Source organism: Schistocerca cancellata, chromosome 6, assembly GCF_023864275.1.
Source record: "Schistocerca cancellata isolate TAMUIC-IGC-003103 chromosome 6, iqSchCanc2.1, whole genome shotgun sequence".
In the NCBI taxonomy this organism is placed as follows: domain Eukaryota; kingdom Metazoa; phylum Arthropoda; class Insecta; order Orthoptera; family Acrididae; genus Schistocerca; species Schistocerca cancellata.
The window spans coordinates 5164769-5308947 of NC_064631.1; the positions used below are offsets into that span (position 1 = coordinate 5164769).

At 40.2% G+C, this 144179-nt stretch overlaps 1 protein-coding gene across 5 annotated transcripts; it reads right to left on the reverse strand.

The window, feature by feature from the left end:
• Window positions 1-14525: 14525 nt before the first annotated feature.
• Window positions 14526-89293, reverse strand: LOC126191032 (CARD- and ANK-domain containing inflammasome adapter protein-like). Of its 5 annotated transcripts, none has more exons than XR_007538312.1 (2): window positions 88875-88927; window positions 14526-14734 (listed from the first exon to the last, which is right to left on the reverse strand). XR_007538312.1 is itself a non-coding variant. In XM_049931737.1 (2 exons), exons 1-2 carry the CDS (start codon window positions 88763-88765, stop codon window positions 58987-58989), a joined length of 519 nt encoding a protein of 172 aa, XP_049787694.1. In that variant the 5' UTR covers window positions 88766-88789; the 3' UTR covers window positions 58371-58986. The 5 variants fall into 5 exon arrangements, 1 of the variants encoding a protein (XP_049787694.1); XR_007538313.1 differs by lacking the exons at window positions 14526-14734; window positions 88875-88927 and adding exons at window positions 58371-59464; window positions 89229-89293; XR_007538310.1 differs by lacking the exon at window positions 14526-14734 and adding an exon at window positions 58371-59464 and having other exon boundaries at window positions 88868-88996.
• Window positions 89294-144179: the final 54886 nt, after the last annotated feature.

A 144179-nucleotide genomic window follows, 5' to 3' on the forward strand; every position in this document is an offset into this window, starting at 1 on the left:
CCCACTATCTGAACTCTGGAGATGCGATGGCTGATCCTTAAAGTGTTATGTTTTGAATGAGAGTTATAACAACCTGTGATTTAAGAAATTCACTGCACATTCTCACATGTAACATAAATCAATTTGCGTGGAAATTTACTTTGAAAGTAACGCTTCTCAAGCCACTATTCGTAATATTTTCTAGTGATCTGTTAGAAATGTAAACAATTGTGATGTCACGCACGTTAGTTGTTATGGACATACTGCATAATCTTCAACCTAAAGCCTTTGACACTTTTCAGTGTCGGCAAACTGGTCTGTGCATTGTGTAAATTACCCATTTTCTATGCAAGTAAACTTTTATTTTGGTGTTGTTCTCTGATTTATGTTTCATTGCTGTAGTATTATTCAGCAGTAGTGGGCTAAAGTTCTTTGTCAGCGTATCAGATCTTACACGTCAAACCTACAAAACTAACTGAAATCTAAAACAATGAAAAATCCTGGAATTCTAAAAAATTCCCGGGTTTTTCCCGGATGTCCCGGGCCATATACACCCTGTATTAGAAGCAGCATTGAAAAATTTCTTGCTTAATAATTTCAAAACCATGCTATAGCTTATAGGATGTATAAAGTGTAGAATTTCTTGTCACATTGTTATGTATATACTTGTGTATGTATACCTACATTTTTCATGAATACTATGCAATTTACTTCATAATGCAGAAAACCTTGATTAACTTATTGTCTCATAAAATGAGAGTGAATTGTCAAAGATCTATAGGATTGAATAAGAATGCTTATGTCTTGTTTTGATAATGATGTGCATAAAATTATCGTATTTTAGTGTATTTTGTGACTTTTTTTTTATACCCAACTCTGGCTGGATTGCCTTTTTTTGACTGCTTGACACCGCATACGTGTTATTGATGTATCCCTGTCTAGAGACCTCAATGAAACATGGGGCATGTTTAACACCAATATCGATTGTAAGAAGGTTATACTATGAAACTGTATGTATGTGACTATGAAGTGGTGGTTTTTTTATTAACGAAGATCGAATTGTAAGAGAGAAACTTGAAGTTCGTACTATATGTATTGAATAAACTAAAGGATATTTAAAAACAATGGAATTTTATAATACACGTCTGTTCATAAAAGAGATATTGTTCTTTTAATGCTGGTTCATGCTAAGGGGATTTGTATTGTGTAGTATAAAAGCAGCTTTACTGTATGGTTAAATGATGATGGCGTCCTCTTGGGTAAAATATTCCGGAGGTAAAATAGTCCCTCATTCAGATCTCCGGGCGGGGACTACTCAGGAGGACATCATAATCAGGAGAGAGAAAACTGGCATTCTACGGATCGGAGTGTGGAATGTCAGATCCCTTATTCGGGCAGGTAGGTTAGAAAATTTAAAAAGGGAAATGGATAGTTTGAAGTTATATATAGTGGGAATTAGTGAAGTTCCGTGGCAGGAGGAACAAGACTTTTGGTCAGGTGAATACAGGGTTATAAATACAAAATCAAATAGGGGTAATGCAGGAGTAGGTTTAATAATGAATAAAAAAAATAGGAGTGCGGGTAAGCTACTACCAACAGCATAGTGAACACATTCTTGTGGCCAAGATAGACACGAAGCCCATGCCCACTATAGTAGTACAAGTTTATATGCCAACTAGCTCTGCAGATGATGAAGAAATTGATGAAATGTATGATGAGATACAAGAAATTATTCAGGTAGTGAAGGGAGACAAAAATTTAATAGTCATGGGTGACTGGAATTCGAGAGTAGAAAAAGGGAGATAAGGAAACATAGTGGGTGAATATGAATTGGGGGAGAGAAATGAAAGAGGAAGCCGTCTGGTAGAATTTTGCACAGAGCATAACTTAATCACAGCTAACACTTGGTTCAAGAATCATAAAAGAAGGTTGTATACATGGAAGAATCCTGGAGACACTAGAAGGTATCAGACAGATTATATAATGGTAAGACAGAGATTTAGGAACCAGGTTTTAAATTTTAAGACAATTCCAGGGGCAGATGTGGACTCTGACCACAATCTATTGGTTATGAGCTGTAGATTAAAACTGAAGAAACTGCAAAAAGGTGGGAATTTAAGGAGATGGGACCTGGATAAACTGACTAAACCAGAGGTTGTACAGATTTTCAGGGAGAGCATAAGCGAACAACTGACAGGAGTGAGGGAAAGAAATACAGTAGAAGAAGAATGGGTAGCTCTGAGGGATGAAGTAGTGAAGGCAGCAGAGGATCAAGTTGATAAAAAGATGAGGGCTAGTAGAAATCCTTGGGTAACAGAAGAAATATTGAATTTAATTGATGAAAGGAGAAAATATAAAAACGCAGTAAATGAAGCAGACAAAAATGAATACAAACGTCTCAAAAATGAGATCGACAGGAAGTGCAAAATGGCTAAGCAGGGATGGCTAGAGGACAAATGTAAGGATGTAGAGGCTTAATTCACTAGGGGTAAGATAGATAATGCCTACAGGAAAATTAAAGAGGCCTTTGGAGATAAGAGAACCACTTGTATGAACATCAAGAGCTCAGATGGAAACCCAGTACGAAACAAAGAAGGGAAAGCAGAAAGGTGGAAGGAGTACATAGAGGGTCTATACAAGGGCGATGTACTTGAGGACAATATTATGGAAATGGAAGAGGATGTAAATGAAGATGAAAAGGGAGACACGATACTGTGTGAAGAGTTTGACAGAGCACTGAAAGACCTGAGTCGAAACAAGGCCCCGGGAGTAGACAACATTCCATTGGAACTACTGACTGCCTTGGGAGAGCCAGTCCTGACAAAACTCTACCATCTGGTGAGCAAGATGTATGAGACAGGTGAAATACCCTCAGACTTCAAGAATAATATAATAATTTCAATCCCAAAGAAAGCAGGTGTTGACAGATGTCAAAATTATCGAACTAATAAGTCACAGCTGCAAAATATTAACGCAAATTCTTTACAGACGAATGGAAAAACTGGTACAAGCCGACATCAGGGAAGATCAGTTTGGATTCTATAGAAATATTGGAACACGTGAGGCAATACTGACGTTACGACTTATCTTAGAAGAAAGATTAAGGAAAGGCAAACCTACATTTCTAGCATTTTTAGACTTAGAGAAAGCTTTTGACAGTGTTGACTGGAATACTCTCTTTCAAATTCTAAAGGTGACAGGGGTAAAATACAGGGAGCAAAAGGCTATTTACAATTTGCACAGAAATCAGATGGAAGTTATAAGCATCGAGGGGCATGAAAGGGAAGCAGTGGTTGGGAAGGGAGTGAGACAAGGTTGTAGCCTATCCCCGATGTTATTCAGTCTGTATATTGAGCAAGCAGTGAAGGAAACAAAAGAAAAGTTCAGAGTAGGTATTAAAATCCATGGAGAAGCAATAAAAACATTGAGGTTTGCCGATGACATTGTAATTCTGTCAGAGACAGCAAAGGACTTGGAAGAGCAGTTGAACAGAATGGACAGTGTCTTGAAAGGACGATATAAGATGAACATCAACAAAAGAAAAACAAGGATAATGGAATGTAGTCAAATTAAGTCGGGTGATGATGAGGGTATTAGATTAGGAAATGAGACACTTAAAGTAGTAAAGGAGTTTTGCTATTTGGGGAGCAAAATAACTGATGATCGTCGAAGTAGAGAGGATATGAAATGTAGACTGGCAATGGCAAGGAAAGCGTTTCTGAAGAAGAGAAATTTGTTAACATACAGTATAGATTTAAGTGTCAGGAAGTCGTTTCTGAAAGTATTTGTGTGGAGTGTAGCCATGTATGGAAGTGAAACATGGACGATAAATAGTTTAGACAAGAAGAGAATAGAAGCTTTCGAAATGTGGTGCTACAGATGAATGCTGAAGATTAGATGGGTAGATCACATAACTAATGGGGAGGTATTGAATAGAATTGGGGAGAAGAGGAGTTTGTGGCACAACTTGACAAGAAGAAGGGACCGGTTGGTAGGACATGTTCTGAGGCATCGAGGGATCACAAATTTAGCGTTGGATGGAAGCGTGAGGGTAAAAATTGTAGAGGGAGACCGAGAGATGAATACACTAAGAAGATTAGGAAGGATGTAGGTTGCAGTAGTTACTGGGAGTTGAAGAAGCTTGCACAGGATAGAGTAGCATGGAGAGCTACATCAAACCAGTCTCAGGACTGAAGACAACAACAACAACAACAACAACAACAACAGTATAAAAGATGTACGGAACCCCCTCCGAAATGGATGTGGCTTGGCGCATGACAAAAGGTGGTTTCGATGGTCGATCTGGGTTGCTACTGGATGAGAATGGTACGCAGTCAGTGGCTAGCCATCAGACGGTTAACATCAAGGGTGCCAAGTGAGGCATTTGGAAGCTAATATATATACTGAAAATTTGCCTTGGATGTGGATCCGGCTGTCGGTTGGTGCTTTTGGTATTACAGAATGGCTCTAAAATGAGAATGTGCAAAAGATCAGTGCCAGAATGTGTATGTTAATGTAATAATACTTGCTTCACAGGTGATGAAAAAGACACATAATTTGAACTTACATGAAACGTAAATTTTTATTTATTATTACCATGAACTATTTTATGCAGTTAATTAGGAGGAGGAGGAGATTAGTGTTTAACGTCCCGTCGACAACGAGGTCATTAGAGATGGAGCACAAGCTCGGATTAGGGAAGGATGGGGAAGGAAATCGGCCGTGCCCTTTCGAAGGAACCATCCCGGCATTTGCCTGAAGTGATCTAGGGAAATCACGGAAAACCTAAATCAGGATGGCCGGACGCGGGATTGAACCGTCATCCTCCCGAATGCGAGTCCAGTGTGCTAACCACTGCGCCACCTCGCTCGGTACAGTTAATTAGGCTTAGTGTTTGAGTAAATTGCTAAACAGGATAAAAAATATAAACTATTTCAAGTGGGGTTAGGTATTAATATTAGTGAATTACAATTTGTTTATAAAATAATTACAGAGTTAGCCTGTAGAGAAAGTAACAGTTTATGGGTTTCCATAGTAATATTTTCTCCAATTAAAAGATAATAGGTATTTTTGAGTTGCTTTTAAGAGAAATCTGTGATAGTTCTAAAAATGGGAGCATAATAAGTGTATGTGTAGTATAATTTAAGTTCATTTGTGGTATGTATTTGTTGGCTAAATCAGAACTCTTTTCATGCCCAACTACAGTCCAGTGTGTACTGTGGTAACATCTCAGTGCAGAGTTGATTAATGATTACTATAGTAACTATTATTATTATTTCTTTACTTTCTCAGATGTTAAGTCTGGTTAAAAATGAAAAGTGACGCGGACCTTGATCAAGCGTCACTTCCTTTTAACTGTATGGTATATGTTATATTGCATTTAGGAACTTTCGGGTAATTGAACATGTATCAATAATTACGGATTTTTGTAATTGTATATATACGTTTGGATGTAGCTGTATTGCATTGATGTACTGGTGGATATTGTGTGGTATGACTCCTGTAGTTGATAGTATAATTGGTATAATGTCAACTTTATCCTGATGCCACATGTCCTTGACTTCCTCAGCCAGTTGGATGTATTTTTCAATTTTTTCTCCTGTTTTCTTTTGTATATTTGTTGTATTGGGTATGGATATTTCGATTAGTTGTGTTACTTTCTTGTTTTTATTGGTGAGTATGATGTCAGGTTTGTTATGTGGTGTTGTTTTATCTGTTATAATGGTTCTGTTCCAGTATAATTTGTATTCATCATTCTCCAGTACATTTTGTGGTGTGTACTTGTATGTGGGAACGTGTTGTTTTATAAGTTTATGTTGTAAGGCAAATTGTTGATGTATTATTTTTGCTACATTGTCATGTCTTCTGGGGTATTCTGTATTTGCTAGTATTGTACATCCACTTGTGATGTGATCTACTGTTTCTATTTGTTGTTTGCAAAGTCTGCATTTATCTGTTGTGGTGGTGGGATCTTTAATAATATGCTTGCTGTAATATCTGGTGTTTATTGTTTGATCCTGTATTGCAATCATGAATCCTTCCGTCTCACTGTATATATTGCCTTTTTTTAGCCATGTGTTGGATGCATCTTGATCGATGTGTGGCTGTGTTAGATGATACGGGTGCTTGCCATGTAGTGTTTTCTTTTTCCAATTTACTTTCTTCGTATCTGTTGATGTTATGTGATCTAAAGGGTTGTAGAAGTGGTTATGAAATTGCAGTGGTGTAGCCAATGTATTTATATGAGTGATTGCTTTGTGTATTTTGCTAGTTTCTGCTCGTTCTAGAAAGAATTTTCTTAAATTGTCTACCTGTCCATAATGTAGGTTTTTTATGTCGATGAATCCCCTTCCTCCTTCCTTTCTGCTTAATGTGAATCTTTCTGTTGCTGAATGTATGTGATGTATTCTATATTTGTGGCATTGTGAATGTGTAAGTGTATTGAGTGCTTCTAGGTCTGTGTTACTCCATTTCACTACTTCAAATGAGTAGGTCAATATTGGTATAGCATAAGTATTTATAGATTTTGTCTTGTTTCTTGCTGTCAATTCTGTTTTCAGTATTTTTGTTAGTCTTTGTCTATATTTTTCTTTTAGTTCTTCTTTAATATTTGTATTATCTATTCCTATTTTTTGTCTGTATCCTAGATATTTATAGGCATCTGTTTTTTCCATTGCTTCTATGGAGTCACTGTGGTTATTCAATATGTAATCTTCTTGTTTAGTGTGTTTTCCCTTGACTATGCTATTTTTCTTACATTTGTCTGTTCCAAAAGCCATATTTATATCATTGCTGAATACTTCTGTTATCTTTAGTAATTGGTTGAGTTGTTGATTGGTTGCTGCCATTAGTTTTAGATCATCCATGTATAGCAAATGTGTGATTTTGTGTGGGTATGTTCCAGTAATATTATATCCGTAATTTGCATTATTTAGCATGTTGGATAGTGGGTTCAGAGCAAGACAGAACCAGAAAGGACTTAATGAGTCTCCTTGGTATATTCCATGCTTAATCTGTATTGGTTGTGATGTGATATTATTAGAGTTTGTTTGGATATTAAGTGTGGTTTTCCAGTTTTTCATAACTATGTTTAGGAACTGTATCAATTTAGGATCTACTTTGTATATTTCCAATATTTGTAGTAACCATGAGTGGGGTACACTATCAAAAGCTTTTTGGTAATCAATGTATGCATAGTGTAGTGACCTTTGTTTAGTTTTAGCTTGATATGTCACCTCTGTATCTATTATCAGTTGCTCTTTACATCCTCGTGCTCCTTTGCAGCAGCCTTTTTGTTCTTCATTTATAATTTTGTTCTGTGTTGTATGTGTCATTAATTTCTGTGTAATGACTGAAGTTAATATTTTGTAGATTGTTGGTAGGCATGTTATGGGGCGATATTTAGCTGTGTTTGCTGTGTCTGCTTGATCTTTAGGTTTCAGTTAGGTTATTCCATGTGTAAGTGTATCAGGGAATGTGTATGGGTCTGCAATGTAACTGTTAAATAATTTATTTAAAAAGAAAGATGATGAGACTTACCCAACAAAACCGCTGGCAGGTCGATAGACACACAAATAAACACAAACATACACACAAAACTCTAGCTTTCGCAACCAACGGTTGCCTCGTCAGGAAAGAGGGAAGGAGAAGGAAAGACAAAAGGATATGGGTTTTAAGGGAGAGGGTAAGGAGTCATTCCAATCCCGGGAGCGGAAAGACTTACCTTAGGGGGAAAAAAGGACAGGTATACACTCGCACACACACACATATCCATCCATACATACAAGACACAAGCAGACATTTGTAAAGGCAAAGAGTTTTAAATATTTTAGTTAGATGTGGATGTGTTGATGTGAACTTCTTTAGCCAGAAATTTGCTGTTTTATCTTTTCCAGGGGCTTTCCAATTGTGCGTAGAATTAATTGCTCGGGTAACTTCATGTTGCAAAATTATCACTTCAGGCATTTGTGGTATCATCTTGTATGAGTCTGTTTCTGCTTGTATCCACCGTGCATGCCTGTTATGTTGTACCGGGTTTGACCATATGTTGCTCCAGAAGTGTTCCATGTCTGTTATGTTTGGTGGATTGTCTATTTTAATGTGTGTGTTATCTATTGTTTGGTAAAATCTCTTTTGGTTTGTGTTGAATGTTTGGTTTTGTTTCCTTCTATTTTCACTTTTTTTGTATCTTCTAAGTCGTTTGGCCAATGCTTGTAATTTCTGCTTTTTTTCATCTAATTGCTCTATTGCTTCTTGTTGTGAGATTTTACCTAACCTTTTTCATTTTTTGTCTGATATTTCATTTCTTATAAATTGTGTTAGCTGTCTGATGTCTGTTCTCAGTTTTTCTATTCTGATTTGTAGCCTGTGTTGCCATGCTGGTTTTGTGGGTTTCTTCTGTGTGTTGGTTGGTTCTGATCTATGCCTAGTGTGTATATTTAGTGTAGTGAGTGCTCCTACATAAACCAGTAGTTGTAACTCTTCCATAGTTGTATTTTCATTTATTTTGTTGTGTATGATTGTGTTGATATTTGTTATTGTTGTTTCGACTTGTGGGTTATTTGGTGGTCTATGCAAGAATGGTCTAATGTCTGTATTTGTGTCTTTTTATTCTATATATGTCAGCTGAAATTTCTCTTCTATATCTAACATGTCTTCCCCCATGAACCATGGACCTTGCCGTTGGTGGGGAGGCTTGCATGCCTCAGCGATACAGATGGCCGTACCGTAGGTGCAACCACAACGGAGGGGTATCTGTTGAGAGGCCAGACAAACATGTGGTTCCTGAAGAGGGGCAGCAGCCTTTTCAGTAGTTGCAGGGGCAACAGTCTGGCCTTGTAACATTAACCAAAACGGCCTTGCTGTGCTGGTACTGCGAACGGCTGAAAGCAAGGGGAAACTACAGCCGTAATTTTTCCCGAGGACATGCAGCTTTACTGTATGATTAAATGATGATAGCGTCCTCTTGGGTAAAATATTCCGGAGGTAAAATAGTCCCCCATTCGGATCTCCGGGCGGGGACTACTCAGGAGGACGTCATTATCAGGAGAAAGAAAACTGGCATTCTACGGATCGGAGCGTGGAATGTCAGATCCCTTAATCGAAGAGGTAGGTTAGAAAATTTAAAAAGGGAAATGGATAGGTTAAAGTTAGATATAGTGGGAATTAGTGAAGTTCGGTGGCAGGAGGAACAAAACTTTTGGTCAGGTGATTACAGGGTAATAAATACAAAATCAAATAGGGGTAATGCAGGAGTAGGTTTAATAATGAATAAAAAAATAGGAGTGCGGGTTAGCTACTACAAACAGCATAGTGAACCCATTATTGTGGCCAAGATAGACACAAAGCCCATGCCTACTACAGTAGTACAAGTTTATATGCCAACTAGCTCTGCAGATGATGAAGAAATTGATGAAATGTATGACGAGATAAAAGAAATTATTCAGGTAGTGAAGGGAGACGAAAATTTAATAGTCATGGGTGACTGGAATTCGTCTGTAGCAAAAGGGAGAGAAGGAAACATAGTAGGTGAATATGGATTGGGGGGAAGAAATGAAAGAGGAAGCCGCCTTGTAGAATTTTGCACAGAGCATAACTTAATCATAGCTAACACTTGGTTCAAGAATCATAATAGAAGGTTGTATACCTGGAAGAGTCCTGGAGATACTAAAAGGTATCAGATAGATTATATAATGGTAAGACAGAGATTTAGGAACCAGGTTTTAAATTGTAAGACATTTCCAGGGGCAGATGTGGATTCTGACCATAATCTATTGGTTATGAACTGCAGATTGAAACTGAAGAAACTGCAAAAAGGTGGGAATTGAAGGAGATGGGACCTGGATAAACTGAAAGAACCAGAGGTTGTAGAGAGTTTCAGGGAGAGCATAAGGGAACAATTGACAGGAATGGGGGAAAGAAATACAGTAGAAGAAGAATGGGTAGGTCTGAGGGATGAAGTAGTGAAGGAAGCAGAGGATCAAGTAGGTAAAAAGACGAGGGCTAATAGAAATCCTTGGGTAACAGAAGAAATATTGAATTTAATTGACGAAAGGAGAAAATATAAAAATGCAGTAAATGAAGCAGGCAAACGGGAATACAAACGTCTCAAAAATGAGATCGACAGGAAGTGCAAAATGGCTAAGCAGGGATGGCTAGAGGACAAATGTAAGGATGTAGAGGCTTGTCTCACTAGTGGTAAGATAGATACTGCCTACAGGAAAATTAAAGAGTCCTTTGGAGAGAAGAGAACCACTTGTATGAATATCAAGAGCTCAGATGGCAACCCAGTTCTAAGCAAAGAAGGGAAGGCAGAAAGGTGGAAGGAGTATATAGAGGGTTTATACAAGGGCGATGTACTTGAGGACAATATTATGGAAATGGAAGAGGATGTAGATGAAGATGAAATGGGAGATAAGATACTGCGTCAGGAGTTTGGCAGAGCACTGAAAGACCTAAGTCAAAACAAGGCCCCGGGAGTAGACAACATTCCATTAGAACTACTGATGGCCTTGGGAGAGCCAGTCATGACAAAACTCTACCATCTGGTGAGCAAGATGTATGAGACAGGCGAAATACCCACAGACTTCAAGAAGAATATAATAATTCCAATCCCAAAGAAAGCAGGTGTTGACAGATGTGAAAATTACCGAACTATCAGTTTAATAAGTCACAGCTGCAAAATACTAACGTGAATTCTTTACAGAACAATGGAAAAACTGGTAGAAGTGGACCTCGGGGAAGATCAGTTTGGATTCCGTAGAAATGTTGGAACACGTGTGGCAATACTAACCTTACGACTTATCTTAGAAGAAAGATTAAGAAAAGGCAAACCTACGTTTCTAGCATTTGTAGACTTAGAGAAAGCTTTTGACAACGTTAACTGGAATACTCTCTTTCAAATTCTGAAGGTGGCAGGGGTAAAATACAAGGAGCAAAAGGCTATTTACAATTTGTACAGAAACCAGATGGCAGTTATAAGAGTCGAGGGGCATGAAAGGGAAGCAGTGGTTGGGAAGGGAGTGAGACAGGGTTGAAGCCTCTCCCCGATGTTATTCAATTTGTATATTGAGCAAGCAGTAAAGGAAACAAAAGAAAAATTCGGAGTAGGTATTAAAATTCATGGAGAAGAAGTAAAAACTCTGAGGTTCGCCGATGACATTGTAATTCTGTCAGAGACAGCAAAGGACTTGGAAGAGCAGTTGAACGGAATGGACAGTGTCTTGAAAGGAGGATATAAGATGAACATCAACAAAAGCAAAACGAGGATAATGGAATGTAGTCAAATTAAATCGGGTGATGCTGAGGGGATTAGATTAGGAAATGAGACACTTAAAGTAGTAAAGGAGTTTTGCTATTTGGGGAGCAAAATAACTGATGATCGTCGAAGTAGAGAGGATATGAAATGTAGACTGGCAATGGCAAGGAAAGCGTTTCTGAAGAAGAGAAATTTGTTAACATCGAGTATAGATTTAAGTGTCAGGAAGTCGTTTCTGAAAGTATTTGTATGGAGTGTAGCCATGTATGGAAGTGAAACATGGACGATAAATAGTTTGGACAAGAAGAGAATAGAAGCTTTCGAAATGTGGTGCTACAGAAGAATGCTGAAGATAAGGTGGGTAGATCACGTAACTAATGAGGAGGTATTGAATAGGATTGGGGAGAAGAGAAGTTTGTGGCACAACTTGACTAGAAGAAGGGATCGGTTGGTAGGACATGTTTTGAGGCATCAAGGGATTACAAATTTAGCATTGGAGGGCAGCGTGGAGGGTAAAAATCGTAGAGGGAGACCAAGAGATCAATACACTAAGCAGATTCAGAAGGATGTAGGTTGCAGTAAGTACTGGGAGATGAAGAAGCTTGCACAGGATAGAGTAGCATGGAGAGCTGCATCAAACCAGTCTCAGGACTGAAGACCACAACAACAACATCTAACATGTGTGTCACTTCGTGTTCTATTTGTGCTTGTTCTGGTGGCTGTCTTAAGATTTCATTTTCCTCTGCTTGTTTAATTGACGCATTTTGTTCTTTGTCTGTTTTCTCTGGGATGTTTGAGTCCATTACTGTATTTTCTTCTTCTTCTAATTGCACATAATTTTGTTCCAGTATTTGTTGTACTTGTTGTTTGATGTTTTCTAATTCTGACTGGGGTATCCTGTTATTTTTGATTATTACACGGATCTAATCAGCTAGTCGTTGTTCTGTTAAAAATTTTAATTCCGGGTATCTGGTAATAAATGTTGTGTATACTTGTGATCTGTATCCAGTTGTGTTGGTTCCTAGGTTTGTTGCTTGGTAATAACAGAACATGAGGTGTCGATTAACTTCATCTGACCATCTCATCCTCCGTCTTTGTTTTCCTTCTAGGGTGGTTGCAGGAAGCATATCCTGCAAAACACCTCTATTTGGATTTAAATCATTTTCCAATTGGCTAGCAGTGTCGTTACTATTATTATTATTATTATTATTATTGTGTGTTGAGTGCCATTTGTCTTCCTACGATTAATAATTTATGCAAATAATAACTACTGCTATCCACCTGTAGTTGTGAGTGTCCTGTGCATTATTCAAAGAGAGAATTAATGAAAGTAATTTTTGCAAAATCATATTTACATTCTATGGATACAATATTTCAAATTATTATGCCTAATTAGGCTGACAACCGGTTTTTGTTTTATTCACATGAACTTCACTACTTGTATCATCTCCAAAGTAAAGCCTGTTAAGTCTTTCTATTAACTTCCATATACACAAAATTATTGTCCGATGCCAATTATCTACTAAACAAACACACGGTTAAAACTAAAAATCCTCTCAAAGGGTAACACTAGTTAGTGTCAAGCAAAGTGTGAGCGTTATACTTGGCGCAAGCATGCAACCTGGTGTTATACAGTGATCGGTACTGAGGATGCTAGATTTTTTTTTGGCATTGTTAAATATCTTCTTCTAAAGAATATACAAACAAAATTGTATTATATATCAGAGTGAACTAGATGAAGTTGTGCTCTTTTAAACAGACTGCCCACAAATTCAGGATAGAGGCTGCAATTTCTCATCAGGACATCATGATTTAGGTTATCTGTGATGTCTTTAAATTACTTCATGTAAATGTTGGGATAGTTCCCACTGTAAGGCCACAGCTGATTGCCTGCCCCATCCTTCTTAGACTAGAAGAATATGTAATTGACTGTAACTTTTCTTTGTTTTTGTTTGTTCTTCAATCTAGCATCACAGCATGTTCAACATCCTTGTAAAAGTGAGACCTGGAGGATGGAGGATACAACCACTACCACCATCATGACTAGTATTCTTTTTTTGTGTTCACAGTGACACTGAGCTAATGACTGATTTACTTTTCCTATGCATTTTGTGTGTTGCCAGTTGCATGAATAAGGTTCTTCTCTACCACGATGGACAGCAGACACTGCAAAAGAGCGAAGTTATTTCGTCCAGATATATGGATTATGTCCATTAAAACACAGTGCCACTGGGTTTCAGACTTTAATCAAGTAGGCTATATTCATTAGGCTTGTTATCTTCATAGGTATAAATATTACAAACTTCTTGCATTCGCTTTCTGCAAAAGGGATGGAACTGCAGACATTTTATAGCAGATCTCTAAAACATCTTTGTAATTCACATCAATTTTATATCCACACAGAAAGCTCCTCTCTGACAAAATAATGTGTTGGCTGGGATCGCAAGCCAGTTTGATGTTAAGCTTTTATCACAATCGTGTTAATCATCAGTTATCTTTGGTGACATTGATGGGAATTACTTTCAGATTACTTATATAATATGTATATTAGAGGATGAACAGGTACTTTGGAAAAAGTCACTCTCTTCTGCTTGGTTGCAGTTTGTGTTCCCAAACTTATGTACAAATATGCGTACTCCTTACTGGTCCCTGTGTTCAATAGTGAGAGTAAATCCACTGCCCCAATACTAGAAGTAGAAATAATTTTTGTATATTCTATCCATTTCTCTCTAGGGTTCTGAATGAAGTTTTGAGTTCTGGTGCAAACGTCTACAAAGTTGCCAGCGGATACAAGGTAGGAAGTAGAAACTACAAATACCTGAACAACTAAAAGTGAAATACATCCACAAGTCAGAAGTAGAGAGGGTAAGGTGCAAGGACCCAAAAAACGAGACTTAGTCTGGGAAAGGTTTTATTTAACAAGTTGTAAATTTTTGTCTCCTTTCAAACATGCGAAATTTAACACTGTTAAATGACCATAAGAAAACAAGCAAAAAGATTTAATATTTAAAAATTGAGTTTCACCTCACCCTAAGGGATTCTGTTTCAAAAGAAATTAAATACAGCGCAGTATAGACTTATGTATTACTAGAAAAGGTTGGGAAAAAAGTTTCAATTAACAAATGTCCCATAACAATAAATTCACCATTAATTAAGATTTTATTTACCCAATTATAAAATGAGTTTTTTTCCAAAATTCATCATTCAAAAAAATACAGGGTCATCTTATATTCACAGATTAAACTAATGATGCCAAAGTCAACATTTTTACATTGTGTAGTAGAGCATATATAGGTTGTCTTACAGTTAAAGGGTTTGTCTTACACTTAGAGATGAAGCTTTACCTTTTGACGTCACGAGCAAATTTATTTTGAAGAATTTGGAAGGGCTGGAATTGGCAAACAATACTCGCGTGCCGACAGGCTCGAGACTTCCCAATACGCCACAGCACCCGGTACAGCGTCGAGGTCACTCGGTGCGACACTGATTGACGTGGCACTAGTGTGAGAGATACGCAAGACACATTATCTAGCCACTACAACAGTCTATTCCTCGGATTAATATTTGACAATTTTGTGGAACACAGGAAGAAATCAAATTAAATTCTATTATCTTATAAACTTATGTTGTACACGAACAGGTTTGCAATAAACCTTCTCATACATATGCAGGCACTGTATCAAACATTAATGCCGCTATTTAAGTGAAGGTAACATTCAAAAACGGAAATGTCCTTCAAAAAAACATCAGTCGATTCAGAACCGAGACCAGTATTTTCTTTGATTATGAGAGACTAATGACTTACTGAGGGGATTGCAAATGACAATGCAGTCACTGTTCATGTACTAAAACACTGGGTAAGGATGTTACCAGCTTTTAATCAGTTTAGAACACGCTGGTGACATTCAGTTGAAACAAGAACAAAAATTAATTAAGAATGAAATGTCTAACAAAGGAAATAAATCATACTAAACTGACTAGTTGTTACAACGGGAAGCTGAAAAGGTGGAAAAGAAAATGGTCCAAAAATTAATGTAAACCATTCCTTTTTGTTCCTTTTATTTTTCCTAGTATTATCACAACGTAGACAATAAATGGTATAAGTTTAAAACAGGCATAATGTTAACTTTTTGGCAGATACTTCGCCAATAGAACAGTTTGCGATTCTGATTAGTCAGAATATATTACAAAAAATTTCTCTCAAGATGCCTCTTAAAAAAGAGGGGGATGTCATCTTATACTCGGGTAAACACGGTAGTTACCACATCAGAATGGCCAATGAGTCACTATAAACAATGTGAAATGAATAGCCATTACTCGATTTACTAATTCTTCCACAGTAGTGGTAGGTGACGGTTAGTATTTGACACAAATTGCAATTACAAAAAAGGTCTCAGTCGCATAGTTCTGTATTAGATGTGCGCGTTTCAAAAAATCGTAATCAGACGTGAGCTGTGGGACAACATTCAGAAATTATAAAAAGTATGTAACACATACCAGTATACTGCACCGCCGTGACAAAAATAGTAGGCACAACAAAGTGAGCACACAGACTGTATATAGACGTACAAAGATTGCCTATGGTAGGACAGTTGTCAGTTCAATGAATATAAGTGTTAAACTTGCCACGTGTATTAAACTGTCAAAGAAGTAAACTATACCGACACACGGTGTCAGTTTTAACCACAGGCAATTCACATCGATGAATAAATACACTACGGTACTTTCTCTGCAAAACGACGTAAGGACTTTTAAGAAAGAAGAAATTTATGATGTCGTTAGATAAAAGTTAAATGACAGGACAATGTGCATCATGATATAACAATGACACATCAAAATGTGAGATTCATATACATAGGATGCAATAACGTGTTGCTGCACCAATAAGTAAAATAATACAAGAACTAAAGTTATGCAGAGAGGCTATGAAAATTGGTCTTTGGCAGCTGATGGATGAAAGTGTGACACTGCAGCACAGTTTCAACACACAGCTGGCAAAGAAAGTAATTGGGAGACATGTCGATACCACGGCATAAAGCTCTTGCGAATTTCATTCCGTTTACTCCGTTGGACAGTAACTGTACCTCACAGATAGGCGCGTAAACAATATAAGTAGATCTCAGCAGTTGAGAGAACATGCGTAATTGGGCTCAAAGAAGCTGATACGAGCAGTTGGCAAATCACTTTACATTTTAATAGGTGCAATGCCACTGTCTGATGATGTTGAACCACGGCTAAACAAAGCGTCAAAAAGGGCACTGTCGATCTAGACATGTGACAGAACGAGAGGACTGAGCAATCGTCAAAGGAGCACTCGGAGCCCCACATTTGTCATTATCATCATCTTTATGTGCAACTGGTGCTTCAGTGCCCGCAGCAACAGTTAATCGGTGTCTCACAGAAAGAGGGCTGTGCTCACGGCACCCATTGCACCAACTAGCACTGCCATCTATAATCGACAAACCTGTTTGCAGTGGTGTCGAGTGCATTTGGCGTGGAATCTCATTGAGTGAAGTAGAACTGTCTTCAGTGATGAATCCCACTTTGAACTGAGCCCTGACGGACATTATGCCTGGAGAGACCCTGGACCACAGTGTGATACTAACCTGAATGTCGCCTGTCGTGCGGCCCAGTAACCAGGAGTGGTGATCTGGTGTGCCATTCACTTTTATAGCCGGAGCTCTTCAGTTGTCATGCACGGCAACCTTACCGCATAGGTCTGTCGACAATATTCTACACCCTGTTATGCTGCCCTTTACAGCAAGCCATCCCAGGATTACATTTCTGTGAGATAATGCTCACTTACGCACGGCAAGAGTTACTACTGCTTGTCTTTGTACTTGCCAAATCCTACCTTGGCCACCTAGGTTGCTGGACCTCTCCCCAACTGAGAACATTTAGAGTCTTATGGGTAGTGCCCTCCGACCAACTCAGGATTTTGATGCTCTAACACACAAACTGGACAGAATTTGGTCTCTTTTTTGTCCCTCAGGGGGGCATTCGACAACTATCAATCAATGGTAAGTGCAGTAACTGCTTGCATGAGGACCACAGATGGACTAAAGTGTTATTGATTAACTCAATTTTTGAAGGTCTTTCTCTTAAATAAATCACCCAATTTTTCTAAAACTGTGATCAATTGCTGTACATGTTATTTACATCCCATTTGGACAATTCCTTTGTGGTGCATCTTTTTGTCAAAGTGCATTAGTCTCTATTTGTAATCAGCACCAGGGGTGGAACAACAACTGGAAAGAAATGTAAAATAAAAATATAGGTCAGGAATAATATGTCCAATTGACTAAGTGTGCCTGGAAAATGTTAAATATATTTAAAAGTTAACAATATATTTTTTTAACATAAATAGGTTACTAGGCAGTGATAACTGTTTTTAAAAATTTATAAATTGGAGGTTGGCACAGGCAGTAGTAATAACTGTCCAGTGTCTTTTTTTTTACATGAAAAAGATCAGAACTTTAAAAATTGTTTGTGTAGTACACTAAAATAGTTAAAACATGAATAGCATTAGCATATGTAAGATGCTAGAGAAATTCATATTAAAAAAAGGTTACAACAATGAGGCTAAAATTATAAAGTGTAAAACTGAAGCCACAGCATTAGTAAAACTGAGAATAGAGAGCACATTACTATAAAGACCATGAGGAAAACTGTTATTGAGTTCCATATTGTAAATATGCTTCAGTTATGAAAACGTAACAGCTAAAGTGAAGTGGCAGATGAAGGACCAATACTGTGAAGTAGCCTAGAAGACTGCCGTAACTACAGGTGTACATAAAGTCTGGGAACACTTTCAATTTTATTGCACAAGAACCAAACATTGTACAGCTATCATACGTATGTAATTTTGGAGTGAAATCCCAAAAGTTTTTTTTCGCATATACCGCCACAGTGTAGTTTGGTAATATGCAGATAGGCAGCGCTAGTTGCAAACATGGTGAGTTCAAGTGCGGAGCAGGCTTTCTGTCTGTTGGAGTTCGACAAAACAAGTGTGCTACAGCTGTTCTACAGATGTTTAGAACCAAGTACGGTACGAAGCCACCAACAAGGAAGGCCATTTACCACTGGCACAACAAATTCGTTATGACAGATTGCTTGTGCCTGGCAAAGAGAAGTGGACATCCCAGTGTGGATGAAGGCATCCGAGAGATATTCATAAGGAGTCCAAACAAATCAGTGTGTCGGACATCCCGTGAAACTTGAAATGGCTCCAACGCCAGTGTGTAAAGTCCTTGACAGAACCTGTCTATGAAACCATTCAAATTGGAGCTAGTGTATAAGCTCAATGACGGTGACAAAGACAAGCATTTTGAGTTTTGTTCGCTGTTGCAACAATTGAATGAGGATGGGCATGGCATTGTTGATCACTTAATTTTTAGCAACGAAGCCACTTTTTGCACTAATGGGAAGGTGAACAGGCATAATTGTCGAATCTGGGGTACAAAGCATCTACACAAATGGATGGAATTTGAGCGAGATTCCCCAAAGGTTTCTTGTGTCTTGTCATGTCGAAAACTGTATGGACCATTCTTCTTCGCCAAGAGCACTGTCACTGGGTAGTCCTAATTGGACATGTTGCAGCAATGGCTGATGCCTCAAATGCAATTGGACTCTCCATTCATCTTTCAGCAGGATGGGGCTCCACCCCATTTTCATTGTGAAGATAGTGGGTGCCCGAACTCGGGGCTGCTGCATCATGGATCGGTCGTGCTACACAAAGGGACAGCTGTTTCATGAAATGGTCTCCCTGTTCACCAGATCTTACTCCACGAGACTTTTTTCTGTGGGGACACATTAAAGATCTGGTGTATGCACCACCTCTACCAGTTAATGTAGGAGAGCTCTAGGAGAGAATATGGAAAGCAACTGTCACAGTCGACGATGTCGTGCTGGGACGAGTATGGCAAGAACTCTATTACTGTATTCACGTCTGCCAGGTCACTCATGGTTCGCATATCAAATGTTTGTAAAAAACAAAAAACTTTCAGAGTTTCTCTTCAAAATGCAATATGTATGCAATGTTTAGTTCTTATGCAATAAATAATTGAAAGTGCTCCCAGACTTTATGTACACCCTGTATAATGAGCACGCATAGCAGGACAGATATTTACATTAGCAATACGTGACAACAGCTTAATACACTACAGCCAGTTTGACACTTTTATTCGCTGAACTGACAAAAGTACTAAGAAATGTCAGTCCTTATGAAAAGAGAATTGTATTTCTATATACAGACCACATGCTCAGTTCATTGAGCTAAAACATAGATCTACATGTACGTAATGAAGTACTGTGCATACACTGTGTGTCATGACCATGCACTATACTGGTATGTATTACTTATTTTTAATGTACATTCTCCCACAGCTGATATCTGGCAATGGCTTTTCGAAACGTGTAATATTTAATAAAAAAACTGTGCAGTCAAGATTTTTCCATAATTGCATTTGTGAAATAAATAGATAATGGTAAAATCAAACAATGGAAAGCCCCAGATGGAATAACAACAATATTCGGAATAGGATAAATTGCTACTACCATACAGAGGAGACGTCAAGTCGCAGACAGGCCTGACAAGAAGACTGCTATACATTTAACCTCTCATTGATGATGCCTTCTTCCAAAGTAAAAAAAAGAAAACACTGGACTGTGGACAACCACTGTGCCTGATGGGAGAAGTAACCGTGTGTGTGTGTGTGTGTGTGTGTGTGTGTGTGTGTGTGTGTGTGTGTGTGTGTGTCGTCGAGGTTATATTGCGCTTTCATTCTCGTATCAAAATGGTACACATGTCAAAATAACACCACACTGCTCCTACAGCTTATCAAAATACTTTGCTCATGAATGAGATTCCCAGTAACTCTTATACGTGAAGCACATATAAACTTTTGCTGTATATACACATCCGGCACTACTCTGTTTGAAGTTACATAAAAGCTCAGTCTGAATTACTGAATAAAAGCTGCAACTAGGTAGGAGGAACAGAGGCACTTTCCAAAGTACTTCCTTTCCTTCTAATACACATATAAATTTGTAATTAATTTTTCACTCCCATGAGGCCACACCACAAATGCACCATCAACATGTCTGAAAAAGTACGTAGGCATCAACAAAGCTGTTTCCAGAAGTTTCTTTTTGAAATCCTCCATACACAAGTTTGCCACAACTGGTGACAGAAGCACTTCCCATGACGACACCAGCCATTTGTCCATAATATTTGCCATTAAAGAGAAGGAATGTCAATGTGAATTAGAAGAGATTAGTCATTGTCAGGTTGAATTTCTCACCGATCGACTGGAGGGAATCGGCGAGCGGCACATCGAAGTGCAGTGTACGTAATTCCTTAGATGTCGTGTCCAGTCTACTCTTGCCCAATTCTTGGAAGTGGATGCACACTGTCTCTTGGGCTCACAAAGAATGATGATGCAGTGCTACCACACTGCATATGTCTTCAAATTTCATCACCTGGCAGCAAGAGAGAAAGTCGCAAGAAGACAGATGACAAATAATAATTGACTTCATGGGGAAAGAGACTGAAGTTGCAGCATAATTAGCTCTGGAAAAGGGACTCAACTTCGCACCGACACTGGCTGCTATATCTGTCACAGATTGGTACGAAACAAGCTATTTCCAACCTCCACAGCAATAACACATACGAAATACTTCAAGGAATGTGCCATGTACTCACCAGAGCCATTCCACCGAGTATGAATATCACGAAAGAGCTGCCAATTGAGAACTACAGAACAATTCTGAAATAGTCATTCTACCTGCAGACAAAGGAAATGCCACTTTATTGATTCTGCTGTCTGAGTACGATCACGACAAGTACAACCTACTCTAAGATCTGACAGACAGAAAACTGAAGGTAGACCGGACTGAGAGTGAATAACGAGAAGACCTTTTGGTAGGGAGGACACAGCACGTTATTTTGTACGGAGTGTCAATGTCAGATGTAGAAGTAACTTCAGGTGTCCCCAGGGAAGTGTGTTATGAGCCCTGCTGTTCTTATTGTATATTAATGACCCAGCAGGCACTATCAATAGTAAAATCAGGCTGTTTGTAGATGATGCAGTTATCTATAATGAAGTACCATCTGACAGAAGCTGCATAAACATTCAGTCAGATCTCGGTAAAATTTCAACGTGATGCAGATTGGCAACTTGTTCTAAGTGTTCAGAGATGTAAAATTTTACACTTCACAAAATGAAAAAATGTAGTATCCTATAACATCAATGAGCCACTGTTGGAATCAGCCAACTCACACAAATACCTGGGTGTAACACTTTGTAGGAATATGAAACGGAACAATCACATAGGTTCAGTCGTGGGTAAAGCAAGTGGTAGTCTTCAGTTTATGGGTAAAATACTGGGGAAGTGCAATCAGTTTACAAAGGAGATTGCTTACAAATCACTCATGTGACAAGTTCTAGAATATTGTTCAAGTGTGTGGAACCCGTACCAGATAGGACTAACAGGGGATACTGAACATATACAGAGAATGGCAGCACAAGTGATCATAGATTTGTTTAATCTGTGGGAGAGTGCCACAGAGACACTGAAGGAACTGAACTGGAAGACTCTTGAAGACAGATGTAAACTATCCCGAGTAAGTCTATTAACAAAGAACCGTGAGGATAACATTAGCATTATTACTGCACGCACAGAGGCATTCAAACAATCATTCTTACCATGCTCCATACAGGAATGGAACAAGAAGAAACCTTAATAACTGTTACAATGGGACATACCATATGCCATGCACCACATGACAGTTTGCAGAGTGTAGCTATATATGTACACGTAGAATCTAGACCTGCCAAAGGAGATTGTTAAGAATTTGAGCATGGGCTCTACAGCTTACCAAAGGCTCACAAACAAAATGTTCCTCTACGTCTGGTCGTGAAAATATGTGCGGATCTGTATACCAGCTAGCCAAACTTTTAACGCTAGCATTAAGACCCTACACTGTTTTCAGTTTCGTTACTGTGTCATTACATGTTTGATTTTCTTTCTGTGTTAGTCTTTTGTTATATTCTCATTTGTTGTTAATTAATACTGTCAATAATAGTAGTTACCTTGCTTGTGGAGCAAGTTTGTGATTATTGTAGTCAGTTTTTAACATCTTCTTACTGTAGTAGCAGCACTTAGATAAAGTTGTTTTCTTGTTTCAATAACTGTAAAATTTTACCATGAGTGAGAAGTGTGGGCTTTGCCGTAGGTTCGTGAGTAGTGGATTGCGGTGTGAGACTTGTTCAAAGTATTTTCACTGGGGGGAATGCAGCGGGGAAGCCAGTGGGCATTCTGGTGAGATCCTCTCCTGGAACTGCAGGTTATGTAGCAAGAGTAAGTTGATAGAGGAGCAGGAGTGTAAGATCTGTGCCTTTCACGTGCAGTTGAAAAACGAACAGGAGGAGCTAGATAGAATGAGGAGGGAGAAGGGGGTTGGGGAATGGGAGCTGGCTGCTGGCAAGAGATCTGCTAGGAGAAGGAGATTTTCGGATAGTTTTACTATTGGTGTTTGCAATAGATATGATCAACTGTCAGAGTCTAGTGGAGAAGAATCTCTAGTAGCTGTATATGTAGGAAGTATGCAGCAGACCTCAGCAGTTACGGTGTCTAGGACAGTTGCAAAGTCTAAGAGAAAGAAGAAGGTTCTGCTGTTAGGTAGTTCTCATGGTAGAGGTGTAGGCCAGCAGTTGCAGGAAGTTTTGGGGAGTGAGTACCGGGTCACCAGCATTGTGAATCCTTTTGCAGGATTGGCTCAGGTGACTGTTAACATAGGGGGTTATACAGGGATTTTACTAAAGAGGATCAGGTAGTGATTGTGGGTGGGGCTGGTAGTAGTATTGATAGGGATGGGGAGTGTGACATAGATGGTGACCTGGAAAAGATAGCCACTCAGACTGGCAACACGAATGTGCATTTCGTGGGACTGTTTCAGTGTCACGATCGGCCTCATCTTCGTAATAACATGAGACTTGGGGGTGCGCTGATGACAGAAGGCATGGGTCACATTTCAGTGGTGTCAGTGGAGTCTATCAGCATGATGGGTTTCACTAGACATGGCCTGCACCTCAACAGGTATGGGAAGGGGAGGTTGGCAAAGCTTATAGGTGACAGCATAGGTGGGGGTGGTGGGATCACTCATGGGAAAATTCCGGTAGTAGTGGGTGTTAGAGCTGCACCTTTTTCAGATGGAAGTCAGCTGATAGGTATTCCTGCTGAAGGGAAGTCTCTCTAACAAAGGAACCACTTTCAACAAAGCTTAGGTATCTGAGTAATGAGGGAATTATATTTCATCAAAATATACAAGGTATTAGATATAAAGTTAGTGAACAGCTTATCGATGTTGACTCTGAAATTATTGATAGATCTGAACACTTCTTAAACAAGGAGATAATTCAGAGGCTTCCTTTACCAGGATACAGGTTGGCTGACAGCTTTTGTAGGAGCTCGTTGCGGTGTGGGGGAGTAGCCACGTATGCGAAAAACGGCATCCCATCTGAGTCAATTGATGTTTCAAAGTACTGCACTGAAAAGGTGTTTGAATGTTGTGTAGGTGTGGTTAAATTTAGTGGAGCTAAACTTCCTATTGTTGTTATTTATAGATCCCCAGACTCCGATTTCACAACATTTTTGCTAAAGCTAGAGGAGGTTCTTGGTTCACTTTATAGGAAATACAAAAAGTTAGTTATATGTGGTGACTTCAATATCGATTGTATAAGTGATTGTGCAAGGAAGAGGATGCTGGTAGACCTCCTTAATTCATATAATCTTATACAAACCGTATTCTTTCCAACGAGAGTGCAAGGGAACAGTAGAACAACCATAGACAACATTTTTGTTCATTCCTCATTACTAGAGGGGCATTCTGTTAGCAAAATGGTGAATGGCCTTTCAGATCATGATGCACAAATTTTAACTCTAAAAGATTTTTGTGCTACAATACATGTTAAATATAGTTATCAACTGTTTAGGAAAGCTGATCCAGTTGCTGCAGAGACCTTTGTAAACCTTATCAAGGAACAAGAGTGGCAAGATGTTTATAGTGCTGATAGAGTAGACGATAAATATAATGCTTTCCTCAAGACTTTTCTCGTGCTCTTTGAAAGTTGCTTTCCGTTAGAGAAATTCAAAACAGGGTACTAGCACAAACAGGCAGCCTGGGTGGCTGTCTAGAAGGATAAGAATATCTTGTAGAACAAAGTGGCAATTATATCAAAACGTTAGAAACAGTCAAAATCTAAATGCAGCAGCCCATTACAAACAGTATTGTAAGGTGCTTAAAATGTTATTAGGAAGGCAAAAAGTATGTGGTATGCAGACATAATAGCTAAGTCTCAGGATAAAATTAAAACCATATGGTCAGTCGTAAAGGAAGTGGCTGGTCTGCAGAGACAGGTTGAGGATATACGATCAGTGCTTAGTGGAAATGTCCGTGTTACTGATAAATCGTGTATATGAACAGTATTTAATAATCACTTTGTGAATATAGCAGGTGAACTAAATAGAAACCTAGTCCCAACAGGGAATAATATAGCGCTCTTAGAAAAAAGTGTTCTGAGACTGTTACCTGAAATGCTCCTCCATGATACTGATAAGAGGGAGATTGAGTTAATAATTAAATCACTGAAGACCAAGAACTCTCATGGATATGATGGGGTACCTAGCAGAATACTGAAGTATTGTTCTATGTATGTTAGCCCAGTACTTAGCCATATCTGTAACTTTTCTTTTAGGAGTGTTCGGTTTCCTGACTGATTAAAGTACTCCGTAGCAAAGCCACTTTATGAATAGGGAGACAGGGATAATGTTCATAGTTTTAGACCTATTTCTATGCCATCGGTGTTTGCTAAAGTTATCGAGAAGATTGTATATACTTGGTTACTGGAGCACTTAAATGCATATAATTTGCCGTCAAATGTACAGTTTGGTTTTAGAAATGGTTTAACAACTGAAAATGCTATAGTCTCTTTACTCTGAGAGGTTTTGGACGGATTAAATAAAAGGTTGCGAACACTAGGTGTTTTCTTTGCTTTAACGAAGGCTTTTGACTGTGTTGACCACAAAATATTACTGCAGAAGTTCTACCATTATGGAGTAAGAGGAGTAGCTTACAACAGGTTCGCCTCTTATTTTAAGAACAGAAAGCAGAAGGTAATTAATCGCAATATCGAGAGTGGTAGTGATGTTCAGTCGAAATGGGGCACTGGTTAGTGGGGTGTTCCCCAAGGGTCAGTGCTGGGGCCACTGCTGTTTCTTATTTATATAAATGATACGCCTTCTAGTACTACAGGTGATTGGTTGGTTGGTTGGTTCGGGGAAGGAGACCAGACAGCGAGGTCATCGGTCTCATCGGATTAGGGAAGGACGGGGAAGGAAGTCGGCCGTGCCCTTTGAAAGGAACTATCCCGGCATTTGCCTGGAGCGATTTAGGGAAATCACGGAAAACCTAAATCAGGATGGCCGGACGTGGGATTGAACCATCGTCCTCCCAAATGCGAGTCCAGTGTCTAACCACTGCGCCACCTCGCTCGGTACAGGTGATTCAAAAACATTTTTGTTTGCTGATGACACCAGCTTGGTAGTGAAGGATCTTGTGTGTAATATTGAAACAGTATCAAATAATGTAGTTCATGAAATAAGTTCGTGGCTTGTGGAAAATAATTTGATGCTAAATCACAGTAAGACTCAGTTTTTACAGTTTCTAACTCACAATTCAACAGGAACTGATATTTTGATCAGACAGAATGGGCATGTTATAAGCGAGACGGAACAGTTCAAGTTCCTAGGCGTTCGGATAGATAGTAAGCTCTTGTGGAAAGCCCATGTTCAGGATCTTGTTCAGAAACTAAATGCTGCTTTATTTACCATTAGAACAGTATCTGAAATAAGTGACAGTTCAACACGAAAAGTAGTCTACTTCGCATATTTTCATACTCTTATGTTGTATGGTATTATTTTTTGGGGTAATTCTTCTGATTCAAAAAGGGTATTTTTGGCTCAAAAATGGGCTGTTTGAGCTATATGTGGTGTAAGTTCGAGAGAGGTCAAGGTCAACCCCTATTGAATAGTCTGAGAATTCTGACATTGCCCTCACAGTATATATTTTCTTTAATGTCGTTTGTTTGTTAGCAATATTAGCTTATTCTCAAGAGTTAGCAGCTTTCACTCAGTTAATACTAGGCAGAAATCAAATCTGCATGTGGAATGCACTTCCTTGACTCTTGTGCAAAAAGGAGTGCAGTATTCTGCTGCATCCATTTTCAATAAGCTACCACAAGAACTCAAAAATCTTAGCAGTAGCCCAAACTCTTTTAAGTCTAAACTGAAGAGTTTCCTCATGGCTCACTCCTTCTATTCTGTCGAGGAGCTCCTGAAAGAGCTGAAAAATTAAGCAAATTCCAGTGTTACATTGTTGATTTTCTTTATTTAAACTTACGACTTGTCGCCAGACTATGTTTCTTGTATTTCATTTAATCTGTTTCTACTATCGTGTTATAATTTCATGTACTGACTTGTTCCATGACCATGGAGACTTCTCCTTAATTTGGCCCCACAGAACAATAAATAAATAAATAAATAAATAAAATAATAAAAAACACAAGTGAATGTCGGCACCACTTCAGGAACTCTGAACATTTCATTCAACTGCTGCAAGACCTACACGGCTTTGACCACAATCTTATGGCAAACTTTGATGTAGTCTCCCGCTACACTACAGAGCTGCTTGCTAATTTCCTGAAGTTTATCGAGGAGAAAAAAATGAAATGAGCGTATGGCGTTGCTGGACGGGACGCCCCATCCAGGGAAGTTTGTCCACCAAGTGCAAGTCCTATTACAGTCGATGCCACATTGGGTGAGGATGAAATGATGAGGAAAACACAACACCCGTTCCACGAGCGGAGAAAATCTGCAACCCAGCCGGGACACAAACCCGAGCCTGCTGCGTGGGAGGGAAGCATGTTACCACTGAGCTACACAAGTGGGGAGAAATTCAACCTGATGATTACTAATCTCTCTGAATTCACACATCAATATTCTCTCTCTTCAATGGGACTATTATGAACAAACTGATGGTGTCACCACGAGCTGCCCTCTATCACTGCGAGTGGCAAATTTGTTTACAGAGGATTTTCCAGAAACAAGCTGTTTCACGTATGCTGATGTGGTATGGCCACATTGGAGTGAAAAACTTAAGGAGTTCCTCCAAAGTCAACTCTCGGCACCCCAGTATCAAATTCACCACTGAGATGGAAGAGAATGGCAAACTCCCATTTGGAAATCTCAGTCGAGTGCAACATGGACAGCATTATGTGATTTAGTGTGTACGGGAAAGGCACCCACACTGATTTTTATTCCCGTGCTGCCAGCCGTCATCATCCTAGCTGAGCCAATAAATCTAATATTAGCCGGGAGGGATGACGTGACTTACACTTACTGCACGAGAATGAGGGCTCTGTCATCTTACCGGCCAACACAGCAAGTGCCACTCAGGTTCTGAACACTGAAAACTACCACCTGCAAGTGTTTCATTTATGAGAAGACGATGCGTACCAGAAGCTTAGTGGCGACCTGACATGGACAGTCTTCAGGAAGACAGGAAAGTTATTACAGAACTCCGGTTTACCAGATGAAGTGGAGAAGTTAACATCTCCTGCTGCCAAATCTCCCAGGCTTTACGGATTGCCGAAGATCCGTAAGAAAAACATTCCTCTGAGACTCCACTGTTTGGTACAATCAGCTCGCCCACCTACAGATTGGCACATCTTGCAGGATTGTTAGCGTCAAAACTGTGACATCATGAACACCGTCTTGTAACCTCTCAGACATTCGTATAAACACTCGAGAAAATGAAAATAGACTGAAATGATGTATCGGTTAGTCTGGATGTTGTGTCACTTTTCGTGAGGATGCCAGTACAAGACACGCCGGGTCTTACGGCCCGACAGTTTCGGATCGTCAAATTGTTTCGCAACATTCTAACGGCAACAGAATTCTCATACTGCGCCGATTATTATGAAATGACAGATGGCATAGCGATGGCTCACCAGTCTGCAGTAGCTGCGAATTTCTTCGTGGAGCACTTTAAGGAGCAGGCTCTGAACTGTTCAGTGTTGCATCTGTCTTGCTTCCTGAGGTATGTTGATGACATCTTCCCGATATGGTGTCACGGTGATAATATACTGCAACAGTTCATAGATCGATGAATGGTGTCCGTCCCGAAATTAAATTTACTACTGAGATGGAGAAGGATGGCAAGCAACTATTCTTGTTTTAGTTGTGAGGACGGTAGAAGGCCGGCTGGTCATTCAGTGTACAGGAACCAATGCACGCTGACGGACTGACAGATACTTGAATGCCATTAGTTTTCACCGCACTGTATACAAGAAAGCAGTCCTGAACACATTAATACACATAGCAAAAATGTTATGTCAGATAACGACCACCTACAGTTTGAACTGGAGCACTTGAGACACATATTTGTAGAGAATGGCTATAGCAAAAGAGACACTGAAAATGCCTACAGGTTACACCAAAGAAGGAAATCTTCTGAATCAGCTGAGGCCAAGCCGGCTGCTTTGCCGCTATACTGTGGGACAACGCGCAACAAGTTAGGACATGTACTGCAGAGGCACGGACTGAGACCAGTGTTCCGGCCTGACCCTAAGATATGATATATGCTGCGCCCTGTTAAAAGATGACATAACTCTTTGTGTGCCCGGTGTGTACCATGGCCCAAGCGAATCCAGCAGCATCTACATACAACAGCAAATTCACACAGCTGCAGAGTGTTTTACCAAGCACAAGCAACATATTAAACAAAGGGAGCTTGACAAGTCGGCCATAGCTGAGCATTGCATGGAAAACAGACACAAAATAAAATTTGAGAACACGAGAGTCTAGACTCATGTGTCAACATACTGTTATTCCATTATAAAAAGAGGTGGCTGAGATTAGATTGAATAGCAACTACTTTAATAGAGACAGGCGGTACATACTCAGTAGCGTGTGGGGTTTGGCTTTGGATGTTGAAAGGAAGCAATGACAAATGCTCGACCTTATAGGAAGGTAGGAGTGGCAGTTGCAAACAAGGCACCGGTGCCTCACGCCACCTGATGTCACTCGGTCCTAGGGTGGGCCGGAGCTGCTACGAGTTGCCCAATCACTCTCCACACACGCATCGTTTCAACCTTCTAGACTGGTGTCAGAGGCCGCAATTGTGGTATATCAGTGGAAAACAGTGTCAGTCTCTGCAGTCAGTGGTTTTACCCCTAACAACGATGGCAGAGACGGCCATTGAAAGCTCGAGAAATTTATTCGCACTGATGTGGCTCGAAAACCAAGAAGGGCTTACTCAGACAGGCCACCGTGAAAGACTCCAATGACATACATCATCAACCTTCATAGCATTATGACGTGCTACTGAGGTATTTGTGAAGAACAGATTTGCTGGAGACAAATCTGATGTGCCTCCAGGCAGAAGATAGAGGCCCCACAAACAGAACACGACAAGGAAGGTAAGCAATGGCATATCAGCCATATGCTAGCAAAGCACCAAATAAAATGAGCATAATCCTGGCTCGACGTAACATGAAAATGCGTACACTATTAGGAACAGTGAAAGATGACTCGGGGCTCCATAAACTGGGTGTTTACCGCATTCTGTGTAAATACGGTATGGCATGCATTGGGAGACTGTGCAGACAGTTTAAGAATGATCCGTGGAACACAGAACACACACACTGGACTTAAGCAACCAACAATATCTGCAGAACTACTGTACGAAGAAACAGAGGAATTAAGACAGATCTCATCACTTTGTAACTGCATTCAGCAGGAGGCCACTGAAATTAGAGTGGTCGATGGGGTGACTAACAGAGACAGTGGCTAAACCCTAAGTAACTCTTGGGACCCAGCATTCAGCCAACTGAAATCAAGCATCAGACAAGCGGTGTGTACGACCTGGGCTACAGAACACCAAGAGGACAGGATTCGCACGCTGCCTTTGGCAGTGCTATCCCCCATCATTCCACCTGAGGTGTCGTGTGACCAGCTAGTGGGGGAAGGGATGGGAATGGATCACAGTACATAGGATGCAGGATGTAGTGAAGACGTTCGTTCTACAGATACCATCAGAAGACGACACACGGTATTGTGAAGATGACTGCACCCAGTTGCACACACAAGGACAATACAAACAGTTCTTTATTTAATTGAGAGTCAAGTGTTATTCCATGATTTTTAACCAAATACTGCATAATGAGAAAAGAGTTCCAATTACAGTCAAATGAAACAAATAGACTTTGTAGGATAATTAACTGCTTTAAATTTGGAGATAAAACTGGTGCTCCAAAATACTATAAAAAGTATGAAAAGGAGAAATTTAAATAAATGTTCCTGGACAATATTGTAGTGTCTCAAGAATTTCGGTGTAAATTCTAGAAACACTCGGCCTTCAACCGTCTCCAACACCCAATCTTTTAGGTATGAGTGTGGGAGAGGGAGAACGTTTCTACCAATCCACCTGTTTCTATGTGCAAGTTGGAAGTTTGTTATTAGAAGACTATAAGAGGGGCGAGTCACTGACGATGACAAGTGTTTACCGCCAGTGTCACAGAAGACATTAGGAGAACTCAAGGAATAATTGTGTTTTATTCTTTGATGTGTTAGTGTCTGTGGTGATTGTAAAAAAGACTAATGAACATTTCATATAGTTTGCTATGCACATTCATGTATTGGACTCACTTGAGACTAGAGACTTTTGAATTACTTCATGTCTTGGCTATGAATGAAACAAGACACATGTATGCTATTTGAATATGTGTAAATGAGTCTAACGTGTAAGGAATAAGTATGGTATAGCAGTGGAACATTTTCAAGGATAATGGGGTCTGGAAAGTACAAATGGCAGATTTATAGCTTTCGCTGGCTGAAGTCTTAACATCCATGAATTAAACTAAACAGCTACAGAGAAAGAATTATTAGCAGTAGTATGGAGTATCCAAAATTATAAACGTTAGTATGAGGGTCAAAGATCCATGTACATACGGATCAAGTTCCATATTTCTTAATGAGTAGTCGCTTATTACATAGTAGATTAATGCAGTGGATGTTGTTCCTACAGGAATATGACTTTAAAATACAGTATGTAAAAGGGTCTGAAAATATTGTACCTGATGCTTTGTCTAGACTACCTGTAGATATGAAAGATGTAAAACGTACAGAAGGACCCGGCCTATTTTTGCGTTTCATTTTATGATAATAGAATATCCGCACAACAGCGTACAAGAAATGGCTCAAAGAATAACTGACAATATCCATCATGATTCCTACTTTACAGAAATACATGCTATGTGTAATACAAAATCTTTACCTCCAAATCAAGCAGGGAAATGGAAAATTATAGGGCAAAATTTATTTTGGAGGCACAGTATAACATCTCGAAGGTGGCGTTTATGCATCCTGAAGTCGATGGAGGACGAAATTGTGTAGTATTCCATACAGGGTATGGACACTTCGGAATAAAAAAGTGTATAGCCCACATGAACAAGTCCTATTATTTTAAAAAGTTGAGACATAAGGTAGCATATTTAATTAGAACTTGTGAAACCTGTCAGAAAGTAAAAGAGAGTAACACTCATGTTAGATACAAAATGTATCCAATCGTCCCCAAGACATTACACGATCTTACAGCAGCGGAATTCTTCGGACCAATTCCGAAAGGAAAAGGAGAAGTGTCATACATTTTTGTTCTTATAGAGTGTTGATCTAAATATATTAAGTTGTATCCTATTAAGAAAGCAAATACACCAACAGTGATACACTGTCTGCGACAATACTTTCTCGAGGTGGGCAAACCAAAACGATTCCTCTCCGATAATGGACCACAATTCGTTAGTAACGACTTCAAAGAATTCTTAGCATAGAAAGATATTTGTCGGGTATCAAGCTCCAACTATAATCTGTCTCCTAACCAGTGTGAAAGGGTTATGAAAGAAATTGGGAAATTATGCCGTACATACTGCCATGAAAAACATATGTCATGGGCGACGAAAGTTAAAGACTTTGAGCTTATTTTAAATGAATTATCACATTTATCAACTGGATTAACACCTTTGGAAGTAATAGGTAAATCTTTTGTGGGAGAACCCCTTACTTGGCCGGAACAACCTACTGTTGATTACCAACTTAATCGAACAATAGTTTCTAAGAACTTGGTTGAAAGAGCACAACGAGTGAGTAAATATAACGAGAAGGCTGTCGAACCTAAGTCCTAGTAAAACAGCATCTTCAGAGCCCTGCTCTGAAGAAAGAAACACACAATTTTTTTCAAAAGTATGAGGGACCTTACCGGGTGCAAACGGTGGTACATCCCAAAGCCTTAGTTTTAGTGGATCCTCTAACAGGATGAGAAAAAGGAAAATACAATGTAAAAAAACAAAGTTGTATATCCCCCAGGGACGTTAATGTTCTGTGTTAACATGTGGATTGACGACCATCGGATCCCTAGCTGTTTTCGGGGTTTCTTCAAACTTAGTTTTCCTACACTGAATTTCCTTCAATTCTTCAACTACACTGTAATCTATTCCTGAATTCTTAAACTATCCAATAATTTTAATACGTAGGAAACCAGATATGACTACAAGATCAGGACCAATTTAAGAGAAATCACAGATGAACAGTGATCTCTAGACAAGAAATGAAATGAATAGAATACAGTACTAGTATAAAGATAATATAATGGTACTATTCAAACAAAGTAATATATAGATAAAATAGAAAGAAACATTCCACATGGGAAAAATATATTAAAAACAAAGGTTCCATGACTTACCAAACAAGAAAGCGCTGGTAGATAGCCACAATAAAAAACTCACAAAAACAGACACAAAATTTCGAACTTTCACAACCAACGGTTGCTTCGTCAGGAAAGAGGGAAGGAGAGGGAAAGATGAAAGGATGTGGGTTTTAAGGGAGAGGGTAAGGAGTCATTCCAATCCCGGGAGGGGAAAGACTTACCTTAGGGGGAAAAAAGGACAGGTATACACTCGCGCACACACACATCTTAAACTGAACGGAGTACTTTATGTGTATGAAATACAGTGTAAAGTGAATGACGAAACAACTATGTTATCGTAGTGTACGAGGTGCGGCTAGAAAAAAACCGGACTGATGCTGGAAAAACATTTATTTACAATTCCATGTTATCTCCTTCAATGTACTCTCCTCCTCGGTCTCTACACCGCTCCATACGAATTTTGCAGTGTTCATAGCAATGCTGCAGTTCATTTTCGGTAAGTCCATACATTACTTCCGTCGCTTTTTCTTTTACTGCTTCAATAGTCTCAAATCTAGTTCCTTTCAAAGCTGACTTGACTTTAGGGAAAAGAAAAAAGTCACAGGGGGCCAAATCAGGCGAGTAGGGTGGATGATCTAAGATGGGAATGTTGTGTTTTGCCAAAAACGTCTTCACTGACAACGCACTGTGAGCTGGGGCATTGTCTTGGTGAAGGATCCATGACTTTTTTCTCCACAAATCGTTCCGTTTTCTCCGTACTCGCTCACGTAGGGTAGCCAGGACGCTAATGTAGTAATGCTGATTCACTGTTTGTCCCTCTGGCACCCAATCAATGTGCACAATCCCTTTGATGTCAAAAAAACAATCATCATTGCCTTGAATTTCGATTTTGACATTCTTGCTTTTTTTTGTCGTGGAGAACCAGGAGTTTTCCAATGCATCGATTGGCGTTTAGTTTCGGGATCGTAAGTAAAAAACCACGATTCATCGCAAGTAATAACATTTTGTAAGAAGGTGGGATCACTTTCAATGTTTTCCAGGATGTCAGAACAAATCATTCTTCGGCGTTCCTTCTGTTCAATTGTGAGACACTTTGGAACCATTTTTGAACACACTTTGTTCATGTTGAAACTTTCATGAATAATCTGCCTAACACTTTCCTTGTCAACTCCTGTTAACTCAGACACTGCCCTGATTGTTAAACGGCGATCTTGTCGAACAAGTTTACCGATTTTTTCAATGTTTGCATCAGTTTTTGCTGACAATGGTCTGCCAGTGCGAGTGTCATCACTGGTGTCTTCGCGGACATCTTTACATCGTTTAAACCACTCAAACACTTGTGTTCGCGATAAACAATCATCGCCGTACACTTGTTGTAACATAACAAACGTTTCACTTGCAGATTTTCCTAGTTTGAAACAAAATTTGATGTTAACACGCTGTTCTTTCTGTACACTCAACATTTTCCGACGCACAGACAAAACGTCAACTACTTAAAACAGACGCCACGGGCAGACTGAGTGCAGGAGGCAGATGAAACTCGAGCAGTAGGCGGAGCGAGAGTCACGTGACAGGCCACGCAGCTTTCAGCCTTATTGCATTTGTTTTATTGTTTCACCAGTACTAGTCCGGTTTTTTTCTAGCCACACCTCATATAATTTTCTATTTTTATATAATATTTTATACCTTTTGTGTGATGTAATGTAAATGGAAGGGTTTGTATCACTTTTGGAAGAGGTGGGTAGTGTAAGTACAAGCGTGACAAACACTAATCACACACCTCACCAGACAACCCTCGCAGACAAGTGTAACTGGTTCTTCACCATCTGCTGTTCCATAGGTGTTGCTAAGATTTTTCTTCGGGAGCTTCAAAGGTGAAGGTGAGAATGTCCGTTCTGTAGGAGAAGGGGGAAGTGGGGTGGGAAGGGTTTCTTGTCTTTGGGGCTATCTTCTTTCACTTCTTCGATCTTCGCAACCATTTATACTTTTCCTGTCTCATGTCTCATCTGAGTATTTATCTATCTTTCCCTCTTTCCGTATGCATATACTCCTATCGCTGAAGTTCTTTTTTCCATGGTTTCCAACCTACAATTTATTTCACATAAGTAGGCCGAAGAATCAGGATACACAAACACACATCTACATACAAAGATACACTTAAACACGAACAGGAGAATTACGAATTAGAAACCTGAAGTGGTGTCAGAACCGCCAAGGGATTTGGGGAATAAAGATATATGTACATCTGAGTAGATGCCCGTATTACATATTGTTGATATGTGACTGTTCTGCATTGTTATTTTTTGTCACTCTCAAATATATATATTTACCTGTACCATGCTAGTCCTTTGAGAAAAGGCATAGTATATACTGGGAGTTGGTAAATACAGATAGACATAGCATCTACTATGTGTAGGCATCATATCTGTTTATATAGTAGGAATGAGGAATGAAAGGATATTAGATGGGATTATTGGAAAGTGGAGTTGAGGTGTACAGTACATTTGTAATTTTACCAGAGAATATTTAAGAATAGTATACATAAAGATGTATGCCAGGGCAATGAACCAGGAGGCCTACTCAAGAAAGATACAGAGGGCACGCTCGACATTCATTGGATGAGAAAAAGGGCGGATAGGCAGACCTATGAAAGGCTGACCTATACTGTGCAGACAGGGGCACCAAGAACGGGATTGACCTGTACCATAGGAGGATAGGAATAAGAAAGGGGCATACCTACCAAAACAGAAGAAGAAAGGGTACTCCTAGGATCAACCCATGTAAGATATAGGCACTGTTCCCAAAGGGAAAAGAGGCAGTATCGTGACAGAAGTCACACGTTTAAAAGGAAATAGTAAGTTTGAATTCTATGCATTTTTTTACGAATTCTATGCGTTTTAGATTTACACACTATCTCGTGTCATCAGAACATCAGATTTGCAATTTTATGTAAAACATAGCTGAAAAAATGTCATCAATCGGGTGTTGTAATCTTCCACTGACGAAAGCTCCCTGTAAAACATTCATTATACGGTGGTGGCAGTGGTTGTTTTTCAACTTTCCATGCTAGACCAGCAAGTCTCTTCATCTCAAGCATTAGTGACCATGGACACGTTCTGTCAAAAGACAGAGTAGAACGTGGGGTCATTAACTAGCAGGAAGTGGAGATGGGTAAAAGTGGAAGATTTGGCTAGAATTAATTCATATGCTTTTGTGCATATATGAGATCCCTATTTTTGTGTGACTCTCTCCCAGTTAAGTGTTACGCTGTTGTGAAATTAGTGAGCTACTGGCAACTAGTCCAAAGCAGTATGCTGAATTATTAGCAGTGAACATATTCTAGCCCAGCGGTCCTATCTGGGAATCATTGCTGGAAATAGTTAGACACCTGCAAAGTCTTTATTTATAGCCTCTGGAGTTCTGAAAAGTTTTACTCCATCTCACAGATCAGAGCGAGGTCAGTGACCATTATTTAGACTAAATGTGAGCAGCAGAGAAGAGAATCTATCTTTATCTGTCAGTAAACATTTACAACTACATCTGCGGCAAAGTTAGTTGCATAATCTGTCCCATGCACTTCACATTGTCGAGTGTGCACATCTTGGGCACGGCAGTAAGTCTGACTCTACAAGATGCCTTAGAAGCTCTGACACAGCATATAAAAGCAACATCACACAATTCACTCCCAACTGTCAATACACATTCTACATGTAACTCTTCTATCTATATTCCAAATATTCTTTGATTCTGTTTCCTTTACAGAAAACTAATAAGACATTAGCTTTTAATATGCTGTAGGAAACAGGGCCCATTTTACTAGAGTTCAGAAGCACACAATATTGCACCATCTGTGGTGTGAATACAAGGGTAAATTCAGTCTGGGGCCTGAAAGAGAGAATGCTGGAATAAAGATTGTATATGGCAGTAACTGTGGTTGCGTATTTTTACATGGTGCTATATTCATTTCCACTAATCAAACATTGTGCACAAATGGAATTTCAAACAGTTTTAAAATGACTGCAATGTTGTCTGTCTCTAATGGTTGAAATTTACATTACAGTGAAGGAAAGATTGCAGTGAATGAAGAACTGTTTACCTGATACAGGGGGTCATTCTGTGTTTTCAGTCTACAGTGCAGTCTCAGTTTTTCACACGAGTGACTCAACTGTGGGATTTGTATGCTATACAGTCAACATGCACACTTTTTCACGGATTAATGATAAAATCCAAAATATTTTAATGAATATTCCCAAATGTTTTAGTTTATACCATTGTCACAAATTATTGAGCAACTACAGCATCATTTATAACTAGTTACAAGAAAAAATCTGTTCCTGTTATACCAAGATCATGTCACGTATATCTGCCTGTGGCTTTCTTTCAGATACAACAAAAGCACATTTATTTACACACTATCAGCTCCCTACATTGTGTGACAAAGAGATTTAAATAGATTTTCTGGTAGATCTACTGTGTGTGTGTGTGTGTGTGTGTGTGTGTGTGTGTGTGTGTGAAACAGTAATCAACTGTTTTGTTTTGCTTTAGGGTGCAAAAAACAACTGGGGTCATACGTGCCCAAGTCAAAATTATAGAACACAAAGACAGAGAAGTGATAAAAAATGACTATACGTCAGTCCCAATTGACATAATAGAAGACAGCTAAAAACAGGCACAGAGAAAAAGGGCTAAAACAGACACCATACAGAAACAGAAGTTCAAAACTAAAAATTAAATGGCCTTCGCCATACTGCTTTGGTGGATACAAAGTAAAACGTGGTCGACAGCCCCATACTGACGATCAAAGGTATCATCAAAGGAGGCGGCATAGGATGGACGGCCACGCATGGCAGACAAACAGCGTGCATACCTGCTGAGGAGAAAGTCACAATGGTAGGACAGTGGTAGTTCAGCAGCTTCAGCATACAGACTCTCAACCGGGCTAGTGTAAAAGACACCCTTGGCCAAACCAATGCCACGACGGTGGATAGTGTCGAGACAGCGTAAGACGGGTGGGCGTGCAGGCGCTTAAAAAAGCACCCACAGTTGAGTTTCAAATGGACAAGGGACCAGTATAAATGGAGGAGGGTGGTTCGATCGGCACCCCATGAAGTACCATTGAGGACACATAGGACATTGAGGAACCACTGCCACGTAAGACACATGGGAAGACCAAGAGTGTTTCCTATTAAGCATGTGCCCCTGGAATTTTGTAGTTTCAATGAATGGAAGGGCAACAGGTGCAAGATGTAAAGATGGTGGGAGAACCACTTGCATTGCCAGAAAATCAATCAAACGGTTTTGCCTGTGGAAAATCAAAAGCCACTGTCGATGCTCCAGGAGTAAAGACGATGAAGACATCGCTGAAGACATAACTCAGTGAGACAGGTCCGTGGAGAACTGCAATAGAGGGCAAAATCATCAACGAAAAGGGAGCTGGAAATGCCCGGCAGGGGACAGGCCATGATAAGGTTAATGGCGATAGCAAAGAGGACAACACTCAGAACAGAACTTTGAAGCACACGATTTTCCTGGATAAAGGTGTCCGACACGGCAGAACCCACAGGCACCTTGAAAACTCAATCTTTTAAAAATGCCTGAAGGAAATGGACCAGGCGGACACGGAAGCTCCATGTGTAAAGAGTACAGAGGATACCTATTCTCCAGCAGGTGTCATAGGTGTTCTCCAAATCGAAAAACACAGCCACAGTCTGGGATTTCTGCAGAAAACCATTCATGATATGGGTGGACAAAGTAACGCAGACATGACATGGGTGACTGCAGAACACTGCACTCAAAATCCACACTGTGCATTCGTTAGTAAATTGCGAGACTTGAGGCACCATACCAGCTGGGCATGAATTATACATTCCATCAACTTGCAAATGCAGCTGGCAAGAGAGATGGGGCGGTAGCTAGAAGGAAGGTTTTCGCCCTTACCAGGCTTAGGTACAAGTATAAGGGTGGCTTCATGCCAGCATCTGGGAAATGTTCCCTCTGCGCAGATGCAGTTGTACGAGTTAAGCAGAAAGCGTTTCCCCAACAGGTGCTGCAATATCTGAATGTGGATGGCATCTGACTCTTGGGCAGAGGATCGGGATGAACTGAGAGCACTATCTAGCTCCCTCATAGTAAATGCGGCATTGTAGCACTCACGATTCGGAGAAGAGAAGGGCCTCACCCGAGCCTCCTCCGCTCGTTTCTGATGGAGGGTGATAGTGGGAAGAGCTCGAAACTTCCGCAGCATGGTGGCCCAAGGTGTTGGAGATACCAATAGGGTCCACGATAACATCACCTGCTACTGTCAGGCTGGAAAATGGGGAATGGATCTTAGTCCCAGATAGCCGCTGCAGGTTGGCCCATACGACAGAGGAAGGGGTGGAACTGTTAAAAGAACTAATGAATTGAATTTGGCTACCTCTTTTGCTATCCAGCCCACCACGGGACTGGGACACAACATGGTACAGAGGAAGTGCAAAGAATGGAACGTTCTGCAGCAGTAAGGATAACATTTGTGAGATATTCCACCTGGTTATCACAACTGGGGAAATCTTGTTCTTGGAAGGTCGCCAGGGAGGAGTAAAGCTGCCAGTCAGCCTTAGTAAGCCACCATTTTGGCATGCACACGGATGGGGTAGGAGTCAGAAAAAGGATAGCACACGGGAAATGGTCACTCGAGTAGGTGTCAGAAAGAACGGACCACTCAAGCAAGTTGGGCAGTGCAGAAGGATAGGTCCAAATGGGAATAGGCAAAGTCTTTGGTGTGACGTCATACGCGCGTGACTGCGTGTGAGATCGCTCTCTAAGTTTTCGTCTATTTTTAGGTTGCAGATATATATTTTAACGGTTTTTGTGATAATATTTACTATATAAGTGACTTATTAGTGGTTTCTTCATTCACCTCTGCCTTTCTTGTGTTGTGACCTGATATTTGTGTGTGTTTCGTATCGAGCAACTTGACCTCTTACCCGTGTTTACATTCCGCGCTGACCAGTTGCTGCAGCTGTAGCGGCACATCGAAAGCTAAGTACTAATTAATTGTTTTTTGTACAGTAGTTCATTTAGGAACTTTAGTAGTCTTCAACCGGTGTTCTTGGTGTTTTCCGGTGAAATTACTTCAGAAGAAATTTTTGCGAACTGCTTTCTGTTTCGTTACTGTCATTAGACGTTTGATTTTCTTTCTGTGTTATTATTTTGTTATATTCTCATTTGTTGTTAATTAATACTGTCAATAATAGTAGTTACCTTGCTTGTGGAGCAAGTTTGTGATTATTGTAGTCAGTTTTTAACATCTTCTTACTGTAGTAGCAGCACTTAGATAAAGTTGTTTTCTTGTTTCAATAACTGTAAAATTTTACCATGAGTGAGAAGTGTGGGCTTTGCCGTAGGTTCGTGAGTAGTGGATTGCGGTGTGAGACTTGTTCAAAGTATTTTCACTGGGGGGAATGCAGCGGGGAAGCCAGTGGGCATTCTGGTGAGATCCTCTCCTGGAACTGCAGGTTATGTAGCAAGAGTAAGTTGATAGAGGAGCAGGAGTGTAAGATCTGTGCCTTTCACGTGCAGTTGAAAAACGAACAGGAGGAGCTAGATAGAATGAGGAGGGAGAAGGGGGTTGGGGAATGGGAGCTGGCTGCTGGCAAGAGATCTGCTAGGAGAAGGAGATTTTCGGATAGTTTTACTATTGGTGTTTGCAATAGATATGATCAACTGTCAGAGTCTAGTGGAGAAGAATCTCTAGTAGCTGTATATGTAGGAAGTATGCAGCACACCTCAGCAGTTACGGTGTCTAGGACAGTTGCAAAGTCTAAGAGAAAGAAGAAGGTTCTGCTGTTAGGTAGTTCTCATGGTAGAGGTGTAGGCCAGCAGTTGCAGGAAGTTTTGGGGAGTGAGTACCGGGTCACCAGCATTGTGAAGCCTAATGCAGGATTGGCTCAGGTGACTGTTAACATAGGGGGGTTATGTAGGGATTTTACAAAAGAGGATCAGGTAGTGATTGTGGGTGGGGCTGGTAATAGTATTGATAGGGATGGGGAGTATGACATAGATGGTGACCTGGAAAAGATAGCCACTCGGACTGGCAAGACGAATGTGCATTTCGTGGAACTGTTTCAGCGTCACGATCGGCCTCATCTTAATACAGCTGTCAGGCGTAATAACATGAGACTTGGGGGTGCGCTAATGACAGAAGGCATGAGTCACATTTCAGTGGTGTCGGTGGAGTCTATCAGCAGGAAGGGTTTCACTAGACATGGCCTGCACCTCAACAGGTATGGAAAGGGGAGGTTGGCAAAGCTTATAGGTGACAGCATAGGTGGGGGGGGATCACTCATGGGAAAATTCCGGTAGTTGTGGGTGTTAGAGCTGTACCTTTTTTAGATTGAAGTCAGCTGACAGGTATTCCTGCTTAAGGGAAGTCTCTCCAACAAAGTCAACACTTTCGACAAAGCTTAGGTATCTGAGTAATGAGGGAATTAGTATATTTCATCAAAACATACAAGGCATTAGAGATAAAGTTAGTGAACTACTTATAGATGTTGACTCTGAAATTATTGATAGATCTGAACACTTCTTAAACAAGGAGATAATTCAGAGGCTTCCTTTACCAGGATACAGGTTGGCTGACAGCTTTTGTAGGAGCTCGTTGCGGTGTGGGGGAGTAGCCACGTATGCGAAAAACGGCATCCCATCTGAGTCAATTGATGTTTCAAAGTACTGCACTGAAAAGGTGTTTGAATGTTGTGTAGGTGTGGTTAAATTTAGTGGAGCTAAACTTCCTATTGTTGTTATTTATAGATCCCCAGACTCCGATTTCACAACATTTTTGCTAAAGCTAGAGGAGGTTCTTGGTTCACTTTATAGGAAATACAAAAAGTTAGTTATATGTGGTGACTTCAATATCGATTGTATAAGTGATTGTGCAAGGAAGAGGATGCTGGTAGACCTCCTTAATTCATATAATCTTATACAAACCGTATTCTTTCCAACGAGAGTGCAAGGGAACAGTAGAACAACCATAGACAACATTTTTGTTCATTCCTCATTACTAGAGGGGCATTCTGTTAGCAAAATGGTGAATGGCCTTTCAGATCATGATGCACAAATTTTAACTCTAAAAGATTTTTGTGCTACAATACATGTTAAATATAGTTATCAACTGTTTAGGAAAGCTGATCCAGTTGCTGCAGAGACCTTTGTAAACCTTATCAAGGAACAAGAGTGGCAAGATGTTTATAGTGCTGATAGAGTAGACGATAAATATAATGCTTTCCTCAAGACTTTTCTCGTGCTCTTTGAAAGTTGCTTTCCGTTAGAGAAATTCAAAACAGGGTACTAGCACAAACAGGCAGCCTGGGTGGCTGTCTAGAAGGATAAGAATATCTTGTAGAACAAAGTGGCAATTATATCAAAACGTTAGAAACAGTCAAAATCTAAATGCAGCAGCCCATTACAAACAGTATTGTAAGGTGCTTAAAATGTTATTAGGAAGGCAAAAAGTCTGAATATAGCAGGTGAACTAAATAGAAACCTAGTCCCAACAGGGAATCATATAGCGCTCGTAGAAAAAAGTGTTCCGAGACTGTTACCTGAAATGCTCCTCCATGATACTGATAAGAGGGAGATTGAGTTAATAATTAAATCACTAAAGACCATGAACTCTCATGGATATGACGGGGTATCTAGCAGAATACTGAAGTATTGTTCCATGTATGTTAGCCCAGTACTTAGCCATATCTGTATCTTTTCCTTTAGGAGTGGTCGGTTTCCTGACCGATTAAAGTACTCGGTAGTGAAGCCACTTTATAAAAAGGGAGACAGGGATAATGTTGATAATTATAGACCTATTTCTATGCCATCGGTGTTTGCTAAAGTTATCGAGAGGGTTGTATATACAAGGTTACTGCAGCATTTATATTCACATAATTTGCTGTCAAATGTACAGTTTGGTTTTAGAAATGGCTTAACAACTGAAAATGCTGTAGTCTCTTTTCTCTGTGAGGTTTTGGACGGATTAAATAAAAGGTTGCGGACGTTAGGTGTTTTCTTTGATTTAACGAAGGCTTTTGACTGTGTTGACCACAAAATATTACTGCAGAAGTTGGAACATTATGGAGTAAGGGGAGTAGCTTACAATTGGTTCGCCTCTTACTTTAAGAACAGAAAGCAGAAGGTAATTCTTCACCATATTGAGAGTGGTGATGATGTTCAGTCCCAATGGGGCACTGTTAAATGGGGCGTTCCCCAAGGATCGGTGCTGGGGCCACTGCTGTTTCTTATTTATATAAATGATATGCCTTCTAGTATTACAGGTGATTCAAAAATATTTCTGTTTGCTGATGACACCAGCTTGGTAGTGAAGGATCTTGTGTGTAATATTGAAACATTATCAAATAATGTAGTTCATGAAATAAGTTCGTGGCATGTGGAAAATAATTTGATGCTAAATCACAGTAAGACTCAGTTTTTACAGTTTCTAACTCACAATTCAACAAGAACTGATATTTTAATCAGACAGAATGGGCATGTTATAAGCGAGACGGAACAGTTCAAGTTCCTAGGCGTACAGATAGATTGTAAGCTGTTGTGGAAAGCCCATGTTCAGGATCTTGTTCAGAAACTAAATGCCGCTTTATTTACCATTAGAACAGTATCTGAAGTAAGTGACATTTCAACACGAAAAGTAGTCTACTTCGCATATTTTCATACACTTATGTGATATGGTATTATTTTTTGGGGTAATTCTTCTGATTCAAAAAGGGTATTTTTGGCTAAAAAACGGGCTGTTCGAGCTATGTGTGGTGTAAGTTCGAGAACCTCTTGTCGACCCCTATTCAATAGTCTGGGAATTCTGACATTGCCCTCACAGTATATATTTTCTTTAATGTCGTTTGCTGTTAGCAATATTAGCTTATTCCCAAGAGTTAGCAGCTTTCACTCAGTTAATACTAGGCAGAAATCAAATCTGCATGTGGAATGCACTTCCTTGACTCTTGTGCAGAAAGGAGTGCAGTATTCTGCTGCATCCATTTTCAATAAGCTACCACAAGAACTCAAAAATCTTAGCAGTAGCCCAAACTCTTAAGTCTAAACTGAAGAGTTTCCTCATGGCTCACTCCTTCTATTCTGTCGAGGAGCTCCTGGAAGAGCTAAAAAATTAAGCAAATTCCAGTGTTACATTCTTGATTTCTTTATTTAAACTAATGACGTGTCGCCTGAAAATGTTTCTTATATTTCATTTTATCTGTTTCTACAATCATGTTATAATTTCACGTATTGACTCGTTCCATGACCATGGAGACATCTCCTTAATGTGGTCCCACGGAACAATAAGTAAATAAAATAAAAAATAAAAATAAAGATAATTTAATAGCCTGCTTTGATCTTGGACGGCAGCACCACTCTATCATAGGTGAAGAAAAGAGTGCGGGTGGGCACTAAGGAGGAATCTACCTTTTTCATTACACAATGGATGGCAACGACATCCTGATCAGAGGCAAGACTGGATTTCGGCCTCAGTTAGACCATCGAGCAGCCTGGGGTAAATTACACCACAGGAAGAATTCAAAGTTCTACGGGCCTCGACATGAACAGGGTAACTGTGGAGAAGCGAGGCAGCAAGCAGTTGTGCTTGAGAATCAGAAGTAGTCTCCAAAAGCGAAGTGTCATTCTGTAAACGAGGGCAGGATTTCACGGGGCTGGCAATTGCGTCAACACCTTTCTGAATAATAAACGGAAGGCAAAGTACTGACTGTGTTCAGTACTTGAGACCATGACGAACTGTGGTGCAGCAGGAAGGGTCTTTGAATCATTAGCCTCATTACATTTACTTTTTGTAGACGTTGATTTCAAGGATGATTGACTCATTGTGAGAAAATCCCCCACGATTGCCAGCATCTCCAATGCCATGCTCCTTCCTCCTGGGAGCTCTCTTCAGAAGGGGGCGCACCTGCTTTCGGTGTTCACACCTCAGGTCACACTTCCCGAACACCTAACAGAAGGACCAATCGGCAATTTGGGAAGGATACAGCTCAGGCAATCACCGCTCCTCGGGCCTGGCCTGTACCAGGGAGTATGTGCAAACCCTACCTGTTGAACCGAGGCTGGGAATTACGTGTTACCCGGTCAACTGTTACGTGTCAAGAGACATGGGCCAGCCTTGAGGAGGGCACAGGAAGGAAGAAGAAAAAGAGGAACCTCAAACGCCACAGCAGAGGAACGAGATGAGAAGGGAGACAAAGAAAGGAAAACTGAACGAAAAACAAAGGTGAGACTGTTCTTACATCAGAGACAGACAATGCAGAACATTTCCGATAACATCCCAGCCATGTTGCCCAAGGGAGGGGAAAGAGAATAGCAAGAGGTTAGATGTGCAGCACGGAAGAGAAAAAATGCTGCAAAGGCCTGGGCCCCATGGTAGCCAAGCATGAACCCGTCAAAGAGTGGCAAGCCCCCTGCGGGTAGTAATCATCTGTAAGCATAAAGGTAACACACCAATCAACATTTTGCTCATGGAAAATTCTGAGTTGTATGACTGAACATATGTGGCCACCTTTCATTCCTGCTTCATTCTGAAACAGATAGTAGCTACCTCCATTACTTATATTTATTTATTTATTTATTTAACCTGATCAGATTAGGGCCATCAGGCCCTCTCTTACATCGGACCAGTGTTTCACACATGCAGCATTTCACACATCAGAGTTACATGATGACAATACTTTAAATAAGAAAATTAGATTACTCTAGTCACAATATGAATAAAGAATAATGACTAAGACCTAATAAAGTAAGTACTGGCAGTATTTTTACGACAGGTGCTATACATACAAATTATGATAAAACTAATAATAGTAACAGTAAAAAAAAAGTTAAATAATAATGATAAACATGAGAAAAATTGGCAATAGTAATGAAGATTTGTGCAGATGTACATTAATATCTTGGTGTGTAAGGTAGATGTTTACTAGTATAGCGAGTTTTTGGGGAGGGAGACTTAAGGAGGGGGAAAGAGGGAAGTAATGAGATGAAGTGCATTTGTGTACAAAGGAAAGCATTACTGTTGCTTAAGTAGATACGTCATTAACTGTTTTTTGAAGCTGGACATGTTTTTAAGTTCTCTAACATACCGAGGGAGGTTATTCCAGAGTCGGGTTCCCGCTACTGTAAAGGACTTGGAGAAGGCGACTGAGCGATGCAGTGGAACAGAGAGGATTTTATTATGATGGGAACGTGTGTTTCTGTCATGTTGTTCAGACATAAGCGTTAAGGACGAGGAGAGATATGAGGGACAGTGTACATTTATAAGGCAGTAGATGAAACAGAGAGTATGGAAATCTCTGCGTTTGTCTGCACGCAGCCAGGACAATTTTGCATATGCTGGTGAAATGTGATCAAAGAGTCGAATGTCACAGATATATCGGACACAGGCGTTCATGACCAGTTCCAGACGTCGCGAGTTTTCCTGAGAGAGGCCTTGTAGGATAATATCGCTGTAATCAATGATTGGAAATATAAGCGTTTGTACTAATTTCTTTTTCAGATCGAAAGGGAAGAGTTTTTTATATTTTTGTAGGACATGAAGGGATGCTGATGCTTTTTTGCACACTGCAGTTACGTGCTCTGTCCAATTTAGATTTTCATCTATTATTACTCCCAAACTCTTTGCTGAGGGAGAGAAGTTAATATTTGTTCCATTTATTATAAGAGACGGTACGGATTCCCGATGTTTTGGGCTAATGAGCTTAGAGTGACCAACAAGTACCGCTTGGGTTTTAGATGGGTTTAGTTTTAGTCCTATGTCCTGTGCCCATTTTGATAATGCATCGAGATCAGTATTGAAGTTTTCAATAGCTTTCTTCAGATTGTTTGGTTCCGCACTTAGATACAACTGAAGGTCATCAGCATACATATGATATTTGCAATAAGTCAGAACCGATGACACATCATTGACATACAGAGAGAAGAGTATGGGACCTAGTACTGAGCCTTGGGGAACGCCTGACACTACCTGCCGCCATTGTGATTTTATATTCCCGGACAGGACGCGTTGCTGACGAGACGTCATGTATGAGCGAAACCATTGCACTGCACTTGGTGAGAAATTTAGACCGCTAAGTTTGGCTAGTAAGATGTCGAAGTCGACAGTATCAAATGCTTTGCTGAAATCTAAGAAGCAAATGATAGTCGCTTCATGTCTGTCCATGGCAAGTTTCAGGTCATCTGTCACCTTTATCAGTGCGGATGTTGTGCTTCGATATTTTCGGAAACCTGATTGGTATTCGTCTAGTAGGTTGTTAGTAGTTAGGTAGTTGGTGAGCTGGTCATGGACTATATATTCTAAGGCCTTTGATAGTGCAGGAAGAAGGCAGATGGGGCGGTAGTCAGAGGGTGCTGTGGCGATGTCCTTTTTAGGCAGTGGCTTAATTTGTCCCAGTTTCCAGGCCTCAGGGAAAACACTTGTGATTACTGAGTCGTTGAAAATGTCTGTTATAGAGGGCAGTAGTTGATCAATAATAAGTTTTACCATCTGGATAGTGATGCCATCATGTCCAGTAGATGCTGATCTAATCCGCATTATTGCTTTCTTGACAGTATTGCAAGTGACGTGCCGTAGATAGAATTTTTCTTTGCTACAGTCGTTCATCCCCATGAAGTAATCAATGATTCTCTGTTTTTTTTGCGGTTCAATTGTGGTTGCAGGTAATGTGAAGAATCGGTTTAGTTCTTCAGCTGGGACCATGGGATTTTCTGCAACTTTTATTTTGCCTAAACCGAGACTACGGAGATTTTTCCATAGGATAGCTGGTCTACATCTGTTGTCAGCTAATGTACGGGCATGCCTGAGCTTAGCGTTTCTCACCGCTTGACTGACTTTGTTTCGCTTCTGCTTGTATACAATGTGATTTTCAGGGGTAGGGTGTATCTTGTATGCTCGATGAGCAGCGTCTCTGAGATTCATGAGCTGTTTTAGTTCATCAGTCAGCCAAGGTGCAGGTTTCCTTTTTACTTTTCTGGTCTTTATTGGAGCGTATCTGTCATATAGTTTAGTAATTTTGGTAGTGAAGTCTTGGAGTTTGTCGTTTATGTCCATGAGGGGAGTAGATGTCATCCCCCAAACTATTTCTTGCGCCTCAGTTTCGAGTTCAGGCAAATTTATGCGTTTGAAGTCTCGGTATGTAGACAGTTTTTGTTTTTTTCTAGGACATTCTAGTGAATACGTCATGAAAATGATGTCATGGGCCGACATGCCAGGTGCAGATATTTGAGAGGTGCGGATTATTCTGTTTGGAGATTTCGTTGCGAATATATCTATGAAAGTGTGACTGGTAGTCGTGTGATGAGTAGGTGCCAGCTGAAGTAGCGTCATATTTGAGGAAGAAAGCATCCTCTTAAATTTCCCAGTGGAAGGACTATTGCACAGAAAATTAATGTTAGTGTCACCTGCTATAATTACATGTTCATATGACGATTCGAGACTAGAGAGGGCAGTTTCGAAGGAGGCGAACCCGCCTACTTTAGGAGGTTTGTAAAGGACACATATTAAGTGTTGATGTTGTATGTTTATAAGTGAAATGTGCAACTGATTTCTGCACCACGAGTACAGTAAGGCCATCTTAAATCATTTTGAATCTACAAATTAGCACACGGAACAAATGGACTGCATAGCCAACAAGACATCAGTTATACAGAAAACAGACTGACAAAATGTTGAGACAGGGGCAGGAGACGGTGAATGGAGTGAGTGGGTCCACAGCTCGTGGTCTAGTGACTAGCATTTCTGTCCCTGGATCAAGGGGTCCCGGGTTCAATTCCTGGCCCGGTTGGGGATTTCCTCTGCCTGGGGACTGGGTGTTTGTGTTGTTGTCATCTCATCATCACCACCACCACCACCCATCACCACCACCACTAGTGATAGCTGCTGGACTGTGTATAAAATTGGTTTGTGGGGCATTCAACTGTGTGGTCATCAGTGCCCGTACGAAGTCCCAATTTTTGCACACTCCAAACATCATCAGTGAATGGCAAAAAGTTTCCCAGATAACGATAGGTCAGAAACACATCTCTGTGGGGCTACAGCTATAAAATGACACTAAACTTGCGACATACATGCATTAGTCTGTGCATTCAAACTGACTTGTCCCAGTTAATACCTGTTCTGCTACAGAGTGCAGTTGCTAATTAAATTAGCTGAACACAAACAGTCAATCCTAGAAAAAGTTCAAACTCTTATATACGGCTGGTTACAACTGACAAAAATTTCCTGTGGTATTCACTGGATAAAGCTCAATTATGAAACAGACAGCACTAAAATTTCTGTAATGCCAGTATTTTGTGAAGGTAATAATCTGTAATGCAGAAATGGCACTGCTACTAACACGCTACAGTGTAAGGTGTAAGATTATTAATAGTGAAACCTAAAGGTAATTTATTTTAATTTCTGCCAATGTAGAGACAGCAGGAATGTACACTAACAAGTACAAAAGACCAGCAAGTGTAAACAATGGCAATGGTAAAAAAGAAATTCAAAATTGAATTTTAAGCCCTCCTTTTATGTCACATCACCTGTTTACACCAAATCCTTCCAGTATCCCTAACAAGGACAGTGCAAAATGGCAGCAGATAAGTAGGACATAACCACACTGCCAGTCACACCCACACATGTTCCCTTACCGTGCAAGCAATCGTACACTCAACACTGAATGGACACAGCTCCATTGCTAAGCATTCCCGACCTGTGGTTAACTGGAAAACTTTATTCCATTTGATGCCCCCTATTTTGTCGTGAACTCATTATTTGATGGGTAGCCGTACCTCTCATTTCCCTTGACGTAACTACTGTACCCACCTTACAAAATCTTTGTAGCAGCGACAATAGCATGCATGAGAGTGCGAGTGACGTCTTCCGCTCTGTGTGGCTACCCCCATTTGTAGTAATATTGGTTCTTGTCTGGAACAGAAATCACTGAAGGCTTTATCTCCTTTGTCAGCGCTACTTCAATACTGTACCAGGGAAACCCGATATTGTGACCTGCAAGCTCATTTAGACAATACACTGCGGAGGTTCAGGTACAAGCTGTTTGTAACTTGCAATACAAAATCCTCAATGCAGCACAAGGTGAGACACATCTGACTTTGCCAGTAATTAAAACTGAGACACAACAAAGGCGGTACGCGAAAAAGTCAGTGGCACCACATGTGCTACATGTTTGGCTATGCTGGTGACTCACGTTTCAATGCAGCTGAGCAACTAGGTAGTAGTAACACTGATTACATTCTGTACACCAGACAAGATTACAAAGCGTGTATCTCATTCAGAAAACACATTTGAATATCAAAAAATGGAACGTACAGGATGGAATGTAACAACATTATGAAAAGGAAAGTTGCTACTCACCATATACCAGATGCCTAGTTGCAGATAGGCACAACAAAAAGACTGTCACATAACTCTCGGTCAGTAAGGCCTTCGTCAACACACACACACACACACACACACACACACACACACACACAAGCGCGCGCGCGAGTGCAGTCTCAGGCAACTGAAACCACACTGCAAATAGCACCAGTGCATGATGGGAGTGCTGACTGGGTTGGTGGTAAGGAGGAGCCTGAGGCGGGGAGGGGGAGGGATAGTAGGGTAGGGGTAGCAGACAGTGAAGTGCTGCAGGTTAGACAGAGGGCAGGAGATAGGTGGGAAGTGCGTGGGTGGGGGGCATCGGGGGGGAGGGTAGCGCAAAAGTAGAGAAGTAAAGAGACTGGTTGTGATGGTGGAATGACAGCTGTGTAGTTCTGGAATGGGAACAGGGAAAGGGCTGGATGGGTGTGGACAGTGACTAGAGAAGTTTGAGGCCAGGAGGGTTACAGGAACGTAGGATGTACTGCAGTTGAAGTTCCCACCAGCGCAATTCAGAAAAGCTGGTGTTTGTCAGAAGGGCCCATATTGCACAGGCTGTGAAGAAGTCATTGAAATGAAGGATGTCATGTTTGGCAGAATGCTCGGCAACAGAGCTGTCAACCTGTTTCGCAGTCACAGTTTGTCGGTGGCCATTCGTGCGGACAGACAGCTTGTTGGTTGTCATGCCCACAGAGAATGCATCACAGTGGTTGCAGTCTAGTTTGTAGATCACAACTAGTTTCACAGATAGCCCTGCGTTTAATGGGATATGTGATATTAGTGACGGGACTAGAGTAGGTAGTGGCGGGAGGATGTATGGGACAGGTCTTGCATCTAGGTCTATTACAGGGGCATGAGCAATAAGGTAAGGGGTTGCAAGCAGGGGTTGTGTAAGGATGGACGATTATATTGTGTAGGTTCGGTGGACAGCGGAATAGCACTGTGGAAGGGGTGGGAAGGATAGTGGGCAGGACATTTCTCATTTCAGGGCACGATGATAGGTAGTCAAAACTCTCGTGGAGAAAGTAATTCACTTGCTCGAACCCTGGATGGTGATGAGTTACGAGGGGAATGCTTCTCTGTGAGCAGACGGTGGGACTTTTGAAGGTTGTGGGATAATATCCTTCCAACCTTGTACAAAAGCAAATCTCCCGTGCCTTATCTTTCCAGTCTCCACCACAAAAAGGGGAAACATTTGCTGACACATCAAATTTCTCTAGTGACAGGATCGATGGGTTCGCGACTCCCACCAGGACGCCGCAAAGCTGCGGCATGTCACTGAGTACATGGCATGACAGCTACGGTCAGCATGGCTGGGGATTTCGGCAGCAGGAATTATGTTCCCGACATGCCGAATCTGTCGGCTTGGCCTTAACTCAAAGGTCTCTGCAACGTCACCTGCTGAGGTAAGTCCGGAACGCACGCTGGCTGTGCCGTGCCGTCCTGAGCTACCCCGATACGGAGAGTGTCAAACTGCTCCCGCAGCCAGCACATCCTCCGTATCTCACGACAAAGCCTTAAGGGATTTCTGTTCCAGCCAAGAACCAATATTACTACAAACTGGGGTAGCTACAGAGAGTGGAAGACGTCACTCACACTCTCATGCGTGCTATTGTCACTGCTATATAGATGTTGTAAATTGGGTACAGTAGTTACGTCGTGGGAAATGAGAGGTGCAACTACGCATCAAATAATAAGGTCACGGCAGAATAGGGAGCACCAAATGGAATAAAGTTTTCCAATTACCCGCAGGTCGGGAATGCATCGCCATGGAGCTGTGTCCAATCCAGGTCAAATCTGCGAATGCTTGGACGGTAAGAGAACATGTGTGGGTGTGACTGGCAGTGTAGTTTTGTCCTACTGAGCTGCTGCTATTTTACACTGTCCTTGTTAGGGATGCTGGAAGGATTTTCTGTAAACAGGTGATCTAATTTAAAAGGAGGGCTTAAAATTCAATTTTGAATTTCTTTTATACCATTGCCATTGTTTACACTCGCTGATCTACTGTACTTGTTAGAGTATATTCCTGTTGTCTCTACACTTGCAGAAATTAAAATAAATTACCTTTAGGTTTCACTATTAATGATCTTGCACCTTACACTGTAGCATGTAAGTAGCAGTGCCATTTCTGCAGTACAGATGTCCAATCGTGGGTTCTCGATGGACTGGCAGCCACCACTCACTGGCCACTGCAACTGGTAAAGTCGGGCACAGGGTCTAATCAGCACAGAACAACATACCCGTGTGTTACCTGAGCATAATTTGTGTTACCTGTGGCATAATCCATCTACGTGCACTGCATGCCTGTCTCTCGGAACTGTCACCGAGGCCAGATCGGCCCATGCTGCTCAACCCGCCCTGTGCTGAATATTTCTCGGCTGAAAATGACTCACGCAGAGCCAGCGTGAAATTTTAGCGAATCTGAGCTGTAATATCTAGGGCAATAGTTTTTGTAAAGAAATAAAATTTGGCCATCTTGTACAACTTTATGCGTTCTCTTAAGAATAATAATAAAAAGAATTTTACGAGCCATATTGAGCCATAAAATTGTAGGTAAATCGGCCAAAAAATTAGGTGCCTGAAAAAATTTCGAAGTTTGGCTTCTTGCACCTCCTGACCTAATGCTATGACGAATGTGAAACTTGGCATGTAGTAACCTAACAACACAAGGTTCTTAAGTATAAAGTTTCATTTCCATAGTACTTTTCAGTACTGAATGAATTAAGCACAAAATTGAAGAATTTGTAAAAACGTCAAAAATGCGGTATTTTTGTTCCGATTTTGCTAAAAAACTATGCTCCATAAAACATACCAAGCTGTACAACTGTTTGGCGTGAAAATCAGGCCCAAAAACAATGTAAACTTCAGCTTAGCATGTCTATTAGTGTAAATACACTATGAAAATGAAATTTAGAGTGCAATAGATTGACTGCACAATGATAAGGAATAAAAATTTTTATTCCTCTACTATTTTCCAATAATCTAGAAATTAGTCAAAAAGATGTTGATTTTTGTGAAAAGATGAAAGCAGAGTGTACTCGATACTTCTTTTCAAATAAAGTTTTTTATTAATGCTTCAAAGCCAATCTCATTCAAACAACAAATTTTAAGCCCCCCACCCTCCCCAGAACAAAGAGTTTAATTTTCAATGTTGGCTAACAACAGAGGAAAAGTAGCACGAAACATGGCACTGAGGAGAGTTTTAACTTTGGCATGTTGTTTCTCGTTGATCAAAGGCATTTAAATCAGTTACGGAAAACTTGTTTTGTACAAGTAGACCAAGTATGATATACATTTGTACTGTTAAGGGTGAAAGAATATAAGTGTCCACGTTACATGTTAATAATTTAAATGTACCGTATGCAGATTAATGTATGGGTTTTGTTATACTGGCGCAATGAACTTGGCATAATTACATCTGCCACAGTACAGATATTGTGCCATCTCAATCACCAAGTCCGTTCATTTGCCAGTAAACTGCTACATATGAAGAAGTCAGCCTTCGCCTAAATAATTTTACACCTGTTGCATCTATTTCCCATCCTTCTTTTTTATCCGGGCTTTGGACCAGCACTGGCGAAGTTAAAAATACATTTTTGCCCCCCCCCCCCCTTTTTTTTTAATTCATTCATAAGCGTCAATAAATTTTCTCAGATTTAGTTCGCAATGCTTAGTAATGCTTCTTTGTATGATAAGCCTCAAACCAAGGTGCAACACATTATGGAATGTTGCAAGTTTTGCATTGGTATCTAGTTTCCCAGTACACTCTGTTTTGTGCAAACCACGCAACTGCACATTAGCATACTTTTCTGCACATGTTCACTCATGATAACAGCCGGAAAATGTCTCCCTGTGAATCGCAGAATATTCTAGTCATTGTAGCACCTTCTCCTACCAGCTTTTCTCCGTTCTATAGCATACTTTTCTACAATCTCCCTTACGAGAGAGAGAGGTGAAACTGTGAGAGTGCCATTTCTCGCCCTGTTACCGACTGGTGAAGAGCAGGAATATTTAGAATGAACAATTCCAGAATGTGAAAAACATATTTCTTATACCATTTCACAGTCTTACGCACAGATCCCACCGAGCTCAGTAACATGTCACAACGGACAACTGCACCCATACTTGAATTGTACTCTACAACACATTGCGGTTTCTTTATTTTTTCACCAGTATTTCTGTCAGTGTTCTCTGTTTCAACCATTTGTGTTGCGTGACTTGTGGTCAACATGTACACACCTCTCGTATCACACCACTTGATAGCAAGGACCTTGTCAGTGGACCTAAACTCAGTTTCTCCTCATTTCAATTTCTTCTGCAGTTTTAGCATGTTGCGCCTGTTCTTATGAACTGTGCCACCTGCGGCTGTTCCATGGTTGTGAAGCCAGAGGAACAGGTCCGGGCTGGAGTGCCAGTTATTGACATATAGAATATGACCCTGTTCCAAATATGGTTCCATAAGAATTGCCACTTCGTCGCCACTTTGTCCCAAATTGTAGAAACAAATTTCTGTTGTTGCGCCTGTATATACAGGGTTATTACAAATGATTGAAGCGATTTAACAGCTCTACAATAACTTTATTATTTGAGATATTTTCACAATGCTTTGCACACACATACAAAAACTCAAAAAGTTTTTTTAGGCATTCACAAATGTTCGATATGTGCCCATTTAGTGATTCGGCAGACATCAAGCCGACAATCAAGTTCCTCCCACACTCGGCGCAGCATGTCCCCATCAATGAGTTCGAAAGCATCGTTGATGCGAGCTCGCAGTTCTGCCACGTTTCTTGCTAGAGGAGGTTTAAACACTGAATCTTTCACATAACCCCACAGAAAGAAATCGCATGGGGTTAAGTCGGGAGAGTGTGGAGGCCATGACATGAATTGCTGATCATGATCTCCACCACGACCGATCCATCGGTTTTCCAATCTCCTGTTTAAGAAATGCCGAACATCATGATGGAAGTGCGGTGGAGCACCATCCTGTTGAAAGATTAAGTCGGCGCTGTCGGTCTCCAGTTGTGGCATGAGCCAATTTTCCAGCGTGTCCAGATACACGTGTCCTGTAACGTTTTTTTCGCAGAAGAAAAAGGGGCCGTAAACTTTAAACCGTGAGATTGCACAAAACACGTTAACTTTTGGCGAATTGCGAATTTGCTGCACGAATGCGTGAGGATTCTCTACCGCCCAGATTCGCACATTGTGTCTGTTCACTTCACCATTAAGAAAAAATGTTGCTTCATCACTGAAAACAAGTTTCGCACTGAACGCATCCTCTTCCATGAGCTGTTGCAACCGCGCCGAAAATTCAAAGCATTTGACTATGTCATCGGGTGTCAGGGCTTGTAGCAATTGTAAACGGTAAGGCTTCTGCTTTAGCCTTTTCCGTAAGATTTTCCAAACCGTTGGCTGTGGTAAGTTTAGCTCCCTGCTTGCTTTATTCGTCGACTTCCGCGGGCTACGCGTGAAACTTGCCCGCTCGCGTCAACCGTTTCTTCGCTCACTGCAGGCCGACCCGTTGATTTCCCCTTACAGAGGCATCCAGAAGCTTTAAACTGCGCATACCATCGCCGAATGGAGTTAGCAGTTGGTGGATCTTTGTTGAATTTCGTCCTGAAGTGTCGTTGCACTGTTATGACTGACTGATGTGAGTGCATTTCAAGCATGACATGCGCTTTCTCGGCTCCTGTCGCCATTTTGTCTCACTGCGCTCTCGAGCGCTCTGGCGGCAGAAACCTGAAGTGTGGCTTCAGCCGAACAAAACTTTATGAGCTTTTCTACGTATCTGTAGTGTGTCGTGACCATATGTCAATGAATGGAGCTACAGTGAAGTTATGAAATCGCTTCAATCATTTGTAATAGCCCTGTACAATAAAATTTAATATATACCCACTCTGACAGTTACACAATCCAAATTTCATTATTCCGAATCTACTTCGCTTGGTTGGAGTAACTTGCTTAAAAGATAATCGTCCTTTTAGCTTCATGAGACTTTCATCTATACAAAGCTTGTGATGTGGGCGAAATGAATTACGAAACATCTTAAGAACTTTGTCAACAATCGTCCTAATTTTAAATAGACTGTCACTTCCAGTACTCGCAGAGTTATCACTGAAGTGTAACAGTCTCAGAAGTAGACAAAAACGGTCTTGGGATGTAATTTTGCCGAAAACTGGTGTGCTCAAAAGTGTATCTCTGGACCAGTAATCACTTAATTTTAACTTGCACCATTAGAAGGTAAACAGCAACAAAACAATACATTTCCTCAAATCTAGTGTCTTTCCACTTTGACAGTCGAGAATTCACAGCTTCTGTAGTATTTGTGTCCTGAATTCGAGTCATAGAAGTAATGGTTTAATGGCTGGAAATTGGTTTCTTTCCAGTCAAATGTGTCACTTAAGTGCGCTCTTTTCCAAACCGTTTCATGTCACTTCCTGATTCCTCGGATTCAGAGGAATTGCTGACTGTAATTCTCGGTCTGAGGACTACAGCTTCGAGATTCTGTTGAAGACTCATCCCTGTTAGTAATGCCAGATAATTCACACTCACTGTCGCTCTTAGTGAGCATATCCAGGATTTCTTTATCTGTGCAACCACTGTGAGGTGACATTTCTCACGTAGAAAACAAGAAAACTGATGAAAATACAGGAATCTAAGCCAAATCCTACAAAGAGTGAACACAGCAACAAACATATACACTCTCGAACTACACAGTCAGACCACTGAAAAGCTACAAGAAGAGCAGGGTGGAAAGACAGCTCTGCGTGTATACACGTCCGTAGGGCTCAGGTAGCCGTGACTCAGTGCACCTGAACTAGTCCCTAGCAGTGTGAAGGCCGGTGGCGCGGGATGCGTAAACACGTCCTTAACACTGTAAGGAAGACCCAAGGCTGCATGTATACACCTCAAGCGCGCCAGGGGAATGGCGAGGCATGACAAGTAAACATGTCTGCAGCAGTCAAAGGGTTAACTAAAACCTAGTGACTATGAATATTTTTGCTCTGTGTTTACAATATTTGAACAATCTAGACGGGCTGACTTGAGCTCAACTTGTTTCAATGTCTTACAGAGTGACTGTGATTTATGACTGAGCACGATCGGTAACCGAGAGCCAACCAGACTTATTACTGATAGAGAATACATTGGCAGAATCGACGCGCCTGCCACCTGGTTAAAGTACTTGACGAGATTCGAATCCATGACCTTTTCCACGTCAGGTCCTTATCTTATACATTAAACCACACAGCCAGGTAATATCAGGGTGCTAGGTTAAAAACGTATTGAGCGTCATGCAAAATTCTGAAGTACTTTTCATCAATAACTCGTAAATGAGGGTCTACAAGCGTTTAATGGCTGCAGGGTGTGATAGCTGGGATATTAACATACATCATGGTATATATGCTTTCAAAAATTAGTCCCACCACTGGGGAAGTGTCCTTGTTGATACTGGTTTGTCATCGGAATTCTTCATGTCCGTACAGCAGCTTCCAGTTTCTCAGGAGGTATATGCCAGTCAATTTGCATGTCATGTGTTTGCTCATGTTGTACATCACCTTGCTGAGGAAATACAATCCACATTTGAGAATGTGGATAAACTGATTTCATACACAAAGAATGTGTTTCCTAAGGCACCTGCTCACGCCGAGACCTACAAAGAAAAACTGCTAAATCTGCCCTTTAACTCCTGAACCAGTGTTAAATTGTTGGGGTATATGGGTTGAAGCTCTGTTGTTTCACAATTAACATTTAAAGGCCATCAGAGCGATAGTAAAGGACTTTGATAGTAGTAGTATAGTATATTTATAGTACAGATGCTGTGACAGTTTGCCAATGTAAGGAAGTATCTAAGAAAAAAAAACTGTTGTGATGCCTGAGAGTACTAAAAAGCTAGAGATTCACGATTTGGCACTGAATGAATCTGTTCAGTTATTGAATAAAATAGCTCAGGCTTTGAACCTTTGGAGCTGTACCTGATTGTTGATCTTTACAATATCAGCAAAATTTAAATAATTTGTAAATGATTCTTTAGTCCAATAATATTATTTAAATGTTAATGTTCTTCAAAAAAATTCCTTATTGTATGTAGTTTCCAAAATAACCTATTGCAAATTTCTCATCCATGCTCCTCTGTGTGCAATATATCTTAAAGCTGGACCTGTGCATATCAATCATTTTGCAGCTATTGAAACACAATGTGCATCTTGTTTTTGCAGTTTTTAAAAACTAACCTCAAACACGACACTGCCAAACCTCTACCACAAAGTATACAGGTCACGAAACAACCATTCTAAATGTCCAAATTTTTCATGTGTCCAGTGCTCTTCCTTGCAATCGAAATGCACAGGTCCAACTTTGAGACATATTGCACATAGTAACTGCTATGTTTTTTATTACTTTATCTTTTACGTTTCAACATTTTTCGTGCATATTTTAAGCAATTTGTACATATATTTTGACCTTTTACATTGCCCATAATCCAGTCTCTAGTTATCAGTGCAATTGATAGCTACTCATACACATAGTAAACTGACGTCCTTATGTGAGAATAGTGACCAGCTCCCATCTGCCGTACTGCCTGGCAAGGTCCAGCGGCGTCCTCCCCTCTACGTCCCTGATGCCCGTGTCTGCTCCCGTACCTAAAAGTGCGGCCACCACCTCGGCGTGCCCCTCCTGCGCTGCCCAGTGCAGTGGCGTCCACCCTTTCTGGCAGCTGGGACTCGGGTCCGCCGACACTGACAGCAGCAGCCGCACGATGGCCACGTAACCGAAGAACGCAGCGATGTGCAGGGGCGTGTCCCACTCCTGGTTCCTGGCATTCACATCTGCCCCACTGTCAAGGAGAATTCTAACCGCCTCCACACTTCCACCTTCCACCGCACAGTGCAGGGCGGTCATCTCGTGCTCGTCCCTCAGTCCTACGTCCGTCCCCACACACAGCAGTTCTTTCAGCTCTTCCACAGCTCCATTGTAAGCTGCCTCCAGAATCCTCACTCTTTTTTCGGCAGACATATTCCTGCACAAAAATGGCAAATTTCTTCACATATACTGCAAACTAGTCAAAGCTAAGCTGCAAGCAATTAATTCACAATGCATAAATTGTCAATTAACAGAAATGAAAGGGTCCCATTTCCTCCCTTCTACAACACAGACGAGTTAGAAACATAGGTCGGGCGGTGATTTAAGAGACTAAAAATGAGGTCACGAGTCCCTCAGTAAAGAGACAGGTTGTCCAGAGTTCATCACACTGACAGAAATTTGATAGAATTATGAAAGCGTGCAAGAATGAGAAAATGTATACATCAAAAGCAATACTGATGCCAGAGGCGATAAATAATTTTTTGAGTGATAAAACTATACGGGTCAGGCCATTATGTACCTCAGATGGCAGATGAAGGCTCCCTCAGGGCCTACTTGTGGCAAGAGATACATCACCCACATCTGATCCGCCACCAACCCAACTGAGGGCTGAAATAGTAATGGAAATTCCTCCCACTTGGGGGATTTGTAAAGGAGAATCTGGAAGGCAAAAGACGCAACAAATGTCAGATGGACTGACAATAGCAGAACAATGTGGGAGAAAGAATCAGGTCTGCAGGTGGATGGGGACAGGCAAGCAGTCCCCAGGTCTCGGCAGATGACAGCGACCACCCATCCCACAACTGTCCCAGCCCCAATTCGTTATAGTCAAAATGCTGAAGGCAGGAACAGCACCCACAGTCCCGGAGGAAGTATAAAGACCTGTTCAACTATTCCTTCACCATTGGCTAGACACCCTAAGAGATCCTTAGTGTTTTGCCTTCTAAGGAGTGCCATCCTTAAAACATAACTTAGGTGTGACAGAACAGAGTGCTAACTGCATCTAAAAGCACTCAGCAGCGTAAAAGAGGTACAACCACAGCTGCCGATAGAGGAGACCCGGCATGCTGCAAACCCCACCTCCAAAAGTAATTTAAAACTACTTAATCACCGAAAACAAAGGGCCTATTCTGGAGTCAAACTGAGGACACTGACCCAAAGGTACACTGTTGTATCTTCTGTCTGTTTTCTATCAATACTTCTCTTGTTACAGCTCCACACAAATTTGACTATTACACTGTTTCGTCCAATTCTGTTGTTACGGACTAAAATGTTAAAGGTACTGGTCGGTTGGTTTAAAAGAGAGGGGAAGGGACCAAACTACAAGGTCATCGGCCCCTTGTTCCTAATAAAACAGACAAGACATATAACACAAAACAGAAAGAAAGGAAAGACCACCACTAAAAGGAACAAAAGAGAACAAGAAAACAACAGAGAGATGCAAGAAACAGAAGAGAGTAAAACAAGGAAGCAGATTACAGTGGCTGGCCGACCACAAAAATAAAAAGGAAAAGCAAGCAACCCTGCAACACATTAAAACCTTCACCCTAAAAGCACTAGGGTGGAGGACACAAGAGGGACAAAGGATATGCGCTAAAACTCAGATCAAATGATAAAACCCACCCTCACGGATGACACGTACAGCCAAATCAGCCGATGAGGCGTCGTCTGCTAAAATCAATGATAATGAGTCCGACAACCGAAGAGGAAGTTGCAGGGCAGCCAAGGAAGGACAGAGCAGAAGAATACGGGCCACTGTCAACTGGGCGCCACACAGACAACGAGTTGGGTCTTCACGGCGCACGAGGTAGCCGTGGGTCGCCCAGGCACGGCCAATGTGGAGCCAGCAGAAAACCACGGAGTCCCTGTGAGAGGCCCTCATCGAGGACTTCCACACATTCGGGGTACCGTTAATGGCTCGCAGTTTGTCGTGCGTACTGAGATTTTGCCATTCCGTCTCCAAAAGCTGAAAAACCTTGCAGCGTAATAACAAACGCAGGTCAGTTGCGGGGATGCCGATCTCCAGAAGTGGATTCCGTGTAGCGTGCTCGGGCAGCCTGTCAGCAAGTTTATTTCCTGGGATTCCGACATGACCAGGGGTCCAGACAAACACCACTGAACGACTGGACTGTTCCGGGGCATAGACGGACTCCTGGATGGAGGCTACCAAAGGATGACAACGATAGCACTTGTCGATAGTTTTCAGGCTGCTCGAGGAGTCAGTACATAAAAGAAAAAGACTACCTAGGGCATGAACGGAGATACTGAAGTGCACGAGAAATGGCCACCAGCTCTGCAGTGAATACACTGCAACCGTCGGGTAAGGAATTCCGTTCAATATGTCAGCCACGACCGTAGGCAAAGCCAATGAGACTATCAGCCATCGAGCCGTCTGTGTAAAACACTTGAGAGACCTGGAACACGTCAATAATTGAGAGGAAGTGACAGCGGGGAGCCGCAGGGTTAACAGAGTCCTTAGGGCCGTGTGAAAGGTCCAGACAAAGCTGCGGCCGAGGCGTTCGCAATGGAGGCGTACGTGAATGGATCGCAAGTAGAGGTGGTAAAGGGAACCACTCCAGTTCGCACAGAAGGGACCACACGCGAACTGCAATCGGCCCCGACCTGGGCTGCCGATGCGGGAGATGGACTGCCGTGGGCAGGAAAAGGAAATGGCAATTCAGATGCTCAGGAGAACTATGAATGTGTTCTGCGTAACAGGCAAGCAGTTGTGTACGTCTGATCTGCTATGGAGGGACCCCAGCCTCCACCAGTACGGTGGTCACTGGGCTCTTCCTAAAAGCTCCTGTCACTAGTCTAACACCACAGTGGTGCACAGGGTCAAATCAATGTAATGCCGAGGGCACTGCCGAATCATAAACCACACTCCCATAGTCAATTTGGGATTGGACAAGGGCTCTGTAGAGCAGCAGCAGTTTAGATCGATCTGCATCCCAGTTGGTGTTGCAGGCAGCAGCGGGTATTGAGGTGCTACCAGCACTTCTGCTTAAGCTGACAAAATGAGGAAGTCATGTCAATCGGGGATCGAAAACCAGTCCTAAAAGTCTATACGTCTTCACTACAGTGAGTGGATCGTCATGAAGGTAAAGTTCTGGTTCTGGATGAACGGTACGACACCGACAGAAGTGCATAACACACGTCTTTGCTGCCGAAAACTGGAAACCGTGGCCTAGAGCCCATGACTGCGCCTTGTGGATGGCTCCCTGTGGTGCCGCTCAGCAACACCAGCAATGGTGGAGCAGTATGAGATGCAGAAGTCATCTGCATACAGAAAAGGTGAGATGGACGGCCCTACAGCTGCTGCTAGATCATTAATGGCCACTAAAAATAGACACACTTAATACAGAGCCCTGAGGGACCCCATTCTCCTGGATCTGGGGGGAACTATGGGAGGCACAAACTTAAGACACGGAAAGTACGAAGCGACAGAAAATTTTGGATAAAAATCGGGAGTGGGCCGCGGAGACCCCACTCATACAATGTGGCAAGGATATGATGTCGCCAGGGCGTGTCATATGCTTTTCGTAAATCAGAAAAGACAGCAACGAGGTGTTGGTGTCTGGAAAAGGCTGTTCAGATGGCAGACTCTAGGGACACAAGATTATCAGTGGTAGAGCGAACATTTCGGAAGCCACCCTGACATGGAGCCAGTAGGCCATGTGACTCCAGGACCCAACCCAACTGCCTACACACCATACGTTCCAGCAGTTATAAAGGACATTGGTGAGGCTGAAGGGCCGAAAGTTATCCACATCAAGTGGGTTTTTACCGAGTTTGAGCACCAGGATGATGGTGCTCTCCCACCACTGCGATGGAAAGATGCCATCGCACCAGATATGGTTCAAGATGGTGAGGAGATGTCGCTTGTTATCAGGTGAGAGATGTATAATCATCTAACTGTGGATCCGATCTGGTCCAAGAGCTGTGTTGGGGCAACGTGCAAGGGTAGTGAGGAGTTCTCACTCTGTAAATGGGGCGTTATAGGATTCACTGTGGCGTGTGGTAAACAAGAAGACTTTCCCTTCCAGCCACCATTTGAGAGTGCGAAAGGCTGGGGGGGGGGGGGGGGGGGGGTAATTTTCCAATGCAGAGGCTTGAGCATAGTGCTCAGCAAAGTGCTCAGCAATAGCATTTGCGTTGGTAGATAACACGCCATTTATGTTAACACCATGTGGGGTCTGGTCCCCACTTCAGCGACTTCCGGCGACCACCAAGGGACTGTCTTTCATCGGGGGAACCCTAAAGAGCGAGAGATCTTGTTTTCTGCCACAGGCAACGATTGTTGTAGTCACCTGCTCAACCATCACATCAATTTTCCCGTGTGGGGGAAATTCAACGTGAAGATTCAAGGTGAAAGTTTCCCAGTCAACCTTGTTTAAAGCTCATCTGGGCAGGCGTCCGTGGGCCTGGTGCCTGGGGGGTGACAGGAAGATGGGGAAGTGGTCACATCCACACAGGTCGCCAAGTGCTCTCCAGTGGATAGACGGGAGAAGTCCTGGGATGCAAATTGCTAAATCAATGGCCGAGTAACTACCTCGAGCCACACTGAAATGTGTGGTGGCCTTGGTATTTAAGAGGCATAGGTCAAACCGAGACAGTCAAGTTTCGACACCTCTGCCTCAGTCAGTAAGCACAGTGCCACCCCACAAGCGGTTATGGGCTTTAAAATCTCGCAAAATAAGGAAAGGTTTAGGGAGTTGATCAACCAGTGCAGTTAATACATTCAGGGATACTACACCATCTGGAGGATGATATACGTTGCACACAGTTATTTACTGCATCATGCTTATTCTGACAGCCACCGCTTCAAGAGGGGTTTGAAGGGACACAGTTTCACTACAGACAGAGTTTAGGACATAAATGAAAACTCCACCTGACACTCGATTACAGTCACTAGAGTTCCTGTAGTATCCCTTATAGCGGTGGAGGGCAGGGGTCCGCATTGCCGGGAACCAGGTTTCCTGGAGAGCAATGCAGAAAGCCAGTGTAAAGCTGAACAGTTGCCGTGGCTCAGCCAGGTGGTGGAAAAAACCTCTGCATCTCCACTGGAGGATGATGTCATCGTGAGACTGGGATCGCATGGAACCTTCAATGAGGCAGTTTACACCTTTGGGTCACCTGCTGCCACCGACTTTTTGCCTGAGCAGTCTATATCCATTTTGTCTGAGGGTCTGGTGAGATCTAGGTCCTCAGTGGACACCAGTATCTCCACCTCATCCACAGATGCAGAGCTTGGAGGTAGCGGTAGTGTGGATTCCACCTCAATTCCTTTAGTCTTGGGGACCTCCTTTTGGATTTCTCTCACTGTTCCTTGGGTTTCCCTGACTGGGAGGACTTCACTGATGCAGTCTCCGAGACTGAGGATGAGCGAGAAGCCCTGCGACCAGCTGCTTTTGGGCTCTTCAGCCACTGGCGGATGTCATCTTTCCCACTAGCAGAAACCTGGGAAGGGAGTGACCCGAGAGACCCCTTCCTAGCAAGAGCAGCCGAAGAAGCTGTATGATTCTCTGGCTTGGGAGTTGGGACAGACATCTCCGATGGTTGGGGAGGGGGGGGGGGGGGGTTAGGGGTGTTGCTCCTGAAGTAGGTGGTGCAAGAGCAACAGGGAGGGAAGTGCCCCCCATCATCAAGGGGGCAGGTGAAGTCTTCTGGCTCTGATAGCTGACTGGGGTTCGTTGAGCTGATGGGGCTAGAACTGTTGTAGCGGCGGTGTAAGACGATGTGCAGGATGTAAGAGTGCAAATATCCTCTTAGCCTCAGTGTAGGTCAGTCGGTCCATGACTTTCCTCTCTTTCTGGAGAATCCTGCAATCTGGTGAACAAAGCAAATTGTGCTCTTCACAGTTCCCACAGATGAGAGGCGGGGCAAATGGAGCATTGGGATGTGATGGGCGTCTGCACTCTCGACGTGTGACGCTGGAAGTACAGCAGGAAGGCATACGACTTAACTTCCAACATTTAAAGCACTGAATTGGGGGAGGGATATAGGGTTTTACATCACAGCTGTAGACCATCACCTTGACCTCAGGTAATGTATCACCCTTGAAGGCCAAGATGAAGGCACCTTGGGCAACCTGATTATCCGTCAGACCCCAGGGGACACGCCAAATGAAATGTACAATGTACATCTCGCTGCTCTAAATTGGCGCACAGATCATCGTCAAACTGCAAAAGAAGGTCCCTGTGAAATATGATACCCTGGACCAGATTTAAGCTCTTATGGGGGGTGATGATTACAAAAACATCCCCCAGCTTGTCACAAGCGAGTAATGCCCATGACTGGGCAGAAGATGCTGTTTTAATTGAGACTGGCCCAGATCTCATTTTGGACAAGCCCTCCACCTCCCCAAACTTGTCCTCCAAATGCTCAACAAAAAACTGTGGCTTCCTTGTCATGAAAGATTCCCAATCAGCTCTCGGACATACAAGGTACCGGGGTGGATAAGAGCCGCTGCCATCCTTAGCCTGAATTTCCTCCCATGGTGAGGCCAGGGAGGAGAACGATTTGAGGTCGTACTTCAGTGCACTGACTTGAGCCAGTGAACGCCTAGAGACTGCTGGTATTTCACCATCAGCAGGAGATGATGTACTACACTTCATCACGTGTCATCCACCATGATGCCACCCACTCCAACCACGGGCCCTCCCCATGGGCGCCACCCAGCCTCAGCAAAGGCCACCTGGCAGGATGGCCATTTCTGGGAGTCCTGATGCCCCAGGGGGATGGGCATCTACCCTTTGGCATACATGGGGAATTAATGGCACAGGCATCAGCAGAGCGATCCCTGTGTGGTCAGGGGGCTACAACCAACAGGGTACATGGCAGCCCCACCACAACAGACTGGCTACCGTGCTGGTTGTCAGGTGCAAGAAATCCACGGTCATCGTCGACGCAGAAAGTGATACGGCATAGTGCTTGGTGGAAAACGTACCCAGGAAGGTGTCCTCACCCAACAGATGGAGACTGAGCGGGACTGAAATGTGACGACAAGAAAGTGGGCTTAAGATCTCAATGCACGATGGACACGATGCACCATCTAAGGTGCCCTTCCCCAATTGGCTCGCTCTTCGTGAAAATTTTGAATAATGGAGGTCAAACCCTACAGGGGACCATTACATAAAGTCCGAAATGTGTGAAAACTCCTTTTAGTCACCTGTTATGATAGGCAGGAATACCTTGGACCTATTGTTACCCCCACACTCGCAGGGGGATGTTAAAGGCATTGGTTCATTCAGTACAGCTGTCATAATGCAGGGCATGTAACAGTCCACTCTCAGTTTTCACATTGCAAGATTCTTTCTTGCTCATTTACAACTTTATTGTTGCTGGGTATTGTTAGTTCATTCATATATTTCGAAAGACAAGGCGCCAAAAATGTCAAGTGCATATGGACCTGTGAATCTAAGCCAATTTGATAATAATAATAAAGATTTCAATATAAGATATTCAGTCTTCCACATTATACCACAGTTTTCTATAACAACCTTGTCATATAATAAGAAAGAAAGTCAGCAGGTTCTGGAAGGTAACGACAGGGATGTGGAGCCCTTCTGAGTCCAGTGGTGTGGCCAGATGTGGGTTTCTCGGTTCGGGGACCATGGCACAAGCAGCCCAACGGAGGTGGTCCCGTAGATTCTCGATCGGTTTAAATCTGGGGAATTTGGTGGTGGGGAGAGTATGGTGAACTTGTCACAGTGTTCTTTAAACCACACTCGTCCACTGAGAGCTGCAACACGTGGATGGCGGTCACGTTAATGTGACTCGACTGTGTAATACGCCATAGTTCAAATTATATTTACAGTTCTGCAACTTGAAAATCAAAATTTGCAAGTACATAACAAAACAGCTCCATTATAAAACGAAAGGCACTAACAACTTAACAGTGGCTCGATAAAAAAATAACAGAACTGTACTAAAAGTCAATGTACATTGTAGACCAATTTTGATGCAAAACACTGATGTTTATCCGTTACATTTGTTCTGGAGTAAACTGTGGCCGAGTAAATAGATCTTTGAGCAAGCTCGTAGAGCTCAGTGACAAATGTATCAATAAAATTTGTGTTTCATTTAGATAGATAAAAAAAGGAAGGTACCGAGTACAGTATTGCATTAGCCCACGAGTGACTTACTGATGCAGGGGTTTAAGTCAGTTGATAACAATGCTCTGGGCAGCAACATGCTCTTATGTCTGGGAAGAGAGAACTGCAGCCAATTCAAAATAATGACCAGCTACAGCCGCATAAAGTTTCACTGTACTTGCTGGCAGACCTGTGCAGTAACATTCTTTCTTCAACAAGACAATTTTGTATTCCTCCATTTTTAGCAGATGTTTCAGTTCCTCTTGTCCATTCTACACAACTGTGCATCAAAGCTACAACATCCAAGTGACATTTTGTGCTGTGAATTTACATCGAGGAAGCTCTCCTGTTCTTTAAATTACATTCAATTGATAAAGACGAGATTGCAAATAAAACTTGATGTTCACAATGAACACAATATCAATGTTAACAAAGACCCACACAAAAATAACCACAATATGCTACAGAGCCAGAAGTGCACATCTGAAACAGGTTCTAAGGTTTTTAACAAACTCTGCAGGAACACAAAACAGTTCAAATTCATAATCATCTTTAAGGATTCACTGCTTCTACTATCAGTGAACATGTGCACTTGAAAATTAAGCTATGTGTTCAATTTTCTGTTCATGTACGTTTTGCCTAAATGCACAAGCTAATGCTAACAGCACATTTAAATTTTAATAGATATTTAATTCACATAGCGTTTTGAAGGATTACTTATGCAAAAGTTGTGTACAATTTCAATGTATTTAACATGTCCAATAACTTGAAGCACCCAATACCATTGCAGATTAAAAATAAGACCAGAGAGAAATAAATAATATGTCTCCAAAGAACGCATGCAGATGCTCTGAAAGAGCTAGACCGTGTGCACAGGTCGAAATTATTGCTTCGAAGCTTGTTGTATGTAAACACAATTTCTTCACAATCTATGTATCGAGTTGCCTAAGAATGCAGCTTGGGATAATGGTAGCTCATGAACATCTCACTACAGCAGCTGTGGCAAAGAATACCTATGACAAATTGCTGCTATCGTAAGAAGTAATTTGTTATAAATCCTTCACACACCATGAGGAACTGAATTAAAAAAGATATTCTCTTCGTGTGAAGAAATCTGCATTGTACATTTCTTTTTATTTTGTTTGACACAATCCCAGAACCTGTTCATAACTTTGATTGATTTAGACTGTACATTGTCACTTTCAGAATCTACATTGGATAAAAGGTCACGAAGAATCTTAAAATGGAAAGCATTCTAAGCTGTTCTGCTTGTAGGGGGAGTAAGGTAAAAATACAGAAAGGATACAGCACTACTCACCACATAGTGAACCAAGAGGCTACAACATCTGCCGCACTCAACTTAAAGATAAAAAACCACAGAACTTTGTAGGGGGCTAAGTCATGCCTCATTGACCCTGACACTTGGTCTAGATGTGGACAGCTTTAATATGTTGAAACAGAACCTGGCAAATGTTTAAAAGTAAAAATAAAACTCTCAACTCAAATAGATTTTTAATAACTTTCCTTATATTTTGCTCCACTTTGCTCCATTTCACTTTTTCTGTATTTTTATCTAGAGCAGCTGTAAGTTTTAAGAATTATCGATTTTTTCCACATTAATACAGTGTGTAAACCATAAACGCAAAAAGAACATGTTAAGAACAACAATAATGTATTTGAAAACATGGTAGGATCTTGTCATACAAATACAGAGAGAATTAATGATGTGCTGTGACAGGAAGTTGTGGACTACTGGTCAGGTGGATACAAGGTTTTCAACAGAAAATCAAAAGGGATAATGCACAATGGCAATAATGAATAACAATGCTGGTAAGCTATTATGAACAGCATTAATGAGCATTTTATTGTAACTAAGACGGACACAAAGCCAAGCAGTAGAAGTTTATATGTGTAGTACCTACATTAATGAAGAGTTTAAAATAAGTTACAACATAAAAGGAATATGAAAGTTTGATTGTGCTGTGTGACTGACATTCAGTAATAGGAAAAAAAAGACAAGGAAAAATGGTAGGACGAGAACACTGACTGGGGAAAAGCATGAAGGGGACACTGTCTGGTAGTTTTTCACAGTACACAATTTTGTCTCTCCTAATACTTGCATCAAGAATCACAAAAGCAGATCAAGTACATGAAAGAGACTTGGTGCTACTGGAAGATTTCATGCTGAGTACATTTCCAAAACTGCAAAAATTTCCAGTAGCAGATGTGGAGGACTAAAAATTACTGACAGAGGTTGTTTAGAGAATAAAAGAAAGCATTAAGTGACAACTGACAAACTTGTGAAAGGAATTGAATAGAAGGTGAAAAGGCAAACTTGAGGGATGCAATAGTGAAGGCAGCACACTACCTAACGTCATGTAGGGCCCACACGAGAAGGCATAAGTGCTGCAACACGACATTGTATGGACTCTACTAATGTCTGAAACAGTGCTAGAGGGAATTGGCACCATGAATTCTGCAGGGATGTCCATAAATCCGGATAAGTACAATTCTGGACGTGTGGAGTGTCGCACTGTCCTGCTGGAATTGCAAAAGTCTGGTGGAATGTATAATGGGCATGAACGGATGCAGGCTATCAGACAGGATGCCTACATACATGTCACCTGTAAGTCTTAACTGGATGTGTCAGGGGTCCCTTATCACTCCAACTGCACACACCCCACACCATTACAAAGCCTCCAACAGCTTGAAGAGTCCTCTGCTGACATGCTGGGTCCATGGATTCTTGAAGTTGTCTCTATGCTCGTACATGTCCATCCACTCGATACAATTCTAAATGAGACACGTCTTACCAGGCAACATGTTTCCAGTCGTCAACAGTCCGAAGTTGATGTTGATGGGCCCATCGAGATCTAAAGCTTTATGTGTCGTGCAATCACCAAGGGTACACGAGTGGGCCTTCGGCTCCAAAAGCCTATGTCGACGATGATTCACTGAGTGGTTCGCACGCTGACACTCACTGATGGCTCAGCATTGAAATCTGCAGCAATCTGCACTGGGCTGCACTTCTGTCATATTAAACAATTCTCTTCAGTTGTTGCTGGTCCCATTCTTGCAACATCTTTTTCCCGTCACAGCAGCATCGGAGATTTGATGTTTTACTGGATTCCTGATATTCACAGTACACTCGTGTAGTGGTCGTAAGGGAAAATCCCCACTTCATCACTACCTCGGAGATGCTGTGTCCCATTGCTTGTGCACTGATTGTAACACGACATTCAAACTTACGTATATATTGATGCCCTACCATTTTAGCCATAGTTACTGATCTAACAACTGTGCGAGACACTCGTTATCTTATATAGACGTTGCCAACTTCAGCGCCGTATTTTGCTTGTTTACGTATCTCTGTATTTGAATACGCATGCCTATAGAAGTTTCTTTGGCACTTCAGTGCATGTAAAAAGACAAGGCCCAGTAGAAATTCTTTGGCAACACATGAGATAATGAATTTAACTGATGAAACGAAATAATATAAAAACCAGCCTAGTAATATTAGAGATACCCTCTGAGAAACGAGAAGCTACTGTATGGACATGAAGAATTCTGATAACCCAGTATTAAGAAGGACGTGTCCGCAGTGATGGGACTAACTTTTTGGAAGCATGTATACCATGATGTTGGTTAATATCCCAGGTGTATCACACCCTGCAGCCATTAAACACTTGTAGACCCTCATTTCCAAGTTACTGATGAAAAGTATTTCAGAATTTTGCATGACACTCAATACCTTTTTAACCTAGTTCCCTCATACTTCCTGGCTGTGTGGTGTAATGGATAAGGTAAAGCAATGACATGGAGAAGGTCATGGAATCGAATCTCGTCAAGTTCTTTAATTTTTTTTATTTTTAAATTTTTATCAAAATTACTTTGAGGATTATTTTTGGCCAATAAATTGGTTTGAATGCAGTTTTAGATTTCAATTCAGCTTCTTCATATTCTCTAATTTTTCTTCCTATCATTCTTTTTTTACACTTGAAATCTTTGTTCATGTTATGTATTAATTTCCTTCATTTTATCGTATCATCCTATTTTTTGTCCATGTAATTGCAATTAAAATTTCTATTTCTCATTTTTCTTTAATTTTCTTTTACCTTATAAACCCTTCTTTTGTTTAAATCTTCATCTCCTTTATTTTGTCCACAGTGCAATAGGAATTTAGGCTATGTTTTAAATGTTTGTATGATGATTACCAGAAAAAATTATATACATGTACATCGTGTACTCAAAAATACATTTTTGATACTACTATGAAGTCAAAATAAGTAGGTTATTTCATCTTTTGTTTTTTAACTGATAATTGGCATTTTAAAATATTGTAATAGAATTAAATTCACAATCACAAAAATTCCAAGCAGAAAAAGAATGCTATAAAGAAAAAATGAGACAAATGAAAAAAATTATTATGATGATTAAAATGTGACAAAAGAATAGAAATAAAAAATTACATTTCAACAAATTAATTGAATAATAATAATAATGATTAAAGTAATTTTGGTAAAGATTTTTTTTTAAATTAAGACAGTTGATGAAATTCAAATCCACACCTTCAGCATGTGAAGGCCTTACGGTAGCCATTAAACCATGCAACCAGTCAACAATAAGCTTATCTTTTAAACCTACTCAGCAACATATAAAATCTAGAATGAAATTTTCACTCTACAGCGGAGTGGAACGTAGGAGACGAGGTACTGGCAGAAGTAAAGCTGTGAGGACGGGGCGTGAGTCGTGCTTGGGTAGCTCAGTCGGTAGAGCGCTTGTCCACCAAAGGCAAAGGTCCCGAGTTCGAGTCTCGGTCTGGCACACAGTTTTAATCTGCCAGGAAGCAACATATAAAATTCCAAAACTTTTTTCCCATCAATTACTTACAAACGAGGGTTCGTCAGGGTGAATGGCTGCAGGATGTCATACGTGGGATCTTAACCTACATTACTATACAGATGGTTTCAAAAAGTCAGTCCCACAGCCGGCCTCTCCCTGTAAGCAAAGGAGGGAAAGCTAGGACTGTACAGAAGGGCTACACAAGGGAAATGAACTTCAAGGGAACAGTATAGAAACAGAAGTGGAAATAGAAGAAGATGAGGTAGAACATGTGATACAGTGAGAAGAATTTTTTAATTGGATAGATAAAAAAATCTAGTCACAAAGCGGCAACAGAGCACACACATAAAAGACTTGTGATTGGCAAGCTTTCAGAGCCAGAGGCTCCTTCTTCAGGCAGAAGGGTTGAAGGGGTAGGAAGTAAGGTCTAGGAAAAGGGGTAGATTTCGGGAAAGTCACCCAGATCCGTGGGTCACGGAAGACCAAGTGTACGGGATGAGAAGGAAAGACTGATTGTTGAGGACCGTATTGGACGAGATTTGAAAACCTGAGAGTTTAAATGTGGAAGACGGAGTTCGGAGAAACTGGTGTCTGGAGGAAGAAATCAATATATGTTTTGCCAGTTACAGGGCTGTTATAGGTAGTGGTAGGAGGATGCACAGGGAAAGTCTTGCAGTGAGGATGATCAGAGGGGTAGGAGTCATACGGTAGGGAGATGGATGCAGAAGGAGCATAGGGACTGACAAGTATATTGTGAAGATTGGGTGGGTGAAGGAAAGCTATGCTAGGCATGGTAGGTAAAATTTCAGCCAGAATGGATCTCATTTCAGGGCATGATTTTAGGAAGTCATGGCTGAGAGAGGAGGGAGGGGGGAGAGGAGGGAGGGGGGAGAGGAGGGAGGGGGGAGAGGAGGGAGGGGGGAGAGGAGGGAGGGGGGAGAGGAGGGAGGGGGGAGAGGAGGGAGGGGGGAGAGGAGGGAGGGGGGAGAGGAGGGAGGGGGGAGAGGAGGGAGGGGGGAGAGGAGGGAGAGGGGGAGGAGAGGCAGGGAGGCAGGAGGGGGGAGGCAGGAGGGGGGAGGCAGGAGGGGGGAGGCAGGAGGGGGGAGGCAGGAGGGGGGAGGCAGGAGGGGGGAGGCAGGAGGGGGGAGGCAGAGGGGGGAGGCAGAGGGGGGAGGCAGAGGGGGGGAGGCAGAGGGGGGGAGGCAGAGGGGGGGAGGCAGAGGGGGGGAGGCAGAGGGGGGGAGGCAGAGGGGGGGAGGCAGAGGGGGGGAGGCAGAGGGGGGGAGGCAGAGGGGGGGAGGCAGAGGGGGGGAGGCAGAGGGGGGGAGGCAGAGGGGGGGAGGCAGAGGGGGGGAGGCAGAGGGGGGAGAGGGAGATGAAATAAGGCAGTGGATGATCTGGGAGGAGGAGGAGTTGTGTGGATGGAAGAGAGAAGGGAAATGCAAGGTGTGGCAGCAGGATTAGTGTAGTGTAGATTAGTGTAGATTTAGGCCAGAGGGATTGCGAGAGTGCAGAATGCATTTGAGAGAGAATTCTCATCTGCATACTTCAAAGAAACTTGTCCTGAAGGGGTATCCAAATGGCCCGTGTAGTGAGGAAGCTTTTGAAATCATTTGTGTTGTGGTGTGCAACACATTTGGCAACTGGATAGTCAAGCTGCAGTTTGCCACAGTTTAGTAGTGGCCACTTGTGTGAGTAGCCAGTTGGATATATGTTGTGCCCACATAGAATGCAGCACAGCCAACACATAAAACATATGCTTTCTTTCACATGTGGCCCTACCTTCCACTGAATAGGATTTAACTATGACTAGACTTGTAGGAGGTGGTGGGTTGGTGCACAGGGCATGTATCACACATCAGTGACCATGAGGGGACAACCCACATCATCACTGATGACACTTTCATGATCTGGACTATCAGCAAGGGCACCTTTTGCTCTTTCCTCCACATCCTTAACACCTAATCCTAAATCTGCTTCACCTGGTACTTCTCAACTTATCATGCCCACCTTCCTAGATGTCATCTCCATCTCTCAGATGACTCCACAGATACGTTTGTCTGTATAAAGTGCACCAACCACCAACGGTACCTCTATTTTGACAGCTGCCACCTATTCCCTATCTGATAGTCCCTTCCTTACAGCCTAGTCACACCACACCTGCAGTAGAAAGCAGATGTTGTCGAAATATACCGATAAGCTTACCAGAGCCTTTACTCACATGACGTGCTATCCAGCTCATCCATAAACAAGTCTTCCATGCCATCTGCCGCCTCTGATACCAGTAACCATGTTACTAAGCCACTGACGAGCACTCTTCTAATCAGCCAGTAGCACACTGGCCTTGAAAAGCTCAACCACATCCTTCACAAGGGCTCCGACTCCCTCTCGTCATGCCCTGAGATGAGGGATATCCTACCCAAAATCCTAACCACATCACCAGAAGTGTGTTCTCTCACCCACCCAACCTACAGAACATCCTTGTCCATCACTAGTCTAATCAAGCTCACAATCCTGTACCCCACGAGTCATTCCCTTCTGGTCGACTTAGGTGCACAATCTGCTCCATACACCTACCCATCACCTTCTGCTCCAGGCGCAAACTCGATCATCCAGTTGCCGAACCTGCTGCACAACAACAACACAAATGACTTCAACAGGTACTTCATTTTGTTTTCCATTTGGATATTCCCTTGAACACAAGTCCCTCTGAATTAAGCAGATGCAAACTGTCTCTCCAACACACCCTGTGCTCTCACAATCTTCTGCTTATCTGTTCCCACTGCCTCACCTTGCCTTTGTCTGCCCCAATAGCTGAATGGTCAGCGTGTTTGAATGCCATGCATGGGGGCCCGGGTTCGATTCCCGGTTGGGGGAGGGAGATTTTCTCCCCTCAGGGACTGGGTGTTGTGCTGTCCTCATCATCATTTCATCCCCATTGTCAACGCGCAAGTCGCCCATTGCATTCAATGAGAATTGTACTTGGCGGCCGAACTTTCCGCCTGGGAACTCCCGGCCAATGACACCATACGCTCATTTATGTTTTCTTCCGTTGTGAACTTCTCCATTCAGACTGTGCACTGCTTTCTCCACCTCTCTCCTCCTCGCCCTTGCAGGCATTAATCCCCTTCAATATCTGTCTCCCTCCCCCACTTCACCTCTTCATCTGCTCTCCCTTTTCTCTCCTTTTCTTTTCTGCCTCTTCATTTTCACCTCCCCTTCCCTACTACCCCTTCTTCTTCCTTTCTTCCTACATCTCTTTTTGCTGTATCCTCTGTACTGTCTTTGTCTTGTTGTGCAGCCACGGAGTCATGTGTCTAAGGACCTGCTTCTTTCTCACTACCCCCTCCCCACCTCCATCAGTTCAGGCAATAGCTCTCAACAATGACTATCAATAATTGGTTTTGTCATGGGCACTGCAATGTGCGTTTGGATGTGTGAATGTTTGTCCTACTGCTAGAAAATGAGCTGTTGCTCAAAAGCCAGTGTGAATACTGTTTTCTGTTATATGCTTCCATGCTCCATGCATCAATCCGCTACAGATGAGTGGTTACCCTTCACTTACTTTACATACTACATTTCCGTACGCATGATGTGTTATCAGATTTGATTTAAATATATGAAACAACCTCTTAGTAAATTGTACATTGCACATTTTCACACTTGTTTGTACATTTTGCAAGCCAGTGCAAAATTAACAACTGGGTCATTCCGTGTCAGTTCAACCAGGGGCTCCAGCTCATAGTCTCAGATTTGACTGAAATTCAGTACACTAACTCTACCATGTGTGGAACACTCGTGTGCAAAGTATTAGTTTCCCCTGTCAATTAGTTCCAGAATTATGACTTGTGAAAGAAGGTGGCGTGACCTGGAAATTGCAACCCGCATCTGGCAATCTATCTTCAGGTCTTAATAACTTTGGAACTATTCCACACAGTCCAGTGAATTTTTTACAACCCAATAACATTCATTTAGAGAACACACTCCATGAACCAAAACACCAACAACATATTTCTGAGGGAAAATAAAAAATTCCAAAATGTGATTCAAAAAATTTTAATAGGGTACGTTAAAAGATACACATTGTAGGTGCCCTCTATGCCAAATATAATTCACTCAAAAAGTGTATAAATTATTTTTGTGTTAAGCTTAATGTGGCCTAAACACACACAGAACTCGTCATGCCCATATCAGTCACAAAAACCGAGTTACATGCACACGAAAATACAAAAATTTGAAAAATTACCTGAAAACATGGTAGCACAAAAGGGACAAGTGGTATCCAAGCCAAATTTCACACACCGCATAAGTAGACCATAATAATATATATCAAAATTTCAGCATGTTATTGCAAGACATTTGTGTACAATGGAAGTTGGCACATGTATTTGGTGATGTGGCCATTGTTCCACAACACAATTTTGTAAAAACATATTGTAAACTGTTCTGCCTCTTCTTATCCTCTCCCACAACTGTTTAATCACTAAGCAACAACATATAGACAGATTAACACAACCTATAATTAATGTTTACTGCACCTTAACTGCTAAAAACCAGTCGATTGTGCTTCAAACAGAAGTTCTCCTACACTTTAGCTACTGTACTCTGTACCTTGAGTGGCAATTTGTACTGTCTTCCTGACACTGTGGTACGAACTGGAACTGTCATAAGAATATGTTCAAAAGGAATCCAACACCTGTCTGCCAAACGTGGCCAATGAAATGGTCTTGCTGGTCCTGCTGGTGCCATGAAGTTCACAAATACATCGCCTTCTAGAATGAGATTTTCACTCTGCAGCGGAGTGTGCGCTGATATGAAACTTCCTGGCAGATTAAAACTGTGTGCCAGAAGTTTCACATCACCTTCTGCTTCACAGCACTCTGCAACATATCCTAAGTACCATTTGTCGTCATAAACAGCAATAACATAGCAACATGGTAGTATGTTGCTGCTTTTGCTTCTGAATCCTGAGTCAGACACATGTTGTGCTTGAACCTATAGTTATAACCGGACAGTCTGCTCATCTGCACATTATCAGAGTCCGCTGGAGAGAAGTGATGATGGCTCCTTGTGCCTGCAACAGTTTTAACATGTTCTAGTCTGCTTTTTAGCAACTCTTCGAATGATTTCACCTCATCTTTCGAAACATAGAATGACTGTATGCCAGCGATATTTTTCTGTACCCATGTAAATAATTGAAGAGGTGTTAGAATGTGACCTTCTGTGCTGCAGAATAGCTCGTGATGCCATGCGTGTAATGGTAGCACCAATACCATCACGTACATTTTTACCATGACTTGCGAAAAAATTCCATTCTGCATTAATCTGAAAATCATAATGCATGCATAAATTTTTGAGATTTTTTACAGTTTTTGTACTGACTAGCTGCCCCATCACTAAAGTATTTCGCAAAATGTATGTGAGGCAGCTTGTTTTCCACATATGCCATGACAATGCGAATGTGGGCATGAACTGTAATGGCACCACGAATTAAACAGTCACTAAAAATGCACAGGTTCATGACAGACACATCACCTGATTCACCTCTATAGTAAATTGCAAATGGCTGGAAAGTTGCTTGACTGTTGTCCCAATGATATCCTTGGATGGCATCTTGAACTATAAATGCATAATTTTCAGAAAAGTCTAGTATTACTATAATTGCATTTCAAATAATCCTTACAAAACTGGAGATAAGCCGATTGTGCTGTTGCTGTGAAGCTGTGTGTGGTCAGTTTGTCCATTTTTTGACAACACATTTCAACAAAATCTTCCACTGTACTTTGCTTTGTTTCAAGACTTGTGTGATCCATGCGTATCAACTGTTTATAAGAAACAAGTTCACCGTCATCCATAAGGAATTCACCATACAGTTTGTTATTCATGTGTTTTGCAAAATTTGCCTTATCAGGACACTTCACACCTGTGTATCATGCACTGGTAGGAGCTGATGTCACACACTAGCAGCTTCATTGCACCATTGTAATCCAGACCAGAATCCTTTACAGCAGCAAACATCAGCTTAGCATTTTTATGGGACTCACATACACAAACATTGTGTGTGCCCCTTGCACTTACAGGCACAACCCATTTTAACCGAAGATTGAAAAAAGATGCTAAACCTACTTTGGTATTGGGATACATTTCCCTTGAATTATACATATAATTCTGATATGTTGCATAGCAACAGTCTGTTTTGCACCTGTACAAGTACATTTCCCATTTTCACCAATACATAGTCTTTTTTCCAGGCATTATTCGGCTGTAGTCATTATTTTCATAAAACTCCGACGCTAGCACCTTTATTTCTGAACTCAATTGCTTACCCTGAGCCTGCTGAAGTTGTGGAAGCACTCCTTGGGTTGCTTTTATTTTTGTAGCTTGCTTTGCCATATATGTAGAAACATTGAATTCCTTTGCAGTGTAGTCAATAGACCAGCTGGAAGGGGCAAGGGTAAGAATAGCTACTTTTTTCTGGCGTGTGCATATGGCACATTTTTCTTTCAAATCATGCACAATTTTTTCCAAATCAGAGCATTTCTGACATGATTCCCGTTCCTTTGGAGCAGATAGTTCTTCCTCTTCCACCATTAGTGTGTCAGCTATTTTGTGTTTTTATTCCATTTGAGCTTCTTGTTGTTTTCTTCTACCATAGCTGGGCCTGTGTCTTTTCACATCTTTGTGTGTCTCCATGGGAGACAAACCAAGAGCAGTCACTCAAGTATTTAACTGCTCATCCGCTGTGGTTGTAGGTGGCTGATACTCTTCGTCACTGTCATGTAAATTATCAGAATATTCTTCATTTTTTAGCAGTGTAACACATCTGGAACATAACTTTTGTCCTGCTTTCATGTTAAGTCTCATGCACTGATTCACTTTCAATTGTTGTTGTTGTGGTCTTCAGTCCTGAGACTGGTTTGATGCAGCTTTCCATGCTACTCTATCCTGTGCAAGCTGCTTCATCTCCCAGTACCTACTGCAACCTACATCCTTCTGAATCTGCTTGGTGTATTCATCTCTTGGTCTCCCTCTACAATTTTTACCCTCCACGCTGCCCACCAATACGAAATAGGTGATCCCTTGATGCCTCAGAACATGACCTACCAACCGATCCCTTCTTCTAGTCAAGTTGTGCCACAAACTTCTCTTCTCCCCAATTCTATTCAATACCTCCTCATTAGTTATGTGATCTACCCATCTAATCTTCAGCATTCTTCCGTAGCACCACATTTTCAAAGCTTCTATTATCTTCTTGTCTAAACTATTTATTGCCCATGTTTCACTTCCATACATGGCTACACTCCATATGAATACTTTCAGAAACGACTTCCTGACACTTAAATCTATACTCGATGTTAACAAATTTCTCTTCTTCAGAAACGCTTTCCTTGCCATTGCCAGTCTACATTATATATCATCTCTACTCCGACCATCATCAGTTATTTTGCTCCCCAAATAGCAAAACGCCTTTACTACTTTAAGTATCTCATTTCCTAATCTAATTCCCTTAGCATCACCCGACTTAATTCAATACTGAATTATATATCAATTTCTCTGAGGCTACACTTAACTGTCTTCTTATGAATCCAAAATAGATCAAAATAACTTCTTTGTAGGAAAGAATACTTATCCAGAAACACTTTCATATGATGATAACAAACGCTAAAGTTTCCTGGAACTGTACTTCTTGTGCCCACAGGGTGTACCCCGGATCTCCATAGCAACAATCTTGGTCCGATTCATCCAGATCATACAGTACAAAGCGAATGCCACATTTTGTTCCACATGTTGTTTTATGATATTCAAATGCTTGTGCTCTACCAATACCGCAACTTGTTTGAACAAACGCACCACTAGTACACTCTTCTGCCTCCATACTGACTTTCCACAGCAGTACTGACTAGTCTGAACTAGAATCTTAAAAACATGAGTAACCTGTAGTTGTTGCTTGTTTTCTTTGTTGTTCCTGCCTAACAATGACTCATTCTGTCCCTGAAAACCACCACTTTCTGTTGCCTAATGGTTCCCAACAACTGTTGTCTGCATCATCACTATTACTTGTTAAGTCGTGTTAAAAGAAACCTAACCAAATGTATCTCTGTCAACTTTTATTGTACACGAATGCCTTGCAATAAAAAGTTGAAATTTTGCCACATATTATATTGTGGTCTACTTATGCAGTGTTTGAAATTTGGCTTGGATATCACTTGTCCCTTTTGTGCTACCACACTTCAAAAATCCATGTTTTCAGGTAATTTTTCAAATTTTTGTATTTTCGTGTGCACATAACTCTGTTTGTGTGACTGATATGCGCAAGATGAGTTCTGTATGTGTTTAGGCCACATTAAGCTTACCACAAAAAAAAATTATACCCTTTTTGAGTGAATTATATTTGGCAGAGGGCACCTATAAATGTACCTTTTAACGTATTACATTTGTTTGATCATATTTTTGAATTTTTTATTTTCCCTCAGAAATATGTTGTTGGTGTTTTGATTCATAGAGTGCGTTCTCTAAGTGGGTGTTACTGGGTTGTAAAAAATTCAATAGACTGTTCGGAACAGTTCCAAAGTTATTAAGACCTAAAGTTGGGTCTGAAGATAAATTGCCAGATGCGGGTTGCAATTTCTGGGTCACGCCACCTTCTTTCACAAGCCATAATTCTGGAACTAATTGGCAGGGGAACCTAAAATTTTGTACATGAGTGTTCCACACTTGGTAGCATTGGTGTGCTAAATTTCAGCTGAATCTGAGACTATCAGCTGTAACATTTTCTCAAATTGGTTAAATTGACATGGAATGACCCAACTACTTTTCATTACTTAAGACCTCCGTTTTTACAATTAACTTCAGTTAATAAATAAAAATACTGAGGACACTTACTTTCAGACAGAAATGCAGAAAACGAGTCCAGTGACAAAATGAATGTCCCAGTCATCATCTTTTTACCCTATGAGATGTTTTGACAAATTTTGTGACTCAGTGTATTTTCTGTTCCAAAGGCATCTGTTAACTTTGATTTATGTGATTTATGTGAGAAACTTCCAATTTTACCAGAAGTTGTGTCACGGTATGTCATGCTTACAAAATTAAATTTCTTTCCCTAACTTAGGTTTATATTGGCTGTGTTTTAATTTTCTGTATACATGTGTAACAGTAGAGTTGTGGTATCTATTTGCTCTCACAATCTACTTCAAGGTCATAGTTTCCTTATCCATCTCATCCTGTGATAAAGATAGTTGTAACATACTGCACAACAACGAATGAAAATACACTTCCTCGTACCGTTTGAGATGGCATGATAAAACTGGAAAGTTCCTATGTAAAAGTTACCTTCAGACCAGAAAATACATCGGGACACAGGATTTATTTTGACACCTCACAGGGAAAGAACATGAATCTACACTCTAGTGTTTCTGAGACAAGTGGTGACTGCCAAAATGACTACACAGGACAGACAGCTTGGCCATTCATAATTCGCTTAATATACTCTTACACAAAATAGAACTGCACTAGCTGCACCCTCATCAGCACAAATCATAGATACTGACAGTAACATGGAGATTTTGCACACAGCAAACAAGGGGCAGTGTCTTTCTTTGCTCAAACAGCTGGAAATTTATACTGCCAAAAGCAAAGAACCTGATGAGAATCTTAATAAACAGGATGAATTATCAGGTGATGCTTATTTCAATATTGGCGATGATGTTCTGCCTCGTTCCACTAACATGAGCCTGTTTATCATATCAAACAAGGAAAAGTCCAGGATGAAATGAGAACAATGAAAGGGATAGATAGTGTGCTACTCACCATATAGAGGAGTTGCAGACAGGCACAATCTGCTATATATTTTAGCTTTTAGCCCAAAAGGCTTCTGAAGTAGAAAACACAGAGACATTCACACAAGCACAACTCACACATGAGCACTGTCTCTGTGGCCCAACACAGAGACAGTGGTTATATGTGTGTGGATTGTGCTTATGCGTGTGTGTGTGTGTGTGTGTGTGTGTGTGTGTGTGTGTGTGTGTGTGAAAGCTAAAATGTATAAATGTATAGCAGTCTCTTCATTGTGTGTACCTGTGACTCTACGTTTCCTCTATATCTTGAGTAGTAATTTATTCTCTTCATAGTGTTGTCCTTTATCATATCAGTAAGTCCCGAAATGGAAGTGATCAATGCAGACTTGCGCACGTATTGTATAAATCACTACACAATTCCTTTTCCCCCACACCGACCTTCATAATATTTTTTTATATCAGTTATATATCATTCACACCAATGCTGATAGATTGTACCTCGGTGTGGCAGGTACGAGTGGACTCTATGTCCTGATGTTATTTGTAATGCCATTGGTGGCATTGTTTATAATTTTGTATACATGTAATTTGTATATTGTCCATTTTCCCAACTTAGATCTTAACAAAAGCAATAGTGGTCCTGAGGTAGTCTTTCTTCATTCATATGTGACAAGATACTACACCAATCTGAGAAAAAACCACACATATGTATGCTTATAGCATATGTATATTATGAGAAAGCTTTTGACAATGTTAACTGGGTTACACACTTCGTAGTTTGTGAGGTAGCAGGGATAAAATACTGGAGTAAAGATTACCTACAACTTTTGCAGAAGCCATACCGCAGTTATAAGAGTTGAAAGACAGGAAAGGGAAAGGTGGGGATAAGTTGATAGGGGAGTAAGACACAGTGGTACCCCACCCATGGTGTTATTCAATATGTAGACTGCACTAGCTGTGAAGAAGACAAAGGAGAAATTTGGAAAGGGAGTTTAAGTTCAGTGAGAAGAAATAGAAATGTTGGGGTTAGCTGATGACATTCCATCAAACAGCAAAGACTTGCAAAAGCAGCTAAGTGAAATGGATAGTGTTCTGAAGAGTGGTTATAAAATAAACATTAACAAAAGTAGGCGATGACACATGCATTTCATTAGGAAATGAGACACCAGAAGTAGCAAACGAATTTTGGTGTTTGACCAGCAAAATAACTGATGATAGCAGAAGTGGATGGGATATAAAATGCAGAACGCCAATTTTGAAAATAAAAAATATCATCAAATATAATATCTGGAATTTTTTTTCTGGAGGCATTTGTCCATACTGTAACCTTTTAAAGAAGTTAAATGTGGATGACAAATACTGTGCCAAGATAATACCTTTTGAAATGGGATGCTACGGAAGAATGCCAAACGTTAGATTGCTAGATTCATAAGTAATGGCATGGTACCAAACTGTACTTATGCGAAAAGAATTAAAGAATTTTATGACAACCTAAATAAAAGAACAGACCAGTTTATATGATACATGTGTATACTTGGTTGTAGGATACAATCCATCTGCTTTGACCCACGACATGTGTTTTGGTGTGGAAGTGAAATAATGTTGTAGAGGCCAGTGTTTGTGTGGTGAGGTATGTTAGCATGTTATTTGGTGTGCTGCAGTCATCACGATGTGGCTCGTACGGAATTAGGCCTACGTTTTGGCACAATGGGATATCTTATGCAGAATACTGTCATAATACAAACTGTATTCTTAGGTGCCGGCATAACCACCAAGTAAGTGAATAAATGTTTTTAATTAAATTACGAGAGAAGGTAGGTGGATCACTGTTTATTAATATATCAGCCGGGCAACTATTATTAATAAACATTGATTCACCCACCTCATCTCACGATTTCATTAAAAAAACACTGATCTGCCTATCTTCTCCCTTAATTTAACTAAAAAAACAGTGAGCCTCTTTGTGACATTTTTTTTATTTTCACACAAGTTTCGCTGTCTTGTCCTATCCCACACGTCATCACATTCACTTTCCATAATTCACCATTCATTGTGGGTGGGGGGTTATTAGTATCCTGGTCTAGGGTTGAGCTATATAACTGAACTGGAGATTGGGATACCGTGATCATATGACGTGTTTTGTCAATTTTATTTATGACTGTTTCAAGTGGTTTTTTTTTCCCCTTCAGTGTTGAATCTTGAACGGTGCTTTTATTATTGAATTTTTAGTTTGCCCCCACCCAAATCACACTTTTTTTCCTGAACAGCCTCTAATTTCACTGTATTCAGTCAGTGCGTTGGTTCACGTGATATTTGCTTGCTTTTTTTTCCCTCTTTTTTCGAGTGTTATGACCAATGTTTCAGTCGTCATTTTGAATATGCTCGAAACAGGGGTTCTGGTAGTGGTGATGACATCATTGGTTAAAGCAAATGGGTAAGTGTGCAGCTTTAAATGAATGTAGGTGGCATTAACTATGCCAATAGGAAGATTCTTTCACAGAACAGGCTAGCATGGAGATCAACATCAAACTTGTCTTAAGATCCTACCCCACATTTCATCCTTTATTTTGCTTAGTATATCACTAAAATTCAGATCGATAGTCACAAACTACAAGTAAATAGATGTGTACCAGTAGAAACACTTCAGTAGGCCACAAAACCACATTTTTAAAAAGCATTATTTAATAGAGTTGTTTACACAATGGCTGTCTGCTGAAGTCATTTTTAGGTTCTGTTACGAAAAAGACAGTATACTGCAGTCCATACACTAGGCCTACATTGCAAAACAATGTTATTATTGACTGTTCCCAGCATTTCTTATCCTTTACATCTCATGGAATATGCATGCTAATATTCCGGACTACGAAAGTGATTTTGCAAACTTCACTTTCTGTTACAGCATAGAGCAACTGCTGCAAAATGATTTCCTGGAGTCACTGTCATTTAAACCATTTCTTTTATGAAATTACACAAGAGACACACAGAGAGTAAGTAAGAGGGGGTTGGCACACAACAGCAGTAGACAACACACAAACACCATCAACAGAAGAGGAAGAAACAACTGCAAGTGAAATGTGTACTGTAACAATCAGGCAAAAAATAGTGCAACCATCCGATCTGAACGATTTTTTAATGTCAGGTATGAAGAGGAGGAAACCACCACGATATGCAGACTAAATGTTTAACAGTATTTCATCAAAATATACAATCCATAAAGAACGAAGTTTAGCAACTTGCATTAGAACTGCAAACACCAGACAGTACCATTGTAGGTATCACTGAGCACTGGTGTAGGAAAATGAAATAGTGTATTTTGCATTAACATCATATGACCTGTTCTGTTCGTACAAATTTCGTGAAAGGTGGGGAGTGGGGGGGTCATGTGAAAAAAGATTTTACATTTGAAACCAGAAAGTATCTTGTAGCATTAAGTGAAAACAAACATTTTGAATTATTGGCAGTTGAAATAACAGAAACAAAACATGTCAAAAAAAAATTAATTGTATTTTGTTTGTTTAGATTCCCCCCATGGTAATATGGACTTTTTTCCTAAAAACTCAACAAATGCTTAGGCAAAATATCTAGACCAAACATTAATGTTCTCATATGTGGGGATTTAAATAGCAACACAATGAAATCAGATGATATTAGTAGTGTATACTTTAATATCATCCGGAGCTTCACCACAACATCAGCCGTAAACTGTCCAAGTGGAGTGACAAAACAACCTTCATCAATAACAGACTATGTGACGACAGACATAGAAAGAAAGAGTACTGCAGGTTACTTGTTCAAAATGTAAGCCTATCAGGTCATCTCTGTCATATCATAAAAGCAAATATTTATGTAGAAAAGTCTGCTAAACTGAATGCATACAAAAGGATTTTCTCATATTTAAACCTATTTCAGTTCTCATTCCAGCTATGATATGAAGCTGGAAGTGTATGCAGAAACAAACATAAAGAAAATATTTAATAAGTACAGAGGAGTGTCACTTCTGCGAATGGCATACAAAATATTATCAAAAATTCTCCTCAACAGAGTGGTAGATACTTCAGACAAACAACTAGGAGAATATCAGGGTGGTTTTCGAAAGGAAAGATCCTGTGCAGAACAAATTTTTAACTTAAAATCAATAATTCACCATAGAATGTTAACCAGCAAACCAATACTAGTGTCATTTATAGATTTCAAGAAAGCATTTGACTGTATAGACAGAGAAACAATTGATAAAGTCATTAGAGAATTTGGTCTTAAATCAAAACTAGCAAACATAATTCGTGAAACACTAACAGGTACAGTATCTAAAGTCAAATTTATGGGAGAAGTATCTCAGCCTTTTGAAATAACAACTGGTGTTAGAGAAGGTGACGGTTTATCACCTTTACTGTTTAACTGTGTTCTAGAAAAAATTGTAAAGATCTGAAATTCAGAGCTAAAAAAAAAAAAAACACAAAATTGGACCAATAACTCTGGGAAGGAAAACAAATGGAATTCAGGTAAACTGCTTGGCTTTTGCGGATGATTTCGCGATACTTTCAGAAAACCTGACAGAAGCAGTTACCCAAATAAACATTCTGGAAAAATTAGCAAACAGAGCTGGTCTCAGAATTTCAGCTGAAAAAACAAAATTCATGACAAATATAAAAAATGCACCAAAATACAAAACACAAATAGGTAAAATAGAGCGAGTAAATAAATTTAAATATCTTGGAGAAACTATACAACAGAATGGACTAGAAAAATCTGCAATAGATGTCAGAATTAACAAAATGGAAAGAGCATATGGTTTGACCAAAAATATTCACAACAAGAAATGTATATCTAGAAATACAAAACTAAAACACTACACCACAGTGGTACGACCAGAATGTTTATATGGATCTGAATGCCTAACGATGAACTATAAGATGGACAAACTAGAGGTACTGGAAAGAAGGATTATTAGAAAAATAATGGGTGCAATGAAAACTGCAGATGGTTGGAAAATAAGAAGTAATGAGGAGATCTACAAAAATATAGAGAAAATATCTGAAATAATGGCCAAACGAAGATTAACCTTTTTTGGACATCTCTACCGAATGGATGGAAATAGACTAACAAAACACATACTCCTCTATTTCTGGAAGAAGAAATCGACAATAGCATGGATTACAGAAGTAAGAAAAGATCTTGAAAGAAACAACATCAAAGAATCAGAAATAGCAGAAAGAAACCGTTTTAAAAACAAAATACTAAATTTGGAAGGCTTTCAAAGCAGAAGAAATAAAAAATCGGGAACAACATGGACAGAAGAAAGGATGAGACTTCATGGGGAGAAAATGAGGGAATACTGGAAAATAGGAAACAACAACACAGGAAGAAGAGGAACTGAAGTTAACGTGATTCTAGTTGGTCAATACGATTGTAAAAAAAAAAAAAAAATAAAAAAAAAAAAAAAAAAAATTACATAATTACATGGCAATATTTAAACTAAAATTTTAGTAAGTATTTACCAAAACACTGCATTCGATTGGAGCTCTTATTTTTTTAAAAAAGAGAAAAAGAAAGAGGATATGGGTGTCCAGAGGTAACCAGACTGACCCCGCTTTTCCAGAATTTTACAAAAATAAAGAGAAATGTATCAACATAAGTATCCCCCAAGGAAGTGTATTGGCTCCAATCGTCTTCCTATCAGCAAATCCTTTCCCACAGTGTCAGGTAAAAAAAATACTATTTTCCAATGACAGCATTGTAGCAATTACAGCCAAATATTCAACTCAGTTAGCAGAAATATCAAGTGAAGCTCTCAGAAACACCCACAACCGGTCATTAAAGACCAGAGTAACTATAACGTGAAAAGACAAACTGTATAAACTTCCAACTAAATAAAAACCCAATTATACTACACTGAAAGTAAATAATGACGAACGAGATTCTGTAACTGATACGAAATTCTTGGGGATGAATGTAGTATGTCACTTGAAATGGACAGAACATGTGAAAATTTTGGCAGAGAAGTTATCCTCAGCACGTTATGCCCTGCAAATCCTTGAATTTGTGTGCAGCACTTCATGCCTCAAAGTAGCTTAATTTGGATAGGCCTATATTCATTCAATCCTCAGTTATGGGATAGTGTTTTGGTGACTAAGTGCTGCGAACATAGAACCTACTTTCAAGATACAGAAAAGAGCTGTACGATAACAACAAATAGTTGTAACAGGGCACAATGTGAAGAATTATTCAAAATGATAGAAATTCTGAGTTCTGTATTAATACATCTATCACAACATAAAAATCTTTATTTGTACGCCACAAACAACAAAATACATAACCATGGGACCAATTCCACATTATTATGAGCCATGAAACACGAAACTAATTTACCATGGAGGTTGCCTTATAATAATCCTATTCTAACTACCTCGTGTTTCACATAAATCAACTAGCAAAAGAAACACAGGCTACTAATATAATATGACCCTAAACGAAACGCGTTTTCTCGAAAATGGGGTGAGATGTAAGGTTTTATTGGGATAAATGTAACCTCGAATAATTTTATGCCATATACAATTCAGACATTGTCCCGAATCACCGTTAACAACTAGCAAAGGTGATTCAGTCACAACTGTTTAAAAAGAGGACAAAACTAAGTTTGAATAGTGTGCAGTACGCATCAACAAATTACACAACATTATCATACCAGTTCCCACAGCACCATAAAAAGTCATTCGCTAACAGCATAACGCTAATAATGGAAAATTGCGCTTCAATTCGTTTTTAAAATACATGTTCAGCACAGCTTCATTCAGTGGCTAAGAAACGAAATCTATTGTTATTCATTACCACCTACAGTACGCTATTGTCAGATTTCTTCTAGCTCAGCTTAACGCACAGTTACACAGCCTCCCGTTCGCAAACACTGAACAACAATATATGTGAAGTGCAAGTCTCGTGATGGAAACAGGGTGCGATAGCAGCGCCTCAGGTAATATGGAGACGTACTAAAGAAAAGGAAAACATTGCGGGTGTGATCCATTGCGCTCACCGGTTGGATCCCCTGTAGCGTTTATAGTAATTTCTTTGTGCTTTTAATTTTACAAATACAAAACTTCTGAACTTCAAAAGTTATGTTTTTTGCTAGCGTCAGAATAAAACTATTTAAACGTAGCTATAACAAACTGAAATACAGCAGTGACTAACTCACGTTTATCACAATGTGGACGCCATTTTTTGATATATTTACCATGTTATTTATGGGGTCAACAGAAGCGTCCGATCTTACCCGTCGGCTTTGACCCGTGACGTAAGCGTGTTGTGGTGTGTGACGTCATTACGGCGCGGAGTTTGATTTGCGATTGTGGCGTGTTTGTAGATGTCTTGTTTTTGTTTGTCGTGCTCTCTGGTGGTGTGTTCATGGTTTTCGTTTGTTTCGTGTGGTGGGGTCAGTTTTCTGTTGCTCAGGTGTTGGATTTGAAGCGGAATTTCTATTAGTGAGTTAATGGTTAATTTAATGCTCATTGCTGTACGTCGGGTGAGTTTGTTATTGAGTGTATTTGGTTGTGGTTTTTTGTTCAGGAATGGATATGAAAGACCGCCTTAACAGTGTTCGGTTGAGGGCGATGATGGGGGAGACAGCTTTAGAGCTGATTAAATTTCTTCAGCTATTTGGCTTAATTGCCGAGGTCGTGAAGTGCGGTGTGTGCCGTGAACCTATGAAATTGGTTAAAGTTCCGGACTCTCGGACCAGGGACGGATACATGTGGTGTTGCCGGAAAGATGGCGTATGGCGTTCTGTAAGGCGTGGTACCTGGTTCGAGAAGTCTAGATTGGCCATGCGTGAGATTGTGCTTATTACGTATTATTTTTGTTATAGTTGCGGGCAGAGTTTTTGCGCGTTTGAGACTGGTGTGAGTGAGAGGACTGTTTTAGACTGGTATTCCTTTTGTCGTGAGGTGTGTTCCGAATTTATTAAGTACAGGGGTAAGTTGGGTGGGCATGGGGTGGTTGTGGAGGTGGATGAGTCGCAGTTTGGTAAAAGGAAGTATGGGAGGGGGAAGTCTGTGGCTGGTCTTTGGGTGTGGGGGGCTGTTGTTCAGGGGGGTGGGGGTACTGAATGTGTTTTTAGGGTTGTGGAGGGGAGGTCGAAGCCTGAATTAGTGGGGTTAATTGAGGAGTATGTAGAGCCGGGGTCCACAGTAGTTTCAGATGCGTTTTCTTCATATAGGGGGTTGGGTGAGAGGGGATTTAATCATCTAGTAGTGAACCACAGTCTAGAGTTTAAGAATTATGATACTGGGGCTTGCACTAACACAATTGAGGGGATGTGGGGAGCGGTTAAGTCAGTTCTTGGGAGGGGGAAGAGGCGCTCTTCCAACCTTCAGTCTCATTTAGATGAGTACTGTTGGCGGAAGAGTGTCCCAGAGGGCTATTGCATTCTTCGGGTTTTTTTAAGGGCTGTGGGTAAAATGTATAGACCGAAAGTGGTTAGTTAGGGTGGGCTGGGTAGGTGGGTGGGTGGTTTATTTTGTTGTATAGTGTTTGTGTGTTGTATTTTGGAGTTGTGGGGGAGGGGGTTGACGTTTGGGTGGGTTGGGTTTTTATTTTAGTTCAGTATTTTTTCGTTGGTGTGTGTGTGTGTGTTTTTGGGAAATACAGAAGCATCCGATCTTACCCGTCGGCTTTGACCCATGACGTCACAAATACCGCGGAAACGACTATAAACAATTCCAATATGGCGGATATAAAAACATCGCATACGTATTGTAAACACTGAAATACACAAGTTTCAGAAAAAGCCTAATGACTGTAACGGGACAAGCGTGGGAAATTAGGGGTTTTTGGGTGCGGAGAAACTAAATATACAGAAATGTAGCCACCGACCGCCATTCAAAACCACGCAAAACAACGAAATAAATCAACATCACAAAACTGACCAAATACCAAAAAACACATTCCTATCCATAATCGGACACTTCCCTTAACCTATATAGCTCAACAGAACCTACCGATCACATCCCCCAATAGAAAACTAAGAAACGAAAGCTTCCCTTACACCTACATACATCGGCACTTATGCAGTTTAGCAGGTACGGAAAAAATTTTTCATTTTTTTTCAAAATTTGATCATCATGTGTCGTTATGCGGTGGGGGGAGTCTGCAGTGCCCCCCCCATCCCCCCACAGGCTTCATTAGTGTCAAATCAATATTTTCGAATCATAGGCGGCCGCTGCCGCGGCCGCATTCCAAAAAAAAACTCCCAACCTAACCTCAAGTGGGCTACGCTACAGATCAATATGTTCATCAAATTGCTTCATATTACGTATACATGTTCATTAGTGTCAAATCAATATTTTCGAACCACAACCAAATACACCCAATAACAAACTCACCCGACGTACAGCAATGAGCATTAAATTAACCATTAACTCACTAATAGAAATTCCGCTTCAAATCCAACACCTGAGCAACAGAAAACTGACCCCACCACACGAAACAAACGAAACAAACGAAAACCATGAACACACCACCAGAGAGCACGACAAACAAAAACAAGACATCTACAAACACGCCACAATCGCAAATCAAACTCCGCGCCGTAATGACGTCACACACCACAACACGCTTACGTCACGGGTCAAAGCCGACGGGTAAGATCGGACGCTTCTGTTGACCCGTGTTTTTGTATGTGTGTGTGTGTGTGTGTGTGTGTGTGTGTGTGTGCGTGCGTGCATGCGTGTGTGCATTTGTGTGTGATTGTGGTGGCCAATCTAGTTTGTGGAGCTGGAACTTTTTTGAGGTAAGTTCCGTTTTTTTTTTGGTTATTTATGTATGTTTTGTGTATTGGGTATAGGTTGGAAACATCCGATCTCACGCGTCGGCTTTGACCCGTGACGTAAGGGACCTACACATTGATCTGTAGCGTAGCCCTGAATACGAGGTTAGGTTGGGAGTTTTTTTTTGGAATGCGGCCGCGGCAGCGGCCGCCTATGATTCGAAAATATTGATTTGACACTAATGAACATGTATACGTAATATGAAGCAATTTGATGAACATATTGATCTGTAGCGTAGCCCACTTGAGGTTAGGTTGGGAGTTTTTTTTTGGAATGCGGCCGCGGCAGCGGCCGCCTATGATTCGAAAATATTGATTTGACACTAATGAAGCCTGTGGGGGGATGGGGGGGCACTGCAGACTCCCCCCACCGCATAACGATGGCGGTCGGTGGCTACATTTCTGTATATTTAGTTTCTCCGCACCCAAAAACCCCTAATTTCCCACGCTTGTCCCGTTACAGTCATTAGGCTTTTTCTGAAACTTGTGTATTTCAGTGTTTACAATACGTATGCGATGTTTTTATATCCGCCATTTTGAAAAAAAATGAAAAATTTTTTCCGTACCTGCTAAACTGCATAAGTGCCGATGTATGTAGGTGTAAGGGAAGCTTTCGTTTCTTAGTTTTCTATTGGGGGATGTGATCGGTAGGTTCTGTTGAGCTATATAGGTTAAGGGAAGTGTCCGATTATGGATAGGAATGTGTTTTTTGGTATTTGGTCAGTTTTGTGATGTTGATTTATTTAGTTGTTTTGCGTGGTTTTGAATGGCGGTCGGTGGCTACATTTCTGTATATTTAGTTTCTCCGCACCCAAAAACCCCTAATTTCCCACGCTTGTCCCGTTACAGTCATTAGGCTTTTTCTGAAACTTGTGTATTTCAGTGTTTACAATACGTATGCGATGTTTTTATATCCGCCATATTGGAATTGTTTATAGTCGTTTCCGCGGTATTTGTGACGTCATGGGTCAAAGCCGACGGGTTCTTCTGTCAATACATTATAGAATACATTTGAAGCATGGCAGTGTACCAAATTACAAAAGATAGCTTTTAAAAGTTAACGCAACAAGCTATCTTATAATCTAATATAATATGGTATTTTATTGTTTATAGTATAAACTTTTTAATCACACACGATTCACCACAGCACAAAATAATATGTTTAACTACAGACAACTTTTAAATGCTTATATTCTCCTCAGGCATCTCAATGAATTCTGTAATGTCATAGAATGGATGATCTGACAGCCAGCTGTACCACTTAATTTTAAAAGAATTTGTATCCATAGACTGAACATGAACTGGCAGTTTATTGAACAGTTTGAGTGGGTTAACTTTGTGGGAATTTCCTGTTCTCACTAATCTGTGGCGCGGTATGTCTAAATTACCATTAGCCCTGGTGTTGTGTTCGTGTATTTCCCTTCTGGCAATAAATTCTGAAATATTATTTTTAATATAGAGTACAGACACATAGATGTATAGATTTATAATTGTAAGTATTCTGAGTCTGGAAAAAAGAGGACGACAGTGCTCCCTATGACCTCTTTTCCATATTATACGTATGACTTTTTTTTGTAATTTCAATACGTTCTTGATGTGAGGGGAGTCTCACATATAATCAGACCATATGAAATATGTGACTGGAATAGCCCAAAGTATGTCACCCTGAGGTACTCCAAGCTCACTACCTCCCTTAGTTTCAAGAGAAGGTATGCCACCCGAGATATTTTTTCACATACATGATTGACATGTTCCTCCCAATATAGTTTTGAGTCAATGTGAATACCTGTTTTACCGACTTATTGCTTACTGCATTTGATGTTCCCATTAGAAGTTGTTGTGTTTTGTCAGGGTTGCATAGGAGCTTATTGGCTGCAAATCAGTCCAGGGCCTTATCTAGTGTTTCTTTTGTTAGGTTATTCAGATCTGAAATGTTCTGATGTGTGCTAAGTAGTGTTGTATCGTCAGCATAACACACAACAGGGTGAGCTATATTTTTAGGTAAATCATTAATAGCGACAATGAAGAAGAAGGGTCCAAGGATAGACCCTTGTGGTACACCTGTGCTGATTTCCATGATGGAAGAATTTAAATTTCTGACTGAAACGCATTGTTTTCGGTTACTTAAATAAGAATTTATCACAGATAAAGTGCTCCCTCTCACCCCATAAAACTCTAGTTTCTCCAGTAGTATGTCAACAGGAATGCAATCGAAAGATTTGCTTAGGTCACATAATACCAGTGATACCATGTTATTATTTTCAAAAGCTGTTAAGGTTTGGTCAATGATTTCCAAGATGGCCCCTGTTGTGATCTTCCCCTTTCGAAAGCCAAACTGATTGTTACATAGGGTATTGTGTTTTTCAAAGAAGTTGCTTATTTGTGTGTGTATCAGTGCCTCAAATACTTTTGAGAATATTGGAACAATGGAGACTGGTCTGTAGCTTTGGGGGAGATGTTTGTCTCCTTTTTTAAAAACTGGGACAACTTTTGATACCTTGAGTGCATTCGGAAAAAATCCAAATTCTACGCATTTATTAAAAATATAAGCTAATGGTTTGGCAGTTGAGTGTATTGTCTTTTTAATTATGTTATTTGATAACCAATAACAGTCCATACTTGTAGAACCTGAAAATTTGGATACAGCTTTTATAACATCAGCAGGTGTGACAGCCCTCCATTGAAATGCCAGGTTAACAGGCAGTGGTGTTCCAACAAGGTTCATTGCAGATGAATTTGTTGCTTTGATACTGTTACTTATTTCTTTAACTGAGTTTAAAAAGTACTCATTTAATTCTTCAGGATCAAGCAGAGCTGTTTCTGTGCATTTCGGTGTATTCTCTTGTTTTATTATTTGCCAGGCTGCCTTGCATTTATTGGGAGCTCTTTCTATATAGTTCTCCACTGCTTGCTTTTTTGCCAGAAGAAGTTTAGCTTTATAGTATTTTTTGCATTTCAGATATGACCTATGAATGTTCATACTCTGTTCTGCCCCTTGGTCAGAGGCTTGTTTATGCATCTGGTACAGCATATGCAAGTTTCCTCTAATTTCTACTAGCTCTTGTGTGAACCAGTTCAGACTTTTCTTTTTCATTTCATTTGGATATCTAATTTTTTTTTTACTGGTGAGCAAGAATACCATAAATCTATGTACTTTTTAAAGAAGTTACCAAAACTAATTTCAGCTTTCCTTTTTCCAGATTGACAGTTATATATAAAGTCCCAATCTGCACTTCCTAATTTACATATTTATGTACTCTTCCTTCTATCTTCGTACCAATACTACTTCAGATTCTTCAGTTTTAACTGGCTGCCTCTCACAGAGTGTAAGGAGTAGTGGCTCATGATCTGCAAGTCCACTTCCTGCAAGTCTAACTGTAAAATCCTCTCTATGGAAATTCACAATAATATTGTCTATACAGGCATTCTTACATGTGGCACAGTTATTTGTGCAATAGAGGTCTAATGATCTTAGCATATTCAAAAATGTCCTAGCAACTGGTCTCTGTGTGTTTACCATTTCTATGTTGAAATCACCACATATAGCAATTATCGTTTTACTCTTCAATATTTTTTTAATTATTAATTCACATTTTTCAATAAACAAATTTACATCACCATCTGGCGACCTATATAGACTAACTACCACTATATTTTTATTCATTAGTTTTACACAACTAAACTCCCCATCTTGCTCTGAGGAATATGTAGATACATCAATTCTGGAAAACATTATTCCTTCTTTGACAAAAATTCCTGCCCCACCATTCTTTCTCTGTTTTCTACATATCATGTCTCCCACAATATACCCTTGGGGAATGAACATATTTACTTGTTCTTGTTTTAACCAGTGCTCAGATACACATATAACATCTACATGCTCAGTGTTACATAAATGTTCTAATTCTAAAATTTTATTTCTAATGCAACGTATGCTAACTTGTAGAAAAGTAAGTAGTTTGTCTCTATCTGTATTCCTCTGAGAGCAATTTGACCTTATATTTGAAGTTGTAGGTTCCGTTAATTCGAATAATTCATTAATTTACTAATAAAGACTTTGATTTCTTTGCGTTACCTTTATCTTTTTCTTGTCTTATGCAAGTTCAGTTGATGGGAAGTAAAACACCAATCTGTTGCCTTTTTGCATCTTTAAGCAACAGATAATACATTATTGCGTCTTCCTTGAGACACACATGTAGGTGAATTAACACAATTTATTCTTGAGCGATAGACCTGCCTGCAGACAAACAATTAAGTTTCTTTACTCAACACATTGTCTCTCCCCCACATGCCTATTGTTAATAGCTTGTGAAACTATGTTATTGAGCATTTGTTCCAAGTTTTTGAGCATTTGTTCCAAGTGTAATAAATGTACTGTGTCTTAGCATTAAAACAATAACTATGGTATCAATAGCTGATTTTTACATGTGACAACATGCTGGTTCACGATTTTTCCAGCTGACCTTCATCACAGTAGTAATTATGAAACAAAACTCGTTACGTACCTACAGCAGTATTACCATTCAAACAACTTTCATTTCAATGATTAGAATTACTACACTACCACCAAAAAATGGTGCCATCTATTCCATGATTATTTTTTTTTAGATTAAATTTACTTTCATTCCAATTGATCCGTAGTCAGGAGGTCCTCCAGGATGTGGAACATGTCAGAAAAACAACAATACATGACAAATATTTACAACTAAAACAAATAAGCTAATGTACCATTTCACAGGTCCCCTAGTGGAATGATTGTCATTTTTTAATGAACACTAAGAGTCATTTTACAAATACTAATGCACCGAATTTAAAATAAAAAAGTTTTTTATTTATTTATAAGGTAATAAACATGTAATACAACTACTGTAATACTTATTTACAATAAACACATTACTGCACTGAAATGGTGCAGAAGTTAGATTATACTTACACACACACACACACACACACACACACACACACACACAAATTTTCAGTGAACACATTACTGCACTGAAATTGTGCAGAAGTTATGTTGTATTTATATACAAATCAGTTGGTTTTACTAAGAAATTCATCAATGGAGTAGAAGGAGTTGGCCACCAATAAATCCTTTAGGCTTCTCTTAAACTGAATTTCATTGGTTGTTAAGCTTTTTATGGTTGCTGGCAAGTTATTGAAAATGTGTGTTCCTGAATAATGCACACCTTTTTGTACAAGACTAAGTGACTTTAAATCCTTGTGAAGATTATTCTTATTTCTAGTATTGATTCCATGAATTGAGCTGTTGGTTTGAAAAAGTGATATATTTTTAATGACAAATTTCATTAAGGAATAAATATATTGGGAAGCTGTAGTTAATATCCCTAGTTCCCTAAACAGGCCTCTGCAGGATGTTCTTGAGTTCACACCACATATAATTCTTACTGCACGTTTTTGTGCCCGGAAAACTTTAGCTTGGCTTGATGAATTACCCCAAAAAATAATCCCATATGACATTATGGAATGAAAGTAAGCATAGTATGCCAGCTTTTTCATTTTTATATCCCCTATGTCTGACAAAATTCGCATTGCAAACAGAGATTTGTTAAGACGCTTCAGCAGTTCTGTGGTGTGCTCCTACCAGTTGAATTTATTATCAAGCTGTAATCCCAAGAATTTAACACTGTCCACTTCTTCTATCTTCTTGTTATCGTATGTTAGACATATACTCTTGGGACACCCCTTACAAGTTCTGAACTGCATGTAGTGTGTTTTTTCAAAGTTTAGTGACAAAGAATTGGCTAGGAACCAGTGATTAATGTCCACAAATATTCTATTGGCTGATCTTTCTAAGACTTCACTTGATTTGCTATTTATTGGAATGTTTGTATCATCGGCAAACAAAACAAACTTGGCATCTGGTAATGTTACTGATGAAAGGTCATTGATATACACAAGAAAAAGTAAGGGCCCCAAAATGGAACCTTGTGGGACCCCACATGTAATTAGTTCCCAGTTGGATGATGCCTGATAGGTTGATACATGTCTCTTTCCTAATAACACCCTTTGTTTCCTGCCAGAGATATAAGATTTGAACCATTTTGCAGCATTTCCTGTTACGCTATAATATTCTAGTTTACTTAAAAGGATATTGTGATTTACACAGTCAAATGCCTTTGACAGATCACAAAATATACCAGTTGCCTGCAATTTTTTGTCTAATGAATGAAGCACATTTTCACTGTAAGTGTAGATAGCCTTCTCAATATCAGAACCTTTTAGAAATCCAAACTGTGACTTTGACAGTATGTTATTTGAGATAAGATGGTTATAAAGATGACTGTACATTACTTTTTCGAAAATTTTTGAGAATGCTGGCAACAGTGAAATTGGACGGAAATTTGATGCTATTTCTTTATCTCCCTTCTTAAACAGTGGCTTAACTTCAGCATATTTCAGCCATTCAGGAAATATTCCACTGATAAACGACTGGTTACACAGATAGCTTAATATGTTACTTAGCTCAGAATCACATTCTTTAATTAACTTTGTTGATATTTCATCATACCCACTAGATGTTTTTGATTTTAAAGATTTTATGATGGACATTATTTCTGTTGGGGTAGTGAGGGTCAAATTCATATTATGGAAGTTACTTGAAATGTCTGGTCTAAGGTAATCCATAGCAGCATCTACCGAACCTGACAACCCCATCTTTTCAGTAACAGTTATAAAATGTTTGTTAAAAAGTTCTGCAACACTATACACATCTGTCACCAATGTATCATTTACTCTTAATGCTATTTGTTCCTCTTCATGTCTGGTTCTACCGGTCTCCTCCTTCACTATATCCCATATTGTCTTTATTTTGTTATCTGATATGACTATCTTTTCCTTGTAATATATTTGCTTTGACATCCGTATTACAGTCTTTAATATTTTGCAGTATTTCTTATAATGTGCTATAGAATCAACATTGGAAATGTTTCGGATTGACAGATACAGTTTTCTTTTTGTTTTACAAGATACCCCTATTCCTCGAGTAATCCATGGCTTCTTTGTAGACTTTGCTCTAACCTTGGTAAGTTTTGGGGGAAAGCAGTGTTCGAATAAGGTAAGCACTTTATTAGCAAAAATGTTATATTTTTCATTCATTCCATGAGCATTGTAAACATCAGTCCAGAGAATGTCTCTGAGGAGTGTCCTAAAATAATCAATTTTTGGCTTACTGATTACCCTCATGAGCTCAGATTTAACAGATTTTATATCCTGTTCAGTATTAATATTTAACAGAAGGAACTGCATGTCATGGTCTGAGAGGCCATTGACTATTGGTTTTGTAATATAATTTTGTTCATTGGACTTTTCTATAAAGATATTATCAATTGCTGTTTGTGAGCAAGTGGCTATCCTAGTGGGGAACTTTACTGTGGGAATTAAGTTGAATGATAGTGTTACTAACTCAAATAAGTTCTTATTGGGAGAGTCTTTAAGGAAATCTACATTGAAATCACCAGCAACCACTATTTCTTTGTTTTTGGTTGTTAAATGGGCCAGTACAGCTTCAAGGTGGTTTACAAACAGATTAAAGTTACCTGCAGGTGCTCGATATACACTTAATATTATGAAGGATTTTTTGTGAAATTCTAATTCTGTTGCACATGCTTCCATATGCTGTTCTAGGCAAAATTTATGAATGTCTATGTTCTTAAATTTATGACAGTTCCTGATGAATGTGGCAACTCCTCCTTTCTCCATTTCTGATCTACAAAAGTGAGATGCTAACCTAAACCCTGCAACACTTAAAAGATCTATACCAGTGGTCACATGATGTTCAGAGAGGCAGATTATGTCAGCTGGGTTTGAAGACTCTAATTCAGCTATGCAGATAGTTAATTCATTAATTTTATTTCTCAGTCCTCGAATATTTTGATGCAATAAAGATAGCTGACATTTCACATTGACTGAGTTAAAATTGGGTGGAGTTAAAATATCTGCTGACAGTTGAAAATTCTTAGCCAATGGCTGTTTATGCTGATGTAATAAGGTGGAATTATGTTTTTTGATTTCTTTCTCAAACTGAAGGTTTGTCTCAGTTCTAACCTCTCTTTAAATTTGCTTTCTTTCTGTCCTCCCTACCCTAAAAAAGGGTCTTTTCTGAATCCTATAACCACTGGTATTTTACTACTCATGACAGTGCCTCCCCCCTTTAACTTTCCTGCTATTTCCCCAGCCAGTTTACCCTTCCCCTTCCTGTTGAGGTGAAGGCCATGCCTAGTATAATCCCACCTACTGAGAGAATCAACATGAACCACACCAATGTGTGACCCCGCACCCGACATGAGCAGCCGTTCCAGCTCCAAATTAACTCTCTTGACAGAAGAGTTCAAATGAGGTAGGTCATGGCGCCCAAGAACAGATACAAACTCAATACTAGTATGCTTCGATGCTGATGCAATCTTCGCCAGGTCACACTCTATACTGTACCCAGGATCTCTGTCTATACTCCCACTATAACCACAGTGTCTTCCTTAGTGAAATCTTTGCAAAGTGATCCTAAATCCTCTGTCACCTGCTCCAGACCAGCACTAGGTTTAAAAAAATTGGTGACATGGTATTCTGATCCTAGTTCATCCTGCAAAAGTTGGCCAACACCTCTTCCATGGGAACTACCTAACAACAACACTTTCTTTCTCTTTACTGATTTCCCTACATTCTTTCTTTTCAATTTGCTGCTGAAAGTTTGTTGTGCCCTGTCTACACCTGCAACTGCTTGAGGCTCACCAGCTTCTAACTGAAGCAACAGGTCAAATCTATTTTCCACATTCACCATAAAGCTGTCAGACAAAGTTCTAGGCCTGTTCCTCCTGTTGCCTGTTGCCACTACCCACCTCTCTTTACGCTTCTCCCTCCTTAACCTGTCAAGATCTCCCCTGGCCTTGTCTAACTCAGCCTGAAGGGCGGCAATTTTCCCCTCCTGTTCCAGTATCTTCCTATCTCTACTACAAATCCTACAAAACCACTGATGAGTCTCATTTACTTCCCCTATTCCCACGCCACTACAGTCACCCACATGGGAAAAACTACAGCACCCATCACACCAAAGCCCCGACCTAACAATTCTACGGCAAGTCAAGCACTTTTCACTCATGATAAACGTAATAGTTTATTAAGAATAAGTCAGTTACATTACAGATAAACACGAAAATATGGTTACACAAATTTGGCCTATACGCAACTGTGTGTAAACAAAAACAGAAGTGCAAAGTTTCTGAAACAACAAGTTAAACTTTACGCTACTTTCCGGAAATGCTAGTTAAATAATGAAGAGGTACGTTAAGTTAAATTTCTGGAGAGAACAAGGAACAACTAAACGAAATTCTATAGATTTGCTGCAGCAGAACGTAAACAGAAAATACGACTGTACGGTCTTTTCGCGTTTTCTGTTATATTACGTAAAGAAAAATGAAACCTTTAATGGTATACTTAAACGGCACACTAATACACTTATTTACCACGTAATCAGTACTAATCTCTATGTTTTATAATCTAAAATAACTTATCTTTACGAGAACACCAAAACTCGCGCTAGTCGCCTGGCTGCAGGGCTGCAGGGCTGCTCAACTCATGCTTAGCTACTATGTCATCAGTAAAAATCGACGAAGCATGCAGGACTACTTTTTACATAAAACTTGTAACAACTGTAGTCCTATTTCAGAATACTTCCATTATTAACCACCAACTTCTTTTAAAGTGTCCCTACGTCTTAAAAGAAGGGTAAATGCTTCAGCAACATCCGACGCAACATCAGGGTTAAGAGATTTAGCTGCAGTGTAAATGAAGTACTTCCTGCGACCTAATTCATTTACACTACGCCTGGAGCGGTGACCTTGACGTGATCTTGCCTTTATCTTTTTCTTGTCTTATGCAAGTTCAGTTGACGGGAAGTAAAACACCAATCCGTTGCCTTTTTGCATCTTTAAGCAACAGATAATACATTATTGCGTTTTCCTTGAGACACACATGTAGGTGAATTAACACAATTTATTCTTGAGCGATAGACCTGCCTGCAGACAAACAATTAAGTTTCTTTACTCAACACATTGTCTCTCCCCCACATGCCTATTGTTAATAGCTTGTGAAACTATGTTATTGAGCATTTGTTCCAAGTTTTTGAGCATTTGTTCCAAGTGTAATAAATGTACTGTGTCTTAGCATTAAAACAATAACTATGGTATCAATAGCTGATTTTTACATGTGACAACATGCTGGTTCACGATTTTTCTAGCTGACCTTCATCACAGTAGTAATTATGAAACAAAACTCGGTACGTACCTACAGCAGTATTACCATTCAAACAACTTTCATTTCAATGATTAGAATTACTACACTACCACCAAAAAATGGTGCCATCTATTCCATGCTTAGCTACTATGTCATCAGTAAAAATCGACGAAGCATGCAGGACTACTTTTTACATAAATTTATACCGTCTTCAACCGTTCATATGCGTTCCCTCCAGGTGGTGCGACGATGATATCTTGCACTTCTGCCACATATTTGCTGCTCCAATTGGCTCACGAGCGACACAAATCTAGATGCGTCTTCGGTAACGCCTGAATAAATAATATTTGCCTCTACCTGGGCCGGATTTTGTTGCCAGAATGGCGGTACCCTCACGGCTACTCTAGATACTGTCAGGTTAGCAGCCACTTGATTCTCATTCATTCTTTATACCACAGGCAAATTAGTTAGAAAATCAGCAAATGGGGGAGAAAAATTATAAAGTTATGAAATTTCGGGAAAATATTCATATGGGGTACAGTAATGCGAAACAGAAAAGTTTCCCTTCGTAAGGGGTGAGGGGGGGGGGGCGTTCCCCTTTTATCCCCTCTAAAAGTCAATTTGTACCTTATTTCAAATTTATACACAAAAAGGCTCATTTTTAGAGCAGTGCTCTTATTAGAAAATATATTCCTCGCAAAACTGTACATGAAAAAGGTCTTGTGCATCTTTTCATTTATAGGAATGGTATCTGAGGTATAAGAATTCGAACAGAATTCCGTTAACGTTATAGTTTGCAGTTTTTGTTGCTTATCAAAGTAGTTAGATGAGAAGCGTAGCCGGTGTGGCCGACCGGTTCAAGGCGCTTCAGTCTGGAACCGCACGACCACTATGGTCACAGGTTCGAATCCTGCCTCGGGCATGGATGTGTGTGATATCCTTAGGTTTGTTAGGTTTAAGTAGTACTGCATTCTCAGGGACTGATGACCTCAGATGTTAAGTCCCATAGTGGTCAGAGCCATTTGAACCATTTTTTTGAAAGGTGTAATTAAGTGTATGGAAATATTTTGTAGCCTATATATTCCATGTCATTATATTTCTTTTGCGATCAGTATAGTTGAAATCAGGAGTACGTCTCACCAACGAAAACGTCGTTCCTCTCCCCACTCACTCAGTGCTCCCCTACCACCATAGTCGCTGCCGTTTCTTCTGACCGAGTGTCCAGTTCAATTGAGTTAATGTTGTGAACTGTCAAAGTAGTGCCAAAGAGTTCTGTTTTTGTGACAATGTTATTCCCACCATTAGCCTCCACTGCAACTATATCTTTAGCTTTCATGTACAGTGGTTGATCAAACATCATGATACATATAGCTGTGTGGTTTTCTTACTCTATGTGATGGCATAAGTTAAAACAGTTAAAATAGCGCTATAATATGTGGGCGGATTGTTGATGAATGAAAGTGCTAATGCATTTGATTGCGTATAAGGTTCTCCAGTTGTGATTTTCTTCATAAAATCCTGCCATGTAGGGCTAGAAAGCTGTAAAAACTTTCCCATCATCCAAGTAAAATTGTGATTGGTAGGTACTGCTACTTTAGTGAATGATTGTTCTGATTAGACATTTTGCATAACAATGTCTTCAGTTCCAACTCTATTCTGGCTTCAGAATGTTAGGAGACTAATTTTTAGGGCACTTGCTGTTTCAGTAGAGCCAACATGACAGATAGTTTTGTTTCTTGCTGATGTTCAATCGCTCTCCCTGGAGTCACACACCTGATTTCACCCATAGCATGAGTAGTGGGACTACCTGTTTGTCGCCCCACATTCCATTGTTGCCAGATTTATCCAAGATGGCGGCGATGACGTCATCCAAGATGGTGGCACGTAGTCTTGGAAAAACTGGATGGCGTCATCCAAGATGGCGGATTTTGCGGGAAGTTTGAATTTTGGTGGGAAGATAAGTCAATTGGGCGACCTCGGCTAACCTAACCCACCAGAAAAAACAATGGGCGGGAAATTCAAATTCCAGCACGATAATGCATCACACCGAGAAAATGGCGGGAAAATAGACCAATTGGGCTACGTCCACTAACCTAACCCCCAACCCCCTAGAAAATGGCGACAAGTCCCAATTCCAACAGGATGATTCACCACAACGCTCTTATCTATACTAAGGAAAGAACATCGCAGGAAAATAGCTTACTTGGCCTACCACTACTAACCTAATTCACCCGACCGCCACCTCTTCCTACGAACTGGCACCAGCTTCTAATTTTTGCAGTAAACAAAATTCGATTCCCATATGTCTACTTAGTTAACAAAATGGCGTGAAACATAAGACACTTTACTAACCACAGTCGCCAGACTGCCACCACCTCCTAAAGATTCGTGTGAGAACGACTTGGGCATAAGACGTTATTTAAACAAGTCCATGAAGGTATGTTCACCACAAGGTCAGGACTTCAGCTGACTTAGTACATATCGCCACCACCAGAGAGCGCTCTCATCTGTGATGTAATCCAAGATGGCGACACCCAGTGTGTTCACCATGAGGTCTGGACTCCAACTGACTTAGTACACAGTGCCACCTCTAGAGGACACCACCATGATGTCATCCAAGATGGCGACCGTTGATGTCAATCTAAATGGCAGCACCCAGCGTATCCACCATGTGGTGTAAGATTGTACACTTGGCCTACCTCCACCAACCTAACCCATTCCCCAATAAAAATCGCGCAAAGTTCAAATTCCAATGTGATAATAGTGGGAAAAACGGACTTGTCTTTATTATTATTTAAACAATATCATACAGCTGCGTTCGCCACGAGATCCAGACTCCAACTGGCTGAATTTCATATTCTCACCAGCAGAGGGTGCCACCCTTACATCAGAACATGGCGCATGTACAGTTATTCAAGATGCCTACACCCACTGTGTCCACCACGAGCTACAGAGCTCAAATGGCTTAGTTCATATCGTGACCACCAGCGGAAGCTACTGTGACATGGCGTGATGACACATGATCATCTGCTCTCTCTCGCATGCGCATTATAACCGGACACGTGCCATGCTGCCGGCCCACGAGTGTCCGACCGCTTATGTCACACACCCTCGGCTGCCACCTTCATACACGCGCCAGACATAGTCTTCTGTAAATATGCTATCACCAACAACACACATCTAACCTATCAATTACCTAAGTACTTAGTTGCATTTCAGTTTTAATCATACTAAGTAATTCAATTTACAATTTCATATAACTATGAAAAGGTGTTCAACCACGTAGTTTCAACTGCTTTTCAAGGAACAGACCGCCACCTCTTCCTAGGAACCAAAGCCGAGTTTGAATTTTGTCAGTAAAGAATGCTCCCTTGCACTTTCGCTACCAACCTAAGAAAACTGCGGGGAAAGAAAGGACATTTGAACTAACCTCATCCACACGACCGCCACTTCCTCCTAAGAACCGGCGTCAAGTTTGAATTCTGCCAGTAAACAAAGCTCACGTGCATTTTCACTACCAATGTAAGAAATTTTTTTGAAAAAGAAGTTCAACACCACCACTAACCTAAGTCGCCAGACCGCCTCCTGTTCCTAGGGGCGGGTAGTAAAAGGATTCAGCACGCACTACACTGATGGAGAGAGAAAGGAGTGTACTTTGTTTATTTGTGAGCAATTTATTTAGGGATGGGCTATATGTATCACAGAACACACGCTCTGACATGCCCCACAGCATACAGACCTGCAAACCACTATTACATAACTCATATATAAAGCTCTGCACACCCTCTTGATAATTGTAAACCTTCAAAAATAACACATTGCACAGCCTACAGACTTGCAAACCACTCATAAACAATGAAGAGCATTTACATCCAGATAACCAAACAACTCCTAAATTGTCAAAATAATAATCCATGTAAAAGACTCTGCTAGCTAATCGTCAACTGTTGAAATAATACACCAGCCTTTATTTAAACAATTAGAGGCAGCACCACCACCAGGTGTATTCGCCACTGAGTCCATAGGCCAACTGACTTAGTTCATATAGATGCCACTAGAGGACACTGTAGTGACACAAGTACCGTAATCTAAGATGACTCCACCTTGTGTGTTCACCACGGGCTCCAGACCCCAACTGTCTTAGTACATTTCCTCGCCATCAGAGGACGCCACAGTGACACCAGCTGATGACGGAAGTACAGTTATCAATGATGGCGGCAAACAGTGTGTTCTTCATGAGGTAAACGATGCTGTCATCCGTTTCATGACATAAACCAAGATCGTGAGGGAAAACGACGCAGCCTGCACTGGGTTACTGGAGGGCGTAAAGAAGAAGTTCTCTCAATTTAATTTCAAACATTCTCTTTAGCGATCGAATACATTTATCACACTGACGCAAAGCACTCGCCGTGTTATGCTTGGGGTCACAATACACAGTCTGCAGACATACAAACAACTCGTAATTCGCCAAAATAATTTCAGTAGAGACATGCAAACTGCTCCTAAATAATACAGCACATTGGTGTGTAGAGTACTCCTAAACTGACCAAATAGCGCCTACAGACCCACACCCGATATAATGCAATCAACACACGTAAGCACAGTCCACAGCCTCCTGTCCATTAGAGTACACAGGAGGTATCGATAAGTGACGCATCCCTTAGATGTCAAACCGCGCACAGCCCCTGCTCGGCTTCTGTAAGCATGAGGTGGCGGCACCCCCATTCATACGTAACACCTGAGAAATTCCTATCCAAATACGTGTTCACCTACACACATGTGCTGATGTGATTGGGCAGCAGCGCAACCGCGAGCTGCAGCCGAACGCAGTCTAAAGTTGTATGTAGACGCCGTTAATGACCGGGAGTTTATTTACACATCACACACTACAGGCAGAGTTGCGCGCGTTCGGCATTCCTCTATACCCTCACCCTAGCTGCGGTCTGGTGAAGACATTGCAGAATTCTGTTCCACAATAGCAGAACCTGCTTTCTCCTTAGTGATTCTAATGGACCCTTCGTCACGTTTGACTCATGCTTCACCGCACATAGCTACATACCTTCGCAAACGCATCTAGCAATGTTATCAATATTATACTCAACTCACATTGCTATCTAAAATAACAATCAAGTCTATCTCTACTTAACTCCATAGCCCACCCACCCCCCCCCCCCCCCCCCCCCCGCCCAGAAAAATTAATGCTCACTTTCCTATTGTCTCAGCTTGCATGCACCAAAATTCCAGTCCTTACAGAACCTGTTAACCAAAATATCACCCAATCCAGTCTTCCTCCCAGACATAACGTGATAGCATTCCTGCTCTCAATACAAGCAAATGTTCTCACCACTCCAATATCCCAACGCAATCTATGGACCATTTTCTTTCTGGGGCTTTCTGTCGTTATTTTGCAATGAATACTAAATTGAATAGACAGTTCGCTCAATCTACACACCCCCAACCTGTTCTTTCTTTCTACAGACGCTACACTCAGTCATAATAAACTATACAGACTTGTTTCCCCTCCCCCCCCCCACCCGGCAGAATCGCGTTACTGTTTCCTCTTTCTTGCTCCTACTTCTACATACATCTCCAGGCTCTTCCATTAAAAGAACAACTATATATTCGCCATAATATTATACAATTTTCCCCATACTACTCGATATCAAGCACACAGCAATAGCCTCCCGATCGCTATCGCAACACAATGCAGAAGACATAGACTGTAAATTATTTCCCCACAAACTCCAAACTCTAGCAAGGTGCAGCGTGCTGTAAACCATTGACTAACTAGAAATAAATTGAGTAAACTGATATTTGCACTCATTAATAACGAAGTCTGTCATGTAACAGATTCCAGGTGATCAGTATTGTTTACAAACCAAGTAGGGTCTTTCACATGTCTAGAGAACAGTGAGTCCAAAACGCCACAATCGATATTCCCTCAACTAAATAAAGGCACAAACTGTTGTTAATTTTCGATCAGTATTTTTTGGTATAGTATGCATACAGTTATTGATGAGGTAATATTATAATTAGTATTAGTCCTGGGTGCGTGATATGGTCGGATTTGAGCATCAGGTTTATAAATTATATGCGTTTGTGTAAAGGTAATGTCTATGTGCTATTGTATGGAGTGTATGGATTTGACTTGGAGTACTGTAATAGCGAAGGGAAGAGTATGTCTAGTTGTAAGGAAAGTACAGCTATTTCGAGAGCCACTGCCGGCAAGAGGGTGTATTTCGGATACTTCGGTTATTGCCGAATATCGTTCAGTTGAGATCGGATCGTAGGATTTAATTGTAAGTATAATGATAGAAGATATATGTGAGGGGTTTTCTAGATGTGTCCGTGTATGCAAAGTCTGTGGTGGTACTGATTCGGGTTCCCATGTTAATGGTAGCAGTCTTCCGAATGCAGAGGCCTGTTGGAGTATAGGGATGTATGATAGTCAACTTTACCATCTTCTAGACGAACAAATAGCGAACTATGTATGTGCTGGACGGCTTTCGTGATCAAGTGTAGCTTTGAGAAGCTGGAGTGTTTGCGGTGGATCGGTTTTTCCCTCCCATTTAAATTGTGCGGTCGACTGTTTCTGCACAGTTTGTGCCTTTATTTAGTTGAGGGAATACCGATAGTGGTGCGTTGGATATGCTGTTCTCTAGACGTGTGAAAGACCTTAGTTGGTTTCTAAACAATATTGATCACCTGGAATCTGTTACACGACCAACTTTGTTATTCGTGAGTGCAAATATCAGTTTACTCTATTTGTTCCTAGTTAGTCAATGGCTTACAGAATGCTGCACCTCGCTAGAGTTTGGAGTTTGTGGAGAAATAATTTACAGTCTATGTCTTCTGTATTGTGATGCGATAGCGATCGAGAGGCTACTGCTGTGTGCTTGATATCGAGAAGTATGGGGAAAATTGTATAACATTATGGCGAATATATAGTTGTTCTTTTAGTGGAAGAGTCTGGAGATGTATGTAGAAGTAGGAGCAAGAAAGAGGAAACAGTAACGCGATTCTGCCGGGGGGGGGGGGGGGGGGGGGAACAAGTCTGTATAGTTTATTATGACTGAGTGTAGCGTCTGTAGAAAGAAAGAACAGGTTGGGGGTTTATAGATTGATAATTGTTTAAATAAAGGCTGGTGTATTATTTCAACAGTTGACGATTAGCAAGCAGAGTCTTTTACATGGATTATTATTTTGACAATTTAGGAGTTGTTTGGTTAACTGGATGTAAATGCTCTGCATTGTTTATGAGTGGTTTGCAAGTCTGTAGGCTGTGCAATGTGTTATTTTTGAAGGTTTACAATTATCAAGAGGGTGTGTAGAGCTTTATATATGAGTTATGTAATAGTGGTTTGCAGGTCTGTATGCTGTGGGGCATGTCAGAGCGTGTGTTCTGTGATACATATACCCCATCCCTAAATAAATTGCTCACAAATGAATAAAGTACACTCCTTTCTCTCTCCATCAGTGTAGTGCGTGCTGAATCCTTTTACTACCCGCCCCTAGGAACAGGAGGCGGTCTGGCGACTTAGGTTAGTGGTGGTGGTGAACTTCTTTTTCAAAAAAATTTCTTACATTGGTAGTGAAAACGCTCGTGAGCTTTGTTTACTGGCAGAATTCAAACTTGACGCCAGTTCCTAGGAGTAAGTGTCGATCAGGTGGATGAGGTTAGTACAAGTGTCCTTTCTTTCCCCGCAATTTACTTGGGTTGGTGACGAAAGTGCAAGTGACCTTTCTTTACTGCCAGAATTCAAACTCGGCTTTGGTTCCTGCTCCTTGAAATGTAGTTGAAACTAGGTAGTTGAACATTTTTTCATACTTACATAAAATTGTAAATAGAATTATTTAGTATGATCAAAACTGAAATGCAATTAAGAACTTAGGTAATTGATAGGTTAGATGTGCGGTGTGGGTGTTAGCATATTTACAGAAGTCTAAGTCTGGCATGTATATGGAGGTGCCAGCCGAAGGTATGTGACGTAAGTGGTCGGACGCCTGTGGGCCGGCCTCACGGCGAGTGTCCGGTTATAACTCTCGCTTGCGAGAGAGAGCAGACGATCAATGTGTCATCACGCCATGTCACAGTAGCTTCCGCTGGTGGTCACGATATGAACTGAGCCATTTGAGCTCTGTAGCTCGTGGTGGACACAGTGGGTGCAGGCATCTTGAATAACTGTACATGCGCCATGTTCTGACGTAAGGGTGGCACCCTCTGCTGGTGAGAATGTGAAATTCAGCCAGTTGGAGTCTGGATCTCGTGGCGAACGCAGCTGTATGATATTGTTTAAATAATAATAAAGACAAGTCCGTTTTTTCCCGCTATTATCACATTGGAATTTGAACTTAGCACGATTTTTATTGGGGAATGGGTTAGGTTGGTGGAGGTAGGCCAAGTGTACAATCTTACACCACATGGTGGATACGCTGGGTGCTGCCATTTCGATTGACATCAACGGTCGCCATCTTGGATGACATCATGGTGGCGTCCTCTAGAGGTGGCACTGTGTACTAAGTCAGTTGGAGTCCAGACCTCATGGTGAACACACTGGGTGTCGCCATCTTGGATTACGTCACAGATGAGAGCGCTCTCTGGTGGTGGCGATATGTACTAAGTCAGCCGAAGTCCTGACCTTGTGGTGAACACACCTTCATGGAATTGTTTAAATAAAGTCTTATGTCCAAGTCGTTCTCACACGAATCTTTAGGAGGTGGTGGCAGTCTGGCGACTGTGGTTGGTAAAGTGTCTTATGTTTCACGCCATTTTGTTAACTTAGTAGACATATGGGAATCGAATTTTGTTTACTGCAAAAATTAGAAGCTGGTGCCAGTTCGTAGGAAGAGGTGGCGGTCGGGTGACTTAGGTTGGTGGTGGTAGGACAAGTAAGCTATTTACCTGCGATTTTCTTTCCTTAGTATAGATAAGAGCGTTGTGGTGAATCATCCCGTTGGAATTGGGACTTGTCGCCATTTTCTAGGGGGTTGGGGGTTAGGTTAGTGGACGTAGCCCAATTGGTCTATTTTCCCGCTATTTTCGTGGTGTGATGCATTATCGTGCTGGAATTTGAATTTCCCGCCAATTTTTTTTCTGGAGATAGCGCTATTGACCTATCTTACCACCAAAATTCATACTTCCCGCCAAAATCCGTCATCTTGGATGACGTGATACGCTGTTGCCAAGCCTACACGCCGCCATCTTGGATGACGCCATCGCCGTCATCTTGGATACATCTGGCAACAGTGGAATGTCGGGCGACACACAGTTAGTCCCATAACTAGCATGGAATGTACTTTTGACCGTCATTGTTGCAATATTGGAGTCAGCATTATCGAAAACGAACTGTGAGAACGAATCATTTTAAGTATTTGGTTTCAATAACGGAACATCAGAAGCCTCAAATAAAGCCACAGTGCTATATGAAGAACGGAAACCCATATTCGAGACATTTTCAACAATGTTATTTGATTCCACTTTGAGAAATAAGTACACTGCAAGACCAAGTTGCAATGAGGAGATAAATGAACGAGGCCTTGAAGCTGAGACAATCGCATGGGATACTACCGTACATTTTTAAAGGGTTCACTACATTTCTTTTTTGACAAAACTGCACCCTTCACAAATTCGTGTAAAGTGTCAGGAACCATCGCTTCAGCATTCTCTGTCAAATCGTTGATGTCTGGATAATTGGCAACACTGTAAGGACTCATTCTTACATCTTCACGGATGATTCCTGCTGCTGTTTCTAGTATTCTCTTTCTCTCATCTATTTCATTAACAAGAGTTCATTGTACCACTGATTCAAAAGTTTGTGGCCACCGCCACGAAAACATACAGCTGAGGGATGTCTTGATATTGTGGCAAACAAAACCCCATGACCGAATTGTTCAGTTTATTTTTCAGAGTTTTTATAGTCATTTGCCTCTCCTTCTGGAAGACATTCATTAACTTTCTGGAACAAATCGAGCAGTGAAAATTGACATTCCTCTGAATTGTCTATAGATTAGATTAGATTAGATTAGATTAGATTAGATTAATACTAGTTCCATGGATCATGAATACGATATTTCGTAATGATGTGGAACGAGTCAAATTTTCCAGTACATGACATAATTAAGTTAATCTAACAACATACTTAAGTTAATATAGCAACTTTTTATTTTTTGTGTTTTTTATTATTTTTATTATTTTTATTTTTTATTTTTTTAATATTTTTTTGTTTTTTTCTTAATTTATATCTAAAAATTCCTCTATGGAGTAGAAGGAGTTGTCATTCAGAAATTCTTTTAATTTCTTCTTAAATACTTGTTGGTTATCTGTCAGACTTTTGATACTATTTGGTAAGTGACCAAAGACTTTAGTGCCAGTATAATTCACCCCTTTCTGTGCCAAAGTTAGATTTAATCTTGAATAGTGAAGATCATCCTTTCTCCTAGTATTGTAGTTATGCACACTGCTATTACTTTTGAATTGGGTTTGGTTGTTAATAACAAATTTCATAAGAGAGTATATATATACTGAGAAGCTACTGTGAATATCCCTAGATCCTTAAATAAATGTCTGCAGGATGATCTTGGGTGGACTCCAGCTATTATTCTGATTACATACTTTTGTGCAATAAATACTTTATTCCTCAGTGATGAATTACCCCAAAATATGATGCCATATGAAAGCAATGAGTGAAAATAGGCGTAGTAAGCTAATTTACTAAGATGTTTATCACCAAAATTTGCAATGACCCTTGTTGCATAAGTAGCTGAACTCAAACGTTTCAGCAGATCATCAATGTGTTTCTTCCAATTTAATCTCTCATCAATGGACACACCTAAAAATTTGGAATATTCTACCTTAGCTATATGCTTCTGATTAAGGTCTATATTTATTAATGGTGTCATACCATTCACTGTACAGAACTGTATGTACTGTGTCTTATCAAAATTCAATGAGAGTCCGTTTACAAGGAACCACTTAGTAATTTTCTGAAAGGCAGTATTGGCAATTTCATCAGTTAATTCTTGTTTGTCAGGTGTGATTACTATACTTGTATCATCAGCAAAGAGAACTAACTTTGCCTCTTCATGAATATAGAATGGCAAGTCACTAATATATATTAAGAAGAACAAAGGACCCAAGACTGACCCTTGTGGAACCCCATTCTTGGTAGTTCCCCAGTTTGAGGAATGTGCTGATCTTTGCATGTTATGAGAACTACTTATTTAAACTTTCTGCACTCTTCCAGTTAGGTACCAATTAAACCATTTGTGCACTGTCTCACTCATGCCACAATACTTGAGCTTGTCTAGCAAAATTTCATGTTTTACACAATCAAAAGCCTTTGAGAGATCACAAAAAATCACAATGGGTGGTGTTCGGTTATTCAGATCATTCGAAATTTGATTGGTGAAAGCATATATGGCATTTTCTGTTGAAAAACCTTTCTGGAAACCAAACTGACATTTTGTTAGTACTTCATTTTTACAGATGTGTGAAGCTACTCTTAAATACATTACTTTCTCAAAAATTTCGGATAAAGCTGTTAGAAGGGAGATTGGACAGTAATTGTTGACATCAGATCTATCCCCCTTTTTATGCAAAGGTATAACAATAGCATATTTCAGTTTATCAGGGAAAATGCCCTGTTCCAGAGAGCTATTACACAGGTGGCTGAGAATCTTACTTATCTGTAGAGAACAAGCTTTTAGTATTTTGCTGGAAATGCCATCAATTCCATGTGAGTTTTTGCTTTTAAGCAAGTTTATCATTTTCCTAATTTCAGAGCGAGAAGTGGGTGAGATTTCAATTGTATCAAATTGCATAGGTATGGCCTCTTCCATTAACAGCCTAGCATCTTCTAATGAACACCTGGATCCTACTATATCCACAACATTTAGAAAATGATTATTAAAAATATTTTCAACTTCTGACTTTTTGTTCGTAAAGTTTTCATTCAGTTTGATGGTAATACTGTCTTCCTCTGCTCTTGGTTGACCTGTTTCTCTTTTAATAATATTCCAAATTGTTTTAATTTTATTATCAGAGTTGCTGATTTCAGACATGATACACATACTCCTGGATTTTTTAATAACTTTTCTTAATGTAACACAGTAGTTTTTATAATGTTTGATAGTTTCTGGGTCACTACTCTTTCTTGCTATCAGATGCATTTCCCTTTTCTGGTTACAAGATATTTTTATACCCTTAGTAAGCCATGGTTTGTTACAAGGTTTCTTATGAGTATATTTAACTATTTTCTTGGGGAAGCAGTTTTCAAATGCATTTACAAAAATGTCATGAAATAAATTATATTTTAAATTGGCATCAGGTTCACGGTACACCTCATCCCAGTCTAACTACTGTAGGCTTTCCCTGAAATTTGCAATTGTTAAATAGTTGACTGAATGTACTACTTTGGAGGACTGTTTAGTATTGCTATATGGAGCTATGTCATATATTGTAACTAGCTGTGCACCATGATCAGAAAGACCATTCTCAACAGGCTGAGCATTTATCTGGTTAAACTTATCTTGGTCTATAAAGAAGTTATCTATCAGTGAGCTGCTATCTTTTACCACCCGAGTAGGAAAATTGAAAGAACCGAGTAATACTTCAAGGTCATTTTTCCTATTACCCTCTTTCAGAGAATCTACATTGAAGTCCCCACAAATAATAATTTGCTTCCCCCTGTCTGACAGATAGCACAACAAGGAGTCCAAATTTTTCAGAAATAGATGAAAATTTCATGATGGGGACCTATATACAGTTACAATTATAAATGTTCCTTTATTTAATTTAAGCTCACAGGTGCATGCTTCTATATGTTTCTCTACACAAAACTTTTTTGTTTCCATACTTTTTGCACAATGATAACTTTTGACATATATGGCAACTCCTCCTTTCTCCATATTTTCTCTCATTACATGTGCAGGGAGCTTATATCCACTTACATTTACCTTATCCATATCAGTAACAATGTGATGCTCAGACAGGCATAGTATATCTATTTCATCCTCAGCTTCTACATCTTCTAAACAAACCAGAAGCTCATCTACTTTATTCTTTAAACTCCCAATATTTTGATGAAATATACTAACATTATTTTTAATTATACTTTTATGAGAACCTTTCCTTATTCTAACATTTGCAGTACTCTCCTGTCTGAGTTTCTCATTGTGCTTAGGCCTTGTTCCTATACCAGTGGTCACATGGTGTTCAGAGGGGCAGATTATGTCAACTGGGTTGGGTGACTTTAATTCATCAATGCAATTACCTAGGACTGAGATACAACTTGGTGGAGATAAAATTTCTGGTGATTGGTGAAAATTTATAATTGACAGTTGTGATTGGTTATCCAATGTGCTAGAATTGTGCTGTTTAATTTCTATCCTAAACTGAAGATTTGTTTCAATCCTGACCTCTCGTAGAACTTGACATCTTTCTGTCTTACCTATCCTAAAAAAGGTGCTGCTCCAACACCTGTAACCACTGGTATTTTACCATTCATGGCAGTGCCTCACCCCCTTAAATTTCCTGCTATTACCCCAGCCAGTTTCCCCTTCCCTTTCCTGTTGAGATGTAGGCTGTGCCTGGTATAGTCCCACCTACTGAGAGAATCAACAGGAACCACACCAATATGAGCCCCCGCACCCGACCCAAGCAGCCGTTCCAACTCCAAATTAACTCTCCCAACAGAAGAGTTCAAATGAGGTCGGTCATGGCGTCTCAGGACAGATACAAATTCGAAATTGGTGTGTCTCGATGCCGACGCAATCTTTACCAGGTCACACTCTATACTGTACCCAGGATCTCTGTAGATGCTGTTCCCTGGCCCTCCCACAATAACCACGGTGTCTCCCCTGGTAAATCCTTTACAGAGTGAACCTAAATCCTCTGTCACCTGATCGAGACTAGCACTTGGTTTGAAAAAATTTGTGACCTGGTATTCTGGTCCTAATTCCTCCTGCAGAAGTTGGCCTACACCTCTGGCATGAGAACCGCCTAACAACAAAACTTTCTTCCTTTTCGATGACTTTCCTACATTCTTTTTCAATTTCCTATTGAAAGTTTGTTGTGTCCTGTCTACACCTACCTCTGCTTGAGGCTCATCAGTTTCTAACTGAAGCAACAGGTCAAACTTATTTTTGACATTCACCACAAAACTGTCAGACTTAGTTCTAGGCCTATTCCTTCTGCTACCTGTTGCCACTTCCCACCTCTCTTTGCCCTTCTCCCTCCTTAACCTGTCCAGATCTTCCCTAGCCTGATCTAGCTCAGCCTGAAGGGCAGCAATTTTCCCCTCCTGTTCCACTATCTTCCTATCTCTGCTGCAAATCCTACATAACCACTGATGAGCCTGATCCACTTTCCCAACACCCACGCCACTGCAGTCCCCCCAGTGAAAAAAACTACTGCATCCATCACACCAAACCCCGGAACTAACAATTCTACGGCAAGTCAGGCACTTCTCACTCATGGCAAAAATAATACTTTAGCTAGAATAAATCAGTTAAATTACCGAAAATCAAAAAAGACGTTACAAGAATTAAGCCTATTCACAAATGTATATAAGCAAGTTTCTGATTTAAAATTCCGCTGTTTTTCTGAGATCTGTATTAAAACAATGAAGGTATACGCTATTTATTATATATTTCACTCGATGTAATGAAAAAAGGACAATTAAACGAGATACTTTAACTTTGATTCTCCAAAAACGTTACGAGAATTAGGCCTATAAACAAATGTATATAAGCGAGTTTCTGATATAAAGTTACGCTGTTTCTCTGAAATCTGTATTAAAACAATGAAGTTATACGCTATTTACGGTAGTTTACTTATTTGTTACCGAGAAACTAGTTAAGTTACCGTGAAACAAGAAACAAACACGTTTACTAAATTTAAGCCTAAGCGCGACTTCGCAAAGTTACGATCTTTTCGTGTTTTCTGAAAAAATACGCAAAGAAAAGTCAAACCTTTAACGGCAAGACTAAACGATACACTAATGCACGTATTTACAAAGTTCTTGGTACACAGTATCAGAGTTGGTATCTTGAGGGCGGCCTCTTTTTCGAACAGAGGAGGGATTCGACAGTAATTTAACATAGCAATCTTGATGATAACGGGCTTCTGCAGCTACCAAACACAAAACACTGTTGATGCGTTTGGCAACCTTTCTACCGAAATCATCACCGCGTTTCTCTGCTTTCTCAAGCAGTGTTTGTTTCACAGTTGAAGAGCGAACTTCAAATTCTCCACGGCGTTTGTGGAGTGGTTCTTTTTGTTTCCTCCTCTATTTCACACTTTTCAGCACACATGAATCAGTCTGTTTTGAAATTGAATGGATAAGAGGAAGAGGATCTAAAACTTTTATCATCTGCTTGTGCAACATGCTGATTAATTAGTTTTCTTATACTGTGTTCCTAAATGTATTCAATTCGACATACCTTATGCACTTCAATCAGTACAGCTTTCTTTAGAAGATTATGAGCCTCATCCTTCCTTGGTGACGTATATCAGAGTTTCCAAGCCCTTCGTCACTATTGATGTCTCTCCTTCCGATACAGATTTAGCAAAAATAAAACAGGTAGTAGAGTCCAGCAATATTTTTTTTTCTCAGTCCAGAAAAAAGGAATGAGACTAAGAAGAAACACTTTATACCTCCACAAACTGATGAATACTGTCACAAAAACAGAACTCTCTGGCACTACTTTGACAGTTCACAACATTAACTCAACTGAACTGGACAGTGGGTCGGAAGAAACGGCAGCGACTATAGTGGTAGGGGAGCGCTGAGTGAGTGGGAAGAGGAACAATGTTTCTGTTGTTGGGACGTACTTCTGATTTCAACAATACTGATCGCAAAAGAAATATCATCACGTAGAATATATAAGCTACGAAATACTTCCATACACTTAATTACGCTTTTCATTTCAATACTTTGCTAAGCAACAAAAACTGCAAACTATAACGTTAACAGAATTCTGTTCCAATTCTTATATCTCAGATACCATTCGTATAAATGAAAAATTGGTTCAAATGACTCTGAGCACTATGGGACTTAACATCTGTGGTCATCAGTCCCCTAGAACTTAGAACTACTTAAACCTAACTAACCAAAGGACATCACACACATCCATGCCCGAGGCAGGATTCGAACCTGCAACGGTAGCGGTCACGCGGTTCCAGACTGAAGCGCCTAGAACCGCACGGCCACACCAACCGGCCAAATGAAAAGATGCACAAGATCTTCTTCGTGAACAGTTTTGCTAGGAATATATTTACTAATAAGAGCACTGCTCGAAAAATGAGCCTTTTTGTGTATAAATTTAAAATATGGTACAAATTGACTTTTAGAGGGGATAAAAGGGGAAGCCCCCCCCCCCCCCTTACGAAGGGAAACTTTTCTATTTCGTATTACTGTTCCCCATATGAGTATTTTCCCGAAATTTCAGAACTTTATAATTTTTCTGCCCCATTTGCTGATTTTCTAACTAATTTGCCTGTGTATAAAGAATGAATGAGAATCAAGCGGCTGTTAACCTGGCAGTATCTAGACTAGTCGTGAGCCTACCGCCGTTCTGGCCACAAAATCCGGCGCCGTGGTATTCCCAGATGAGGCAAATTTTAATTATTCAGGCCTTACCGCAGACGCATCTAGATTTGTGTCGCTGGTGGGCCAATTGGAGCAGCAAATATGTGGCAGAAGTGCAAGATATCATCGTCGCACCACATGAAGGGAAAGAATACGAACGGTTGAAGACGGAACCTATCGTGAAGATATGGGAGACCGAAGACCGTCACAGTATCTGCGGCATTTAGATGTAAAATTGATGCTGGTACCGTACCCGATCGTCTGCTGCGTACACTTTGGAGCAATCGCTTGCCTCCACCTATCGAGGCGATTATGGCGACGCAGTGGGAGATAACGTCAGATGCTGTGGCAGAACTGATCGACAAGGCGCCGGATTCCGGCTCACCCGCGCCTAATGCGCTAGCAGCCGCACAGTTAGTGATGGGCTAATCTGCGATTTTCCGATATCAGTGATTTCTGTGAATGCTACTTTTCAGTATCTGTTATTCTTAACTGTGATTTGTCGCAGTTAAGAGTCGCAGTTAAGGAACATAGTTCTGAACTGCTATTACAGCGATTTCTGCGACTTCTGCAATTTCTGCTACTTCTGCGATTTCTGAGACTTCTGCGATTTCTGAGACTTCTGCGATTTCTGTGACTTCTGCTACTTCTGTGACTTCTGCTACTTCTGTGACTTCTGCTACTTCTGCGATTTCTGCTACTTCTGCGATTTCTGTGACTTCTGCGATTTCTGTGACTCCTGCGATATCTGTGACTTATCACCGTACGAAAAAGTTACATCTGTCAACACAGAAAATTGCATCTCAACAAACCTGTCATTGGCAAGAACGTTTTACGTTTTTTCTTCTGTTGGCTTTAATTTTGTATTAAAGAAACAACTGTGAAAATATGAATAGTGTAATTAATATGTAAGTAACCGTAAAGTACCGTAATAGTTCGTGTTTAGAAAATGAATTCTAATGTACTGTTATGTTCACAGGTACCTGAACTACATTTCAGTCACTCAGTAAAGTGATAACTCAAAATATCATTGTCAACAGATCTGAAGAAATTGCCAGTGCGTCTTTAGACCGTTTTCGTCAGACGACAGGTTAGTTTCTAAGCGTTTCGATGGACTTAATTACTTCAGTGGGATCATTCTTGCAAATGTGATATTCATTATAGCAAATATTATCAATCTACTCTGTCAATTATATTGCTAGTAATTAGTGACAGCAAAAATTGTTTAATAATCCTTGTGTTTTTGCAGACGCAGTTCTGACTCTGATTACTGGTTGCTGTACGTATCTATCCACATCAAGGCTGTTGAGAGAGACTCGTGAAGATTCAAGACAGCTCTTAGAGGATTTGCAGTTTAAAAGTGAAATAATTGTGAAATAAGTGTGTGAATGATTAAACTGTGTTTTATTGAAGTTGTTGTGCGATTTTAAAGGAATAATAAATGTTAAATACAGTGAGTGAATAATAAAAATCTCGTTTTCCACATGTTAAGCCGTCCAATACCCGTAATTTTCCGCCACTTACTTATTGGTAAACACTTGTTGGAGAGTGACATGCGCCCCCCCTCCCACTTTCCCCACAATCTTGGTGTGACACTGACCCGTAACATATCCCAAGTCTACAATATGCATTTTGAGGCTGTTGATATGAAAGTGGGAAGTACATATCTTCCAGTTAAATCAGGAATAGCTTAAGTGCCTTACTTGAAAGTAACACAGGAAAAGCTTACTTATGTAGGTGGTAGTAGTGTCGGCAAAAAGTTCTTGTGTGTGAAGTTGCCATGTAGAACACCAGGTGTAAACCTTTCCTCCCGAGTCTTGAACTGTGTCGGAACAAAAGTGAGGCATTCATACGACTCAATAATACTGTTTTCATTTCACTACACTTATACAGATGTCTGAGTTCTGCTGTGTTAACATTGCAAAGTCCTGTAGGCATGTGGAGTATTAACCAAAACTGTCATATTGGAAGCAGAATCAAACACATTTGTTACATTACTTGATATTTTCAGGAGAAAAAGGCAATGTTGCTTCTTATTAATATAATACATTCAGAGTCGCAGCAGTATTTGACTAACCATAACTGATGCTGAATGTGTATGTCGTCATATAATATGAAGGGCTTATTTCAATAGTGGTACAAGTCCATTACTCCCACTTTTCTGTCTATAATGCTTCTGAAATTAATGATACAAACAAACATAAATTAAGGTTCATCTCTAGCAAGAAGCCATATGCTTGAATATTTCTGGTATCTCAACTGCAGATTTTTCAGTGCTCATTTAACTTTACGACTCTGTATCTCAAAATGAACAAAAATGGACTTGTACCACTATTGAAATAAGCCCTTCACATGCACACACAGCACATCGATCTCGTGAGGCACAAGGCTCTCATAACGAAGTACGTACGTCGGTCAACAGATGGCACTAGGGAAAGTATGTGAACTGCACTTTTTAGTTGCTACTTGCGACTCTTAGTTGCGATTTGTCACAGAAATCGCAGTTTGACTCGGTAGCGAATAGCGTAGTATGAACTTTGCTCAACAGATGGCAGTGCTAACTGCGCTTTTTAGTTGCTACTTGCGACTCTTAGTTGTGACTTGTCACAGCAAACGCAGTTGGACGCGACAGCGTGTCGCAGAGATGAGCGTAGTATGAACTTTGGCCAACAGATGGCACTGGTAACTGCGCTTTTTAGTTGCTACTTGCGACTTCTAGCTGCGACTTGTCACTGAAATCGCAGAAAGGAGTATGGAATTCAGCCCACAGATGGCTCACGGCGTTGAGTGTGAAATGCTACTTCCGACTGCTAACTGTGACTGAAATCGCAGTTAGATTTTGTAAAGTTGTTATTGTGATATCTGTGACTTCTCAATCACTGTGATTTCTAACAGATACGCGATTTTCTGCCCACCACTACGCACAGTGCGGGAGTACAGCTACCGTGGTAGCGCGAGCTGAGTACGATGGTGCATTAGCGGCAAAAGTCGATCAACTGATGCAGCAGACTAGTCAGCTGGTAGCGTGCTGCAGTGTCTGTGGAGAGTCGTGTCAAGTTAGCATCCCTTTTTCGAGAAATATACAGTTTTTTCAGAGTTCTTGATAGATGTACCATAGTTCTAGAGTTCTTTGTAGAAAATTGGAATAGTTCTGCAGAATTTAACGAAGAAAACAAATATACTCGAAAAAATTTCGTATCGAAAATATTCTTTGTCAATTACCGCAAAATGCAAATTCGTTCAACAGTTCTGAGGACAGTTCTGAACAGAACTCCAAGAGTTCTATCGAAAATCCTAATAACATTTTTTTTGTACAGCTAATAGTTACGAGATAACTGCAATTTAAGGAGAAAATCTTTCCACTTACTGAGAAGTTGGCACCCTTTTTTTCTGAAATGTATATTTTTTTCAGAGTTTTTGGTAGATATGCCATAGTTCTAGAGTTCTTTGTACAAAATTTCAATAGTTCTGCAGAATTTAGGGAAGAAAACAACAATACTCGAAAAAAATTTCGTATCGAAAACATTCTTTGTCAGTTTTCCCTAAAAGTAAATTCGTGCAAATTCTGACTACAGTTTAAAACAGAACTCCAAGTGCTCTATCGAAAATCCCAATAACATTTTTTTGTGGTGATAATTTTGAAACATCCCCTTAGAAAAATTTATCAATTACTGTGCTGATAAACTTCTTGCGTTATTTGATTTTCAAACAGCCGAGCAAAACTGTACGTACTCAGACATTTCTCTCTTTACTTATTCAGATCATCACTAAACTGACACACAATATTTCTTGATCGCAACGCAAAGTGACTTTCAATAATCCCTACAAAAGAATGGCCCTGACTAACAATGACCTATACCTTTCATGAATCACTTACATCACAAAAATCTTCATTACCCAAACTACTGCAATACAGCATGCATCAATACTGCCAGCTGAATAAAAGATTCTAACTACTGAAGGCACTAACTACTGATAGGCATAGTTAGCAAATGAAAGATTTTGATAGAGAGCAAACAATATATTTACCTTAATAATGTTCAAAAGTCATTATATATATATATATCAGTTCATGACCTCCATATTTACAAATTTCCTTTTTCTGGTGGACATACGTCCAGGTCCTCTGCTTATAGCAACCTCTCAAAACACTGCCATCTCTCTCCCCGCATCCACCACTGTTGGCGGCTCACCTCCAACTGCACAACGCTATGAACTGTTCACATTCAACTGCCCAACACTACAATAGCAAAAATTCCAACAATGCAAACCAGCCACAGACTGCACACAGCACAGTCAGTGATTTTCATACATAGTGCTACGGGGTGTTACCAATATAAAAACCTAAACAGCCTACTTACATAGCCCCCATGCTCCCCACAAAATATTTTACAATTTGTTTTGGGCAGTGGTCAATAATGATTTGATAAAATTTTTCATAATTACAATAACAAAGATATCAAATGCACACTTATTGATACACTGTTGGTCAAAAGCAAAAATTGTTCTCATAAAGACAGTCCTGATCATTCATAACAGTAGTAATTACAGTTTTTTTCCTCAGCAGTAAAAAACATTCACACAGTAGTAGTGAATTTCCATGCAGTATTGAAGAAGTAGTGTTGTCCTTCCAACGGAAAGACAGTGCTGTCTCTTGACATGCAGACAGGAAATGGGCCACAACAGAGCAAACTCACAACAGAGTCAGTCGAAGGTTTGAAGAATAATGGTAGGTAGGTCATCACAGAGCAGACCCACTGTAGTCCTGGTAGAGGGTATGGCATTGGTGGGCCATCAAAGGTGCAGACCCACTGCAGTCCTTGTAGAGATGGCCAGCAGCCATGTGTTGCGACTGTGCAGGTGCACAATCACCACCGAAGAGTCTTGCGGACATTATAGCAAGTTCATAAACCACCACTTGTGCACGCACAAAGTTTTTGGAATTGTCCTTAGAACCAGCAGTGCTGTTAACCAGTCCCTTTCTGAATTAATAACACAGTGCAAACACTAACAGACCCATCTTCTCACATATTGTGCATATACTATAACCAACAGAAATGTGTGCACTGAAATGAATGCTTATAAAGTACCTAATTTGATGAACTCGTGTCAATTACAATTTTATAACATGAGAATACAATTACAAAGGTACAAAAAACATCATTAAAACATAATAATACTGATAACATTTGTAGTATTACAGGCTTTACAAAAGAATCGAAATAACATATACATCAGTGTTACAGAAATTATAGTGTAAGTAAATAAATAAAATAGTGAGAATGGTTTTCGAAACATTAATTACACACATGAGCATTAAAGCAGAACAGAATAAATAATGTCTAAACATCTTTACAAAGTAAATAACACATTATTAGAAAAATTCTGCAACATAACTCTTATCAGATAAACACATAAAGACAGGAAGAACACAAATACACAAGGGCATACGAACACATAGCGGAATAGCGCAAAAGGAAAGGACAGGGTTTGTTTTACTGCAGTATTTTGCAAACAAAACTTGCTTTACTTCTTAGAGATCTCTCTTCGTTCATCATTATTCCCAAAAAGTCCTATCTATACCTGCTTTCTGTATTCTATTCATATCCTCTTTCAAAATAATTATTCTTCATTGTACAGTACTTTTTCTTTTACAAACTTTTTTCGTATAAATTCTCAATGCATTTCTTCCAATTCATTGCAACTCATTCTCTTATATAGCCTATCCCCTCTTAAGCTAACTTAAATCTACTGAGCTCAGATGCATAAACTAAGGAACAAGGCAAAGCAGCAGCACAAAACAATTAACACAAACAGCAATGACAAAAAAATGCAAATTCGCAAAGTTAGCAGCAATAAATATAAATCAGCAAAGCAAATGCAACATTACAACTAATATGAGCCAATGTGCAGCAACAAAAAAAAATAAATCAATAGTAAAACTGGCTTAACAGAGTAATACAAAGTGAAATTCAGTAGCACTATGCCTGGCAAGCAGCAGCAGCAAATGCAATAACTTATACCTAAAATATGACAAACCCACAAGCAGAAAAAATAGTACACTAAAGACAACAATGCAGATAAGGAAAATGTCTATTCACATCTTAATGTCTACGTCATTAAAGTGGTGCACCACGACAAGGTATTCTACAAAAAAAATTACCAAGTACTTGAAAAGAAAATTATGTATGCAGTTACTGTTATTAGTCCCTTCTTCTTGTTCTTTCCTTTCCAAGGGCTCCTTTTTCGAAGAATGTGGATCATAAAATTATTATTTAATAGATCTGTTGACAAAAAGTGTTCACATTAGCAAATGCATTTAATTTTATTTTATAAAACCAGTGCTGCAACACAGCTGGACACCAGATATCAAATGAAATAAGCAACTATGTACAAAGCAAAGCATAAAAACATCATTCAATAGTCATGTGGCATTTCATAAGTCAGTAGAGATTCTCTCAACTCTCGTAAAAAGACACTTGTCATAATCAGGTGTGCAGATGTAAGAATATTTCCCATCAAATCATAAGCATTTCAGCTAGTAGCACAAAGTACGAGCTCTACAGTGTAATAATATGTTTCCACAAGGTTAAATGCCTCTTTTTTCTCCATCTAATGGCTTTTACTCCAGGCGACTGGCGCAGCTGGGTGCCCATAATGTATTACGTCAAGGTCACTTAGCTTTCTTACCGAAGTATTTACGACAGAAGTTTGTGCTACAGTGACAGACTCATATAAAAAATTTCACAGGTCGAGAATTTGCGTTACAAATGTGTAGAAACTAAATTCTATAAATATAACAGTGTCCACAAAATTTTCGCTGGCATTGTGTTACATTCATGCATGTACACACATTTCATAACTCTTAAAGTACCATTCTTGGTTTCCAACATCCTTTTTCACAAATCAGAGACCCTAACCACTACTCATTATTCCTTACTTTATTACACATATACATATTCGTCGATACTTCTTCAATATATTATCATAATAAAAATTCGTCGCATAATCAAATTCCTCATATAGCATCAGCTTATTAATCATAAGCATACCTCAACAGCATAATACACATCGTCGTCATAATAATAACATCATAACAGCTCAGTCAAATCTCAAAAACGTCGTAGCTTTCTGCAATAATTTCAAAACCTAAAAAAAATTCTCTGCTCATTTCAATAGTGTCATCTACCTCAAATGTACTTTAAAAATCATGATCCCATACCAAATACGACATTCAAAGCTCTCATAACATCACAATGGTTCCGAAAAAATATGAAGAGCTCACGAAGTAAAGCTTTGTAATTCAAAAATCTTTAAAAATAAATGTTTAAGTACAAAATTAATCACTCAAATACGTGCACAGCAGCGCTAAACTCTGCATCTTGTTGTAAGATAATCTCTGTCATTACTTAAGAGTAAAAGACGTGCCAAATGTAATTATCGTCGTCTGTAAGCAAAGTTTTGTAGAAGTTAATGTACTTACCTCGTAATAAACAAAAGCGAAATACTATGCATATAGATATCATAGTTGTTACGTACAGCACCGTTATCAAGACAGTACTATACTGTAATGTATTGTTGTGCTACAAAAAAGGCTGTCTCATTGTAGCTATACCACAAAAGTTACTACTAAAACATGTTTTACTTTCCAGAAGAGTTCAGAAAAACTATGCAGATATAAAACAGATACAACGCAAAAGCAGTAATATAAATTGTGTCACTCATTAGGGGCGTTGTGATATAATCGTGTAGCTGTCAAATAAACTAACCACTGTGTCATCTGGTATATCTCAAAAAGTACTTCAAATCCAGAGTGTATTTTCAAGGAAACCAAAATGTTGCATTAAAATCTCATTAGCAGTACTGGTGTATGTTCTAAGTATGTGAGCCTTATAGTCGTTACATAATCGTGCAACTAACAAGAAAGAATGTACACACACATACAATAACACTGTGTCGTCTGTTCACTATAACAATGCATTTGTAATTACTGTCTAAATATGTTCCCTAGGTTCTAGACTGGATAGTTAACTTCAAAACATTGTTGCATGTTAACAGTTTCTAAGAGTGACAAAGTGTACTAGTAACGTGAAGTGAAAAATTTTATATCAAAGACTAAGTTAAAAAGCAGATTATCTCTCAATAAACGGTTTTACATGTGAAATGTGGTGCAATCCTTTACTCTTCCTAGTACGCAGAGTTTCAGCTTCAAAGCAATTATCATGTTGTATACGTCAGTAAGGAATGCTAAAGGTTAGCGTCTATGTTATTTTTCTCTGAGCCAGACGGCGCACGTGGCTGCCTGTGGTGCAAGTCATTGTCTGTCTCTTTGTTGGCGCGTGTCGTTATTGGGATTAGGAGACCTAACTTCTACAAATTCACCTTTCTGAGAGTACCCTGCTCTGTTTGAATCCCGCCAGTTCTGATTGAATTCTGGTCTATTGTCGTCATGTCGTCATGTCGATAGTTGCTGTAATTTTTTTCTTGTCAGTTGCATGGTGGAGAATTTCTCTCTGAGTCGTAACTGCATTTTATTTCCAATATTGTCTATTTCTCTGATTGTCTCTGTTATATTCATTACTATGGAAATGCGATCTTTCTCTGTAATTATTATTTCTCTGGCAACGGTAGTCATACGGGTGATGTCTGCTTTTGCTGTAATTTTTTTCTTGTCGGTTGCATGGTGGAGAATTTCTCTCTGAGTCGTAACTGCATTTTATTTCCAATATTGTCTATTTCTCTGATTGTCTCTGTCATATTCATTACTATGGAAATGCGATCTTTCTCTGTAATTATTATTTCTCTGGCAACGGTAGTCATACGGGTGATGTCTGCTTTTGCTGTAATTTTTTTCTTGTCGGTTGCATGGTGGAGAATTTCTCTCTGAGTCGTAACTACATTTTATTTCCAATATTGTCTATTTCTCTGATTGTCTCTGTCATATTCATTACTATGGAAATGCGATCTTTCTCTGTAATTATTATTTCTCTGGCAACGGTAGTCATACGGGTGATGGCTGCTTTTGTCACGATTTGCGTTGTAAGAATAGCCTTGTCGTGTCCAGTTATTATTTCTTTGACAAACTGCCTATTGGCTTCTGTCTCGGGTTCTTCGGCCGACGTTCATCTAATGATTTTTCTGACGTTTCGCCAGCACGAGTGGCTGGCATTGTCAAAGCTTCACCATCCATTGCCGGTGGTGAACTGGAGGCGAGCTCGCGGCTGCAAACTTTATGTACCTGGCGAGCCAACGTCCGAGGGCTTCTCCGCGGTCATTTCCGGTGCGGTTCTCCTCTTGCTACCTGCGACTGTCGTTCGCTGCAGTACGGGAAGCCAGAATCCGTTTATCTTAAGGCTTTCCTCTTTCTTGTTGAAACTGTTCGCGTGTTTTTGGATTTCTACAGCTTCTCTGAACAAGCGCATGTGATAGTGCTTCTCTACAGCCAGAACTTCCGTGTCGGCGAATTTTATTACGTGGTCGGTCTCATTCAGTGCGTGCTCTGCCACGGCCGATTTCTCCACCTGCCCCAACCTGTGCTCTTTGATCCTGGTGTTAATGGATCGTCCAGTCATTCCGACATAAACTTTTCCGCATGTGCAAGGTATACGATATATTCCCGACATTGCAAGTGGGTCTCTTTTCTCCTTCGCCGATCTAAGACACTCTTTGATCTTCCTTGTCGGTTTGAAAATCGTCTTTACGCCGTGTCTGCCATACATTCCCAGAGTGACGGACAGAATCGGCCGTATATTTCTAAGGCCCGTGGTCTAGGGGTAGCGTCTTTGATTCATAATCAAAACGTCTTCGGTCCCGGGTTCGATCCCCGCCACTGCCTAAATTTTGATAAATAATCAGCATTGGCGGCCGAAGACTTCCGGCATAAGAAGTCAGCCTCATTCTGCCAACGGCCTTGTCAAAGAGGGCGGAGGAGCGGATAGAGGTTCAGGGCACTCTCTTGTCCTAGGGGTGGGAAATTGCCCCTAAAGGCGGAAGAATTAGCAATGATCAACGACATGAAGATGCAGAAGACAATGGAAACCACTGCATTAAAGACACGTAACGTGTATCCACAGGACATGTGGCCTGTATTTGAAGAAGTGTCATGATGATCTCTCCATTGGCAAAAGATTCCGGGATAGTCCCCCATTCGGATCTCCGGGAGGGGACTGCCAAGGGGGAGGTTACCATGAGAAAAAGATTGAATAATCAAGGAAAGGATAACGTTCTACGAGTCGGGGCGTGGAATGTCAGAAGCTTGAACGTGGTAGGGAAACTAGAAAATGTGAAAAGGGAAATGCAAAGGCTCAATCTAGATATAGTAGGGGTCAGTGAAGTGAAGTGGAAGGAAGACATGGATTTCTGGTCAGATGAGTATCGGGTAATATCAACAGCAGCAGAAAATGGTATAACAGGTGTAGGATTCGTTATGAATAGGAAGATAGGGCAGAGGGTGTGTTACTGTGAACAGTTCAGTGACCGGGTTGTTCTAATCAGAACCGACAGCAGACCAACACCGACAACTATAGTTCAGGTGTACATGCCGACGTCGCAAGCTGAAGATGAACAGATAGAGAAAGTGTATGAGGATATTGAAAGGGTAATGCAGTATGTAAAGGGGGACGAAAATCTAATAGTCATGGGCGACTGGAATGCAGTTGTAGGGGAAGGAGTGGAAGAAAAGGTTACAGGAGAATATGGGCTTGGGACAAGGAATGAAAGAGGAGAAAGACTAATTGAGTTCTGTAACAAGTTTCAGCTAGCAATAGCTGTTCAAGAATCACAAGAGGAGGAGGTATACTTGGAAAAGGCCGGGAGATACGGGAAGATTTGAATTAGATTACATCATGGTCAGACAGAGATTCCGAAATCAGATACTGGACTGTAAGGCGTACCCAGGAGCAGATATAGACTCAGATCACAATATAGTAGTGATGAAGAGTAGGCTGAAGTTCAAGACATTAGTCAGGAAGAATCAATACGCAAAGAAGTGGGATATGGAAGTACTAAGGAATGACGAGATACGTTTGAAGTTTTCTAACGCTATAGATACAGCAATAAGGAATAGCGCAGTAGGCAGTACAGTTGAAGAGGAATGGACATCTCTAAAAAGGGCCATCACAGAAGTTGGGGAGGAAAACATAGGTACAAAGAAGGTAGCTGCGAAGAAACCATGGGTAACAGAAGAAATATTTCAGTTGATTGATGAAAGGAGGAAGTATAAACATATTCCGGGAAAATCAGGAATACAGAAATACAAGTCGCTGAGGAATGAAATAAATAGGAAGCGCAGGGAAGCTAAGACAAAATGGCTGCAGGAAAAATGTGAAGACATCGAAAAAGATATGATTGTCGGAAGGACAGACTCAGCATACAGGAAAGTCAAAACAACCTTTGGTGACATTAAAAGCAACGGTGGTAATATTAAGAGTGCAACGGGAATTCCACTGTTAAATGCAGAGGAAAGAGCAGATAGGTGGAAAGAATACATTGAAAGCCTCTATGAGGGTGAAGATTTGTCTTATGTGATAGAAGAAGAAACAGGAGTCGATGTAGAAGAGATAGGGGATCCAGTATTAGAATCGGAATTTAAAAGAGTTTTGGAGGACTTACGGTCAAATAAGGCAGAAGGGATAGATAACATTCCATCAGAATTTCTAAAATCATTGGGGGAAGTGGCAACAAAACGACTATTCACTTTGGTGTGTAGAATATATGAGTCTGGCGATATACCATCTGACTTTCGGAAAAGCATCATCCACACAATTCCGAAGACGGCAAGAGCTGACAAGTGCTAGAATTATCGCACAATCAGCTTAACAGCTCATGCATCGAAGCTGCTTACAAGAATAATATACAGAAGAACGGAAAAGAAAATTGAGAATGCGCTAGGTGACGATCAGTTTGGCTTTAGGAAAAGTAAAGGGACGAGAGAGACAATTCTGACGTTACGGCTAATAATGGAAGCAAGGCTAAAGAAAAATCAAGGCACTTTCAAAGGATTTGTCGACCTGGAAAAAGCGTTCGACAATATAAAATGGTGCAAGCTGTTCGAGATTCTGAAAAAAGTAGATGTAAGCTATAGGGAGAGACGGGTCATATACAATATGTACAACAACCAAGAGGGAATAATAAGAGTGGACGATCAAGAACGAAGTGCTCGTATTAAGAAGGGTGTAAGACAAGGCTGTAGCCTTTCGCCCGTACTCTTCAATCTGTATATCGAGGAAGCAATGATGAAAATAAAGGAAAGTTTCAGGAGTGGAATTAAAATACAAGGTGAAAGGATATCAATGATACGATTCGCTGATGACATTGCTACCCTGAGTGAAAGTGAAGAAGAATTAAATGATCTGCTGAACGGAATGGACAGTCTAATGAGTACACAGTATGGTTTGAGAGTAAATCGGAGAAAGACGAAGGTAATGAGAAGTAGTAGAAATGAGAACAGCGAGAAACTTAACATCTGGATTGATGGTCACGAAGTCAATGAAGTTAAGGAATTCTGCTACCTAGGCAGTAAAATAACCAATGACGGACGGAGCAAAGAGGACATGAAAAGCAGACTCGCTATGGCAAAAAAGGCATTTCTGGCCAAGAGAAGTCTACTAATATCAAATACCGGCCTTAATTTCAGGAAGAAATTTCTGAGGATGTACGTCTGGAGTACAGCATTGTATGGTAGTGAAACATGGACTGTGGGAAAACCGGAACAGAAGAGAATCGAAGCATATGAGATGTGGTGCTATAGACGAATGTTGAAAATTAGGTGGACTGATAAGGTAAGGAATGAGGAGGTTCTACGCAGAATCGGAGAGGAAAGGAATATGTGGAAAACACTGATAAGGAGAAGGGACAAGATGGTAGGACATCTGCTAAGACATGAGGGAATGACTTCCATGGTACTAGAGGGAACTGTAGAGGGCAAAAACTGTAGAGGAAGACAGAGATTGGAATACGTCAAGCAAATAATTGAGGACGTAGGTTGCAAGTGCTACTCTGAGATGAAGAGGTTAGCACGGGAAAGGAATTCGTGGCGGGCCGCATCAAACCAGTCAGTACACTGATGACAAAAAAAAAGGCCCTCTTCCCATGGCGAGTCTCCTCTGAAATATGTAATTCCTGTATTACATGTGCCAACTGATCTTGTACTTCCCGGATTTCTCTTTTCTGTTGAATATTAATTTGCTTCTGATTTTGTTTGAATATCCTAAGTTGTTCGTACTCTTCTGTGTCATTAAAGACTACCGGTCTTGTGTCATTCAGATTACCATCTACCTTCGTAGATAAATTATTTAACTGATCCGAAAGTTCGACAACTTTCTCTGATAATGAATTAATTTCCTCCATGTGTCTTTCTGAACCAATTTTCAGAGTATCTACTCTGTCCTTTACGTTTTCCTGAGTTTTTGCAAGTTGCGTAACCGAATCGGTAGATGCAGCTGAGTCAATTTTAGTCCACAAGGTCTTGTGATTTTCATGAACAACAGATTGCAGTTCTTTAATGGCTGCTTCGTGATTCTGTAATGCATTTTCATGCCGCGAAAAAATAGGTTGAAAATACTCACAAATTTGTGTTTTTATGTCGTTACAGACTTTGTGGCATTTCGATTTGATGTTATGTAACTCAGTAGTTACATTTTCACGTGTTTGTTGAAGTGTTTCTTTAATTTGTTTCTGATTTTGTTCCATTTGTTGCTGTGACTGTTTTTGATTTTGTTCCATTGCGTCTAACTTTTGAAACTGTTGCTGTGTTTGTCTCTGATTTTGTTCCATTTTGTCTAACTTTTGAAGCTGTTGTCTCATTTGTTGCATTAATTGTAATAACAATGCACTGGTGTCTGAAACATGTTCCTCTGTACTTTTCAGAACTGTATTTGCGCTGGCAACATTCCCATTTTGAAAAACAGAAAATGTGTCTTGACTTGACTGAGAAACGAGTGATGACGCAAAATCTGAATCTACGGTTTTGCAAAATTGTGTCCTGTCATTTCGGATCCCTGTGGCAAGCTGTTGCCGACCGACCGATCGACAATACTACCCTCTTCACTAGCTGTTTCACTGTCTACATGGTTATTTATGGCCTGATCCATTCCCCTATGCACAGTTACTAAATTACTATCTTGAACATTAGTTATTTCGTTACACGGTGGCGCTAACACACTACTCTCGTCTTCACTGTCATTTCTCAGTTTACTTTGGAGCCTAGTATTACGTTTTTCACCCGCCATTATTGTCACAATATTTCACACGATAACACAGAAAAGCACAATTTGAAGAGCAAAATAAGAAAACACATTAACATAGCACTGAAAATAATATCTAGTTAATTGCAAGCACAGCTGCAAAATACTTGGTGCACATCTACACGCATGCCACAACTGTTTACTGTACAACGATGAAAAACTACAACTACAAAGGAAATTCTCTCTACAATTACGCTCTAGCAATATATAATAGCTACACTAATTACAGAAACTACAAGAGAAAATCAGAAGATTCCAGTGAGGTATCCTGGCAGTGTCGCCATATGAAACATCCCATTCGAAAAATTTATAAATTACTGTGCTGATAAACCTCTTACATTATTTGATTTTCAAACAGCTGAGCAAAACTGAACGTAGTCAGACATTTCTCTCTTTACTTATTCTGATCATCACTAAACGACACACAATATTTCTTCATTGCAACACAATCTGACTTTCGCTAAACCCTACAAAAGAATGGCCCTGACTAACAATAACCTATACCTTTCATGAATCACTTACATCACAAAAATCTTCGTTACTCAAACTACTGCAATACAGCATTCGCCAATACTGCCAACTGAATAAAAGATTCTAAATCCTGAAGGCACTAACTACTGATAGGCATAGTTAGCAAATGAAAGATATTGATAGAGAGCAAACAATGTATTTACCTTAATAATGTTCAAAAGTCATAAGATATATATATATATATATATATATATATATATATATATATATATATATATATATATATATATATCAATTCATGACCTCCGTCTTAACAAATTTCCTTTTTCTGGCTGACACACATCCAGGTAGTCAACCTCTCAAAACTTTGCCATCACTCTCTCCGCATCCACCAATGCTGGCGGCTCACCTCCAACTGCACAACGCTACGCACTGTTCATATCCAACTGCCCAACACTACAATAGCAAAAATTCCAACAATGCAAACCAGCCACAGACTGCACACAGCACACTCAGTGGTTTTCATACTGAGCGCTACGTGGCGTTACCAACATAAAAACCTAAACAGCCTACTAGCAATTTAATGTTGGACACACTTTCCCTAGAGAAAATATATACACTACTGGCCATTAAAATTGCTACACCAAGAAGAAATGCAGATGATAAACGGGTATTCATTGGAAAAATATATTATATTAGAACTGACATGTGATTACATTTTCGCACAATTTGGGTGCATAGATCCTGAGAAATCAGTTCCCAGAACAACCACCTCTGGTCGTAGTAACGGCCTTGATAAGCCTGGGCATTGAGTCAAACATGGCTTGGATGGCGTGTACAGGTACAGTTGCCCATGCAGCTTCAACACGATACCGCAGTTCATCAAGAGTAGTGACTGGCGTATTGTGACGAGCCAGTTGCTTGGCCACCATTGACCAGACGTTTTCAATTGGTGAGAGATCTGAAGAATGTGCTGGCCAGGGCAGCAGTCGAACATTTTCTGTATCCAGAAAGGCCCATACAGGACCTGCAAATGTGCGGTCGTACATTATTCTGCTGAATTGTAGGGTTTTGCGGGGATCAAATGAAGGGTAGAGCCACGGGTCGTAACACATCTGAAATGTAACGTCCACTGTTCAAAGTACCGTCAGTGCGAAAAAGAGGTGACCGAGTCGTGTAACCAATGGCACCCCATACCATCACGCCGGGTGATACGCCACTATGGCGATGACGAATACACGCTTCCAATGTGCGTTCACCGCGATGTCGCCAAACACGGATACAACCATCATGATGCTTTGCCTTTCGTGCACCCAGGTTTGTCGTTGAGTACACCACAGCAGGCGCTCCTGTCTGTGATGCAGCGTCGAGGGTAACCACAGCCATGGTCTCCGAGCTGATAGTCCATGCCGCTGCAAACGTCGTCGAACTGTTCGTGCAAATTGTTGTTGTCTTGCAAACGTCCCTATCTGTTGACTCGGGGATCGAGACGTGGTTGCACGATCCGTTACAGCCATGCGGATAAGATGACTGTCATCTCGACTGCTAGTGATACGAGGCCGTTGGGATCCAGCACGGCGTTCCGTATTACCCTCCTGAACCCACCGATTCCATATTCTACTAACAGTCATTGCTTCTCGACCAACGCGAGCAGCAATGTCGCTATATGATAAAGCGCAGTCGCGATTGGCTACAATCCGACCTTTATCGAAGTCGGAAACGTGATGGCACGCATTTCTCCTCCTTACTCGAGGCATCATAATAACGTTTCACGAGGCAACGCTGTTCAACTGCTGTTTGTGTATGAGAAACCGGTTGGAAACTTTCCTCATGTCAGCACGTTGTAGGAGTCGCCACCGGCGCCAACGTTGTGTGAATGCTCTGAAAAGCTGTTCATTTGCATATCACAGCATCTTCTTCCTGTCGGTTAAATTTCGCGTCTGTAGCACGTCATCTTCGCGGTGTAGCAATTTTAATGGCCAGTAGTATATATACTCGTACAACAGTTCTGATGACGGTTCTGGGCACCATGTGAAGAGTTCTATCGAAAATCCCAGTAGCATTCTTTTGTGCAGGTAATAGTTTATGAGGTAATTGCAACTTAATTAGGAACGCCATAAGAGCTCCTACTGTGAAGCTGGCACCATTTTTTTTCAGAAATACGTTTTTTCCAGAGTTTTTGATAGAGATGCCATAGTTCTGGAGTTCTTTGAACAAAATTTCAATAGTTCTGCAGAATTTAGCGAAGAAAACAACAATACTCGAAAAAATTTCCGCAAAAAGCAAATTCATACAACAGTTCTGAGGACAGTTCTGAACAGAACACCAAGAGTTCTATCGAAAATCCTAATAACTTCTTTTTGTGGCGATGATAGTTTATACGCTAACTGCTTTAATGTTAGACCCACTTTCTCCATAGAAATTCGTACACAGTTTTGATGAGCAGTTCTGGATAACACCCCCAAGACTTCTATCGATAATCATAATAACATTTTTTTGTGGTGATAATAGTTTGTAAGATAATTTATTAATTGTGGGGCTCACTTACACTACAAGGAAAAAAATATATCTATTCGTACAATAGATCTCATGACAGCTGTGGATAGCATTCTAAGAGTTCTATCGAAAATGCTAGTAACATACTTTGTGCAGGTAATTGTTTGCGAAGTAACTGCATTTAATAAGGAATGCTTATGAGCATTTCCCGTGAAGTTTGCACCCCTTTTACGAGAAATATACATTTTTTCATAGTTCTTGATATGTATCCAATAGTTCTAGAGTTCCCTGCTCAAAACACGAATAGTTCTGCAGAATTTCGGGAATGAAACAATAACACGTCAAAATTTTGGTATAGTAAAAAAATAATTTGTCAGTTTGGGAAAAAATAAATTTGTATAACAGTTCTGTTGGCAGTTCTGGATAGCACGCGAAGAGTTGTATTGAAAATGTTAAGAATATTTTGTGGCGCTAATAGTTTATGCGACGTTTTAATCTGATACTCACTTTCTCTATGAAAACAAAATTCGTAGAGCAGTTCTGATGACAGTTCTGAATAGCACCCACAGAGTTCTACCGGAAACTATAATAACATTTTTTGTGACGATAACATTATATGAGATCTTTAATGTGGGACTCACTTTTGTTAATTAAAAGTAATAAATTCGTACAAAAGGTCTGATGGCATTTCTTAATAGGACCATAAGAGTTCTCCCGAGAACAGTAATAAATTTTTTTGTAGGGACAGTTAATGAGATAATATCATTTACGAGAGAGCCACTTGGTCTACATTATAACAAACTGCCACAACCCTTTTGTTGACAGTTCTGGATAGAACCGAAAGAGTTCTTTTAAAAACCCTCATAACATTTTTATGATGTCAATAGTTTTGAAATAGATTGTCTGCTCACTCTGCAGTGGGTGTGCGCCGATGTGAAACTTGCTGGCAGATATAAAGTGTGTGCCGGACCGGGTCTCTAACCCCAGCCTGACACGAAGCAATATCTTCACAATATCATTTCTTCCAGGAGCTCCACTTCGGCAATTTTCGTAGGACAACTTCTGTGAAGTTTGGAACGCAGGAGATGAGGTGTTGCCGGAAGTACAGCTATGAGAACGGATCGTGAATTCTCACTTTTATTTTGGAATTAAGTGAGACATAATCAGTGCTACAATGTGCAGTGCAGTTCACAAGAAGCTCTTTTATCCGGACTAGGTGGGACCGGATGTAATCCAGATTACCGAAAATCAGGATAATCCGGAAATATTCTACTAAATACAAAAAGTCTAAATGTTTAGCAATGTACAAATGCCGGTACAGCTTCTTAACCCTGACTGTAGTAACTGCAGGTGGAAGCGTGGGATGTGTATGCTTAGATGATTCAAAGAGAGAAGGATCGTCAGTGCAAAACAAACAGATGGATGAGAGAGCGGATACATTCACATGCGCCACTAACCAGATTGTGTCACACCTCTCGAGAAGCGCACCAGAGATACAATGAGCTGTGGTGGGAGAACTGTTGGCGTCGTTACTATGCAACTTACTTGATGGGCCCCAATATTAATGTACAATACTTGAGAAACAATGTCATTCACGCACTCTGAGCTTAATCACTCGGTACTAGACTAAATTACCAGCCTAGTGATAAGCAGCCTATGTACCCCACCGACTACACATCTTCGTGCTATAAGAAAAAAAGAGAAAAAGACCGAGGGATACAAAATATGAATCCGGATAAACTGGAAATCCGAATTAGTAAGGGCCACGTAAACGAGGTTCTTGTTTACAAATTTCGAACTCCTTATTAACGTTAATACTGTATCGCCTCAATATAATACCACCTCTATCAGTCATGTACTGAATCAGGATTTTAACATACTACTTAGTTCGTTTGTACAGTATATTCATTTAAATATACTTATATTTCTATACATTGTAAAGACTTTTGACTCTCGCTGTAGTGTAACTCATCAAACTTCCACACTTCCTTTCTAACTAGAACAAATGTTTGCAACAATATAAACGATAGCAACTTCAATTTTACTCGTTACAAACATCACATGTGTTTTTGTATCCTAGAGTTTGTTGATGTTGCCACCTAACTTTCAACCACGAGGGTCCTGGGCATATATTTAGATCTAAGTGGGTCCTGGATGTCATGAGAGCTCAAAAAAATTATTGTTTTGCGTAATAAAATTCTTCTGGTTCTTACCGATTCTAAAAATATACACTTCATGTACAGTACCTCGTCATTCCCGTGCTTAAATATGATTTTGTTTAATGTGGGCGCCACGATTTCCGTAGAAAATCGTTTATGTAATATCTTTGAAGAACCTGTCGACTGTCGTATGTGCAGGAAAACTGTTTACATGGCATAAAGCAAAATCAGAATGCGTTTCAACAGTTGCATTTGGGAACACTAACCGAAATCTGTTTTTGTTCGTATTTCAGCTTTTCACATCGGTGGAATGGATGTCATAATATGTCTTAATGATGGAGTAAAAGGCAGATTAAAATCAATGGGCAGACCAGGCATCAAAACTAGGAACAACATGAAAATTGTGCTGCTATGAGCGGACAGGCAACATGTCACAGAAATTGAAAAAGTTGCTGAAAGCATGAAAAAGGAGGTCAGAATAACAAAGAAAAGAAGTAAAACTAAAGAAAATAAAAAGGACACGAAAGGAATCAACAATATTATGGAGCAGGAGTGGTTTGAAATGTCGTGATTGATAACAAAAGACATACAAATCTTTAGTTTCAATTTTCTGTAATCAATGTGTTTGCAATCAGAGATATTGTTACCAGTATCTAATCCATTATTAAAGCTACGTAAACAATTTAACCTCTTAACAGAAAAAATATAATTATAATATTCACATTTAGTATAACCTCCCAATACAAAAATTTCTTTCCAAATTTCAAGTTTTAATGTGACCTTCCATTAAAGACTGACTGCATATCGAGATTAATAAGTTTTGACGTCAGCAGCGCTGTGTCATGGCCCTGTGACATCATCCTGAATAAACTGAAAAATTGTTACCTCGCAATGATGTCGCCGGGCAATGCTATCTACATATCTGCTCCTATAAGAAGTTTTTGGCACATTCCAGTGCAATGCTGGCCACTAGATTTTCATTTGTAGGAAAACAACTGATTTTCTTTTGCTTAATCTACATGAGTATGCATGGGAAGAATTTGTAAAATCTTTAAATTCAGATAAATGACTGGCAAAAGTTTTCTTCAGAACAAAAGCTATTATTGAAACATTTCTGCAAGGAATTACATGGGACTTTAACATTACAACTGTGGTTAAATCAGTTGTGGCAATTAACATATGCGGGCAGCAACAAAGAACAATTTATATATATATATATATATATATATATATATATATATATATATATATATATATATATATATATTACCTTATACTTCATTGCTCAGGCACTGTCATTATTCTGCATGACCGGCCCATCACAAGTCAACCGCTCGACTGCCTTGTCCGAACTCCAGAACTCAAGTGCTCTGTGCAAGCTACAAAATATGACTGCTCTCTGCGAGCTACTAAACTCGACTTACTGCCAACACTGATCTGACCTGCTTTTCTATTGTTGCATAGACATTCCATATCGCAGGCAGCACATGAGCAATCCATCAAAATTACATCATCTCAAGTGCGCTAGCGAATAGTAATGAACCACTAATGAGCCCCTTACAACAAAGTTATGGATGAATAATAATATACTGCTTGCCTACACACTAAACCACATTATTCGACAATGGATTAAATATTTTAAGCTGGAATATGTCATATTATGTTCTTAAATTATTAGGAAAAAAATGATTCTTAAAATACATTTTTTAAAAACTAATCAAAACATGAAACTTGTAAATATTACTGGTTTACTGTTTCAACAATGTAATAATTCAAAGAATAAAATTTGTTTTTTGTTTTTTATTTGGAATAGTGTGTAAGTACATTGGACCTAGAATAACAATTACATGTAATTCAGTATGTAAGAAAAACATCAGTATTCACAGCACAATGTATTCCACAGATTTACATTTTTTTTACCTAGAGCTCACAATATACTAATTGTTTGATAAAAGTTTCATTCCTGAATCTATTGACGTCTTGCATTATTAAATTTCAAAGTACCAGCAAAAATTTTCCTGTCTTGACATACATGAACAGGTGTGGAGAAATTATCGTTTCTTTTGAAACTCTCTATACAACTTTATACAGGTCATCATACTGCTTATAGTAGGTTCCATCAAAGACATATGCCCTGTAGTGTTTGATGGAATTATTATAATGAATGGCACCAACGAGAGTGTACTCTTGATTGTTGACTACGATTTCTTTCATGATCGTTTGCAACACAAATTTCTTTCTTTGATTCGGAGGAAACTGCTCTTCAGTTAGTGGACAAGTTGTTATACTAGTATCCACCATCAAGTAGCGTCCGAATTCCATTTCCTCTACTGCTTCTCCTTTACATTTCTTGCATTTTTTGATAGTCTTTAGATCTCCATTTGTTGCATATACAGCCTCTTGCATGAAGTTATAACTAGTGCTCGGATTTATATGCACTGAAAAGTATGAATATATGCATGCATCTATGCATTAAGATTCTGATAAATATGCTCTAAAAACTTTAAAAAATGCATAATAAATAAAATTCATTATTTCAACTTTCTCACATCTTTTAATCCTCCTAGAGTAATCTGATTATAGAGTTATTCTTAAAACATTAATTAACAAAGTTAATATTTATTACTGTCTGTTTGTCTCTCTCTCTTGGTCTATTTTAGCATCAGTTGCTTTTATTGCAATAAACAATTAAATATTTTTCACAGTTTTCTGGAAGAAGTGATTTCCTTCTGTAACTTAAAATGTTTTTATATGAAGAGAAAGCTCTCTCTACATCACACGAAGTCACAGGACAGTACCGAAAAGAAGCTATGTCTCCTTGTAACACCTTATTCACATCCCGAAGAAACATTAAACCTGGATTCCTTGCTTCAGTTATCTCAATTCTGTTGCGAAGACACTTTCCTATTTCTCCTGGTATGTCTCCGAAGACAGCTGTTTCGTAGACCTCAAGGGCAGAAAATAGAGGCATTGATTTTTCTTCCAAACGTGTGATTGTGGCTGGGAGTTCACTGAAATGGGTCCTAATAAACATTAATTTACTCTGGAGACTCTCCTCATTGCAAGCACTAATTGCAGCTGGGATACTTGCTGCTTCGTTTCTGTCCATCAAGTCCAGCACCCTTTTCACGTCTTCTAAATGCTCACTATAATATGGAGCTGCTTCTATCCATGTTCCCCACCTCGTGATGATGGGCTGTGGGGGTAAACGTATATCTGGCATCATTTCAGTAAATAATTTCACTCTTGATGGTGCTTTCACAAACACTTTTTTCACAGAGGAAATTAAGGCATTTGCTTCTGGAATATACGCTCGAATTTCTTCAGCCAGTCGCTGAAGAGCATGTGCTAATCAAGTTATGTGAACTGCCTTGGGATAAAATACCTGCAAAGCTTTAGCAGCCTTAATCATATATGCTGCTGCATCTGTAACTATCACCAGGAGTTTTTCCTCGTTTTCTTTAGCAGAACACAAAACGCATACTGCATCACGAGCAACCCTAGCAATAGTAGAATCGTCTGTTTTTTCCAGTACTCTAGATACAATGGTTCAGATTCCTCCATTTTTCCGACGACAACGTTGGCAGTATATCTCCAACATGAGTCAGTCGTTTCATTTACAGATAACCACACGCTTGAATCCCTAATATCATCTCTGATCTCTTGTATTACCTGAAAAGAATTACTTTATTGAAAATTTGTAAAGAACAGCCATGGTAATATGGGTCTCACTTTTTTTTGGGGGGGGGGGGGGGGGGACACAAGTGTAAAATGGAGGGGAGAGGGGAGGATAAGTATAACAAAAAATATTTAAAATGTTTCTTGATCGTAAACTCGTTGACACTACAGGCCATACGAAATTTTATGATTCGATTTTAAAATATTTTAGTGTAATAGATTTAAAATTCTTAAAAAAATTGAAAAGTTTTAATGAAACTTGAATGGAGGGTGGGGGATATGGGGGTAGCTGACATGCAAACTAATTTCATTAAATAAATATTTAAACTTACCTCTTCGTAAACTTTGCCGAGATAGCTTTCCTTATTGTTGATTCAACATGAACTTTTCGTTTGGTATATTTTTCGAGGAACCCTCAAAATTTTACATTATTTAATTTATTGAAAGGGATGTTGGCTGAAGCTAAAGCATTACAGAGATCTTTCGAAAAATTGTCATTGCCATTATTTTCACTTCTGCTTGCAGAAAATGCTGCTGGTGAGGTTGTCTAGATGTTGGAGATACTAGCAGCATTTCTATGAGCAGCTGTTTGTAAATGTTGTGTAACTGGATTTTTTTTGTCTCAGGGCACCTATAACAATGGTTTAAAAATGAAGTGAGTTTATTTTCATTAAGTAAAAAACTAACTCGAAAATCACATTGATTTTTAACTTTGAGAGAGCAAAAATAGAACTGACGTGCTTCTCACACACTTGGCAAAATACCACATTTCCATCTGTTGTTAGAGTAGGATTTCCATCAATTCACTGTCGAAGTAAATAAGCCTTACTGTTCTTCTCCTTCGGCATTGTGGTAATATGGCCTCCTACTGCGCACACTTAAGACATCACGAAGAACAGCACACTAGTTACTGATTTATAAGTAGCTGACAATGGAATTTTTTCATTCTTGGAAATGTCATTGTTGCCGCCGCCGGCTTCATTTAATACAGAATACAAACCGTACTGACTTTCATGATGCCATGGCCGACCGAATTTTAAAGGTTTGCTGCATAACTGTTGATCGCTATTTAGTTTTGTTAAGCTGTTGAGGGACATATTTTTATAGTACAGGAACCGCATATTGCTGTTTGCTACATTCGCCTCATTTTTAGGCGCCCTTTTATGGATTTGTAAATACGACAGAGAAGTAATTCTACACAAACAGAGCAATTAAAGAGAAATTTGCTCAGGTCTTACTCTTCTTCGTAAACTATTGTGGTGAAATACCTGTATTTCAAGAATCATTGCTGCAAAAGTAAAATACATGCATAAATATATGCAATAACCCCTTAAATATGCATTTATATGCACTATCATGCAAATATGCAAGAACCCTAGCTCTGGTTATAACTCAGTCAGAAAAGCACATGCTTATCAACGGAAATATAATGTAGTTTCACATAACGTGAATTTAGGCACGTCACCCACGATATCTTTTTGTTGGAAATCGGGATATCTTTTAATATTGTCTCGTACAATTCCCCAACATTTGACTCTGCATTCAGAGGCAATATATTTCGAGAAATTACTACTGTTTTTAGGAGTGGTATCACATATAAAATATCAAATCTCTGATTAAAATTCTGGGAGTTTATGATTTTTTGTCCAAAACATCCAAAGCCAGATCCAAAAATGGATGGCTCACCATTTGAATGGTACTTTTGAAATCATTGCTGATATTGCTTGCATGAATAAGGTCATCAAAGAATCGAAAGCGCACGTTCCCTTCAAGTTGTAGGTAGCAGATTTGAATTTGCTTTAGGACCCATTTTGGAAAAGTGGCAAATTAATGTCTATGAAATTTTTAGTTTCCAGTTTGGGCAATCATCTAACTAGTTTTTCTTGCTCTTAGTTTGCATGCTCGATGCAACAATGATTTCATTTTGAAGCTTTTTCAGCATTGCACTCTCCTCCATTTTGTTGTTACAGTTCTCTCAGTTTTCTTCTGTTTTCGAACTACAGGATGAAATTTCAGTGACACCTCTGGTGAAGTATGATTCGCGATGGTCTTTTGTGGAATGAAATATCTCTTTAGAGTCCAAATCATCTGAAGAGCGCTGAAAACACTCACTATCACTGTTGACTAAGAGACTGTTGCTCTCCGCATTCATAACAAGTGAGCTCGAAGTAGGAGAAAATCTTTATTCAAAACTATTAAAATTTTTATTTTAACTCTGTCTCATTGCCATCTTCATTTTGGGTCTCACTTCATAAGGTATTGTTCAGTGTGGTCTCAGAATTATCGAGTAGAAGATTGCTTTTGGGGTTTGTTATCTTCAGCTTCTTATCTTTGCTCTCCAATTTTCTACTTTATGGTAAAGTAGTGATGCTTCCGTTGGTTTGTGCTTCAAGGCTTGGTTTGAATCTCGTTTTTCCATCATAAGTGGCGCTAACAGTT

Excerpts from the sequence above, each read along its gene's own strand:
- LOC126191032 (XM_049931737.1), bottom strand. The coding sequence starts at position 88,765 with ATGCTGTTAGCGAATGACTTTTTATGGTGCTGTGGGAACTG. Across the intron at positions 59,465-88,724 it reads TTATGGTGCTGTGGGAACTG|GAATATGTCTGCCGAAAAAA; the intron begins GTATGATAATGT and ends ATTTTTGTGCAG.